The following is a 122,050-nucleotide window of genomic DNA, read 5'->3' on the forward strand; positions in this document are numbered from 1 at the left end:
TATATGCAAATGACCTTGATGTAGTAACCAGCAGTATGGATGCAATCTTTACTAGCACTCTAAATACTGTGGCACCCGTCAAACTAAAAAAGGCTAGAGAGAATAAAACTACACCATGGTATAATAGTCATACCCGCGCTCTCAAAACAGCAACCCGTGCCCTGGAACGTAAATGGAAAAAAACTAATTTAGAAGTCTTTAGGATTGCGTACAAAGACAGTATGTCCAGCTATAGGAGGGCTTTAAAATCTGCCAGGGCTGAGCACCTCCGCAAACTGATAGAAAATAATCATAACAATCCTAGATTCTTATTTAACACCATTGCTAAATTAACAAATAATCGGTCATCTTTGGAACAAAACGTTCCACCGCAAATTAGTAGTGATGACTTCATGAATTTTTTCAGTGATAAAATAGAAGGCTTTAGACAGAAAATAGGAGATCTTAAACTTTCTGCACCGCCTTATACTTCAGATCCAGTAAACACGCCACTGAATCTAAATAACCTACAGTGCTTTAAAATCATAGAACAGGAAGAGCTAGACAAAATTATAAATAGCTCTAAATCAGCTACGTGTATATTGGACCCAATTCCAACAAAGTTACTGAAAGAATTGCTACCTGTTATAGGAGAACCTCTTCTTAACATTATCAACTCTTCTTTATCTTTAGGCCATGTTCCAAATCCTTACAAGTTAGCTGTTATTAAACCTATTATTAAGAAACCACAACTGGACCCCAGCAACTTAGCTAATTATAGGCCTATTTCAAACCTTCCATTTATATCTATAATACTAGAAAAAGTTGTTTCTGCTCAATTATGCTCCTTTCTGCAGACGAACAATGTTTTTGAAGTGTTTCAGTCAGGTTTCAGAGCTCATCACAGTACAGAAACTGCATTAGTGAAAATAACCAACGATTTACTCTCAGCTGCTGACCAAGGGTGCATCTCACTATTAGTTCTACTCGATCTTAGTGCAGCATTTGACACCATTGACCATGGTATCCTCATTAATTGCTTAAAGTCTACAGGTGTCCAGGGACAAGCCCTACAATGGTTTAAGTCATACTTATCTGACCGTTACCAGTTTGTGAATATTAATGGACAGCCTTCACAAATCAGCCCAGTAAAATACGGGGTGCCTCAAGGATCAGTTTTAGGCCCTTTGCTGTTTACAATATACATGCTACCCCTGGGAGACATTATTAGAAGACATGGGATCAGCTTTCACTGCTATGCAGATGATACTCAATTATATATTTCAACTAAACCTGACGAGACGTCTAAACTGTCCAAGCTAACTGAGTGTATTAAAGATGTTAAAGACTGGATGACCAACAATTATATTCTCTTAAACTCAGACAAAACAGAATTATTACTTATTGGGCCTAAATCCTGTACACAGCAGATCTCACAACTCGACCTACAATTAGGAGGGATACAAAGTTAGCGTTAGCTCTCCTATAAAAGATCTGGGTGTCATATTAGACAGCAATTTAACTTTTAAAAATCATATATCCCATATCACAAAAACTGCTTTCTTTCATCTGAGAAATATCGCTAAGTTACGAAGTATGCTATCCATCTCAGATGCAGAAAAGCTAGTCCATGCTTTTATGACTTCTAGGCTGGACTACTGTAATGCTCTGTTTGCTGGCTGCCCAGCATCCTCTATTAACAAACTTCAATTAGTACAAAATGCAGCTGCCAGAGTTCTAAACAGGTCTAGAAAATTTGATCACATCACCCCAATTTTATCCTCCTTACACTGGCTGCCTGTTAAGTTTCGTATTGAATTTAAAATATTGCTTCTTACATATAAAGCTTTAAATAATCTAGCTCCTGTTTATCTAACCAACCTTCTGTCTCGCTACAATCCAACTCTCTCTTTAAGGTCTCAAAACTCAGGGCTTCTGTTAGTACCTAGAATAGCAAAGTCGAGTAAAGGAGGTCGAGCCTTCTCATTTATAGCTCCTAAACTCTGGAATAGCCTTCCTGATAACGTCCGAGGCTCAGACACACTCTCCGAATTCAAAACTAGATTAAAGATCTATCTGTTCAGTAAAGCATACACTTAGTGCACCACTTAGCGGGCTTCCACACAGGTTATGCATCTTGTTGATATACACTATGAACATCAGCTACGCTAATTATTTTCTTTATTCTCTATTTCCACCTGGGGATACTCATCCCGAGGCCCTCAGACTATGCAGAGTCACTGATTCGATCCAAGACCAACGACGAGATGATCCCAAGGTTTCCATATCCTGGACCAGGCCGAATCCTGAGCAGCTACTGTGGTGGTCATGGAGGAGTGGAGAACATGAGACTGATTCCTGTGACGCTCCAGAGACAGACGAGTCTTCGCTGAGGCCAGCTTCCAGCCTCCGCCACTAAGACTGCAGCTCTGTACAAGACGTTTGGCCAGCGGAGAAATAAAATGATCGTGCCTAACTGAGCCTGGTTTCTCTCAAGGTTTTTTTTCTTCACTTCCGCCATTAGTGAAGGTTTTTTTCCCTCTCCGCTGTCGCCACTGGCTTGCATGGTTCGGGATCTGTAGAGCTGCGCATCGTTGGATTTGCCCTTCAATATTTGGACACTCAATAGTGATTATTAATCCACACTGAACTGAGCTCAACTGAACTGAACTTAAACACTACAAACTGAACTACACTGTTCCTATTTACTGTGACCTTTTATGTGAAGCTGCTTTGACACAATCTACATTGTATGAGCGCTATACAAATAAAGGTGAATTGAATTGAATTGAAAAACAGAATAGCGTCATTTTGGTTGCACATGCACAGCACACAAGTTATTTGCACCCCACTATAACAAAGGAATCAGAAACCAAATACTAACCTAAAACATTCATTCTATTTTTGACCATGTGATCAGGGGAGAGCGCGAACGCAGTCCCCCACTACCAGAAATTATGCAGTCGAGATTCCCACATTTGGGGAATTCGCAGGGGTCAGCACAACCGGAGTGCAATGGCTGAGCCTCACCCTGGGTGAACCACCTTCCTGACCATGGTGTCTCCCCTGCCAGGTAAGTATGAATTGTACAGCCGCCATGATGAGGGGGCACTTACAGAAGATATACTCTCATTGACGATTTGACATCCAGCTCATTTCATACAATTTAATAGAGTTAAAAACAAGATCTTGTTGATCAGTTCATGTTAAGTTTCGTTTAAAAACCTATCTTCAAACAATGGAGTATCGTGATCTCACACAGCAAGTTCCTTCCCATGATGCAACAGGAGCAACGAGCAGCCAATGAAATAACAGATGTTTAAAACCAAATATTTTTTAAAACTCAACCACAGTATGAAAACTCAGTTGCAATAAAACCCTATACAACATCTCTTGGTGTTTGATGAATAATGAGGTCATTTAAAACAGGCAACAGATAATTAAAAATGAAAGAATGACATAAGTAACAAAGGAACTGCTCTCCCTCCTGAAGCCAATAAGGAAGTGACTGAAACTGCAATTCCTCGATTGGCCACTTGAGGATGGATTCAAAAGGGAATCAATCCCATGTACTCCCCTGTCTGTTAGAATGTGTATATACACATACATACATACATATATATACATACATATATACATACATATATATACATACATATATATACATACATATACATACATACATACATATATATATATATATATACATACATACATACATATATATATATATATATATATATATATATATATATATATATATATATATATATATATATATATATATATATATATATATATATATATATATATATATATATATCAAACAACAAAAGGACAAAATCACTCACTGAATGCTCTTGACTGAAGGACTTTTGTAGCTATAATTAAAGTTTTTGCTTTTTTTTTTTTTACAGTGAAGATGCTTAAAGCACAGTTGGTTTCATATGTTTTATTCTAATGTATTTGTTTCCCTTTCCTTATTTACAGGGAGGAAAATAACTATATATACAGTTGAAGTCAGAATTAATAGCACTCCTGAATTATTAGCGACCCTTTCCCCCAAATTCGATTTAAATGGAAAGAAGATTTTTTTTCAATCCATTTCTAAAAATAATAGTTTTAATAACTCATTTCTAATAACTGATTTCTTTTATATTTGCTATGATGACAGCACAATATTTTACTAGGTATTTTTCAAGATACTGGTATTCAGATTAAAGTACGATTCAAAGCCTTAATTGGGGTAATTTGGCAAGTCAGTAGTTTCTTCTGCAGAAATGCTTCTGCAAAAAAATATATTGCTTAAGGGGGATAATAATATTGACCTTAAAATAGGTTTCAACATATTTAAACCTGCTTTTATTCTAGCCTTAATAAAACAAATAACACTTTCTCCAGAAGAAAAAAATATTATTAGGAAATACTGTGAAAAATTACTTGCTCTGTTATCATTTGGAAATATTTAAAAAATAAAAAAATAAAAAGAATTCACAGGAGGGCGAATAATTTTGACTTCACGATTATTCAAAACGATTATCAGTTGATTACAATTATGACCAAAATAATCATTATTATGATTTTTTCCCCATAATTGAGCAGCCCAGTGCACATGGTCCTCAAGAATGGTTTAGCAGTCTTTGAAAGTTATGCGCCCATCTAGCACAAGAATTGGACCTAAGGAATGCCATGATATTGCAGCCCAAACCATCACTGATCCACCCCCATGCTTCACTCTGAAGATGCAACAGTCTGGGTGGTAAACTTCTCTGGGGTTTCTCCAAAATGTAACTCTCCCGGATCTGGGAAAGTCATTGAAGGTAGACTCAGAGAACTATACATATACCTTTACACTGGAGTAACATTTGGTCTCGCATCTTGCCATCAGTTGTCATGCTCATTTTCAACAGTCTCATTCAGTGATCAAAACAGTAGCTCGAGAAGATTTACAACCTCACCAGATGTATGCTTTGAGGGTCCACGGTGAAGCAGTCCTGTGTAATCCAGCAGTTCTGGTCGGATCTTAGGTAACTTTGTTTCAAAAACTGCAGTCTTTTGTAGAATTCTGTAGCAGTTTGTGCAGCAGGAAGATTCTAAATCAATCCCAACCAGAAGCATTTTCAGCTATCTGTGTTTTTCAGTCTCAGGAATGTAAGCTGCTGGTAGTGGGAGCTTGTTTAGTCGACGATTCCACTTTTGTTAGTAAAGTTGTATTCCAGAAAGTTTGTAGATTCAATGTTGATCTTCAATCTGTGTCTTTGAGCACTGTGCTGATAGGTTGAAGTTAAAATTGAAGTACTAAATATAAAAAGCAAGAGCGCAAAGCGCGGAGCAGTAGGCAAATATGCACGAACAGTAGTAAAGCAGGAAGTACTGAATACAATCTGGGTTAGCAACCGGACAATCTTTCAGAAAGTTTCCTCTGTGATGTGGTTCTTCGTTCTTGGTGGTATGCTGACATTACCCTGGATACCGTGATACATCACAAAGGCTTGCTGTCTTGGTCACAGATGTGCCAGCGAGACAATCATCAACAATTTGTCCTCTTTTGAACTCCGATAGGTCACCCAAAATGTTGTGTGCATTGCAATTATTTGAGCAAAACTGTGCTATTACTCTAATTAAACTTTCACACTCTGCTATTACTGGTGAAATGTGTAATCAATAAAGATTTGCCACCAGGCTAGTCAAATTTAACCATGAAATGGCCAACACGGCCAGTGTTTCAGTTTAATTGTCCAACCCCTGTATACGATGCATGTACGCATGCATGTACAGGGGTTGAACAATGAAACTGAAACACCTTGTTTTAGACCACATATATTTAATTAGTATGGTTTAGGGCCTCCTTTTGCAGCCAATACATCATCGATTTGTCTTGAGAATGACAGATATAAGTCCTGCATCATGGCCAGAGGGATTTTGAGCCATTATTCTTGCAAAATAGTGGCCAGGTCACTACATGATACTGGTAGAGGAAAACATTTCCTGACTCGATACGCCAAAACACCCCAAAGTGGCTCAAAAATATTAAGATCTGGGGACTGTGCAGGCAATGGTAGATGTTCAACTTCCCTTTCATGTTCAAAGAACTCTGTCACCAGTTGCTGTGTGTATTGGTGCATTATCATCCTGATACACGACTTCAGCTTCAGGATACACTGTTTTACCCATTGGGTGCACATGGTCCTCCTGAGTGGTTCAGTAGTCCTTGGCAGTGACGCACACATCTAGCACAAGTATTGGGCCTAGGGAATGCCATAATATTGCAGCCCAAACCATCACTAAAGGTGGACTCAGAGAACAATACATGATTAACATTGTCCACAGCTCAAGATTTTCACTGCTGGCATCATTGAAACCAACGTTTGGCATTGGCACAAATGACTAAAAGTTTAGCTATAGCAGCCCAGCCATGTACATTGACACTGTGGAGTTGCCGACGAAAAGTTGAGGGAAACAGTAGAGTTGAGGTGCACATTTCAATCTGCAGTGAGTCGGACAGCTGTGGTTTTAATGTTTTGTGCTACAATCTAGGTTAGCACTCAAAGATCCCTTTCAGACAAATTTGTCTTGCGTCCAGTTGCTCCTGTTGGATGTGGCTCCTCTTTCATGATCGCATGCCGACATTACCCTGGATACCGTGGCTCTTAATACATCACAAAGACTTTCTGTCTTGGTCACAGATGCGCCAGCAAGACGCATAGCAAAAATTTGAACCCTTTTAGAACTGTGATGTGTTGCCCATAATTTTGTGTGCATTACAATATTATAAGCAAAACTGTGCAATTACTCTGCTAATTAAACCCTCACACTCTGCTCTTACTGTTGGAATGTGCAATCAACAAAGACAGGTCACTAGGCTGGTCAAATTTAGCCATGAAACCTCCAACACCAAGTTGCCTAATGTTACAGTTTCATTGTCCAACCCCTGTATGCAAATATATATATATATATATATATATATATATATATATATATATATATATATATATATATATATATATATATATATATATAGATAAGGCATGTGCCGGTATCACATTTTCATGCTGCGATTAATTGAGCTTTTATCACGGTATACGGTATTATCACGATATTGTAATTTTACTAGAGAAACAGGTAAAAAAAACACAAAAAACTTCAGTTTCGTCAACTTAGTAACTTTAATAACTTTTTAGTTAACTAAAAGTACTTCAAACATTTAAATACAAATAAATATAAATAAAACAATACACAATATAAAAGTAAACTTGAGCAATTATATCAAAGTGAATGTGCAAAGGGAAACCGTCTTCGATCAGCAATCCCTCTGCATTTTTTTGGAACCCAAAATATTTCCAAGCCTCTAACTTTACCCTTTTTGAAGGGGAATAAATTGTCGGCAGCGTTTCTCCTTCCGCCATGCTTCTTCTTCGTGTGAGGATTATAGTGCGGTGGCAGCGGCAGCGCGCACACAGTGCTTCTACATGTGGGGATTGTTTACATCAGAGTGCACATCAATTCTGCGCAGCATATACGCAGTGTTTCTTGAAGCGGTTGATGGAAAATAAGCTAAGGCGCGTTCTAAGAATATAAATTCGGATCTATTATTTTTCACGGTATTTTGAAGTGCCCGCGATAACAATATCTTGCATATTCATTACCGTGATTTATCGCATTACCGAATACCGGCACAAGCCTAATATATATATATATATATATATATATATATATACACATACATATATACATATACACACACACACACACACACAAGTTACCTATAACAGTAGGAGGTATTACTACACTTTTTGTTTTATTAACAAAAAGTTTGTAAATTAAAAATAAAGTATGTTTTTTTTAGAGCATAATTTTACAGAGGCTGAAAACACAATAAATAATGTGTCATTGATGCAAAACTGATAGGCATCTTATGCAATATTTCACTATTTGTTTATGTTGGCAAACAGAAAAGCGTCATTTTGGTTGCACATGCACAGCACACAAGTTATTTGCACCCCACTATAACAAAGGAATCAGAAAAAAAATACTAACCAAACATTCATTCTATTTTTGACCATGTGATCAGGGGAGAGCGCGAACGCAGTCCCCCACTACCAGAAATTATGCAGTCGAGATTCCCACATTTGGGGAATTCGCAGGGGTCAGCACAACCGAAGTGCAATGGTTGAGCCTCACCCTGGGTGAACCACCTTCCTGATCATGGTGTCTCCCCTGCCAGGTAAGTATGAATTGTACAGCCGCCCTGATGAGGGGGCACTTACAGAAGATATACTCTCATTGACGATTTGACATCCAACTCATTTCATACAATTTAATAGAGTTAAAAACAAGATCTTGTTGATCAGTTCATGTTAAGTTTCGTTTAAAAATCTATCTTCAAACAATGGAGTATCATGATCTCACACAGCAAGTTCCTTCCCATGATGCAACAGAAGCAACGAGCAGCCAATGAAATAACAGATGTTTAAAACCAAATATTTTTAGAACTTGACCACAGTAAAAAACTCGCTGCAATAAAACAATATACAACATCTCTTGGTGTTTGATGAATAATGAGGTAATATAAAACAGGCAACAGATAATTAAAAATGAAAGAATGACATAAGCAACAAAGGAACTGCTCTCCCTTGTGAAGCCAATAAGGAAGTGACTGAAACTGCAATTCCTCGATTGACCACTTGCGGATGAATTCAAAAGGGAATCAATCCCATGTACTCCCCTGCGTGTAAGAATGTCCAGCTTTACAACAGAAAAAAAATGGTTTATACAGCCTGGTACAAAAATAGTTTTGGTTTGCTTAGCTAATATTAGCTAACCCTTCATGACAACTGTGAGAGGGTATATATATATATATATATATATATATATATATATATATATATATATATATATATATATATACACTGACACCTTCAATTGGTGTTAAAAGTGTCACATACTGTATTTATAAGGTATAATTCACCTAAAATGTAATTTCTGTCTTCATGTAATGATGTATTCACGGTCGCGAAATCGCACGTTAGCTGACGCACTGTTCGATTACAGCAGAGAACGCGCATGCATGCAAATGACGCCTACTTTAGTGAACACAACACAACCACAAAGTTGTAAATAACGTTTAGTTTGTTGCAAAGAGCGATCGTTTGAAGGCCGTGCGGGAGGTCTGATTTGAATGTATGTGTGTTTTTCTCACAGTGACCGCAACCATGAGCCGCACTAGGAAGTGAAAGTGAAACCTGTGCGCACATCATTTAAATCAGTGGTTCTCAAACTTTTAAACCAGCGACCCCCAATGTAAGATCATCAAGAACTTGCGACCCCCCCACTACCAAAGCATATACAAACAATAAAATTAACCTTTTTTAAGCTGTTCACAATATTTTAACTATATTTACTATACATTACAGGGCTCGAAATTAACATTTTTGCTTGGTAGTACTGGTGCTCCTAACTTTAAAAATGTAGGCGCACCAGCCAATATTTAGTGGCTCCCACCAATTATTGCACTGTTGCTACAAGTTTTATAAACAGATTTATTGCATTTGAAAATCAACACTAATCAAAACTAACAAGCAAAATATATATATATGCATGCGTGAGGAAAATATGTCAATGAAATCTCGTTCTCACAAGAAAATACTTTTTTATAAGATAATTGAGTGACCAAAAGATACACAGACCGCTCACCGGCCCTGCACGCATTGCTTGACATGAATGAATCTGTTAATGATAACTGTGCTGTGTTCTCACGGGTGGTGTCTGATATTGCACAGATGTTTTTGACATATACCTTATAATTTGCATACGTCATTTTAATAGCAATACCGGTCTTTTCATGAGCTGCAATATTAGTTTAATCTTAGTCAGTGCAAGCCCTTTTGCGATGATGTATGTGGTGTTAAATTTTACATATAGCTGACAGCGTCTTTTAACCTCTCATGCTTAAAGTGTAGATGTGGCAAACAGTTACCTGAAAATTCCGTCCCACAGACTTTACAGTGAATGCTTTAATTATTTTCATAACGGACTTGAAGCCAATAGAAGTATTTATCCACTCTTCGAAAAATGTAGATGGTGGATTAACATTCACCACATGATCAGTAATCAAATGAGCCATTAGTTGTAGCTTTAGGTGTTTCTAAGACAAAATCTGTCAGTGTTGTTTTCATTCTCATCTTCAGAGCTTTACATTTTCGCGGTTGTCGCTCCTGTCACCGGAAGAGAAGAGGTGTTGACTGAGTGATTGACAGCTGATTTTAGCCAATCCATTCGTGTTAAGTTCTTAGAGCAGTGGGCCAATAAGAGCGAAGGAGGGGCAAGCGTTGTGGGCCTTGTTTACTGCGGCAAGTTGACATGACAAGTTTTAAACTGTTCCTGAACGCTGCGTTTCAAGTACAAAGATGCATTCTGCCTGAATGTGTCCTAAATACTTTATGAATTCATCAGTAATATCTTTTAAAAAATCTGAAAATATTAGCTTGTAATACTGAAAAATATTTATTATAAATCACTGAAAATTACACAATTTTTAAATCACTCACGACCCCTTGAAATTATTGTGCGACCCCCGCAGGGGTCGCGACCCCCAGTTTGAGAACCACTGATTTAAATGATCATATCGCATTTTAGAGTAATGATTACAACAAGCATTTGATATGTTGTTTTTTTTCTTTTTTATAGCGAACACAAAGGGTTGTGGATGAAAATAAAATGTTTACTGTGTCAGTATAACAACCCTAGCCTATACATAATAGAAATATAATGATCTAATAATGTTGTCAATGACGGATGACAAGCACATGTCTTAAACATAATAAATCAACTTTATAATTATGAATAGTTATATTCTGATGTCATCATTTTACTGTGAATTAACAGGACATATTAAAAGTCTGTTCAAGTCCACCGTAATACAAAATTTTGCATTTTAAGCAACAGTAGACGTACACATAGGCCTAATATTATTATTGTTGTTTTACCATATGTTTGAGAATTAACAATAATAATAGGCTAATCATATTAACCTTTATTTTACATTTACAGAATTGTGAGAAATCATGATCTTGATTTTAATTTTAAAAAAATCGTGATTCACATTTTGCCAGAATCATGCAGCCCTACTGGATCAGTTTCTTCACTCTTCTTTATTCTTTTTTTATGCATTACAGAAATATAGGATCAGGTTTTGGTATCGGTAGATACTCAAAATCAAATGACTCTACATTAAATGAAAAAACCTGATTGGGACAACCCGAATTGATGCTGCTGTGTCAGGCAGTGATAGCAGGCAGTCATGTTCAGTTTGTTCGGTAGCTTCAGGACAAACTGAATCACACATGCGCAGTTTTATCAGCTAATCGTTTCACAAATTGGACGCATCTGAAAAATAAAGGCAATGCGCTTAGCGTTTGTGTGTGTTCATTTGTACCAGGCACTCTGCAAAGAGTCTATTAACTGCTCTGCCCAAGTTCATCATCATCATGCTTTCTTCCTACAGCAGTTCAGTTATTGTTGCAGTATGTGAATAAGCAACTTAAAGTAATGTGTGGATCAATGCTGACTGGCCTATATGGGAGATGTAAACCATCATTTTGGTGAACTGGTTCAACCAGATGGTTCACCATGAAAAACAATTTAAAATATAGCTGCAAGCAGCAATTATCGGGCCAAGCAGCCCAGCGGCCACAACATAAGGCAACAAGCTACAGAGCAACTGGAAAATTATATAACTTTTTTGCAGCATGGTCTGAGCCAAATTTAGTGGAAATTCGACTAACGATCTATGGAGAGTTCAAAACAACAGATTTTCAAAACTAATTCAAGTCGTGTCAATTAGGGAATAAATTATATCAAGGTTCTCTGTATGATTCAAGGACTCTAGCAAGACCAGTCTCATGACAATAGACAAAACTAGTTAAAAGTCATTTGATACAATTTGTATGATTTCTATTCATAGAATTGAGTTGTATGTTAATTTTACCCAGAAGGGGGCTCAAACTGACGTAGTTTGGTCAATGTCAGGTCTAGATCACACACATTAAGTTTGGTTTCAATACTTTAAACCATTGCAGTGATTTAGCCTGTAATGTCATCTGGCAGCATTACATCAAGTTTGCGCATATGCTAAATGACAACAGTTTTGTCTATCGACATGAATGCCATAACTTTTGGTCTGAAGAGTCTGAGAAGTCAAATTTGGTAAAGATCGGACCTACGGTCTAGGAGCAGTTAAAAAAGTCTGTTAATAAGGTAAGCGGGCTGTATGCGCGTGAGTGATACACTTATTTAAATACGTCTTATGATAATACTATGTAGGCACATTTACACATACCGTTTCAAAACTTTTACAGCAACCGTAAAGCAAAATAAAATGTATTTCCCACATAAAAACTCTCCAAAAGGCACGTAGGTCTATGCAGATGCGTTTTTGCATATTTATTTGTTTATAATATATAGTGTGGATTATAATATAATAAACAGAGATTAAATCGGTCACTGAGCATATTTCGAAGCTTGAAAAGTAGTCTGTAGCAGGGTGGTGCTGACGTCACAGGCGAGCGCCCCGAAGGCACTGTAGTCTGTTTATAGCCTAATGTTAGCTTTTCAGTTCTTGCGTTTGCATTTAAGATCCAAACGTAATAAAAGTTGTATTTTTGTGTGAGGATTATCCGGCTGGACAAAACGTTTAAGTGTAATGAACAGTGTTTGAACACAGAGCTTAATATTTGCATTCTTTGAAAAGCCTATGGGAAAATCCTTTAGGGATTTTATTGAGGGAACCAGTTTTATGCTAGCAGCCAATTCGCCTACAAGGTGACGTCATAGTTCCTCCACTCTATTAAGGTATAATTAGCCGCATTTCCACTGTCTGGCCAGTGTGAGCCAGGGCTTTTATTGGGCCGGGCTGGGCCTATTGCCCGGGAGGTTGAGGCCGAAATCATGTCACGTTTCCACTGTCGGGCTGGTAGCTCGCAGAACGTCACACAAACCCCGCCCCCAGAATCAAAGTCACACAACCCGCCCACTTCAGCGGGAATCAGGCAGATAAAGCCAAAGCACATCATCACAAAGCCATTAAAATGAAGTCAACCGAAACAAACAAATGACATGTTACTGTACAGCGTTACATTATATGTCTACACGCACAGGCCTGTGTATTTTCATTTATTATATTCATTTACTCGCTTACCCACTGTTGGCATCGAGCATCGAGTGGTCTCGCCACTAACAGAGGGACCCAGTGCAGTGAGTGCCCCAGCTGGCCCTCTTTGGCCCAACATATTCGGTGGGCCGAAAAAGGCCAGCCGCTGGCCCCGAGAAAGCCCCGCTTAGGCCCGATCAGGCCCCGGGAAATGACAGTTGAAACGCAACTGGCCTTGGCTCGTCCTCTTTAGGTGCGATAGTGGAAACGTGGCTAGTGGTATCAATATTTTCAGGACAACCCAAGGAATGTATCAAGACAAGTTCCATAACAATAGGTAAAATTAGTCAAAAGTAATTAGCATTTTTAGAAATATCGTTATAACGTTTGACCAAAAGGTGACGCTGCAACGAAACTTTTTGAGCACCTTCAGAGCACAGTCCCGAAAACACATACTGACTTTCATAATTCACCAATGCGTCCATAATATATAGCAATTTTTGACAATTCAAAATGGCCAATGGCCAAAATGACTGACCTGGGAAGATCATACATCATTCAACTTGGCATGCTCTGCTGGATGTAAAGAGACCAATTGTATGAATTTTGGAAAAAGGGTTTAGATGTTACAAGCAAAAAAAAAAAAGCCAATTTTTTTTTTTCAATCTCCAGACTATTAGGGGGCTGTGTGCCAAAACGCTGCAGCTAACTTCAGACCATGTTTGTGATAACACACCAAGTTTGGTGTGAATACGTCAATGCGTTACAGAGATAACACCTCATGTCGATTTTCACAAGCTCTACATTACATTTGTTTAACCTTATGGCCCATTTCCACTGAGTGGTACAGTACGGGTCACTTTTATCAGGCTTGCATTTCCACTGCCAAAAGGACACCAATGGATCACTCAAAATCATTCTAGCTCGAGAAAATGTCAAAGTAAAGCTGTACGGGTCGTTCACATATCATATGAGAAGCACTTCTCTCAAAACAGATGCTTTAGACACATGCATACTTGTGTAGAAATGTTCATCACTAACATTTCTATGAACATGATTTGATTATAACTGCAGCTCAGTGATGCGAGGTAGCCTACTGTAATGCCTGCAATTATATAAAAAAAAAATTAATAATGCAACTAAATAAATACAACATATATGAACACATACAGACCCTTACAGTGTCCAATATGTTACCAATTACAGAAAAACTATACACAGCATACTTTTACTTTTTTGGCTTCAAAAACAACATGAAATATAGCTGCTAGAAGCAATTACGGGACCAAGCACTGATTGCAGATACTCTTGCTTATTTTGGACATTTTAGGAAAAATTTGTTAAACACTGCATAATTCCTACAATTTAAATCTTGTTAAAAATAATTGTTATTATTTTGCATAAATATTATAAGTAATTATTAAAATGAGCTTTAAACAAAATCCAGAGCCTTTTTAGCTTCAAACGCAGTGCGGGGCCTGATGAGCTTCAAACGCAGAGCGGAGCCTGATGAGCTTCAAACGCAGAGCGGAGCCTGATGAGCTTCAAATGCAGAGCGGAGACTGATAAGCTTCAAATGCAGTGTGGAGCATGATGAGCTTCAAGCACAGTGCGGAACCTGATGAGCTTCAAACGCAGTGCAGAGCCTGGTGAGTTTTAAACCAACTGCGAACCCTAATGAGCTTTAAACGCACTGGAGAGCCCGATGAGCCTCAAATGCACTGGAGAGCCAGATGAGCCTCAAATGCACTGGAGAGCCCGATGAGCCTCAAATGCACTGGAGAGCCCGATGAGCCTCAAATGCACTGGAGAGCCCGATGAGCCTCAAATGCACTGGAGAGCCCGATGAGCCTCAAATGCACTGGAGAGCCCGATGAGCCTCAAATGCACTGGAGAGCCCGATGAGCCTCAAATGCACTGGAGAGCCCGATGAGCCTCAAATGCACTGGAGAGCCCGATGAGCCTCAAATGCACACGAGAGCCCGATGAGCCTCAAATGCACTGGAGAGCCCGATGAGCCTCAAATGCACTGGAGAAACTGATGAGCCTCAAATGCACTGGAGAGCTTGATGAGCTTTAAATGCACTGGAGAGTCTGATGGGACTCAATCACAGTGTAGAGCCTGATGAGCTTTAAATGCTTCATAATGCCTGCATCAACTTCTGTTTTATGTCATCTTTGGTCCTTAGCCCCTAAAAATAAAATGTTGCCCTATGCTGGTTTTGAACCCACAACTTCTGCGTTGGCAATGCACTAACTTAACACTTTGGGCTAAAAGGTCATGCTTGGTGTCTGGGCTAAAAAAGGTGTAAGTGTGAGAATCAGTTCAGCAAAACAGTTCTTTAGCAGTTTAAGTAGATTTTCATGCAAATAAAAACTAATGTTTTCTACTTCAGTTTATAAATGAATTGTCAACTTAAACAGCATAGTAACTGGTTAGCTTTAAACATTATTATGCTACATTATCTGACAAAATTCAACATACACAGGCATGGTCAACTTCTGAGAAAGATTTCTCAGGGACGGAAGCAAATATCAAAAATCTTGTGCAGTCATTTCTGTACGGCTTGGTCCGATCATCATTTGAGCCAATTTTGAACAAAATTAACTAAGATTTGTGGGAGGAGTAGGGAATAAACTGTTTTTCATTTACTATGGTATGGCTGAGAAGGCAAAATAGAAAAAAATGACAACTTATATATCGTTGGAATTGGTTTAAACCAAGGAACAAAATTAATCCAAGAAATCTAAGTTTGGACAAAATTTTCAAATTTTATGACAATTTTTTTTTTTCAAAAAACGCTATCTATAGGAATATATAGACTCCAAGAAAATGATTTTCTGATAAACTGTTCAAAAGTTAAAAGCATAAACATGCATTTTAGGTATCTCCTAACCTGTAGGTGGCATTGTGGCCAACTTAGACATGGACCTTAAGATCATAGAGTTCATTGAGAATTTTAAGTTTCATTTTAATGGAGTAATCATACCTTTTGAACAAAACTGAATATCAAAATTCTGTTCAGTCATTTCTGTGCAGCTCAGTCCATAGATTATCTGAGCAAAATTGATTTAGTTTTGAAGGACGAGTAGCATTTTAATGTATTACAGTAGTGACCATTTTGAAAAGTACAGTAATGGGCGGAGTTTTAATGAATGGCATTGGTTTGAATCAGCATGGTAAAATAAATCTTTAGTACCAAGTTCTATTTCTCAAGCTTAAATGGCTAAAAAGCTATAACAGTTTAAATGTTGAAACCATGGCTTGTTATTATATGTATACATTATAACGATGTAATGTCTCAGCTGTCTTTTTAAAATGGCGCTTCCTTTTTTTTCATTCAATTGCTTGTCCAGAGTACCACCTTTTGGTACTCTTTTGTCGTGTTAGGTACCCTTTGCAAAGGGTACCCAAAAATGGTACAGTACAGTTCGCTTTTTGGGACCCTTTGACAGTGGAAACAGCCATAAAAGTGTACCGAAATGTAACATACCACTCTGTGGAAACGGGCCATTACAGAAACACTGTATTAGAGCTGCACGATATTGGCAAAAAATCTGACACTGCGATATTTTATTTTTCTGAGATATATTGCGATATACTGCATCCACAATTTCACCAAAGGATTGAAGAGCACTATTTGAAAAGAATTTATAGTCACACTATAGTTTAACTATCACCTCTCAATATTAGCAAACCATTAACTATGACTTGCTTCAATAAACTAACTCCTAATTTGCTCCTCCTTAATAGACATTTAGGTTGTTTAGGTATTAGCTTGGGGATTTGAAAGAAGATCATGTAGAATATTTAGTTTAATAAGCAGCCAATATCTCCATAACTTGCATGCTAATGGTCTCTGAAGTGTTACCAAATGTATTCATGGCATGATTCTGTAATGCATAAAATGTAATAAACAAATTACAAGCATAGATAAATACAAAAAAACAAAGGTGAAAGTGAAATAAGCAGTCTATGCTTTGTGGGTTTGTATATATAAATGTAAAAATTACACTGCAAAGTTTTTATTGTAAACATAAAGCATTAAAATTATTCTTTATTAAACTTCCAACTGGCAAAGGGTCTTGTGCCTGACTACTTTAATCTCTCTCAGGCCTTAAAAACATGCAAACTATAAAATGTCACTGTGTTGTGCTTAAATCTCATGTTCTGAACTGTGACTTTTGCTCAAATATAATCCTAACTCAGCATTGTACATCTATGGCAGTGTTTCCCAACCCTGTTCCTGGAGGCACACCAACAGTACATATTTTGGATGTCTCCATTATCTGACCCATTCATTTCAGGTTTTGGAGTCTCTTCTGATGTTATGATGAGTTGATTCAGGTGTGTTTGATTAGGGAGAGATTGAAAATGTGGACTGTTGGTGTGCCTTCAGGAACAGGGTTGGGAAACACTGATCTATGGGATGTGACTATTGTGGATAGATATATTGTGATATTGATGCTGAAACTATATATTGTGCAGCCCTACACTGGATATATGAGGGGTGCCATGGATCACTGTTGATCCGTGATTCGTACAGATCACAACCCACGGTTCAGAACACACATGACCCGCAGATTAGGCTATTACATTTTTTTCCCCACTTGTAGATTAATCCTAAATTTGTAACGATCACAGAGAGAGAGAGAGAGAGAGAGAGATCACCTCTCGCGTCATTCAAATCACAGGTATGAAAGCATTTAGGCTTTCCTGTAAAATAAAATGATGACGGAAGCTTAAGTTTGCATTAATGCAGTGTAAATTATTGGGATCTCAACACCCACACAACATTATTTATAAATGATGGTGATTGGCAAATGTTTAATAATCACTGCATTCAAATCTATAAACGCAAAAATCAAGAAAGAGTTGAGTCTTTAGTCAGTTATGAAGTTACAGTCAAATAACACAGAAGTACTGGGATATAACAGTTTATAGTTGAGATAAAACCATTGATGTTAATGGTAAAGATTAAAATCAGTCAGATGCATTTAAGGACGCTCAAAAATGAAAGTTGTAGGCAGCAATTACATAATTTATCCAATAGGTGGCGACAATCAGCCATCAAAAAATGCCACTGAATTCTTGAAAAATGATCCATCTAGCAATGAAACATGAAGTTTTATGAGTGAATAACTGAATCATTTATTGAAAAAGAGGCTAAAAATAAATATGGGTTGCACAAACTATAATGTTAGATTTATACATTTAGCGTTATCAGCAAAAGTCGTAGTAACAGTGAATTTTTCACAGTACTGAATATTTCGGTTTATTTTTATTCAGCTGATTATTTTTCATTTTCTCTTTAATACAATTACAGCTTCTAAGTTCTGCTTGTTAAAACCAAAAGTGTTTCCAGTACTGTTTTTGTAATAAATGTAAAGCAAATGACATTTGTCTCCTCTTTTTGATTGAAAATAAACGGTCTGATGCATGACTAAATAAAAAAGATGTGATCCAAACCGTGTGATTTGTGACTACACCACTAGTATATGTGTATATTTTAATAAGTATGTGCATTTGATAATTATTTATTACTTATAATGCATATGGGGCATAACAGCAAGCAAGTCCACTTCTGAAGAACCCGTAATAAGTGCTAGAAAACACAAACAAAATTCAAACAAATGGCGTCAGATGATTAATTTAGCTATCCGCACACAGCAAGAGCAACACACGCCGAATATCACTTTGAGACAAAAACTCAGAGTAACAACCACATATCAATCTGCCATGTCTCTCAAGTACTACATCATAATATAAATTCTGCCATTAACTTGTATAGGGGGTGCACCGTTCCCGGAAGTACTGCAATACCGGGTCGATGCGTGGAGTGGACGGAGCAAGCCCCTATTCCATCTCCCTGTTCCAAAAATCAATTTAATATATGGTGCCCGGGTAGGGCACGTATCAGATATTAAACTGATAAGAACAGATACTACACTTGATCTTAGCCAAAAGGCCGAGAAGCGATACCCACAAACTGTCAGGAGGAGGGACCGCCTTCCGGGAAACGATAGATAGGATGATGGCTAGCTATTTTACACCTTTTAAAAACCACAGAACCATCTTTATATGCGCTTATAAAGACTGCACATGTACATGAACAGAGGCTCAGATTACTGGTTTTAAAATAAAAGCAGTTTTTAAAGCAAAAACTGACTGGAGGAGTGGCTTAATAATGTGGTTCTCCAATCAAAAACATGGACTCTACTTTGAAGTATTTGAAGAAGCAGCTTTTATCAATCACAAAACGTTTTAAACGGTGATGAAATGGAAACACATACGACACGACAGCAGAGGTAAAATTCATGAAATCAACGAAGACGCTGTAAAGTACGCTTTAAAACACGGTGATGGTCTGCCGCCCAGCGGACACACTGTAAAATACGCTTTTAAACACGGCTCGGGTCTGCCCCCCGGTGGACTAATGAAGAACTGCAAAAACTATTTCTCACCAGCACAACACTGCCACATGTAACATTGACCGTGATTCCCAAACACGCTCCTGGAGCACCCCTCCCCCTTCCTAATGTCTGACACAACCACCGTGTGTTTGGAGATCATGCAAAAGACAGTGTCGATGATCTCCTGAAACGTGTTTTGGAATAATTGCATAACAACGTATAATAAAAACGCTAATGATGATTAAATCCTTAATGTTGTACTTCAGTTTCATTTGTAGGCGAGTCTGTCTCTAATCGCAAACACACACCATGAACAACTCATAAAATCTACAAACAAAAAAGGCACAGGTACAATAAAACCCAAATAATAAGTATGCCATGTCTAAAAGGACAACTCTTGAACCCTTTTACGAATGTCAAGAGATAATGCGGTATGTTTTTGATGGAGAGTAGCTTAAGCTACAGCAGATCAACAAACTTCGCTATTAATCCACTTCATATACAATAACAACGTTAGCACACTCGGATCCGAAATCTCACCATTAACTTAGATGTGGATGTTGGCCTTGCTCGGCAAGCACACATTTTACAAGCCTAAAAATATTGATCGCTGTGACACAACTAAAAAGTAATTAAAAATACTCATCTCCGTGACATGAATAAAGTAATTAACTTGCAAGTAAGTTACACAAACGCTTCCAAAACGTCAACGTTACAAACCAAACAAAATGCAACATTCAATAAACCATACCTGCGTCATGCGTAAGTTAGACCCGTTACATTAACAACGCCACAAAACAACCGCAAACCGTCGACGACTTCGACGAAACATCTCGAAAACATTTGATTCTCGATTACTGTTACATGAAATGTATTAAACCACTCACCTGGGAGCACGAGCTGTAGTTTTTCACCGACCATCACAACACCCGCGTCCGCCAACTCAGGTACCGCCATTCGATGACAAATTCGCGCACGTGTATTCTAATGCAACAACCACAAGTAAGGTCAAATATTTTTTTTCCACGTCCTTTAGATTTTGGTCTCATGTGTAATTTAACGGTAGTTTGTAGGGTTGACATCTAGTGGTTGATATAGTCATTGCAGTTCTAATTCAAAACAATGGCGTTTTTTTTCACTTGGCCCCTCCTCTACGACGACACCACGCAGGTTGCCAGATTGACGATACTAACGTAAACGAACGTTTATTACGTTACATTTACCCTGACAAAAACTGTCAAATGTTTAAGAAAAGATTTTGATCAGACTATGATACGAATTGCTCCTTTTGTCAGAATAACACGGAAACTCTTCCTCACTTTTTTGGTCATGCAACAATGTATTTCAATTTTGGCAATTTTTGTTAATTTATCTCAAATATTACTTCACAGAATTTTTCTGTGACTCCAAGAGTAATTATTTTTTGGAGTTTTTTTGATACATTTTTAACATCTGCTGTAAAATAAACAATATTCCTTTTTATGCAGATTTTACATTCATAAATGTAAATTGTCAAATTGCAAGCCAGTATTTATAGCATTCATTCATTCATTCATTTTCTTTTCATCTTAGACCCTTTATTAATCTGGGGCTGCCACAGTGTAATGAACCACCAACTTCTCCAGCATATGTTTTACACAGCGGATGCCCTTCCAGCCGCAACCCATCACTGGAAAACATCCATACACACTCATTCACACACATACACTACGGATAACATGTTTTTGGACTTGTGGGGGAAACCGGAGCATTCTGAGGAAACCCACGTGAACACGAGGAGAACATGCAAACTCCACACAGAAATGCCAACTGACCGAGCCAAGGCTTGAACCAGCGACCTTCTTGATGTGAGGCGATTGTGCTACTCACTGTGGCACCGTGCTGCCTTATAGCATTTAAGAGATAAAAAATTACTTACAATTCCAGATTCACCTAACAAGAAAGCACTCAAAACATTTACAATTTGCAAGACCTCTAATATACATCACCTATTAACTCTTAAAAAATTGCTGTTATCATATTATTTTGCCCTCTTCACTCTCAATTTCATTTCTATTATATATCTATCCTCAAATCAGATGGCCTATCGATATCTCTTTAATTTTTGTCGGATTTCTTTAGTTTTTTCCTATTATTTATTTAGATTTTTCTTTCTTTATTGGCACCATAGTAAATAATCTAATGGTTATTATTGTAAATCATGTGTCCTAACTAATAATAAAATAATATTTTCTATGTTAAAAAGAGTTTTGTTCTAACCATACACACCAAAAATTTCTATATTAGAAACATTTTTTGTCTGTAACGTCGTGGCCGAACAACAGAATAAACTAATTAGGCTATTAACTTTATATGATCACCTCAGGAACTGATTATGTGTTGTGCGAGTTTGAATACAATTGTATTACCATACTAAAAGCTGCAGCAAACAGTTCAGATCAGATCAAAATAAAATAGCGAATAAAGTATGAAAATGGAAGTTAGAATTGTGACTCAGTGCAAACCAACAAATGGGTCATTCAGCAAAAAAACATGCACTTTCTGTCAGCAATATTAGACTTAATATATTTAGCTTTACAATGTCTTTATATTTTATAAAATGAAACAATATGTTATTTGAATAATTTTGAGTCATCAATGTGGCAATTATTGTGTTTTAATTACTTAAAATTTTGTGTTTTAATTATTTAAATTATTGTGTTTTGATTACGCATGACACGTCGACCCCTGATGAATAAAGGGACTAAGCCGAAGAAAATGAATGAATGAATGAATGTAAAATTCCAAATATCACAAAATTCTCCACAGCCATGTACAGAAGGAAGGGGCTTTGTTTTGAGTTCAAAAACATATTGTTCAAAGAATCAAAATACAATAATTCACAGGTGTCAAACTTGTTGAAGCAGAGCTGGAACTAAAGTCTGCATGGCTGGGGCCCTCTAGGAATTGAGTTTGACACTTAATATTTTCTAGCAATCAAATATATCATGTAAATGACATTAAAAAAGAAAGTCCCAAATAAATATTATAAAATATGTAATGAAAGTAGTTGTCCCCTGCTGTTGTGTCTCGGGTGTTAAAGTTTTTACGAAAATCTATTATTTTGGAAAAAAATCACTCTGGTGACAACTTTGTCTTCCTATTTTTTGTAGAACTACCAATCACTCAGCATGTACTTTCATTCATTCATTCACTCATTTTCTTTTCAGCTTAGTCCCTTTATTAATCTGGGGTCGCCACAGTGGAATGAACCACCAACTTATCCAGCAAGTTTTACGCAGCGGATGCCCTTCCAGCCACAACCCATCACGGGGAAACATCCATACACTCACTCACACTCATACACTATGGACAATTTAGCCTTCCCAATTCACCTTTACCACAATGTCTTTGCACACAACCGAAGCACCTGGAAGAAACCCACACGAATGCAGGGAGAACATGCAAACTCCACACAGAAACGCCAACTGACCCAGCCGAGGCTCCAACCAACGACCTTCTTGCTGTGAGGCGACAGCACTACCACTGCGTCGCCCACATGTACTTTTAATAATGTTAAAAAGATTTAATATGTATTGATTAGATTATAAAACATACCATTTCCCTGGAGTGCAGTGCACTATTCTGCTCTTCTGAATGGCTCTGTGTTGCATCTGGTGCGGACAGCCAAACTGCTTGTCACATAGTATGTTGTTGGGACACAGTTACAACTAAAGTTGCACAGCTCACATTTGCGTTTGTAATATTTATATTATTTGCTAACTAAAATCACTTTGTTTGGATTTTTATAACTCTGAATCCAGGATGCTTCTGTCTTCTGGATGTCGAATATTTTCAGCCGCATACATTGAGGTGGCCTTGACTACATCCAAAGCAATACAACTCAGAGTGCTAAAATATAATTGTGTAAACTGGCAGTGGGTGGGTTATAGATGCCAAAATAAAGACAGACATTCCAGCACAGATTTTCAAATGAGAATAACTGACTTTAGCATTGTGCTTTAGCTATGTTCACTTAGCATGTTTTGCAAACATATGGTATTTTTCGGCTTTAGAAGAGTCAGAAACTTACATACAACACCTTTAAACAATACGTTTACCAATCTATAATGTTTTTGAGAGTTGAATTGTCATTGAAATATTCGATTATGGCTATTCCTACTATGAACAAATAGGACTAATATTCCATAATAATCATCATAATTATTATTAATAAAATACAATTTTGACTCCTAATAACTTAATTTTGACCTTTAAAATATGATTATTTTATTTCTTTATTGTTAAGACGTCCCCTTTAGTCACCAGTACCAGTTCTAAAATGCAGTATAATAACCAATTAAGATGGCACAATGGCTCTGTGGTTAGCACTGTCACTTCACAGATAGAAGATCACTGGTTCTAGTCCCGACAGGGCCAGTTGACATTTCTGTGTGGAGTTTGCATGATCTCCCCATGTTCGTGTGGGTTTCCACTGGGTGCTCCGGTTTCCCCCACAGTCCAAAGACATGCGCTACAGGTGAACTGAATAAACTAAATTGTCTGTAGTGTTTGAGTGCGCGTGTGAATGTGAGAGTGTTTCCCAGTACTGGGTTCGCATCCGCAGTGCAAAACCTATGCTGGAATAGTTGGCGGTTAATTCCACTGTGGCAACCTCTGAAATAGAAACTAACCTGAAGAAAAATTGACTTGAACAACCTATTTTTAAAAGGGTATAAGAACCTCTCTAAAAAAAAATCAGCAATCACGCTTAGATGGTCGACGAAATGATGAAAGCAGAAGTATTGCTCTAGCCTATACAGTCACACAATAAATGGTGACGTAGATGCTATTTATAACAAAATATATCATAAAATTGGCTATAATAAAATAATATGGCCTCACTGTAACTTTTGCACACCCAAACCTTCCACTGATCAATCAGATCCAAGCAACTTATCACATTTGACAGTCATTATCCAGAACTGAAACTCCATCCACTGCCCACTGTGATGTTAACACACCATAAATGGCACTGATAAAAGCACTGTAAATATTGTCAGGTCTCAAAGGGCATTCAGTCGTATCAGTCAGTGCCTGTGCTCCGCTGAGAAAAACACAGCCTTTGACGATTTCTCTCGATTTATAGTGTTTTTACCGATACATCGCAATGTGTACCGGAAAGTGTGCGCGGTTAGTGGGGCTGATGCTTTTACCATCAGCCTTTTTGTCTATAATTGCCAATTTACTTTTATTCTTTCCTAATGGAGAACAGTTGGACACCAAAAATATTTCACTTCAGGTCTGGCTAATGGGCGGTATTCTTGGTGGAGGACTATTTGTGAGTATTCAGTCTGTTATCATTCATGTGTTTGTCCTAACTTGGCTTTTTCATGAGGTAACAAACGTGTGAGATGCTTTAAAGATTTTATGGTTTGCTAAAATGATTAGGCCTGACTTGTGTTTTAGATCGCACAAAGCTGATTAGATACATCCAACATGACAATGAACAACTAAACCAAAAGTGTATATTGTTAAAATAGTTTTAAAATGTTTTTAATTAAAAAAAAATTGTATTAGAATGGTTAAATTAGCAGTGTTGGTCAGTTTGTTTAAACAGTGTTTGAATAAAGGAACTGTAAAAGTAATGAGCAATAAAATTAGGTGAAGCAAGCTTTATGCTCACACCCTGTATTACATTGATATCATACTATGGAACATCCTTGATATTATCAAGATGAGTTCATCCTGAGCTAAAATTAAAATCAGAAACATTTAGTTTTAACACTTTTACAACAGAGTTAAGAATAAATTAATAATTTAAAGCACTTTTTATCTCTTTATTTGTGCAATAAATAAATTCTCTAGATATTTTAAAAAGCTTAATCAATCCAGATTCCAATAGAAAACCTTTATTATTGAAAAGCATGTGAGCAATTCTATGCAATTGTCAACCTTGCCATGAAAAAAATATTGTTTTATTAAAATAGCTAAATTATTTTTAGGTTGTTTGCTTAGGCTTCTATTTTAGAGTCCTGTAAACATACTCAGAAATGTCCCTGTCAAGATTTTCAAAGAATTATATTTGATTTACCGAAGTCACCAAGTGGCAATTTCACATCTGTCACATCATAACAAAGAGATGTTACATCCATAACGAAGATTTTTTCCTCATTAAATAAAATCAATCATGTTTGCTTTATAGTAAGCCAACTCTTATCATTTTGATTAGCATGATTTCTTTTGGGTTGTGCAGTTTAATTGACAGAATTTCTACAAAGTCTGTTGCATAGTGTAAACTTGCAGACTTTTTTGGTCACATCCATAGTTTATTTCCCTCATTTAAAATATAATACAGGTTTACAGATTGATATTTTTCTAATCCCTTTACTGCATGGTTAATTGTTTTGGAAATATGAACAGATGTATCAATATACTGTTGACATATATATTCTCTGTGAATTTGTGTGTCAATTTTTTTAGACCAAATCAGGGGCGTCACTAGACCCAATTTACTGGGGCACGCGAGTACCGGTAGTTAATATGCACTCCAAAAAAGTAGCCTACTTACTGCTCACGCGCAGCTCATGCAAAAAGTCAGCAAAACTAAAGTTTAAACAATATGATGGTGATCCTACTAAGCACGCCTGATAGATTTTTTTATATGAGGCAAAAAGGAGGGATGTCAGGGAGGTAAGACTTATTACACCTAATTCTCTGCCATGTGTCAAGTCTAAGACAACAGATAATTCTATAAAACATCTTTTTTTGTATTTTATTGAATTGTCTATAGAATTTCATTTGAATGAAATCCCTGAAAGACTGAAAAGCCCTGTAAACATACTAATACCTATAGTTGAAGTCAGAATAATTAGCCCCCCTGAATTATTAGCCCCCTGTTTATTTTTTCCCCAATTTCTGTTTAACAGAGAGATTTTTTCAACACATTTCTAAACATAATAGTATTAATAACTCATTTCTAATAACTGATTTATTTTATTTTTGCCATGATGACAGTAAATAATATTTGACTAGATATTTTTCAAGACACTTCTATACAGCTTAAAGTGACATTTAAAGGCTTAACTTGGTTAATTAGGTTAACTAGGCAGGTTAGAGTAATTAGGCAAGTTATTGTATAATGATAGTTTGTTCTGTAGACTATCGAAAAAGTAGGGACTAATAATTTTGACCTTTAAATGGTGTTTAAAAAATTAAAAATTGCTTTTATTCTTGCAGAAATAAAACAAATAAGACTTTCTCCAGAAGAAAAAATATTATTAGACATACTGTGAAAATGTCCTTGCTCTGTTAAACATCATTTGGGAAATATTTAAAAAAGAAAATAATTCAAAGGGGTGCTAATAATTCTGACTTCAACTGTATTTAATACTTATTTCAGCGTGATGAATTACATTACAACCATTCTGTACTTTTGGACAATGTTGATTTACATAAAAAGATAATGGTTTGCTTTGATGACCCCAGTATATATTTACATATAGCAGAAACTCACATATAATAAATGTTTAATCGGTTATTTCATATTCAAAATGGTTTACATCTTCCCTCAGTTGATGATAAGTCTGTTTTCACTGACTTTTTTTCATCAGATGATGTGCCCAAGTTGCTCAGCCATTAGAGCCGGGGGCAAAGGCTGCTGTGGGGCAGGCTGCTGCGGAAACCGTTGTCGGGTGAGTAAATCTGACACTGGAACACAACAAAAAAACAAGGAAAAAAAACTCTCATTTGTACATATAATATACATATTAGGGATGCTCCAATCAGGGTTTTTGGTGATACCAAGTACTGATTGCTTGTCATGGTGATCGGCCGATACTGAGAACCGATTTTAATGCTTTAAGCTTTATAATGCATTAAGCACATTTTCCCTCTAAGGATGATACTTAAGTGGAGATCTCTCCTTAACTCAGAGAATTAATTAAGGATGTTGCATATAATCCCTTAAACACATTTCTTTTCACCGTTTAGGTGTAACCATATCATGGCTAGAAGCAGCTTTACAGAAAATAACATAACACAGATATAAAAATTGGTAGTAAAAATTAAAAACAATCGCTCTGCTCGTGTCACAGCAGCTCAAAACATGGTAAATAAAATAATTGCACTTGCAACAAAGAGACCATCACTCAAGTGAGTCGTGCCAATAGACTGTATAAACAGAGGTCACACTGCATCTATTTTAGCTGTTGTGATTCGAGTGAATCGATCGCTCACACTACCACAAATCATTTACCTTCTTACGTGTAGTGGCTTTTGTAGGCTATGTATAATATACAGGAGCGCATGTGCATCTTCCTCTGCTTGTAAACTCGTAAACAAACACCTGTAATCGGTTCATGAGATCGGCCAGATTGGCGAATACAGGTCAAGTCATTAAATGTTGGTATCGGCCGATCGATCGGAGCATCCCTAATACATACACTTCTTTTTTTGTTTTTCCTACTTTAATTAGACTTTTAAATATGTAATATTTGTGTTGATGATTGAATGTTTGAGTTGATTTGTGTTGTCTGTTTTTGTTCAGTGCATGCAAATGTGGGCCTAGGGTCCAAGACAAATTCCCCTTTGGAGACAATTAAGTGTAAACAAACAAAATAAAAAAGTCTACATGCAGTCTATAGAAAGTATATCACATATTTTGATTGTTCAGCATTGATGCTCTTTCTTTGCAGATGCTGAATTCTGTTTTCTCATCTCTGTTTGGCGTTATTGGATCGGTCTACTGTGCCTGTGTAGCCATTGCAGCATTGGCTGTTGGGCCAAAATGCCAAGTTGAAGGTGAAGGTGAAGACTGGAAATATCCCTTTGAGGACAGGAAAGGGTAAGAACGCTTTAAACCTTAAATTTATTAAAAATAAAACAATTGGAAAAAAAAGCTAATATGGACAGTTGTAATACAGACAACTTAAAAGGATAATTCACCCAAAAATGGAAATCTGTCACCATTTGTTTCCCTCCACTTGTTACAAATCTATTAGTTTCTTTCTTCAGTTGAATACAAAAGAAGATGTTTTGAAAAACGTTGGAAAAAGCGACTACCGTAGTTTTATTACACTATGAATGTCAGTAGTTTCCATCGAAATATATGAAATAGACTTACGTGCAAAACTGGAATATTGCATTAAACATTTAATGAGTCATCAATGAGTCCGAATTGTCACTTTCTGATAAACTTGCACCAAATGTCAAAATGAAAAACTGAATTTGCTGCAGTTGAAGAAACCCATGGGCTTTTTTCTTATATAATAAATTATGTGCGCCTCAGAAGACAAAACGCAATGAATGTAGCATTGAATGTGCAAGTCTGGGAAGTAAAAATAGCCAATGTTTTTGTTGAATGATGAATAATCATCATTTCTTTCTCATATTATTACCGGTGATGTAAAGTAACAAATTACAAATACTCCAATTACTGTAATTGAGTAGTTTTTCTCAGGAATTGTAATTTACTAAGTAGTTTTAAAAATGTGTACTTTTACTTTCCCTTGGGTACATATTTAGTGCTGTATCTGTACTTTTACTCCACTGTTTTTCTTCAACCTGCAGTCACTACTTTATTTTTTCCTGTCCATGTGGATTAGAAAAATCAGTCCTGCGATTCCTGTCCTATCAAATTGCTCATAGAAAGTAAATCACATCATACTGAACTACCTCAAGACATGCAGCAAACTGTTTGGGAGCATTAAAAGTGTCCAAGAAGATACTTTACACACAATGATCCAGAGACTGTTTACACTGCATGTCACTGATGAGAAGATGACAGACGTTTACTGTATGATGACCGAAATGGCCTTAAACGATCACTAAATGCACTACAGAATGTTACGTTTATACACACGCACAAATTATATCTAAACGCATCAACTTTTCCCAGCTTAATACTCAAACTTTGAGCAATATTTACAATACTTTAATTCTGCTTGCACTACATTTAAGGAAAAGTAATGGTACTTGTGTATGATTTTTTAAGTACTCTTTCCACCACTGGTTATTACATTTAAAAATGTTTGGACCGCTTTGTCAACCCAAATATGCCTGTCACTTTCAGCCATTTTGGATATCACATGATATGCTAGACCAATTACGTTGTAATCCACCCATATAATTAAAAAGGAAAGACAACATATAACTGAGTAAAATGTAAGGTAATTGACTTTGAAATGTAGTGAAGTTAAAGTACAAAGTCCCCCCAAATGGAAATACTCCAGTAAAGTACAGATATGTGAAAAGGCTACTTAAGTACAGTAACGAATTACATTTACTTCGTTACTGACCACCACTGGATAAAAAATTTAACCTGTAGTTGTGTGCATACATTTTTAAGGCACATTTTTCATAATTCATGTGCACCTTGGCATTGAACTTTTTTTAAGCAAAAGTCTAAATTGTGCATAAATATCTTTAACCGAAGAAGTTCAAATAGATATGAAATCCTTCAAGTGTGTGTAAATACTTGGTAAATTAAATGTTATTGGGTGTACTGTACCTTCAATGGCAAGAATAAGAAATCCTTAAGTAATTCGTACACTATGAAACCCAAAAAGTTAAGGTAACTCAAACCATTTGAGGAAACCGATTGCAACAAACCATTTAAGTTCAAAAACTAATACTAATGAGTACTGTGAACTTAATCCATTTGAGTAAAAGCAGCAATTTGAGCACAGGAAAACCTAATAAATGAAGAGAACTCAAAACCAACAGAGTACTGTAAAACTCAATAAGTTAAGTCAACTCAAACTGTTTGAGGAAACCGATTGCAACAAACCATTTGAGCTAAAAAAAAAAAACGAATCTATATGAATACTGTGAACTTACTCCATTTAAGTTGAAGCAATGATGTATTTAATTAACTCATTACCTTCAACACTGAGTCCAAAACTTCTTTCAAATGAGTAGAATTAACTTTCAGTCAAGTTTGAGTTAACTACACAGATTTTTACAGTGTACTGATTTACAGTGTAATTGCAGTTCACTGTATGGCCACTAGATGAAGCCGTTAACGCAAACTTCCCTCTTCTTTCTGTCTTGCTGTAACAGGAACAGCAGTTACCTGGTGGACAAGTCAAGCTGGTCTGAATGCATCTTCCCTGAGAATATGGTCCTCTGGCACATTGTGCTGTTCTCCATACTTCTGTCTCTTTCTGCCCTCCAGGCAGTTCTCTGCGTCATTCAGGTGGTGAATGGATGTGTGGGATGCATCTGTGGAGACTGCCGGAAAAGAAAATCGGTAAATTGTGAAATACATTGTGCAATCTGACGCATTACTACACTGTAAATATGTCTGTACATTTTGGAATTCTTTTTTTGTATTTATTTATTTTCAATTCCATGTTTATTCATACTTTTGGGCAGCATTATGGGACTTTTATCTTTCTTCCAACAACTTTTAACCTTAAAAAGTTTTTAAAAAGTGGCTTTTATTAACATTTTTTAATAGTTTAAAGCGATATACTTTCTGGGTTGGTACATTTTCTGTTATTTTACAGACATATTTCTCTATATATAATTATATTACTTTAAACTACTAAAATATCAATAAGTCACTTTGTTAAATTGTAGAATTAAACATTGAACATCAAAATTTTGACAGAGCATAGATCAAAGTCCCATAATTTAATTTACAACTGTAAAATAAACAGAAAACACTGTATTTTGTGAATCACAAAATACGCAGTTAAATAACGTTTGTTTTACAGTGACTTTTTCATTTTAACTAGACTCTATGAATTAAAATCAGTTGCAATTTTTGTCAAACACTAACAAATATACAAACTATATAAGCATTCAGATATCTCAATGCTGAAATAAATGTCATGCCTTCTTCGTCTATTGCGAATGATTTCTCTCTTCTCTGAACTACAGGATGAAGGAGGTCTGTGAGTGTGAGGAGAAAAACACCACCAACGACAAACAACAACAGGACAAGAGCCTTCACACAGGCTGCTTATAAATGATGCAATCCAATCTATCAGTAAAGAAGGGATGTTTTGTGTAAATGTAACTTTGTTTGACCTGTAAAATATGTAAATTATAATCAAATGTCAAGCTCTGTAACTACCTTACTTTCAAGTTGGAATTCTTGTTTTGATTTTTGAGCTATCAAAAATAGTAGTTGCAATGATTTATTATGTATGTGTGTCTTTTTCTTGTTTAGATTCATAAACATGCATAGATTATAAAAAGAGTGTACTGAATTGTTATGCTTTTGATGTTTATGGGTCATAATTTTATAATGAAGCTGAACAAATTCAAGTTCATTCATCAAGTTAAACACATACATATATATATAGATAGATAGATAGATAGATAGATAGATAGATAGACAGACAGACAGACAGACAGACAGACAGACAGACAGACAGACAGACAGACAGAGTGCTCAGCATAATTGAGTACAGCCCATTTTGAAAATGAATATTTTTATTCATTTCTCAGTGAATAGGCAATGTATTTTGGTGCAATAAAACAAAACTGATTTATTAAACAGACATATTTACGAAAATAATATTTTTGGGTGTACTTACCATTATCGTAAGTTACTTTGTTAGATAAGCTTCAGATTTGGCTTAAACACTGACTAATCTAATGTATATGCGCAAACATTATATTGTCTAACTTATAACTTAAAAAAATATATAAGAGGGTTAAAATTGAATACTTTTTAGAGTAATAAATGGTCATATCCTAATGATCCCAATACATCTTTCTTTCACAATAAACTAATTTTGCTGAAATGCATTTTGTGTTTCTCATGAGTTATAAAAATACTTTGATGGGCTGAATTATTAACTTACAGTAAGCAATGTCTATTTTTAGAGCTGGCATCAGTTTGCCTAAGAAGGATATTTCCTCTACAGGTTACAAAAATATCCCTGAGTGTTTTCCTTTTCTTGGCAGGAGAAATCCTAGTTTCCATTACATTTGGGGAGAGACTCTGAATCCAGTGACTGACTGACTGTTTTCTATAGCTTTATAAATGATAAAGCCACTATGTTCTTTTTGACACCTGTGCCATTCACTATTTCCTCTGTAATCACTGCTTTCACTACTGTAACTCTGACACCGGAATAAACTAGATCTCGTAGCACTCAAAAACATAGGCAAAGCTCCTGGTGATGAAAGGCAAGCTTGCAGCTGTTGAAACATTCATGCAGTGAAATCAGGGGGTGACTGAAGGCATTTATACATGTAAAAAAAGTACATCAGATTCTTGCAGAGTTTTCAGATCCTTTTCCTGTCATGCATATTAATGTACATTATCAGGACGTTTCATATTTTTGAAAGTACACTGTAAAAAATGGCTGTGATTTTAACGGTAAAAAACTGTAAAAATGCTACAGTAAAAATCCGTAACCTGGTTAACGGTATGTTTCCTTAATATATATGGCGAATAACCGTAAACTGACTTTCCCAGAATTCCCTGTATGGCACATCACTTTTTATGCTTTTTGTTGACATTACTATGGATCTGTTTAGATGTTCCCCGATCAGTTATGTACATTAGAGATTTATGATACGTCTTATGTTGATAAACAATGTTTATTTCATGACTTTAATTTTATGTGTGTTACGATACTGGTGTTTAGTAGCTGTGTGAATGACACTGAGCATCTTCTATACACTGTTACACTTTTCTGCTTGTGGGAAAAGATATTTGTGTTGAGCATTGGTTTATTATGTAAATTACGAGTTATGTGTTAACGTGTCTAACTGTGTAACAAAAGATGTGTAGATGTTGGTAATTCAAACTACAGACACGTTACCTCCATAAATTGATGAAATACGGTAGTTTACCGTAAAGATGAGAAATTACTTTTACGGTTTGTCCTGCACTTTTAACGGTAAAGTACTGGCAACCACAGCTGACATTTATTTACCGTAAATTTTACGGATTTATTTTTTACAGTCCCTTTTGACCATTAAGACCATGCTTATTTGATTAAACAAAATAAAAACTATAATTTTGTGAAATATTATTTCAGTATAAAACAGAAAGCATGCGTGAATATATTTTAAAATATAATTTATTCCTTTGTTGGTAAATTTTCAACATCATAAATCATTTTATTATTCTGATTTGCTGCTCAAGAAAGTTTTCTGATCATTTTCAATGTGTTTTGCTCTTTAAAAAAAAGACTTTTATTTATCAATGACAGATTAATCTAACATTAATTGTTAAAGTCTTTCCTCTTTTTAAAGCAATTTTTGTTCAGTTTAATTTGAAACGTATAAAAAGTCAAGTGCTTTATGCATTCTAAACCCGAATGTTCATCGAGTGTATTTAATGGGATCATGGGATTGGAAACCTCATGTAGAGTAAATCTTTGGCCCTCAGTACTTCAGATTAATCTAAAGTAACTTCTGTTGCTAAATTTCTTTAAAAACAATCATAGTTTGCACAAACATATGAAGCATAAAAAATATAATTCATAAATAACATCTGATAATCATAAAGCTGATAATCATAAATAACATCATTAATGGCTGAGTGCCAATTATAATTGTAATAGTTAAGCAGCAAATCATCACATTAGAAAGATTTTTTAAGAATTGTTCTAATAAGATCTAACATTTGCTGAAATACAGGGGGGAAATGCATTTTTAAATATTTTCACAAATAAAACTGTTATTTACAGCAAAATATTTCACAGCATTACTATTTTATTTGTATTATCTGAATAAATAAAGACCGCATAAGAAGAAAAAAGAAAACTAATTATCAAAAAAACAATAAAACTCTTTATTATTATTATTATGTAATTGTATTATTAATTAATTGTTTTAATAATCAGTATAGCACACAATAAACCAATATTTAAGCCTATAATCTCTGTGACCAGAGCAACCCTTCACTCTATTGCTGCTTAATCCTGCACACAAACACCTATTTGAAGCCCAAGGCAGGCTAAACGTCTGGAGAACGTCTCAAACAAGCTTACAGATTCGATACTCAAGACCAAATCACCTGATCGCTGTAAACATACCATACATGCCTCAGCCACAAGGGGAGAAAGGCAACAGCATGTCCGAGTACACATGATGACGTCAGCCTAATGTATAGAAATCTGGTTCAAACCAGTGCTTCAGGAAAGGATGTTCTGTTCTTATTGGCACAGAACATGCAACATGTAAACAAGCACACAACACTCATTAGGCAAAAAAACAAAACAAGGCGGCTGTATGAAAGGGTTTGCATGGATCCGACCAGACTAATTCAATGTCCAGTCGCCAATTAGACAGAGAGAACAGACACAATACACTCATCAGCTTCCACAATGGCTCCAGACAAAAGCAGAGAGAAGCGGAGCAGAAACACACTGGATGGAGTATGTGAATGGATGTTATGAGGTTTCTTAAGCTCTGTTTAAATGTTCATTGAAATCTTGCTTTTTAATTGCTTAAGTCTGTTGATTCTGATGCAGGAGGATTTGTATTTGTGTGTGTCTAAAAACACAACATAAAGCTGGAAAATATTGAGAGAACACTTTGTTTTTATTTTTGTTTATACGCTTAAAACAATCCTGTAGAATCTACAGTAGCTTACTGGCAGCAGTTCACCAGTAACTTACTGTAAATCAATTACAACAAAAATACTATAGATACATTTATAGCACTATTTATCTTGCTGTATATGTATTTACAGAATAGTATATCTTTATTGTAAAATATAATTTTCACAATGCACAAAACACAGTAACATACTGCATAACTGTCCCACAGTAAAATACAGTTCTTTACAATTCAGTTCGCCAGTAACTTACTATGAATCTATTACAGCAAAAATACTGTTTACATTTACAGCACCATTTATTTTGCTGTAAATGCATTTACAGTATTGTATATCTTTACTGTAAAATATACAGTAATTTTCACAATGCAGCTTTAAAATACAGTGACATACTGCATAACTGTCCTACACTAAAATACAGTACATATTACAATTTAGTTCGTAAGTAACTTAATGTAAATAAATTACAGCAAAAATACTATATTTACATTTACAGCACCATTTATCTTGCTGTATATGTATTTACAGTATTGTATGTATATCTTTAATATACAGTGACATACTGCATAACTGTCCTACACTAACATACAGTTCATATTACAGTTCAGTTCACCAGTAACTTACTGTGAATCAATTACAACAAAGATACGGTGGTTACATTTACAGCACCATTTGTTTAGCTGTTTATGTATTTACAGTATTGTATGTCTGTACTGTAAAATATACAGTAATTTTCACAATGCAGCTTTAAAATACAGTGACGCACTGCATAACTGTCCTACACTAAAATACAGTACATATAACAATTTAGTTAGTAAGTAACTTAATGTAAATCAATTACAGCAAAAATACTATATTTACACTTATCTTGCTGTATATGTATCTTTACTGTAAAATATACAGTAATTTTCACAATGCAGCTTTAAAATACACTGACTGCATAATTGTCCTACAGTAAATTACAGTTAAATATTGTGTACTTTACAAAAATCATCAGCAGTGTAGTATTGTGGTAACTTAATTTGTTTGTTCTGTAAATTATTAATGAGATTTCTTCCAAATATGTCTAAACATGCCATAAAAGATGACGTTTAATATACAATTTGGTCAGAAATGTAATTAGATCTTTTTATCGAATCAAAGAAACAAACATATCTATGTATATTTTATGATCCTGTGAATCCCATCCCTGTGAATTTTTTCCCATAACTGTACAATGCACACATCAACAGATTCATGCCTCTGCTTGTCTTTTTTAACGTGACTCATTGCGTTTAAAATCACAGATGTTACTGAACATGCGTATGTAGGTATTTGACACTGACTTGTGAGTTCATACGCACCCCGGGGGAAATGTGTTGAGGGAAGGTGGATTGTTGATGGGGACAAAAATTGGGGGAGGTGGGGTGCAATTTTGGGGAAGGGGGTATTTTCTATGTGAACAGAGAAGGAAAACTGGCTAAAAGCGATTTGAGCTGGACTAGAGCAGATATTCAGTGCACTGGGGCCAAGCAACAGCATGCGAGTAAAGCTCTGCGGCGTGAGAGTGTAAACACTCATTAAATCACTCATCTTCCTCTGAGAGTGACTACATGTGCCAGAGTAAATACAACAGACAGGCAGATTTTTTTTGTTTTCGGCTTTCTACAGTGGTTTTTCTCATTCAAACTGGCAGAATAATGCAAATATGTGACCCTGTACCACAAAACCAGTCTTCAGTTGAAGGGGTTTATTTGTGACAATAGACAAATTGCAAAAATCATTAGAATATTCAATAAAGATCAAGTTTCATGTAAACATTTTGTAAATTTCCTTCCATAAATATATTAAAAGTTATTTTCTTGTTAGCAAACTGGACTGCTAAGAATTTAATTTGGACATTATCTCAAGATTTAGATTTTAGATTCCAGATTTTAAAGCTTCTTGGACAAATGTCCCATCTTAACAAACCATATATAATTGGAAAATCTACTTATTTAGCTTTCATATGATATATTTCTGGTTTTGTGGTGAATAATCTTGCTTTATTACTAAACAAAACACACCTTCCGCTTTCAACAAAGTATTTTCAACATTTTAAATGGTGGTATATCTTTCCTAGTGTACACTGAATAAAGACACATCTGAAGGTGTAAATAATTATTCTTCTCTCTGTGGCACACAGAGTAGGAGAGAGTTGATTGAATTTGGCTAAACAGCAAAAAGTAAAAAGGGAAACACCATAACATCCACAAAATTAGATTGTACAAATGTTGCAAAAAATATCTATACATCTCCAGATGACTGAATAAATAGGCCACTCTTTTTATGTTTAGTACTAACTAGGCAAGAGACAAAGAATGCAATGCTGGATTAACATTTATGTTGATCCTGAAACATCATTTTAGTCAGAAAATGTAATCCATACCCATTTCCTACCCCTAAACACAACCATTACTGTAAATTATTCCCAAATAGGTGAATAGCTGAATAACAATCCTGTAGAAGTGCATAAACCTAACCGTAAGCCTAAACTTAACATAAACGGTAAACATATCCCTTAATACTGATTGGCTGATTGAAATGTTGTTCCAGGATCTACATAGATGTTAATCCAGGAACATGTCCTACTTGGGGAAATCAGATTCATCAAATTGGTCAAATGTCAGCATCTACTCACCCTTGACTTGTTCCAAACCTGTTGAACTTTCTTTATTTTCTGTTAAACACAAAAGAAGATATTTTAGAGAAAGCCGTAAACGTAACCATTGCTCCATGGTATTTGTTTTTCTCAGTAGTATGTAAATGGCTACAGGTTTTTAGCTTTCTTTAAAATATCTTCATTTGTGTTAAACATTATAAAGAGATTCTTATTAAGGTTTATAACCACTTGAGGGTGAGTACATTTAATTTTTGGTCATGGCATAGGTAAGTATTATTTCCAGGTATAAACCACTTGTTTGATCTGAAAACACAATTTCAACAGTCAATTTACAGCCCTTTTTAGGAAAATCACACATTTAACCTAATTTTTATAAACTCACAATGTACACTGCATTTGTGCATCAAGATTAGGTCATGATTTTACAGTATTTTTATATCTTGTGAGTGTATAAGCACTGTTTGTTGTTTGCCTGAACAAGGGGATTGTTTTTGGCATATTCAGTAGTTTGTTTTTCTTGACACCTTAACTCTAAAAATGTGCTGGGTTATTTCAAGACACATTTGGGGATATTTGTATTAAAGTCTACTTTTAGGTTTGGTTACTTTTAAATGGGTTGCAAAATAAATAAAAAAATTCAACCTGGTTTTTAGGATTTCACCCAAATGTGGATAGAAATGATCTAGCACAGAATGTTGTGGACAAGTTAAATAGCACAAATTAATTGACAGTGCATTATTACACACAGTACTCTAGCTTAGCACAAAAAATTGAGGAATTACAATAAACTATTAGAATTTCCCATCCTTTCAGCTAATGATGAATCTGATCCTAAGAACGCAAATATGTCAAAAGCTGTATTTAATAATTCATTTGCATAAACAGGGGGTTTTCTTTGTGTGTCATCTCACTGCTATGATAGTTTGCACAGTTGCTATTCTTGGTTTGTGATCTCTGACCTCAACAATGGCATTTCAATGTGGACTGAGGGCCAAAGATTTACTCCACATGAGGTATCCAATCCCATGATCCCATTAAATACACTCGACAAACATTCATAGAGGGTTTAGAATGCATAAAGCACTTGACTTTTAATAAGTTTTAAACTAAACTGAACAAAAAGGTCAACTTATAAAGAGATTTTGCTTTAATAAGTGCAAAGACAACGTTTGCTGAAACCTTGCAGTCTGGTCTGAATGTATTTATCTGGATATTATACATACAAGGGCTGCATGATATTGGAAAAATCTGACATTGTGATATTTTAACTTTTTGCAATATGTATTGCGATATGAATACAGTTTCACCAGATGGTTTGAATTCTCTATTTGACTTATTCTACACTGCAAGACCCAACTGTCAACTTTATCAAATGAAATGAGTGTAGTTAACTCAAAATTTACTGAAAGTTAAATCTACTTGTTTGAAAAGAGTTTTGAACTCAGTGTTGAAGGTAATGAGTTAATTAAATACCTTGATACTTCACTTAAATGGAGTAAGTTCACAGTACTCATACAGATAATTTTTTTAAGTCAAATGGTTTGTAGCAATCAGTTTTCTCAAATGGTTTGAGTTGCCTTAACTTATTGGGTTATACAGTACTCAGTTGGTTTGAGTTCTCTCCATTTATTGAGTTTTACTGTGCTCAAATTGCTTCTTTTACTCAAATGGATTAAGTTCACAGTACCCTTTTGGATTAGTTTTTGAACTTAAATGGTTTGTTGCAATCGGTTTCCTCAAATGGTTTGAGTTACCTTAACTTTTTGGGTACAGTGTAGGGAGTCTAACAAGTATTTAGGTATAGAAATTGAGTAATCGCAATTCAAATTACTTAGCGTTGCCTTGTTTCTAGTCCAAATATAAAACAATAGAGATTTTTCTTTTTTCGCTTTCAGAAATAAGTCAAAATTAAGTGAGACTTTCCATAAAACAAGCCTAATAATTAGCCAGTGGGGTAAGCAATATAATCTTATTTTAGGTTTGAAATACAGATATTTAAACATAAAACAATACTAAAAAAAATCTAATGCATTTTTTTGTAAATGTAAATTAACACTATATCATCTTCAACAAAATAACAAATAATTAAACGTAATTAATCTTTGGCCCACCTCCAAAAGTCATAATTTCTTGTGCCCAAATGTTTTAAATTCTCTTGAAATGCTCCGTCACAGGCCTTAAAAACACATGCAAATGATAAACCTTCACTTTATTATGGTTAATATTTGCAGTGACTCTAAAAATCCTGTGTTTTGTGGCTACAACTATAATCTAGACATAACATTGTAAATCTTGCGGATGCGCACCTTACGATACCGATGCTGAAATGATATATTGTGCAGCCCTAATACATACTAAAGCTTCAAATAAAACGAAAGAGAGCGGTTCTGCTAATCAAAATCTTTCCGACATAATGCTACAATTTACTGTTTCCTTATGTGTCTCTCGCTGAATGTGCTCCCGTTACAAACAGCTAAATTCATCCACGTTCTTACAGTAGATGTCAAAATCTTTTAAAAAAACAGAGATACAAGCAAAACAGGAGAAACAAGTGAGTCGAGGAAAGAGAGATGAAAATGAAAGCTTTACAAGAGCTTCATTTTAAAAAATCCAAGTGACATTTTAATTGCTTGTTTCATAAACTGGACGTGAAGGGTTTGAGTTCTGAGTGCACATCAGACCTCAGTTAAATCCCAACACAACTAATAAAACTATTTCCTGCTGTCCCAAATGGTTGCTTTTACATAATGGGAATTCAAAGAACATCTCAGGGATTATTTATCCATTTACCACTGTTCCTAAATCAGCCTTCAGTTAGAGGCCCTGGGCTGGGACTAACATCCAACAGCTCCCTGATCAGTGGCAAACACTATTGGTAGTAAGTCACACAATACTAATTAGCAGCAATAGGGGGCCTTGGCCTTCAACCCAGATTGTGGAGTGGGTTTGCTGTTCTGAATTCTAATCTCTTTCCTCTTTGGTATTTGCCTCTGTAAATTTCCACTGGTGAAAGCAGCAAGTGGACCGTTAGCTGGAAATAAAAATGAACATGGGTGAAAAAAACACATGTTCTCGTAATATGATGGTGTTAGTGGTATGTTTCTCTGAACTGTAAAGTTTTTTGATAGTTTTTTTACTCTCAAGAAGTTTGCATATATTCAGATTCAGCCTCTAAACTGTTCTGTTGGTGCTGGAGGTCTGAATTTAAACCAGAGCACATGGCGACCTGTGGCAATTGGCACAATGCCTAAAAGTGTAGATATATTAAGCAAACTAAAATGGCCCACAGTATGACTTCAGAATACAGGAAAATTAAACATGAAAACTCGGATTATGTGAACTGATGTTAAGAATCCAAAACATTAAAGGGATTGTTTACTCTAAAAAGAACATTTGGCCATCAATTATTCACCATTTACATGTTTTTTTTTTCCCAAATTGAACACAAAAGAAGATATTTTGAAGAAAGCTGGAAACCATTGATATCCAAATAGTTTTTTCTTCTCATAAGGTATGGTTTTATCTTCTCATCTAACTCATAAGGTATGGAACAACTTGAGAGTAAATGGTGATTATATTTTCATTTTGAGTGAACTATCCCTTTAAAACCTCATAATGGTCTTGTGGAAACATAACCTAAAATTTTAACACAAACACGTATACACACAAACACAGATTCTTCTGGTGCAAATCCAGGCCTGTAGCCAGCCTATTGGAAGGGCTGTTTTTTTCTCTCAAAAAAGGGACCTTTTTGCAGTTATACGCCTCATTTTCTATTAAATATTGAGGTTTAAATACTGCATTTTAGTGACATTTTAAGCACTTTTTTTGCTGCATTAGATTGTCAGATGGTGATCATTACCACACTTTTTGATGGACAAATTTATTCATACATTTTTGTCACAGTGCTTACCATACTATTTTACCATGAAGTGTTCATTTACAAATGTGCACTTAAACTGTAAGTTATTACAGTCTTATACATAATGTAATGAGCTTAGAATTTACTAAAATATGTATTCAGTTACGTTTATAAAATCAACAAAGGCATAACTGTAAAAAAACAAAGCTTGTGCATCATAGAGAATAATATTTAGACAATTTTAGAGTTGATTTAAATATTTTATCTCAAATGGAGTCAGAGTTTAATTCATTTAAGTGTTTGCATTGTATCCGACATACTGAAAATATGTATTCATTTCTGTGTATAAAATCAACAAAGGCATAATTGTAAAAAAAAACAAAGCTTGTGCATCATAGAGAATAATAATCTGACAATTTTAGAGGTGATTTGAATCTTTTATCTCAAATGGAGTCGGAGTTTATTTGACTTTTACTATTTTACATTAAAAGATAGAATACATTAAAAAATATTATAAAATAAATAAAGTGCCAATTCCAAAAAAAAAAAGCAAGATGTTTTTCTGAACATTTTGGTACTGTTCTTATTGAATAATTTCGCATGGTTTAATTCATTATGGGTAATTTTTTTAAGCCTTGTTCAACAAAAAGGGCACACATTTATGCCTTTCCAACATAGTTTTGGCTCAAATTATTACAGTAGCAAAGAATTGAATTGGTTTGAAACCGAATGTCTAATGAATGTCAAATGTCAAACTAACTTTACAGCAGTTATATACCAGTCAAATTCTGGACCTGTCAGTGAGGGGTGGGTCTTTCGAAATACCCAACCCCCCTATTTCAATTCAATTCAATTAATGTTTATTTATAGTGCTTTTACAATGTAGGTTGTGTCAAATCCGCTTAACATACAAGTTCTAGTAAAATTAAACTGTGTCAGTCCAGATTTTAGAGTTAAAGTTCAGTTTAGTTTAGTTCAGTGTGGTTTAAATTTCACTGCTGAAAGTTTAAACACTGAAGAACAAATCCAATCCTACACAGGCCTGAAATGTATGAATGCTAAAGTGTAAAGTGTTTCCAATCTAACAGCACGAGACGTGTTTACACAAAGAGCTATAATACCATCTATAATTCGGGTGTTTCATTCATTTCTTTAAATGGTCACTGATCAAATTAATCATTCATCATGTGGTCGTCAATAAAAAAAACATTGGCAATTGACCAGCTTAGGATAACACTTTAGTTATTCAATCACATTGGGGAAAATCTATCGCCTTACTTTTTTATGAATACGAATAGTGAGAATGTCGTCCTCATACTTTATTGAACACACTGGCAAGCTTCAGTGTAAAAGCGGAGGAGGAGGAGGGTGAGAAAGAGGGAGTGCTGCTCAGATAAGCTATTTAAAGCCGAACGTCCGCGCGTTCAGACCTGAAGCTTTTCCATCTTGTCATTGCTGAACGGGTCTCTGCATCACTAGTGAGTTTCATCTCTCGCAGGAGACTTGGAGGAATTCGAAAAAGATCCTCTGCGCTTTACAGTGCCAAAGTACGCGCGACGCAAGAGAACAACCGGTGAGTACATCTAATTAGCAAATGCGTTAATCTTAATAATGTTTCATATTTGTAATACACACTGAATTAGCGTGTGCACATTTCAACGTAACTTCTAGAAGATTCACAGTCGTAAAATAATGTTTAAACGCACTGGAAGTGTGTCAAGGTAGGAGTGTCTATCAATAATGTTCAACTAGCGGTGGCTGCTGTTAAACAAATTGTTCTTGTTAGCCTAATTGGAAAACCATGTAAAAACACAGTCTATGACAAAAACGCTACAGTAAAACTTCATTTAATATTGTTACAGTGAACTTTTATATTAAATATATGTTCTAAACAAACAAACTTCACTGTAAAACTATTACTCCTTTGTTTATGTTTAGTCGTTTTACTTTAAAGGCAATGAAAATAACCTATTTTTAGCACTAAGTGGAATTATTGCTGAAACTACACACAACGCTCATTTTAGATGAAAATTTCAGACGGCACAGAGGTCTTTGCATTAAAACTCTTCATATATATATATATATATATATATATATATATATATATACATATATATATATATATATATATATATATATATATATATATATATATATATATATATATATATATAATATCATATATATATATATAATGAATATACTCTTCATATATATATATATATGCTAAACAGTAAACAACGTGGGTTGCTTATGAAGCATAAAACTGGTTGTGCGACATTGTAGGCTATGGAATGTATGCAGCCGTTTTTGTTTGTGTAGGAGCATTTTCTGTTTATTGTTGTTTATATCTTGCGACTTATTTCTAGGATATATACAAAATATAGCCTAGGCTAGCAGAATAACAATGATTGAAATGTTTTCAATCATTGTATCTGATATGCTGGTTACCCTAAGGGTGAAAACGCATTATTAAAGCAATAAATCAATCCACATACACTTTATCAACAACCATAATCTTCAGTAATATTTGCTCCTTAGTTCATCACTTGATAGACTGCTTAGCAGCAATAAAGGTGTTGTAAAGCTCAGCTGCTCAGGAAGGCTCTTTCTCTTTTGGTGTAAAGAGATTTACCTTTCTTCTGAACTCTGGCTGATCTCTACCACTAAGATTTTATGTAACGTACTTTTCTGCGAACGAGGCGTCTCTGGACCACAAATAACTCTGATACATGCATATAGAAAAACTCTAAAGTCTGTAAACATCCTTCCGTGATTAATCATTTAAATGCATTTGTTTGTACACAGTCCAGCCCCCTCTACCCAGCCCAAGTGGACCACCGTCACCGCGCGCCAGAACGTCACGTACTGCACATCCGCACAGAACAAGCCTCAATGGGAAAGCGCGTGAGCGCGTGCAGGCAGACGGGCACGTGGGGGGTTGGAGGCAAAAAAATACCCTTAGTAACATCCTTTCAAACAATCCAAACACACAAAAATTTAATCTTTAATCTAGGTAATGTTACATTCAATTAAGCCTCAAAAGCCTATATGTTGTTTTCATTAATTTTAGACTGAATCAAGCCAGCAGTCTCTTATGTAAAATCAGATTTAGGTTATTAACGAAGTCTTTATAGTCTACATTGTTATATAGATACTCATACAAATATCTACTAAAATAAATCATATTAACCCTTAACATTTGTTTTAGAAAACAAATGATTCCTAATAATTGCAGTATGATGTATCTCTGTGACATGAATGTAGTGTGTATTCACAGGCTATGCATCATTGCAATTCAAATGGAACAAAATACACCTCTAAAGGGCACACATGCTCAAAACTGTCCACTTCAGAGAGCCCTTCAGATTCTGAAGGGTACAAACAATGGGCATTTTTTCCCATGATTCTTTGCACATGTTTGATTTTTAAGGCTGAGTGCAGTTTTAGTTTTCACTCTGGAGAAGAAAACCCTTTGAAGGGATTAGGGCATAGAGATGGAACAAAGCTCTCATCTCCTTCAAGCATCCAGCATAAAACAGTAACTGGAATATTCATAGTTTTCCATCATGACATATAGCCAATTGAAATTGCTTCGTAAACAAGAAAATGCACAAGGCAGTGCTTGATTTTATCCTTCAGGAATTGGCTGGATTATATGGAGGACCAAACCATAAATAAATAAATAAATAAATAAATAAATAAATAAATAAATAAATAAATAAATACGCAAATAAATAAATACTTGAGTAAATAAATTCAAAAAATCCTGCATAAATAAAAAAAAATTAAAATAAATATGAAAATAAATAAATTAGTAAATAAATTCATAAATTCCTGCAAAAATAAAACAATGAATAAATAAATATGCCAAAAATTTATAAATGTATATAAAAATCCACAGGTTCTGGCATAAATAAAACAATAAATAATTAAATATGCAAATAAATGAGCAAATAAATTTATAATTCCTGCAAAAATAAAACAATAAATAAATAAATATGCAAAACATTTAAGAAATGTATATAAAACTCAACACGTTCCTGCATAAACAATAAATAAATAAATAAAATGTAAATAAATAAATAAATGTAGCCTATATAAAATCCACAAATTCTTGCATAAATAAATATATAAATAATTAATAGCGCGGGCAGGTAAATAATTGAATAGAAGAAGGCGGTCTTTATGCCATCATTGGTTGATCATTAGAAAAAAAATTTGCGTTTTTTTTTTTTTTACTAGCTTTTGGTGATTAATAGACAGCCTCTCATTAGCATGTTGAGGTGAAGACAAAACACGCAACTACGTTCGAGAATAAATAAACATTTAAAAGGGGGAAAATAAACTTTCAGTATTGCATTTTCGTATTGCCCCAACATTCATGTAATTTATTTACCAGAACGCACACTCAATTATGCATTTATTTATGCAGGATTTTGTGGATTTTTATATACATTCATTCATTTTTTTGCATATTTATTTATTTATTGTTTATGCAGAATTTTATGGATTTATTTATTCATTTATTTATGAATTTACAAATTTATTTATAGTTTTTGCAGGTTGCGTCCTCCATAGGACTGTTGTCATTTGCTACAGTGTAAACCCAATAAGTCAAGTAACTCAAACCATTGAGGAAACCAATTGCAACAAACCATTTAAGTTCAAAAACTAATCTATAAGAGTACTGTGAACTTACTCCATTTAAGCTGAAGTAATGAGGTATTTAATTAACTCATTACCTTCAACACTGAGTTCAAAACTCTTTTCAAATGAGTAGAATTAACTTTCAGTCAATTTTGAGTAAACTACACTCATTTCATTTGATAAAGTTTACTGTTGGTATTACAGTGTACAGGTGTACATGCCATTTTGTCCAAGTAAAAACGTCATGAGAGAAGAATTGTCATTACATGAGGCAGAAGTTTCATGATGACTTGAAAGCACGCACAAGCTTGCTGAAAGAAAGTCAGTGTGGTTGAAATGGGAGGAAAGGCATTCAAACCTCTGGAATTCCATGTAATTCCAAGAACACTTTGCATTTTAAAAAATGCATTGCATTTCAATCCACAAGAGATGAGACTGGCAGCCTTAGTTTATTTTAGAGGGTGTGGAAGTGAATATATGCATAGTCTGAGTCTTACTCCTTGAAAAGAGGCTAAGATGTAGAAGGTAAAGGGAAGTGTTGTAAATATAGGTTACTCAACTAAGCAGCAGTCCTGCAGAGTATACTTAACTTATAAGAGACAAAACACAGACATACAGATTCACAAACACAGAGCTCACAATGTTTAGTAAATGACAAGGAGCAAACCATCATGCTAGGTCACCAGTCTAGATCAAACACCCTATAAGGATTTGTTTGTATGTGTTTGTGGCTACAAGAGCTTGCTTTGTGGTGCACGAAGAAGTGTATGTCCACGTCACTATAGCAAACAACTTCAAATTGTACACTTCTTACGTAACTTCTCAAAATGAAGGCAAGGATGGTTTCAAAAATAAAAACCAAGAGGAAAGGCTGAAGTTTCTCCATTCTTATGCCTCCACACCCACTTATTTTCTGGTACTTGTTTCATATGCGTTTAGCCAAAAACTGAAACAGAATAGAATCAGAACAAAACCTAAAATTCCTCTTCCATGTTGCTTGAGTTATGAAAATGAGAAAACAGAGAGAAAAAAGCGAGAGATGATACAGATAAATGCACAGCATATGACTGGCACAAGAAATGATGGAAAGCTCACATGGGTGTGTGCATTTACTAGAACCAAGGGGAAGCTAATAAGAAAAACGTTTCAGTAAAAAATGTTTTGCACAGAATGTTCCCCACAAAAGCTTGAAGGGTCTTGTGGTCTGATGCAATAAATGATGGAAACCATCTGCAGTAGAAATGATTTTATCTACAGTATTAAAATCAGAATCAGAAAGAGCTTTATTGCCAGGTATGTTCACACATACGAGGAATTTGTTTTCATGACTGAGCTACTACAATGCAACAGAATTACTGAGACAGGGAAAAAAAACAGATAATACATATATTTTAAAAGTAGAAGCAAGTATTGACAGCAAATATACAAACTGACGAGTGTATATACTGGTATATTACTATATATAATGTTATACGCGTGAAACGTTGCCACACCCACTTTCCCGAAACCTATAACAAACTGAAAGTGTCTTGAATAATATCTAGTTAAATATTATTGACTGTCATCATGGCAAAGATCAAAGAAATCAGTTATTAGAAATGAGTTATTAAAACTATTATGTTTAGAAATGTGTTGAAAAAAATCTCTCCATTAAACAGAAATTGGGGAAACGACATGTTCCGACACATACGCAACTCTCAAAAGTCAATGCCATTTATTTACAGATCATATTTCTCAAACATTCTCAAACTAAAGCACTTGAAAGGGATTCATTTATTCATTTTCTTTTTGGCTTAGTTCCTTTATCAATCTGAAGTTGCCGCAGCGAAATGAACTGCCAATTTATCCAGCATACTGTATGTTTTATGCAGCGGATGTCCTTTCAGATGCAACCCATTACTGGGAAACACCCATACACACTTATACAGTATGGACAATTTAGCTTACCCAATTCACCTATAGCGCATGTCTTTGAACTTATGGGGGAAACCGGAGCATCTGCAGGAAACCCACGCAAACATGGGGAAAGCGTGCAGACTCCACGCAGAAATGCCAACTGACCCCGCTGAGGCTCGAACCAGTGACCTTCTTGCAGTGAGGCGATTGTGCTACCCACTGCGCCACAGTGACGCCTTCTTTTCAAACATCAGCAGTGTTTTTAATTTTTTTTAATTATTAATACGAATTTTGCATGATATGTCTTCACATGCACAGCCAAGTTAAGCAAGCTTAGAAAAAATATGACAGAATTCCTCTGATTTATGATTCACTACAGAAATGATCTGTAGAAATGGGTGTGGAACGAGTTTTATATATGAAAGTAAACCTCTATATATCTGTGGCGTGGTTCAAGTTCTGCTGGAAAACAATATGTGTGTGTTTCTATGCGAGACATGCAAGAGCCATTCACAAGGCATGTACCTTTTTTTGTTTTTAACATTACGCCTTGCATTGCAAGTCTGACAATGACCTCATGTACTATTACACAAGCGTGCTTTCCCACATCCCTTTCTCAATGTTTTTTTTATTAATGTGCAAACTGGCAACCAAGAATATACATGCAATAAATATCACTTTAGTTTCTGGGGCAGTCTGGATGAACAGTGTAAAAGCCAAGTCATTAAGAATTAATCATTAACCCTGCATACTACAAACCAAAGGCCAGCAAAACCTGGGAAAAACTGATAAGAGAAACATTGGCCACTCAGATACACACGCAAACACAATTCCTAAGAAACTACATTTTTTCTTCTCCTTTTTATTCTTTCTGTTAGATGTTTGAGGAGAATTTAATAATGAGTCCTTGACTACACTTAGTGAGCACATCATATTTAACAGCTGCAGGGCATGAATCACCTAGAACACAAGTTTATAAGTGAATTATGATTAATACGCTAAGCAGCCACTGTCAAAAGTGATTTAGCAGCCAGGTGCATTGGCAAATACAGCTAGCATGGCAAAACTGGCCTTCTACATCATGGAACTTGACCTGGTGTGTAAAAGCCAATCAAGGATTTATTAGATCGGATGACTCCGTTCAGTCTCTCCACTGACGTCGCTGTATGGGATTAGACAGCAGAGCAGAGGTCTGCATAAACACAAACACAGATAGATAGATAGATAGATAGATAGATAGATAGATAGATAGATAGATAGATAGATAGATAGATAGATAGATAGATAGATAGATAGATAGATAGATAGATAGATAGATAGATAGATAGATAGATAGATAGATAGATAGATAGATAGATAGATACATACATACATACATACATACATACATACATACATACACACACAGACTTGGGTTCTCATGTTTTATAATGATTTTCTGTATACTCCAACTCCACCCTTAATAATCTCACAGGAAAGATTCTGCACTTTAACATTTTTCAAAATACTTGGTTTTGTTTTATTTTTGAGATCTTTCCTTTCATGGGCACTCAAAAATGTGCCCAGAGGTGCATTTGGTTCTTACAACATGATGAATGCAAAGACTACACACGTACGCACCAGACATTATACAGTACACCGAGAAACCCAGTGTTGCTCTATGGACTATTAAATTTAATTAACAGCTCTGATCCTTTACCTTTATGACCAGCACCACAAGCGAAAAATCGATACTTCCGCCCAGACGACAGGTCCAGAGTCTGCTAATCTAACAGGTGTTTCTCTTGTCTTTTAGCGCCCTCTGCTGATATGGGTGTCAAAATGCTCCAGTGCTTTCCCTTCTACAGACGCTGCAAGGAGAGGTGCAAAAGACAGTGCCCTCCTGAGACTGGTGAGACATGTTTTATGTTACATGTTATTTAACTATATAATAGAAATGTTTTTGGAGAAATATAAAACCAGAACCTGGCCAATTAATATTTGACATGGAAATTCAAGCTGTTAAAACAGCGACCTATTTTGTGGTATTGTTAGCCTATCTGTTTTAATTTATCGGTTTCATTACCCACCCCTCAAAATACGATTCATTTTATGCATGATCATTTTAGCTAAACTGTATAATAGGGCCTATAAGATCCACAATAGACTTTCTGGATGGACACATTATTGTTTTGCTCTCTCACTCTCTAATGCTTTATCATTTCAAAATCACATTATGAACATAGAGATTAAACTCTACTATCAACTTTTAAACAGTCCTACCTCAGCAGCTCTTTGTGCTTTGGTACCAAAGCATAATACAAGGACTGATCATTTCATCAGATCTGTAACAAATGGTTGTTTGCCATTATGGACATCTTTAAAAACTGTTATAGACCGATATCCTTCTTTTTTGTATTTACAAAAGCCTGGAATGAGATCCCACAACATCTATAAACAATACCAATACTGACATTTAAAAAAAAAATCCCATGTTTATGGTCAACTATCGCTGTAGCCACTGAGATAGTAGCCTGTTTCTCTTTAATTTGTTTGTTTGGTAATTGTACTGTTCTTATGTGTTGATGGATTAGATGTTATTGTTGTGTGTATGTTATATGTTCTGCAGAGCAGGAACCTGCTGAAAAACAGCATTCAGGCTGAGTCAGGCCCAATTATCTTTTAATCTGTTCCTGTTTAAAAAATAAGACATAAATAAATAAACTATTTTATTAGAAGTCGAATAAAAGGGTGTAAATATTTCTATATACATTGTATATGTTATATTACATTTCTGTTTTATTATATATTTTGTTTTTGAACATTTTTGGTGTAGATAGAAGTCTATTTTGCTAAACAATGATGCTGTTATAAATTTAAAATGATTCATGCGACAATTAAGACAAATTGTTACAAAATGTCTGCTTGAATTTTATATAAGAGATTCCTTTAAAATGTCAAATTTACACAAAATTTGTTAGGTTTTTTTGCGCTTTTGTTTATATTTTTATGCACACACACACATGAGTAGCAGTGCGATATGTTTGTATATCAGCACTGGTGGGAGGCGTGTCTTAGTGTTCCACAAGTGACAATATACAGCCATATCGCATTGCTACTCATGTGACATTGCGTTTCTACAACAGTTCGACGACATAATCGTGTATATAAAAAAGAAAATCAAACATGAGTCTAAAAACCCTTTTGTTTGAGGAATTACTTTCCATTGTCATTTGAAAGATAGTACTTGAATGATTCTCTAGCGTGATGTCTAAAGTGATGACAAAACAGTTGATTTTTGCTGACATTTTAAGATTGTAAGGCTGAACGGCATGATATGCCATCAGTCTAGAGAGATTTTCCAGTATTTTTCTGTTGCTATCAGGACATCATAATAATTAACCACAAAAAAGCCAAAGCATTGCAAACACTACCAGATTACTGTTGGCTTTACGATAAGAAAAAACGCTACACGCATGCGGGCATTTCTTCTGTCTTTCTGTTTACTGAACTAGTCTCCATTATTGAAAACAGGAGATTCATTAGAAACAAACAGATGGCCAACCAAAAACTAACTCGGAGTTGTACAAAGAGTGGCCAACACAAAATACACACTCCTAATATGTGAGTCACATCTCACACTCAATACTCCACAATTACTATGGTATAAATACAGCAATACAACAAAAGTGAGAGATCGTCTTAGAATGTCACTTACCAGTTTAATATTGATTTGATCAGCTGTAGTGAGAAATTATGCTGGATTTTTCCTCCTCTTAGGGCTTATTATGTAGTCTCTGTCGCCATCTTGTGAATAGACAACGTCAACCGTCTTTGCTCTGCTCAGTTTTACAGGCTGATGGATGCCAACGCGCTGCATCGCCGAAATTATAAATATGTAAAATAGGCATTATCCTTATAAATAAACTGCATAGTTGCAATCTCAACCACATTCTCGCCTAAAAAAGCGTCAAAACTACATTATGTTGTCCAACAGCTGCAATATTTGTCAAACTGCAGTGAGTTTATTGATCTGCTGTCACCATGTAGGCGGAGTAATACAGAAGAGTGAGGAGGCTGTACGAGTGCTGTTATTGCAGCGCTGTATATATATATAATTAATATATATAATTTTATTAATTTTTTAAATAAACTAATTACATATTGCTCTTTCCTACCCATGTGTTCAGCTGTAGTGAGTGAAGAGCTGAAGCCCCGTCTGTGCTCCACCACGTCCTGGGGCAGTGAAGGGGACAGCAGCAGCGGCATCAGCTGCCCACAGGCCTACTTCTCCCACAAAGCCCGGCTCTCACTGCGGCATCAGATGGACAGCAACATCAATGCAGTGGACGCCACTTACTAACTTCACCCTGCAAGCGGTTTCTGGAGAATCCTTAAAAATAGACTCCGACGTACAGCCGCCATCCAGCTTCAATCCCTTTCTGGAGAGCATTTGAGGGGTAACTGGAGGATCATGAGCCAAGCACAATGGAAGCGTGTCTCTCCTTGCATGGACACTCATGAGGGTCAGCTGTACGCGCTGTCACAATGAGTGTTTGAATTTCTCTAACACAATGGTACAGCTGAGTGCTATTTGGTGGAAGAGGAATTTGCTAAACACTGTTGATGTTGAGAGAATTGAGAGATGTTTACATGATCACCATCAAGTGCTTTTTTTTTTTCTAGCCTGCAGCATCTGTTCTACTCAGTCTTTGCTATATGAGCATCTACAGTATGTGATGAGGACGCTTCTGGTTGCTTTTCTGAATACACACTGACAATTAAGCCAGATTTGAGCCACATATGCATTTGTTCAGTGGTTTACCCATTATTTCACTTGTGAAAATCAACGCTGATAAGTTTATGATTTGATATATTTCAGTCACAGAAAGGAGGTTTACTATAGCCTTTTGTTCGCTTTTTAAGTGAGTGCCATTTTCTTGACCCAACAAATTATAGAGACCCATTAACAGTGTGGACAGCTTAGATTATAGAATCTCAAATAAAAAAAATGTTCATAAATTATTAATTGAATGCATTAATTCAAAATGTTTTCAGAATATACACACTTTAAACCCAAAAGTCAACTTCATCAAATGAAATGAGTGTAGTTAACTCAAAATTGACTGAAAGCTAATTCTACTCATTTTAAAAGTCTTGAACTCAGTGTTGAAGGTAATGAGTTAATTAAATACCTCGTTTCTTCAATTTAAATGGAGTAAGTTCAAAGTACTCCTATAGATTAGTTTAACTCAAACAGTTTGAGTTGCCTTAACTTCTATAGCTTCTTTTACTCAAATGGATTAAGTTCATAGTACTCATTAGGATTAGTTTTTGGACTGAAATGGTTTGTTGCAATTGGTTTCCTCAAACAGTTTGAGTTAACTTTTTGGGGTTTACAGTGCATTACCGGTCAATAGTTTAAGGTCAGATTATTTTTTCAGGTATTTGTTTTAAGAAAATTATTCTGTTCATTAAGGCAGCATTTATTAAATGTAAAAAAATTGTTAAATATTTATATAAATGACTGTTTTTTTATTGTATGTAGTTTCAAATGAAATTTTTACTCCAGGCATTATTGCTTTTATTACTATTACCATTAATAAAAACAATAATATTAATAATAATTAATATTAGTGATTTCTGAAGGATCATGACTCCTTTAAAAAAAAGCTTTATAATCAGTGGAATAAATGATTAAATGAAATGATAAACTACTTTTGAACAGTTATTTTAATAGTGTTATAACATTTAACATTTTTTACTCTATTTTTGATTAAATAAATGCAGCCTTGGTAAGCAGGAGAAGCTTATTTTAAAACACAAAAAATTGTACTGAACCCAAACTTTTCACCGGTACTGTTTATGTTTTTAATATATATGTTTTTGGACTTAAATCTCACACATAAATACACTGATCTGAAGATAATTTAAATCTTTCTTTGTCTACTTCCTATTGCATGTATAAAGTGAGTCACATAAATGAAGATGTTTCTCATGATTCACTCATTGCTTCTGTTGTACATGCTAATGTCATGGATCTGACTGTCTTTATTTTTGTACATGTATTAAAGTGTTTGTTTAGATTTTAAACCTAGTCCTATAAAAAGAACTTACACTGTTACACCTTAAGTCATAATTACTATGAAAGAGAAGATATTTTTTGTATGTTTTGTAAAAAAGGTGGAATTTTCTAAAAAAAACAAACAAAAAACTTGTAATAATATAAAATGACAGTGAACTAAATACATAGAATAAAATTGCAGATGTACTTTTGCTTTCACTGAATATCATACAACAATAAATCTGAAACTGTGTTTTCATATTAGCTGTGTTTCATTTCAGAGGACTTCAAAAGTGAATCCTTGAAAGTCCACACAGGCTGAATTGAGCATTTTGAAATGAGACGATCTAGCCTACAGAGAACAGATCTCATCACCTAGCCACCTTAAAAGCTGCTGTTAAGAAGTGGTAATAACATTTGTAATGTCTTTTTTTAAGTGATTTTAAAACTTATTTTAAGTGATCTGATTGCAAAACAAGGTTTAAAAAAGATGATTTCATTTGATCCATACATGTACAAATAAAAATGTAAACGGCCTATAAAACAACTTTTTATCAAGACACATAATACTCTTTTTGTTTATTAAAGGTGTAGTAGGTGATTGTCTTCAGAAACATTTTGTTGTTGTGCTGGTTGAAAGTCTCTTCACATTCCAATAGTAATGATTAAAGTAAATGATCTAGATAAATTTATATCTATTTTTATTTTCTGGGTAAGGCATAAGACTAAGAAATGTTCATCCAATTAAAAATTGTCGACCGATAATTCCTATAATTCTGAATAAGTAGCCCAAACTGTCTGTCAACAATGCTCATTTACGCGGGCAGCAGTCACGTTGACATATGTGACAGCTGTAAAAACAAATGCTCAATCAAAACCTTTAAAAATCCTGTATCAATATTGGAGTTACTTTTGCATGCTGAAGGAAGGATGACACCATGGCTGAGGTACTTCTTTTAGACAGGTAATGTTCTGTTTTAAAACTATTTTAGTCACGCAAAGCTGATGTAGACTTTGTGGTTTTACGAATGGGTTATATGCACAGAAGTGTTGTTCAGCAACTGAAATCTTCCGGCGAACAACTGATGTGACTATTTTCAGTTTCATAACAAAAGTTTAACAACAAAACATCAGTAAATATCGCTATTCCGCCTAGCTTTACTGAGCTGAAGTTGCTTTTATATTCACATTGGTTAATTTTTGAACAATGACAACCTGTGGCGCAATTCTTATATTGTTTACCATGCTACTCTGAATATTCGCTCTGAAATAGCATGCAAGTATAGCTTAGTAATAAGTGTAACTCCTGTGCACCACCGATCAACCACTAAGCATACAGTAGTCGCTTTCCAGCAATCCTTACATGCACGAAATATTGCACATTATAACAAGTTTTGCTTGCTACACAACTGAAAACGATAAAAGATAAAAGTTTTCGAACTGGCGAATGACACGATCTAGTGAGCCTCTGTCACCTTTAATGTGCACGTTTGCATGATTTCAGGAGGCGTGGCTTTGGATGGCAAGGGAGGGATTGTATTTGAAAGATATTATGTTAATGGGTTAGCATTTAGGCAGATCACCTACTGCACCTTTAACATGTGTTTAGATATCCAAGTAAAATAAAACCGAATTAATACATTTAATACAGAGTTTTCTTTTAAAAAAATGCCTGCCATTATCAGCACGCAATGAATCTTGGGATGTTCGAGGGTGCGAAGGAGCCACCGGTTGCATCCTTCATTACCTGGGAAACAAAGGATGCATTTGGAGGCTGCATTTGAAGAAGCCTTCGAATGTTTTTGAAATGAGACGGTCTTCGATGACGGAGCACCCTTCGAATGCATCCTTTGGAGGATGCAGCCTCTGAAATGAGACAAAGCTACTGTTCTAACAGAAAGGCTGCCTTTCTAGAATTATTAATAAAGTTATGAATCAAACTGTATGCAGCAGAAACAACTAAAAATGTGTTTCATCAATTTTATTACAAAAAGAAATGTGGTATAAAAGTAATTAGAAAGCATCATTAAGTCTTGAGTTTAACCAACAGCTGTATGTTCTCCCACTAGCCCAGTTCTTACATGTTTTTAGGCTTAGAAATGACTCCATCGGGGTAGCGTTTCTTAAAACGAGCAACAACTTCAGGATCTAAAAGGTGAATGCCGTCCAGCTGATTACCAAGGGTTATCCTGAAACACACAAAACAAGAAATATAACATACGACTGAATGCCTTGTAAATAATTGGTAAATGAAGTGAATGTCTGACTAACCAGTTAGGCTGCACATTGTGTGGTCTGCCAAACAGTTCAATCTTCCGTGTGCCTGGTGACAGACGCTCAATCATTCCATAGATCTCATCTGGTTTATGGCTAGTGGAGCGGACCTTGTGTGTGAACCGATAACAGATGTTATGGATCATTTACTGCCCTGATCATCATGAATTTTAATGTCTTCACTATCACTTTTATGTAGTGATAATGGTTAAGACTGACCTCTGCCACTATAACATCACAGTCAAGGCCTCGATTAAATCCTTGTGGGTTTCCTTTCACTCCAACCTGATAGAACAAACAGAGATAAAGAGATAAAGTGATAAAGAGAGAGACAGAGAGGATAAAAAACCTTAAGTATGCTTAATTTTTCAAGTCAGGTGCAAGCTTTTTCAAAGTATACTCTATTTAAGTTTGCTGAAACACAGAAGCTTGAAGGATTCACAAAAATGTGTACTTGTCTGCACTTGATGGTAACACATTCTTAATAAAGCCTGTATTTATAATACATTAAAAGCATTAAAAGGGTTTTCTTAATGTATTGTAAAGCATGCATAATGCCTTTGAAAACAACAATGCGTATAAGCTCATGAATAAACCCAAAATCAGTAATAATATTGAACGATTTTATCCATTTAAGTTTATAAGTTTACACCTAAATGTTTAATGTCTTTAAATTGCATATCCTAGCTCACATCTAGCCAAAGTATACTTTGAGCCTAATGCTTAATGCATATTTCATTCTGTCATTATCCTCACACAAATCTAAAAATAAGTATTCCAGAAATTAATTGTCAGTCTGAATACACTGTTTAAAATATCCGAAAATTAATTTAAAAGTTATTTCATTATTATTTATTTATAGTTTTTAATTGCATGGTGGGATCTTGATCATTCCACCAACAACTTCTGATGTTGAAAAGTTTTAAAAAAGTGACTTTTATTGACATATTTAGTAGTTTGATGTGGTATATTGTCTGGTTTGGTGTTGTAAATTATGCTACAAAAACCTGGTAATAATATGCCAGTACTTTTTACAAAATTATTAGTAATCTCTCTGTAATATTTATTATACAATATATTGTTTCAAACCACTAAAACTTTAGTAATAGTCACTTTAATAAAATGCACAATTTAATTTTCATCATAAAAAGTTGACAGAGCAGAGATCAACATCCCATAATAAAATCACAACAGTAAATAAACAGGAAAAAAAAAATGTAAATCATGAAATACGGAATCTGATCATTAAAGCATAAAATGCATGTAACTCCAAAATTCTATAATGAACTATTCTTATAAACTATCTTTCAAATGATTGACTTGTTGAAGAATTTTTTTTAAAGAAATTAATTCAGGGTCCATTCAATTAACCAAAAACGCTAGTATAGAATTTAACATAGTCACGGAAAGCACTCCGTCGTAAAGAATGCTCTGCTTTTGAACATTAGATTCATCAAAAAATCCACAAATGTTTTCTTACAAATTCAAAGCGCAATCATTTTTAAACACGATAGTAAATGTTTCTAGTGCAAATCAATACATTAGAAGGATTTGTAAAGGGTCATGACACTGAAGACTAAAGAAATGATGCTCAAATTGCAACTTTGCCAGCACAGAAATAAATTACATATAAAACATTTAAAAAAAACATAAATTTCTAATATATTTCTATTTTTATATTAAATATTTCACAATATTATGGTCTTTACTGTTTTCAATTGAATGCAACCTTATTGAGCATAAGACGTCTTTCAAAATATTAAATCTGTTGGACCACAAATATGCAAATTCTCACACATACCAAGCAATGCTCTTTGCCATGATTCAGCCAATGTCCAGTCCTTCCAGTACGAATGATTCTCTGCAACTGGTTGGTTTTCACCCAGATTATTTCATCTACACGATCATAGCTGATTGAATGAAAAGTAAACACATGTGTACTTTACTGATCTTTAAAGAGATCACCATCACTTTATTTGTAAAAATAAATAAATTAAATCACCTACCCCCATAAGCTTAAACACTCTCTGCCCAGCTCCATAGCTCTGTGAAGACAAAAAAACGAACTATGGTTGAACGGCATTGCATCACCTCCTTTTTAATATTTTACAAATAATTTACATGAACAAAACTGTATAATGGAAAATATATTGTAACAAACTTGCGATCATTAAGGTTTGGTTATGCTGTTGGTTATTTACCCTTTGTGTATTGTTCAAACCGACTACCCTTTTGTTATGTTGGTGGCTGTTTTTGCCCCACTGACTGCAAAGCCTTGACACCATATAATAATACAATCTTGATTGTTGGTGTTTTTACTGTTAATCATCATTTGGAAGTATGAACTCTTTAGATGGGTCTGTGCAAAAAAAGTTTCTGGCTTTTATATGGAGTTCTATAGAGTATAATAGAGAATTATAGTGTGTGTGTGTGTGTGTGTGTGTGTGTGTGTATAAATACACTTACCATGCTTACCATGTTCTGAGAGCTGTGCTTATTTTGATTTTCTTAGACATATACAACTACACAACCTGACAAAAGTCTTGTCGCCTATCCAAGTTTTAGGAACAACAAATAATAACTTAACTTCTAGTTAACCATTTAGTATCAGAAGTGGCTTATATAAAAGGTAAAGGCCTCTAGATTACGCGTATTTTACCAAAATAAAGTAATAAAATAAAATTATTTGTAATTATTTAATGAGGACATTAAGGTCTGACTCCACTTAGACAAAAGTCTTGTCACTTAACAGAAATAATGTACAGTATAGAATATAAAGTCATGGTGCAGTGGAAAAGGAATTCATATTGTGTATGACTCCCATGAGCTTGGAGGACTGCATCTAAACATCTCATGACTCAATTAACTTATTAACAAAGTCATCTGGAATGGCAAAGAAAGCCTTCTTGCAGGACTCCCAGAGTTCAACAAGATTCTTAGGATTCATCTTCAATGCGTCCATCTTAACCCAGACATGCTTAATAATGTTCATATCTGGTGACTGGGCTGGCCAATCCTAGAGCACCTTGACCTTTCTTTGCTTTTAGGAAACTCTCTCACACATACACACAAACACTATTCTCCATATAAAAGCCAGAATTTTTTTTTAAACTGCAACTGATGATGAACAGTAAAAATTACAAATTGTACCTCTTCCTGACAGGGAAAACCACAAACAATCAAGAATGCATGATTTCTATGGTGTCATAGGTTTGCAAAATAATAAATGTAGTTATAATGGAAATCAATGGGGCAAAATAGCCACTAACATAACGTAGTAAATGTTAGTAAATTAGTAGTAAATTAGCCCAGAGTGTATTTTCTCAAAATATGCGTCAAAATAAGATTTGTTGCCAAAATCTTTCCACTTGTTGAGTCAAACTAAGACTCAAAGTCATCCCAGAGTGGATGAAAACATCCCTAAAAGCCCTATAGTGTTAAAAAAAAATCGGAGGTATTGAAACAACTTCTGAGCTAAAATCTAAATTGTCATTACGATTTGATTTAGTCACATTAATCCTTGGTGTAAAAGTGAAGCAAAACAATCTGCATATTGCACCGAGTTCTCAGGCACTTTGTGTGTTGAGAGCCCCAGAGAGCCCCTACCTTCCTGTCACCCAGAGGAAGAGGAAACCATCGTCTTGCAGAATAGGAATGTTGAGCTTCCTCATCTCGTCATCTGTGAGTGTTCCGTAGGGAAGCTCCATGTGAATATCCCACGGCGGGTCGGCCATCACCACTGCAAACTTCCCCAGGATGGACACATCCAGATAACGAATGTCACAGCAAATCCACTGAGATGAGGACAGAGGGAACATATCTGTCACACGTCTTCAAATCAAAATGTCAACTATGGATTTAAAAGGGTAGTTGACTTAAAAAAAAAAAAAAAAGTGCGGTTAATTTACTCAAGCTAAAATACTTTTTTTGTAGCTCTTTAAGGTAATGTTTATATGAAACCATAATCTTTGGTCATTCATAAAATGCATGTCTGACCAAAGCTAGACCATTTTGTATTACGAATTAAATGAATGGTCAGGGTTCCCATGCTTTAATGAACAGCAGATTCAAGGAATTTTTAAAAGCACCATTAATTTCAAATCAAGCACCTTTCTAAATCATACCCCAGAGCATACAGTGCATCTGGAAAGTATTCATAGCTTTTTCCACATTCTTTATGTTACAGCCTTATTGCCAAATGGATTAAATTAATTAATTTCCTCAAAATTCTACACACAATACCCCATAATGACAATGTGAAAAAAGATTTTTTGTGCAAATTGTTGCAAATTTATTAAAAATAAAAAACCTGAAAAATCTAATGTACATCAGTATTCACAGCCTTTGCTAAATACTTTGTTGATGCACCTTTGGCAGCAATTACAGCCTCAAGTCTTTTTGAATATGACACCACAAGCTTGGCACACCTGTCTTTGGGATTTCTGCCCATTCCTCTTTGCAGTACCTCTCAAGCTTAAGATCAGGTTGTATGGGAAGTGACTGTGTACAGAAAATTTCAGATCTCTCCACAGATGTTCAATAGGATTTAGGTCTGGGCTCAGGCTGGACATCAACGACATTCACTGTGTTGTTATGAAGCCACTCTATATGTAAAAAATATCAAGAGTACTTTTGACAAATTGACCGATTTAAACAGCCATGTTCAAATAACTTTAATAAAATTTATTGAATTCAATACTGCTAATATTCAATATTTCAGACAATTCTGAAATCTTGATCAAATGTGCATTACTTGTCAGTGGTTTTGTACAAGATTTAGATTTTACAAGAATTTCTGAGTTTTTTTCTTCTTCTGTTTTTGACAATTGAATACAATTCTTGAAATAAAACCAAAAACAAATTGTATTTCGCATTTAATTCAAGCACTTTTAAGGACCCATGTTTATTTTTAAGTACTTTCCAGGCCTTGAATCCTTATGTCTGAAATTCAATTACTTTCAAGAAGCATGAAAAGTTCTGGATAGTTCACCCAGAAATCAACATTCTGTCATCCTTTACTTGTTTCAAACCTCTGAGTTTCTTTCAGCTGTTGAACACAAAAGAAGATCTTGGAAACCTGTAACCATTGACTTCCTCAGTATTTGTTTTTGATACAATAGGAGCCAATGGCTACAGGTTTTTAGCTTTCTTCAAAATAACTTCTTTAGTGTTCAACAAAGAAACTCTTACGAATGAGTAAATAGTGAGTAATTTCAATTTTGGATGAACTATCACTTTAAAGGTAATGATGATGTTAATGATGTGAATAATAGTAATTAAGTAATTTGTTTAGTCTGTATAAGCATTTTATTTAACTTACAATGTGTCAGTAGCTGCTGATGTTTGTTTAGGATTTTATAAATTACCATTACTGCATCTTTGATGGACTGAGGGAGAGTAAATTAACAGCAAATTTAAAATTTGGGTGAACTATCAGTACCAAAAATTATCCTTTCAATATCTAGTTAAACAGAAAATGTGCAATAGAAAACACTCTCAAAGCAATTACAGATTTGAAACATATCAACAGTCTAAGCCTGTTTACATTTACATTTAGCAGATGCTTTTGTCCCTAGCGACTTTTAATTGAGAAGGCATTCAACGATTCAACAAGAGGCAATAGACACAAGAAGTGTTTACTATACAAAGGAATTGTTTGTGCTCAGAGCATTAGGTTGTAGAATGTAGAGAGAAGAGTGTTTCTAGTAATTTTATATTTCTATATCACACAAGATTCAAATCAATTTTTATAGGTTGATGGATTATATAGAACTTGTGAATGTGTGTGATACTGTACCTGGGACGGAAACAGCTTGCCCACATTGCTGTCTTCCACAGTGGAGTGCAGCCCAAGCTCAGCTGCCCCTGCCTGTGGCCCCAGTGCATCTCCCTCTGCTTCAGGAGGACTGTCAATCTCATAGTGCACATATTTACAAGTGTCCATGTGGAAGCAAGTGTTCAGAAAGGAGCAGTCGCCTAGGCTCTCGTCAGTGTGTTTGTTGATGATTCGCCTAGAAAAGTCACAATGTAATGCAATTCAACAAATCATTAGTTACACATTCATAAAAAAAACAAAAATAATTATAAAAATGTGTTCAGGAAATCTTATTGTATTAAACAGTACAAAAATAACTAAATTAAATACTTATTATTATTGCTGGTGACGCAGCATGTTGTAAAATATATTTACATTTTGTATATTTACATAAGTAAAATTACATTTACATATGTTTACAAGCGCAATAAAAAATATATAAATATATAGAGTATATATTACTTATATATATATATATATATATATATATATATATATTACTTTATACTGTATAGTTATATATTAATGATGTGTACTGAGTGTAAATAAGAATGAATACATTCTCTGATTGTATTGGATAAATATAATGAACATTCTGGAAAACTGCATGAAATGCAATGAGATTAAAGATACACTATATCATTGCATATGGGAGTGTGGAATTTTATTTTACATTTTTTAAAAGAAGTGACAGAGATAATAGAGAAGATACTTTGAATTAATATTGCATTGTCACCTCTGATATATTTTCAGATAATAAAGAATAAAAGGACTGAATGTATATTTATAAATGCACAGTGGTTCAAAAAGAATACTGCAACTTTGAAAATCTTTATTTAATCAAAGAAACATGATGGAACCTTGGGTAATTAATCAATGTGAAGAGAATTTTGAGCTTAGAGCTTACTTAAATCGGTGACAGAAAGAGCTTAGCTCTACTTTTCTTCTTTGCAGAGTTCTCGATTTTCAAAGTTGTGGTATTCTTTTAGAATCACCCTGTATATATATTCTTTAAGCTAAAAGGATCATTTCTTTAACCCTTTAACTACCTCACCAAGAAAAAAAGGCTTGCATTGCTAGATAGCACACCCAATGCATTTTTTTCAACACACCCCATAATTTCTAAAATATCAGCCTCTACCAAATGGTTGATATGTCAGTTTATGGTAAAAGTACCGAGTTTAATACATATACTATTAAAAATCTGAAAATATGAAGTGTAAGACCAATTTATTTAAAAGAATATTCAAAATAAAACATTTTTTAATACTAAATCATCTTTTTTTTTTTTTAAGTATGCCATAAAATATTTCAGATTCTCATTTAACATGGTTTCTTGTTTTTTTTTTTTTAACAATAAAACCAAAATCAAGTGTAGTAGTGCAACAGGATGTTTGTTTGATTTTTTGTAAACCAACAATACTGTGTGTGTAAGCCATTATTTAAAACAGTCATTCTTTAAATGACTTTAATAGTCATTTTTTAAAACAGTAAAAACATGGTCAACCACTTGGTACAGCGGCAGTGAAAGAGGTAAACTGGAAAAATCTATGCACACCAAATACAGGTTGTTGGCTAAAAGACATTGTTACAAATATGACAATGGAAAACAAGATAACCTATATATAAATAGATAAACAGAAGGTTTTGAAGGAGTTTGGAGACCTTTCAAGTCGTTTCTAAAATGTAGTGCAGTTGGAAATTATTGATTATTGAAAGTATTGATTGATGAATAAGACGAGAGGTCATAAATATCAGTGTAAAATACGGAGAAGTTTTTTTTTGTTTTGTTTTTCTTTTGTATTATCTGAGAGTAAAGTTAAATAAATGCAATAAAGATATAAAAAAAAGGATTTTTTTTTTGATGAATTCATCTTGATTTAATATAGTAAGTGTACTTCAGATATGGTAAAGCCAAAAGGTCGCACTTTGAACTTTTCATTATAATGTTTATTAACATTATTCATTAATAAATTAAAACATTTAATCATTTTAAATGAAATAAAACAATTTCAATGCAGTCAGGGACAAGTGCACAAATACATATCTAATATAATTCTTTCTTTTTAGCCAAGCAAACTCACGAATATTTAGATTTTAACAATCAGACAAACAAAAAATATTTAAATAAAACTATAAAAAAAACATTTTAATTACCATTTACCATATGTTTTGGAAAAAAAAAAATTCACTAAAAAAACTATTGTGAAAGCTGTAAAATATTGTGAAGTCAGTACTTTTGTTTAAAATTTGTGTACTGTCAAATATCTCACTATTTAAAAAAAATATATATATATATTTTTAGTCCTAAATGTATTGTTATTATTATTATTATTATATTCATTTTGAATGGTTGTTATTTATATTCATCATTATTCTTCTTCTTTAGTGTGAACTGACCTGAAGTGCAGCTTGGTGCAGGGCTGAGGAGTGTCCCCCGACTGCACACACTCTTCTTTAGTTCCATGATCACAGAACTCCTGAACTTGAGCTCTGCCTCGTGAGCGAAACTTTTCCACAATCGACTGTTCCTTTGCTGAACTGGTATTCAGCAGCTCTAGGATCTCTTGGCTCACCTGACACACAAGCACACATAAATGCACCACATACATTTAAATTACAGTGGCTTCACCATGCTTTTTTGCTTAATTATTATACCTTTTTGCTTTGCTGTTCCTTAGTGGATTGTTGGCTCAGTAGACTTTCAATCTCCATATCTAGGTGAGACGCTTGCACCTTATTGCTCCGCCCCTTTTTATCAGCCCCACCCCCTGCTCCCCCAGAGGATGCAGTGAGCTGTGAGATTGAGGCAGTAGCCAATGAGACTGAGGATTTCCTTGGAGGAGAAGGTGGTGCTTGAATCGAAGGGGAGGAGCCCGGGGCTCTTTTCTGATGAGTGATGTCATCTGCTTTCCTTTTAACGGCAGTTCTCTGTGACTGGCCTGCGCTGCCAATCATAGCCCATAGTTTGGTATGGTCGACTGACGTGACAAGGGTGGAGGACGAAGAGGACGAGGAGGCGGTGATGGACGGCTGCCGAACTTCAATAAGCTCTTGAGCAGAAAATTTGAGAAGGAGACTTTGGATGCAGGAATGGGAAACTGGAGACTCAGACTGTGGATGAAAAGTGAGGAGAAATCACAAACACTCACAAACTTTTGAGTCTCTCGATTTATTTAAAGGAACACTCCACTTTTTGGAAATAGATTCATTGAACAACTACCCTAGAGTTAAACAGTTGAGTTTTACTATTTAAGAATCCATTCAGTCAATCTCCAGGTCTGACTGCTTTTAGCTTAGCATACATCATTGAATTGGATTGGATTAGACCATTTGCGTCTTGTTTGAAAAACAAGTCCCTTTAATCTGCGGTTGACACAGCGGAATGAACCGCCAACTTATCCAGCACGTTTTACGCAGCGGATGCCCTTCCAGCTGCAACCCATCACTGGGAAACCCATATACACTCATTCACACACATACATACACTATGGACAATATAGCCTACCCAATTCACCTGTACCGCATTTCTTTGGACTGTGGGGGAAACCGGAGCACCCGGAATAAACCAACGCAAACGCAGGGAGAACATGCAAACTCCACACAGAAACACCAGCTGACCCAGCCGAGGCTCGAACCAGTGACCTTCTTGCTGTGAGGCGACAGCACTACCTACTGCGCTGCCTATATATATATATATATATATATATATATATATATATATATATATATATATATATATATATATATATATATATATAATTTTAATAACTTCAATAAAAATAAAGCTTGACTCCTTTAGTTACACTAAGACATGAATATGGCTCTGTTCTAAAAACAAGTGCACTTTCGCATTGAGGAATAAGGTCAATATATTAGATTATTAGGCCACAACACTATAGTTTATAGCCATATCGGCCTAGAAAATAGCAACTTTTCATTTTCTGTCACTCTTAATACACAATGTCAAGAATACATAAGAGTCAAGCTTTAAATAGGAAAATCCTCAAAAGTCTTTTTTAAGCAAGATGCTAATGGTCTAATCTGATTCAATGATCTATGCTAAGCTAAGCTAAAAGTGCTCCACACAGATGCCTGTAATTAAAAGAATTTACTGTTTCACTCTAGGGGAATGAGTCTATAAAAAAAAAAGCGTAGTATTCTATTAACACTTTTTGACAACCTAATCATTATTCTAAAAAGTGTGGAGTAATAATAATAATGATAATAATAATAGTAATAATAATAATAGTAGTAGTTATATGGGTTCAGATTCATAGCTGTTAGTGCACACAGCTCTTACTGTATTTAGCTGGTTGGTGATTGTTAGGGAATCAGTTGGCAGGGAAAGGCTCAGTTCAGACAGGTATCCCAGCAGCCTCTTCTCTAGCTCTGGGTCTGGAGGATGCTCAACTTCCACTTGTGGAGGACTCTGAATTGCTGGTCCCGGGCTGTCACTCCTTGCAGATCCACTCTCAACACTTCCAACCTCTGTTAAAACAAGAACTAACGGTTGGGAATCTCACATACAGCTGGTGGCATCACGGACTCACTAATTTGAAACTGCTGAACTAAAGGCAATACTATTAGCATATATACAAATGTTTTCAGCATTTTAATAGTACATGTCTGATAGTATTAGACATTTCCACGTTTAACATTTGAATTCAGGTAAAATAAAACTGATTGTATCAGAAACATGGTTTACAAAGGTAATAATAATTCCATATCGGTGTAGTTTATTGTTTAACAAATGTGATTTAATTATTATTTCTCTCTTTTATTTCCACATCCCATAGTCCATTAGCAAAAGAAAACACAATAACATACAAAATAGTAAATTATATACATAAAAAATAACAATTATGATAATACTTACTCAAAGAGGACTGATATCAAAGCTTCATAAGCCTAGGATTTAATATTATGTAAATTCTCCAGCCGACAAAAATAAATTATTTATCAAATTTGTCAATAAAGCAGGGAACTCTGTACTCTTGCCTTACCAAATAAAAAATAAATAAATAAAAGCACAACCCTCATAATCAATTTTACGCAACATCCAGCTTATGGAGACAAAGGAGATGTAGAAAACCACTATAATTTGCTCTAAATGGATTTATTTTAACCTGGTATGAATACATATAATTTTCTCACCCACATATTTGCTTTCACATATAATTTACGATGTTTTCTATACATATCATTATCATCACTCATTTTACTGTTAACGATAACGATATGCCCAGGGCACAGTGTTCAAGTTGTTGTTTTTGTTTTTTTTACTCAGATATTTAAAAATAACTTATTTTAGAGCAGTAATCCCAATATCGTGATATTTTTTATCCAAGGTTATCTTACTGCCAGAAACTTATACCGGTCCATGCCTAATCATGATTGCAGACATGCATTTTCAGCATTTATTTCTCTTTAGAGAACTTTAGTATTATTTCTCTTCAGAGAACAAAGAAACTCTCAGGAGGAGGATATTTAGGCTAGAGTGGAATTACAGAAGAAATTTCCAGATGTACCAATTAAAATTTAGCAGGGCAGTACTCAGGGGAAATTATATATATATATATATATATATATATATATATATATATATATATATATATATATATATATTTCAAGTATCAGATAATGTAAAATTACTCAACATACCAGTGCCCAGTTGAGTTGGGTCTTTTCTTCTCCTCTGCAGCCTCTCTCGTAGGGAATCCAGCTGCTTTTTGTGCGCCTGGATGTGACTCCATGTGTCCGACATGGCTTAAATTAAACTTGATAAACAGCAAATAAACAAACAGTACAGATTAAACAGGGATTTCATGAAGTTTAGATTACATCTAGCAAACCAACGCTGAGTGACTGTACCACCATACACACTGTCCCGCTAAACTGTTTTTTATTTTCAAAATAAAAGACACTAATTGTATTTAATGATTAGCAACGATCTCTTTCATACGGGTACTTTTATATAAACAACTATTTTAACTTATAATTATTTTAATTAGGATTCATTTATAACTATTTGATATACGAAATAAAAAAGATATTTTCCCACCAAGAAAAGAACAGCATGTATTATGTAATCACACAGAGTGTATTACTTCCAGTGTACGCAAGACGTCTTCCGGAATAAGAGAGAATATAGATCTGTAAATAAGCAGATTCATTTCTCTACCAGGAATTAAGCGCGGGTCTGAAAACAAGCTCTTCTAATTCAAGGTACTACTTTTACTCAAAATCCCAAATTATATATCTAACGTCATCTACTGAAATCTAAATCGACTAAGTAGCAATGAATTGGATATGTATGTGTAAATGGGAACCTGCTTCAAAATGTTTCTCGAATGTGATGTGGACGTAATATCATACGTTATATAATATACAGCGTTACCTCTTATAACCTGGCCTGAAGCATAATGCGCGACCACCAGCGTGTATAGCGATTCACGAATGAATGATTCAAATGAGTCGGTTCATTGTGGTGAATCGTTTAAATATAATTTACACTCTACTTATATGTATAATTTTTACGAGTCTTATCTTTAAACGCTGATTAATGTTCTGTTTGTGCAGCACCTTTCTAGTGATTCGACATGGCCGAGCCACGAAGCCCGGTGTCCGCTTCTGTGCCCCACAATCCAATAGTTCTGGCCGCTCCCGAGGGCTCGACCCTTGAGATGGACCCGATGGAGTTCACTCTCCGCAAGCGACTGCCTCGCAAACTGCCCAAACGGAGGAACGACGTCTATGTCAACATGAAGACCGACTTTAAGGCTCAGCTAGCGAGGTGTCAGAAACTTCTGGACGCTCACAGGGAAATCTGCATCCACGGCCTGGGACTGGCCATCAACCGGGCTATAAACATCGCCCTGCAGCTCCAGACGTCCAGCCAGGGCGCCCTGCAGCTCGCTGCAAACACCTCCACCGTAGAGCTCATCGATGATCTGGAGCCTGAAGATCCGGACGAGGCCGGGGAGCATCTGACCCGTACCCGGAATAACTCGGCCATCCACATCAAGGTGTTTTACCCCAATCCGTAGAGTCAGCATCAGTGTCAATATAATGAATGAGGGCTTCATGAACATTCGTGTCACGTTACTGGCGTGTATACGTTTTTTTTTAAATGATGCTTTATTTATGATTTTTTTCTGCTTCAAGACTTTTTTTTTTTAAATGAATTGCTATGTCATTGAATGTTTTATTTGAAAAATAAGAAGGAAATGTGCCATATGTATTGTTTTCCTACAATGTATTTGTGTTCTTGTGTATAGTAAATTCAAACATGAATCATCAGGAGTTGTAGCTCACTTAAATGGAAAGTAAACAGCCCCACCAAAACATTGTTGGGTGTATCTTCCTGCATTTGTATACATATTAATACCTATTAAGACAACAATATATTTTAGATATTATTATTAATTTTAATAAAGGGATAGTTCTCTCAAAACTGAGAATTGTCATCATTTTCATCATCCCTTTACTTGTGACAAACTTGTTTGAGTTTTTGTTTGTTTCTGTCAAGCAGTAAAGAAGATATTTAAAGAAGATAATTTGAAAAACTGACTATTGACTTCCATAGTGTTTGTTTTCTACTTTGGAAGTTGATAGATACAACTTTCTTACATTTTTTAAAATATCTTCTTTAATGTTCAACAGAAGGAGGAATCTCATATGAAACCAAGTGATTGAGTAAATTTTCACTTATGGGTGAACTGTCCCTTTATTAACATTATATAAACAAAATGATAAATAAATAAATATATATATATATATATATATATATATATATATATATATATATATATATATATATATATATATATATATATTTGAAGAGTTTAGATGCAAAAACCTCTAAATGCCATCTAAACTGTTTCTCTAAAATGAGCATTTTTATCAGTCTCCTTTGTGTATGTTCAGTAATATCACTTTTATGGTCTTTTTCTGGTCTTTAAAAAATATCTCAACATAAACAAAGGAGGCTGAGAAAAACGTTCATTTTCTATGGAAATTTCAGATGGCACTTACAGGTTTTTGCATCCGAACTCTTAATTCTAACATTTTCATCTAATATATCTTAGTTTTAATAGGAAAATAAACACATTTTAATAATGCAATTAAAAATGGCAGCCATTTTATTAGGCATGTCTTGCCAGTGCCATGTTAGGCTTCTTTTTGCCTTAAAACGACATTGATTTCTCTTTAACCACAGCATAATTCTGTTCGTGATGGCTACATTTAGCATAATAACACAGTATTATCCTTCTGGAAGTAGCCATTACACGGGTTGACTGTGGTTACAAATGGATGAGCAGCAACTATATTCAGATAGGCTGTGGGGTTTTAAATGATGCTCAATTGTTACTAAAGCACCCAAGAAAATATGAACACACAATTTTACAGTGCAACACCCTGAATTACTGGATCAAGGCAGAATAGATCCACTTTTCTGTAGATATTGATTTTAACAAGTGGTTATTTGAGTTGCTGTTTTCTATAAGCTTAAACCAGTCTCAACATTTCTCTCTGACTTTTGACTTCAACAAAGCATTTTTCCCAAATACAACTGGCATTTGCTGGGTATTTTCTCTTTTTCGAAGCATTCTATGTACACCTATTGATGGTTGTGTGTAGATCAGCAGCTTCTGAAATACTCAGACCAGACTGTCATGAATCGGCACTGAGCTAATGTGATACAACTGGCTGGTTTGATATTTGCTTTAAGAAGCAAGATGTACCTAATAAAGTGGCCACTAAGGGTATAAATGATAGGAAGTAAATAAAACATTGTTAAAAATAAATATTTAATAGTAATTCATACATTTTTTTTTTCAGCTTAGTCTTATTTATCAGGGGTCACCACATCGGAATTGAACTGCTAGCTTTTCCAGGATTTTTGACAGCGGATGCCCTTCCAGCTGTAATCCAGTACTTGGAAGCACCCATACACACTCACATTCACACACACTCATACACTACGCCCAATTTAGTTCATCCAATGCACTTATACTGCATGTCTTTGGACTGTGGAGCACTCGGAGGAAACCCACATGTACACGAGGAGAACTTACAAACTCCACACAGAAATACTAACTGGGCCAGCTGGGACTCGAACCAGTGACTTTCTTGCTGTGAGGCGACAGCGATTATAACTGAGCCATCGACAATAATAATAAATCTTAGGAATAAACTGTTTTGTGTATACTGTATTGAGTGTTGGCTGTGCTGAGATGAACAATGGTTCTCTTTTAGCTCATAGGTGGTCCTCTAACCTGAAATATTTGGCAAAGATTATTTACAATGGATGCTTTGTTGATGTTCAGAAGTAGACTAGTAAACTGTGTCAAAGTCTTTGTTTAGCCATTTTTGATGGCCAGAACTACAAGCTAAGGTGAATAAAAAGACTCAAAGACGTGTTCAAAAATATTTAGTGGTGAGACTAAACTCCATCAGAGGAAGCAACATGACAAAAATCCATTACTTATTTTATAATCCAGTTATGGCTTAGGCATAATGTATGCCTATATTCCTCTCCATAATAGTTAAAAAAGTACTTGCTTTCATATCAAATTCACTTTGGAATCAGACGTATTTACAGTGTTTTGGTTCATTCTCACCAGAGATGCATCATAAGACAAAAACTTCCACTCCTCTTGTTTTCACTATGTTTTTAGCTAAGAATAACACTGTGTATTTGAATACCAAACAACGTTGTGATGAAAGAACCACAAAACGGCAAAATAACAGGAAAAAAACATCTACAGACATACTTTGTTGCATCCAGACTGACTGATTGACAGATGTAAAAAAAAACTGGCTGTTTACGAAAGACTACAAACAAGTCCAGAAAAACAGAAACAAAATGTCGACCTTACGACCGTTTCCCAAAGGCAAGTATGCAGCGTCGTGCGTGAAGTGGAAGTAAGCCAGGATGTTCGTCATACACTAATCAATATTTTTCCTGGCAGTGGTGTTATCTGTACAAGGCCACACTCATCGGCGTGTTTCGGACATGAGCCTCATCAGCTCGCACGAAAGTTTCCAATTCGCTCGACACTAGCAGCAATCTAGTCCTTTATCCTGTTCACCCCAACTGACCCGTAAGAATTCAGAATTACAACCATCCTCTCCTGACGTCTGACATGTCCATTCTCAGCATTCTCAAAAATCACACACACACACATATACACGAAAATTATTAGAAAACCTACAGTGCATAATTAATATCGATAAATAGTTGTCTCTATCAACAGTTCAACATTTGGAGGTGCTTGAGGCCATGGTAGATGGAGAAAGAGCGGTCTTTACTTGAACAGCTTCCGAGAAGAACCTGCAGTGATTCCAGCTCTAAGAAATATATATATAAATAATGACAATTTCATAAGCAGTAGAAAAAGAGTCCCAGAGAAACCTTCCCAGGTGCTGGACAAGGTCCATCAGTCATATGGGGAAAAAAGGAGTGATTCTTGTAAATTTTGGCAGGTGGGTTTGCCGCTTGGCATTCAGTGGGATGTCTTCTCTTCCCTTTGTGAGTAAATCTTTCAAAGTGCTACAACTCCCAGTCATTTATTTCCTTTGTAATAGTCCATATCCTGCCTACTGATATGAGGAGCTTTGATTAGTTTGGCCTTTGCCCTGAATTGTTTATCAGCTGACACCCTGGTGGCAGACAGGTGCATTGGCGAGCAGCAGACGCGCTTTCCCCCGAAGGAAGTTGACATGGACCTGAAACAGCTCTGAGATCGAGGATATTTTCTGTGTCTCCTTGTCTTCTCCACTACTGGTTGGAGTTACATATTCCTGATGGACAAAGAGAAAAGAGTTAAAAAGTTAGGTACTGTGGCGCTGTCAGTTGATTAGTCTTTTTAAGTCATTTCAAATCGTGAAATAAATCGCACACCATTTATCTTGATTTACACTCTTGCCTTCATTTGCTACATTCACCAAAGCAAATAAAGATGTCAGAATAAAGAAGGATTTTCACAAAACTGTCCTTGCTATGCTTTTTCCAAGACTCCATTATATATATATATATATATATATATATATATATATATATATATATATATATATATATATATATATATATATATATATATACATACACACACACGCCTACATACATACATACACTAACTAGCCACTTTATTAGGTACACCTGTCCAGCTGCTTGTTAAACCAAATTTCTTTTCAGCCAAGGCACATGGCAGCAACTCAATGCATTTAGGCATGTAGACATGGTCGAGGCAATCTGCTGCAGTTCAAACCATGGCAACAGTAACTCAAATTACCCCTCGTTACAACTGAGGTATGCAGAAAAGCATCTCTGAATGCACAACATGTCGAACCTTGAGGCAGATGGGCTACAACAGCAGAAGACCACACTGGGTGCCTCTCCTGTCAACTAAGAACAGGAACAGAACTGAGGCTACAATTGCCACAGGCTCACCAAAATTGGACAGTAGAAGATTGAAAAAATATTGCCTGGTCTGATGAGTCTCGATTTCTGCTGTTACATTCGGATGGTAGTGTCAGAATTCAACAACATGAAAGCATGGATCCATCCTGCCTTGTATCAATGGTTCAGGCTGAGGGTGGTGGTGTAATGGTGTGGGGGATATTTTCTTGGAACACTTTGGGCCCATTAATACCAATTGAGCATCGTGTCAATGTCACAGTCTACCTGAGTATTGTTGCTGACCATGTCCATCCTTTTATGACCACAAAGTACCCATCTTCTGATGGCTGCTTCCAGCAGGATAATACACCATGTCATAAAGCACAAATCATCTCAGACTGGTTTCTTGAACATGACAATGAGTTCACTGTACTCAAATGGCCTCCACATTCACCAGCTCTCAATCCAATAGAGCACTTTTGGGATGTGGTGGAACGGGAGATGATGGATGTGCAGCTGACAAATCTGCAGCAACTGTATGATGCTATCATGTCAATATGGACTAAATTGCCAGAGGAATATTTCTAGTACCTTGCTGAATCTGTTTCATGAAAGATTAACACAGTTGTGAAGGCAAAAGTGGGTCCAATCTGGTACCAGTTAGGTGTACCTAATAAAATGGCCGGTGTGTGTATGTGGGGGTGTGTGTGTGTGTGTGTATGTATGTATGTATGTATGTATGTATATACATAGCATTAACAGTCCTGTATATTGATGAGTAGAGCTTTCTGAGAGGTTATAGTGCGCACTTTCACAGGGAGAAAATCAACCTTGTTTTTCAATACATTGGGAAAACAAGCTTGTGAGCATAACATTTTTTGCAGTATATATGGGAGTTGCAAATTGATGTTTCCGTATTTTCAGTTTAATTTCAATTCACAGAATTTGAATATTAATGGCAATGCAGCCATATCTCGTGCATCATCTGGCCATATGTTTTGATGTTAGGTTGATGATCAGTCTCTTTAGTATGAAGTTTGAGAGCTTATACTTTTCAGAAATAATCCCAGAATATGACGCAACTTGAGTTTATAGATAAACAGACAACACACTTAATAATTCACTAAAACCTGAATAAACCTCTCTGAAATCAGACAGGCTTATTTGTTTAGATTAGTGCCATTAGTACCAATCATACTTGGTATTAACAGACCTTAACGCAAATATTCTGTCACAAATTTGTTTTATATGGACATATTCATGCATTGTGAGAAGTCTTTCAGCATAGCCCCACTGATTGTTATGTAACACTATGACACAATCACCATAGAGTGACGAACATGCTCAGTTCCTGTAGCTGACATAAGTTTGTCGAACATGCTTGATTAGCATAACATCCATTTTCCTCTTCCTGTAGCTTGAGTGTTGAAGCATGACATAAGCAAAAACCAAGGTCATGGGGTTTGATTCCCAGGGACCAGACAAGCTGACGTACTATAGATGTAATGCATGTACAGTACTGTGAAAAAAGAAACTTTGGCTAATATTAGATTTGTGGGTATATAAATAATTCTATACTACAGTATTATGTAACGACCCTGGTCAAGGGTCAACGACGTAACGAAAAACACTGGACAATCACCTTTAAGAATCCTTGGAGTCCAGTCCATTTATTTATCTTTTTTTGGTCTTTTTATTTTTTTTAAACACACAAAATGTGAAGCCAAATACCTCAGAGAGGACCCACAGAAAATCACAGGACAGTGAAATCGTTTTTGTAAAGAAAATCAGCTCATAAAAGACTGACAGGCATGAAGTGGCCTCCACAAAGCCCAGACCAGAACATTATAGAGGTTGCATTGGATTATCTGAATGTTAAATTAAATAAATAAAAGCAATGTAAATCTAAAGACAAAATTGACATAGTACTTATAGAAGCCCAGTCTCCACAAAACAGAATGTGCTTTGTGCCAAGAGAGGTTTATCGTGGATAGCTGCTGTGATGCTAGCTCAGTGATAGGTCCGCTCTTATGTCCTGAAACACTTAACCGTTTTCCTTACATAAAATAACTGGTAACATAAGGAAATATATGCAACACCCTTAAACTATTATCTTAGGTAAAAGAGAATTTACCTATTAAGTGCCATATAACCTAGAGCAGAGGTTCCCAAACTTTTAAGCCTACGGCCCTCAAAATAACAATGCCAGTGACCCCCAATATCTTCTGAGGTGGTTATAAATATACAACCCTTGCACACAATGATACACACATACCTATAGGCCCAAATCTATTTATTGTTTAATTTTGGAGAACGCCACTCAGAGAGCATGCCTTATGTTCAGTTGTGGCCTGTATTTATTTTTAATGTACGTGAGTGTCATAAAGGTGTCAGAAAGTTTAACCTGGTGCCAGAAAATCTACATGCTGCTACTGACGCTATTGCTGTGTCTTTAATATAACATATTCACCCCAGGGGGTGACGCAGTGGCGAAGTAGGTAGTGCTGTCACCTCACAGCAAGAAGGTCGCTGGTTCGAGCCTCGGCTGGGTCAGCTGGCGTTTCTGTGTGGAGTTTGCATGTTCTCCCTGTGTTCGCGTGGGTTTCCTCCAGGTGCTCCGGTTTCCCCCACAGTCCAAAGACTAAATTGTCCGTAGTGTATGAGTGTGAATGAGTGTGTGTGGACGTTTCCCAGAAATGGTTTGCAGTTGGAAGGGCATCCGCTGCGTAAAACAAATGCTGGATAAGTTGGCGGTTCATTCCGCTGTGGAGACCCCAGATTAATAAAGGGACTAAGCCGACAAGAAAATGAATGAATGAATTCACCCCAGGGGTCGCAAAAGAATCGAAAGGCTGATGACTTTTTATTTGCATGTTGTTTTTTAATGTTTATTAATAACATGTTAATGTTACTATTAACTACTCTTTTGTTCTTCAGTAGGTTATGTATAAAATATGGCAATTTTAATAGTTTAATAAAAGGAATTTGACTTTTAGAAATCGCCAACCGACCCCCCTTTAATTGTACCGCAACCCCTTGGGGGGTCCTGACCCCCACTTTTGGAACCACAAAGATGTTTTAGGTCTCTCTTGAGCATTAGGATTGAATGTTTGGGGGTGTCTTCCAAAAAGAGGATGTTATAAAATATGTTTTTACTGAGTAATTACCAGAAAAAAATCCTGTGTTTTTTATTATGGGTGATGGCTGGGTCATTGCCCCCTATGTTAATATTGAGACCACTCAGGCACAATACCAACAGTCGGTCGATGAGTAAACAAATATAATGAATTAAAATACACATGTGTATGAGCATATAATATAATGCTGTACAGTAATGTGTAATTTGTTTGCTTCGGTTGACACCATTTTGATTGCTTCATGATGATGTCATGGTGGTGGATGGGAGGGGGGTAATATTCTTGCGTACTAAATCATAATATTAGATTTTGAGCGATTGTGTGTTCAGAAAATGCTCAAAAATCAACTGTCAACAAAGTCAATTACATTAAAAAAATGTATTAAAATGGACAATGGTCAATTTTTTTGTCAATTGGTGAAATTTGTTCCTCGCCACTGTCGCCACTGGCTTGCTTGGTTTAGACCTTGTGGAGCTGCACATCGATAGATTTGCTCTTCAGTGTTTGGACTTGGACTTAACTGAACTTCAACTCTGAAAATTGGACTGACAGTTTCAATTTACTAGAACTTCTATGTTAAGCTGCTTTGACAATCTACATAGCTAAGGCGCTATAGAAATAAACGAATTGAATTGAACAAAAATGTTTAATAATATCACAATTTTATTTTTTACTGCAATTTTGAGCAAACAAATATAGCCTTCATAAGCATTAGAGACTTACAGACCACCGAACTTGGGAGTGGTAGAGTGAAGCCCTGTTTATTGGTATTAAGATGTGTCTTTTCACAAGAAGATAAGACTAAATACGGGTGAAAATGTAGTTTGGCCATGAAACCAACTTTATCCACTGATCATTAAGCAGCGTGGCTAATGTGGCTGCCTTTTACAAAAACATTTTTAAAATTGATAGAGCAGCTCAGTACTCGCGCACCACCTCCCCAACATCAGAGGTAGTCAAAAACACAATCTATCAAATTGCTTTTGCAGAGTAAGCACACTTATTGTCAAATTCATTGGAACAGCCACAAAAATCCACAATTATTTATATAAATAGCAGAATTCTGTTCTGAGCAGTCAGAATTTTTTCACACACACATTTGGATGCATTATAATACTAGATGGAAACAAGGCCTATTTGTTAAAACATTTCCTGAACTCACCGGTATGCTGAGACTTCGCAGCACTTGTCTGATGCTGGCGATGTTTCTAATACTGGCATCTATGTGGGACTGCAGCACTTCAGTCTGATTAGATATCTGTAATGAGCCGATGGCCTCGTTCAGCAAGTGTAAGCCTGACTGGACCTCCTGAGCTTGCTCCTCTATCTGAAGTGACAAACAGAGAAGAGTTTAAACCACGTCATTTATTCAGTACCGCGTTCCGTTCACAGCAAGATCATCATCACTTACATTCATCGCTTCCCAGACTTCAAAATCGACTCTGGTCAGAGGAACAGTGACGTTCGTTGCAATGCTGCAATCGTCCTTACAAGCTCTCTGTGATAACAACAACATTTACAATGAGAGATCTTTTTTTAGTGGGTAACATGACATTGGTTGTGTGTGAAAACTCTAAAATGCTGCCTTCGGAGGAAGCGTTCCAAGATAGGAAGAGATTATCAAGGCATTTCCAAATCGAAATTCATCTTCTCTTAGTTCTATTCATATTCTATTCATGTTTTATTATTTGCTGCCTTTGATATCCCACAATTCTGTGCATTCAGTTTCTGACAGTAAAAATAAACATAGCGTCTCATAGAACCACTTGGATGTCAATTTGAGAGTAAATCTATGTTTCTGTCCAACGTTTTTCACTTTTGATGACATTTCTAGCGAGAAATCAGTAGTTAGTAAGCAAATATTCCCTTAAGGCCCAGTCAGATCACACAATTTTTACTGTCGTTACAAAAGTCAGATTATGCAAATTTGTCTCGAAAAAATCTTGACTTGTCGTGGGGTAACAAATGTGCCAGACTACACGCTCCTTCACGATCAGTCATTCTTTGACATATACAACGAGCATTATTTCCCAAAGCAATTCCCACAAGTGTTGCTATAACAATATTTATTATCTTAATTTCAATGTTTTTTTAATCTTATGTCAGTCTCAATAAACACTGATGCTTGCTGACAGCTAATAAATACATTATTTGAGGGCATTCATTACAACATGGATGCTTATGATTCCTTTTGAATATTAGGATATTTTCTTTTAAATCTAAATGTATATTTTCCAGCCATGGGTTTCTTATTAAACACTCCCTCGCCTGAACTTGCCGTGAGTGAGACAGAAAATGAAATGCTCAGACAAAAGAATGACATATTAAAAAATGTGCAAATATATAACCGAGGTTTGTGATACAACAATTACCGTGAAGCATTAATTCAATCCTTATTTTCCACGGAGAGAAACAAATCATACACCCGCACATTTGAGTAGTGGACTCCATACAAAAAAATAATTCATATATTCTTTTTGGAAAAATTATCTTTTTGAAATTAATTTCGTTTAGTATAATTAGTATTTTAATTTTTATGTATTTTTTGTTGGACAGTAATCTACAAGATAAACAAGATTAATATATAACATGAGGTGTTATTTAAATAACATGAGGTGAAGTGCTTCAAAACCAGTCTGCTTTATGCTTCAGCGCCAAAGCACAAACTGGTTTGATAATAAAATAAAAGTGAAATATTCACAGCTCCAGATAAAATTATTTTAAATGTTTTAATTTTTAATGACTAAATCATCCATTGCGCCAGTCGGTTTCAATTTAATTAGTTTAATCAAGTAATTTGAATAAGCAAGACAGGCTTTTACAATGTAGCAGCACTGAATGTGTTCCCAGATTCCCTTGGAAGGCTGAGAGAAATCAGAAACTTGTGAGAATGGAGATGTCTGTATATTTGTGCCAGTCTGTCTAATAAAATTGCTTAAACACTTTAATATTTTAGAGTTAAAGTTTGCATAACCAATGATTTTATCCACCTGAGACCCACCCATAAGTAAATATGCAGCCTATTTTTTTAATGACAACATCTTTGAATATAACTGAGAAATGATGTGCTTCTATTGTCCAGTGTCACCCACATTACCGAACTCGTCATGAAGATCGGGGAAAAAATGAAACATAGACTTGATGGTGTCGTGAGTTTGTCATGAACTATGCCACATTACACAAGAAGAAACAATTGAATCTTGTGTCACAACGCCCATTTGTCGTTTACAACTCCCCACGACACCCTACAGTACATCAAGGATATCATGCCAAAATCATGCCAAAATCCTGTGATCTGACCAGGGCTTTAGTTATAACCAAAGCTCTCTCTATTTTTTTGTACATGATTAAATTCTTATGCTGTCTCAGTAGTCTGTCTGAAATCTGTTTTATGAGGTGCTTTTGTGCAGTAACACTGCCTCCAGAGTCACTGCCTGATTGACAAGTCACAGCCTAGCTATCTAGCTTTAAGACACAGCTATTGTTTTTGCAAAGATGCTTGCTTGATGCACGTGTGACATTAAAACTGCAGATGGAAAGCAAGAAATTAGGGATTTCTGTTAAATGTCTCTATGAACTTTCAGCTTTATCCATCATGTTCATGTCTCTCACCATAGCAGCCTCTGCATCCCATGCCTCCTTAATGAAATGGTCGAGGACGCGCAGGTCACAGATGGGGCGTAATGGGGAGGACAGGCCTGGACAGGTCCACTCCAGCACCATCAGCAGTAAGGCAAAGAGTCCTAATGCACAAACAACATTTTTGGATGAAACTGAAGAAAATTAAAGGTCTAGCAAGCCAGCACTCAAATCAGTCCAGATTCCAGAAATGTTTTTTTGTGAGATTAAACATTTGCCACTCTCCAAACCGGCTTCCTAACATAGCAATTGTATACAGATGCCAGCAGTGGCTTCAAGATTTTAAGAATAATATGATAACGGCAGTGTAATAGAACAAAAATAATGTACTATAATCAGGCTGTGAAATTGTATGAATTCAATGGCTTAAATTAAACTGTATTAATAAAGATGAAAACTTTAAATTGTAGCAACTGAAACTACAGTAAGAGCATATCATTTCAATTTAATGCTTAATTAAGGTTTATCTGTACATGCTTGTTAAATAACTGGCAGCTTATTACACTTTTTCATTTTTGGTTCATAATTTACATGAGCAACCTAGGTAAATAATAATAATAATAATAATAATAAAAAAAATAATAATAATAACAATGCATTTTATTTAAAGGCGCCTTACACGACACTCAAGGTCACCGCACAGGACGAAAATGACCACAAATGTCAACAAAATAAATTTTTGCAGTCAAACGTTCAGCATCAAAAGAGGTTCGAGAAGGGATCAAGACCCTATAATGCAATTCAAAAGCATACAAACAGAAAACAACCATGAATCACAATCTACAGACAATTTCTGTTAAAATATACAGCCATACAACAGAAACGTAATGAATCTTCCAGATATTTTGTGTCTATAAGTGTCTATTATGTGCTAAAGAGAACAAAATTTATGACCATTTAATAATCTGTTTTGAAAATGTGTTTAACTAGTTTCTGGACCCCATCAATTTACAGGGAATGTCTTTAATGTATAAGTAAAATCTGTTCAAGTTGTTCCAAACCCGAAAGAGTTTCTTTCCTGCTGAAGATAAAAAAAATAGTTGAATTTGTCTTTTAAAAGCTTTTTTTTTTCTTTTTAAAAGAAATACATCTCTTTAAATGACTGCGCTATTATTTCCAGTGGGGGTTACATTAATTTGAGAGTCATAAAATTTGTGACTTTATTCAAATTAATGCATAATAACTGCTTTACCACAAGGTGGAGCACTGCTACATTATATAAGTCAAATACGTGAAGTGATTTTGTACTTTTCTAATCAATGAATGAACCAACCCATCTGTAGTTTTCAGCATGCATTATTAATTATTACTAGAATTTCTATTTCTACAAGTGCTTATATGAGTACACCCCTCACAAAGCTTTACAACAGTGGTCTCAAACTCAATTCCTGGAGGGCCACAGCTCTGCATAGTTTAGCTCCAACCACCTCCAATTCATACCTGCTTAATAGTCTCTAGTAGTCTTGAGCACCTTTATTAGTTGGATCAGCGGTGTTTGATTAGGGTTGGAGCAAAACTGTGCATAGCTGTGGCCCTCCCGGAATTGAATTTGAGACCTACAGTGCTCAGCATAATTGAGTGCACCCCATTTTGAAAATTAATATTTTTATCCATTTCTCAGTGAATATAGGCAATGTATTTTAGTGCATTTAAACAAAACAGATTTAATAAAAAAGAAATATTTATCAAAAAAAAAAACCCAACAAAATGTCAACTAAATTTGGGTGTACTAGTTTTCGGACCGTTATCTTAAGTTATTTTGCTAGATAAGCTCCAGATTTAACTTCAGTACTGACTAATCTAAGGTATATGCACAAATATAATATTGTATAGCTTCCTATTAAAAATATGAATTTAAAAGAGAGATTTGTGAGGGGTTTACTTATATATGCTGAGCACTGTATGCTTTACAATATTATATTTTTGCATATATATTAGATTACTCAGTACCGAAATCTGGACCTGATGTAACAAATTAACTTGTGATAACGATACAAAAATAGTACAAATTTATGGGGGAAAATATTAAATAAAAAATAGCAAAATTCAAGAGATTCAGGAGAAATTTTGTTGAAATTTTGTAGTTTGTAATTTTTCCCCCAACATATCACATACATTTTAATGTATTATTTATATTATTTGATAAGATGTTAGGTGAAAAAAAATGTTATTTTAATAAATATAGAAATTTAATACATTTGTTTTGTTCCAATACACCAACATATATTACCTATATTCACTAAGAAATGGAAAAAAATATTCATTTTCACAAGGTGTACTCATTTTTGCTGAGCACTGTAATACATAATGCCAGTCTTATCCATTTTCCTCTTTAATTGGGCAACCAAAATAAAGATAATAATAATCATGTAATAAATAATAATTACAAAAATCAATGACTACAAACAAACTTTGACTCTGAATAAGATAACCAAGAAACCAACAATCAGTAAATCTGGGTTTGTAAAACAAATGTAGTCATACAGAAAACCCACGTGCAACATGGAGACACACCCACACGAGGCTCTGTCTATCTGGAATAAACAGACAGATTACACAGAAAGAGTGTTTGTGTATGTCTGGTCTGCAGCCTCTAATCCTCCATCACATGCGTTTCAGATTTTGTGAAACTTCACGTCCAAGTCAAAGCAACAACAACAAAAAAAGAAAGAAATGATAAAAATACATATTTGCTGTGGCAACAAATGCTAATTCTAATCTTTTCCTATTGCTTTTTTCGCTGACCACTCTATACGGCTTCACATCAGCATTGCTTAGTGTGCACATTTTGGGCAGATCAGTGTTAGTAAGTGAATAAGTATTTCCAGTGCAGCTAAAGCATGTGATATTATAGCGCTCATTTCTTTTTGGCCCTTTTTGAATGCCGGCTTTCAGCTTTTGCAGGCTCTGACGCATTAAGGCTCTGATCAAAGCAGATGTCCCCTCTGGAGATGCTCTGAGCTCGAGCACACGCTATGAAGCCCTCCAGGTTGGGTCAAAATTTCGAGTAAAAAGATAATGAGCAGAATTGAAGAATGGAAGTGGGTCTGAGTTGCTCTTTTGGCCTTAGCTTGATGAATCCCTTTACTGCTGATCTTGGCAGAGAATGGTGTCTTGTCACAAAGAACAGCAGAGGTTCTGTTGACACTATGACCTATCAAAAGACCAGGAACTGCTACAGAAACACACAGAGCCTGTCTGAATGCAGCAGAATGCACGTCCACCATTTAATCAGCCAATGCCTGACAGCTTTTCCAGGAACTTGAGCTATATTTTGTTTGAGGGTTTTGTGGTCACGTAATTGAATTAAATGTAGGCCTCCCGCATCTCAACATACGGATGTTATCTCTGCAAACAGTGCTTTCTTTTAGGCAACCCCATCTCCGACTCTAATTCAGTTAAAGTGACTCAGCTACTGATAGGTCACATTTAGAGGCCACCATGCATGGATTCTCTCACGTGCCACCATACGCATGTTTTCTTTACACTAGCGCTCAAAGAGTGAAAGGCTGGTAGAATAATTGATTGTTTAATGTAAAGTCTTTTATGCACATCCCACACTAAAACAGCAGGTATTTCATAATACAGAAAAAATGTAATGTATTCCAACTCCCTTGTGGGGTTTATAGGGTTTATTGTTGGAAATGTTTGTAGAAAAAGCTAAACAGAAATAAAAATACTTAATAAATATTCTAATAAATAAAAATGTGTAACAAACAAATCAATGCATTAAATTATTTTAAAGTTATTTAATATGAAAAAACACAATTTTATAATTTAAAACATCTGCTTTCAAATTTTACACAATTAAAAATGCAACTGATTCCTCCTGTAATTTTTTGCATCATATTTAAGGACTTCAAAGTTACATGATCCCACTGAAAGGATACTAATATGCTGAATTAGTACTCAATAACAAGCAATAACATTTATTATACAAAATTATTATTTTATTATTACTATTTATAAATTACTGATAAAGCTACTTTTTTTAAAATGAGCTGAATCAACACAATCCTTGAGTTTTATTTAGGACAACTTAACTGTTTTATGTTTAATCCACTTAAATATGTGGAAACAAATAAGTTAACTTAATTTATGTTGGGTCATCATTGTGTGGAACCCAGCATTTTCACTGTCTATTATTAGTAGTACTACTAGTTAATAAACAGATTCTTAATATTTTTTGCAATATTTTAAGTAACTTTGTAAAAAGGCACCTAATAAAAAAGGTCTGATTTCTTTAATGCATATAATATCTGATTGATCTATAACCTTTGAACGATGGAGTTCATAATATTAGTGGGTTATTTAATATGCCACAAATCTCTGGACACAAAGAAACTGGGAATATTACTATGTTTATGAGGAGCTTCATGAAATAAATAAAATATGCCTTACAATAAGCAGTTTGATTCATTAAGGTTACTCTTTGATGAAGACCATGCTAACTCTCTATATCCCTACACACACATGCACTTGACCTTCCCTCACTAAATGACTAAATGACAACAGGCAACAGAAAAAGGGGTAGTGACTACCCATACCTTACAATCCAGCAGAGGGTACAGCCAACACACACTGTGTCTGAGTTTGAGGGCTTAGGATCTTAGCCAATGCTAAAGGTAACAGGGAAAGGGCCAGTGCTAAATGCCATCAACTAGAGTCTATTTTTTGCCTTGCAAAATGAGCACGGTCATGGTGGCAAGTCTTACCCTTGGTAAGGACCTAGGCATAAAAATATAAATCTGATACATTTCAGCACATGTGTGTAAACACAAATCCACCACATCTTCGATAGCCTTCGATAGTTTTCATTGAAGCTTTAACACAACAAAGAAAAGCTCAAACTAATTATGTACAGTGAAAACATCGGTAACACTTTATTTTGATGGTCCATTTGAGTATTAGTAGACTGTCTGCTTAATATCTGTTGATACTGTTACTTCAACAGACATTTAACTGACTATAAGACACTTTGCAAGTACATGTCAACTTACACTAACCACAGTCTACTTATAATCTAATGAGAATTAGTTGGCATGTAGATGCAATATAATTTAAATTCAACAAACGGACCATCAAAATAAAGTGTGACCAAATCATCTTGTACAAAGTGATAAGATCCTTCTTATAGTCAAAACCACTGGAAAAGCCCTTTTTGGTCATCCCATGACCTGCCTAAGCAGATCTTTCATTCTGCAAAGTCACTCTCACTTTTAAAAGAGAATGTGCTTGTCAATTGTCAGCTTCTGATGATGCAGCAATTGTACTCTGAGTCAGCTCTCACTGTAATGTAAAGCTCATGCTTATAAAGATGCCAGGTCATGCATAGGAAATTCCAACACAGATGGACCGCAAGTAATGCTGAGAGATCAAAATATGCTTCCTAACTTCCTTTATGATCAACAGGTTTACCGTTCTCCAATTAAAACAACCATGAACTGTCATAATTCCAGTCATGAGTTGCTTCAACACACTGAAAGAACTGTCTCGTCCATAGCATTCACTTTCAGATCAAAACAATGTCATGGCATGTCAAAATAATCTTACCTGTAAAAATTTAAAAAGTTTAAAAGGTTTTTGTCGTATGAATGCTTAAATGTATAAATATTAAACGTTCAACGTATTGCTTGCTATAAATCCCATTTAGACCAACATTTTCCCCACGTGTTTGCCAAATGCACAATATTATTATTAGAAAGTAGCAATAAAGGTTATGAAAGCGTCTTACCTGAACCGTGAAACATTCGCAAAAATACTTGGCATTTTTCAAACACATGATTAAAAATGACAAATCGCGCGCAAAAACAGCCCAACTAGAGGCACAAAAGACATGGATGGACTGGAGCACAGACGCATCAAGCCCTACGCGCTGCTTCCAAGAACTCAGTGAGAGGCACACGCGATCAAATACTACGACACCGTCCCTTCCCACGAGGCACGTATTAGATCCGTTGAGCTTTGCTTCACCCCATTGGCAAGCTTTCTATGAATGTCAATTCCCCCTCACTCCACGACTACGCGTTTAAGCAGAAAAGGCTCTCATTAAAGTCCAGTTAGAGCTGGAGAACGGATCTGTCACCCCTGCTGCAGCTGTGAATTCTTGAGCCTCAGGTAGAAAAAAAGAAGAAGATTTAACTCACTGATTATCTGCATCTCAGAATCCAGTCCTTACAGGATCCTCTCCCTTTTGTCCATAGCTCCGTCTATTGCCCGTTAATTGCAACCGAAGCTTTTTAAGGTATTGTCAGCACTCATCGGTTCCGTAAAGCTTATTTATTTATTTTCAATCCATGACTTTGAAAATAAAAATCAAATATAACAGTCTCGTGATACTTATCAGATCAGCTTCCTGTTTTGGAAAGGATTAGTCTTTCATTGTTACTCACATAATAATCTGTTTTCTCAAAGTAGTCTACACAAGTAAATAATGTACCAAAAGGGGTTAGCAGGGCTTCCTCTCAATGTAATTTATACAATGATCTTTTAACTGCATTTTCCACTGTATACTTCCAGATAAGGGGTGGCAATACAAAGACATGAAACAAAGCTGGTAACCTAGCAACTTAAAACATTTCAAGCCAGACAAATTTATGACTGAAACTTGTGCGGGATGCTCCTGGGATACTATCCTAGAAAATAAAATAAAAAAGTCCAGAATGTCTACATGGATTCAAATAAAACATTCAGGGAAGGTTAAAATGATGGTTCAGCCTAAAATTAAAACATTCCCTGCTTCAAGTGGTCCCAAACCTTTATGAGTTTCTTAATTTTGTTGAACACAAAGATAGTTTGAAGAAATTTGAAACTGGTAACCACTGACTTCCATAGTAGAAAACAAACTCCAAATACTATAGAAGTCAGTTGTTTATCATCTTATGCATTCAAAAAGAAAAGAAAAGTGATGGATCAGTAAATGTTGACAGAATTTGCAGTTTGTTTACTCACATTTCACTTGTCACAAAAAAGATATTTCAAAAAATGTTGTAAACTTATACCTAGGGCCAGACAGAATCTGCTGACATTATTTGCTATTTCTGTGGAGAATTTGTAAAAAAAATTGTGGATTTATGAGGATTTTAGGGGTATCATATACAAACCTATTATATAAAATGAAAAATAATACATTTTTTACTTTTATTTGATGTTTACAATGCAAATCCAATTAGATCCACTTATTTGGTAAACAAAGCAAGTCTCTCATATAATATCTCTACTAAAAGACTGAAAATATTACTTTATAATCTGTATTGTAAATAAATTATATTAACATTTTAATATTACTATTATTATAATCACAATAATATTAGTGAAATTAATTTTAAAAAATGAATAAATATAAATTTACAAACATTTACACAAGTAAATACACACTGTAAAACCCAAAAAGTAAAGGTAACTCAAACCGTTTCAGGAAACCGATTGCAACAAACCATTTAAGTTCAAAAATGAATCCTAATGAGTATTGTGAACTTAATCCATTTGAGTAAAAGCAGCAATTTGAGCCCAGTAAAACCCGACAAATGAAGAGAACTCAAACCAACAGAGTACTGTAAAACCCAATAAGTTAAGGCAACTCAAACCATTTGAGCAAACTGATTGCAACAAACCATTTGAGTTAAACTAATCTATCGGAGTACTGTGAACTTACTCCATTTAAGTTGAAGCAATGAGGCATTTAATTAACTCATTACCTTCAACACGGAGTTCAAAACACTTTTCAAATGACTAGAACTTTCAGTAAATTTTGAGCTAACTACACTGATTTCATTTGATGAAGTTGACTGTTGGGTTTTACAGTGCATAGACTCAATGATGGGCTGAAAATCAGCATTTTTCTGCACACGGAGATTCCGTGTGGGCCTTCTTATACCTATAGACTTGCATAGTATTTATTTTTCCTGCGATAGAATCAATGGTTACCAGTTTCCAACATTCTTCAAAATATCTTCTTTTGTGTTCAACAGAAAAAACCCATAAAGGTTTTTAATCACTTCCGAGCAAATAGTGAATCAATTTCTAGATTTTTGAGTGAATTGTTTTTTCGAGGTATCTGAACTACTTATATTATCATCTACATTAACCTTGTTTAAATAGTTAGCAAACAAAAAAAGGGCTATCCAGGAAAGTAACGTGAGCCAACTCAGAAAAGCATTCTCGGTCACCAAGAAGACAAAGAGTGTACAAAGTTCAAAGCCTCCGAATTTACCCTTAGGGATCAATAAAATTTATCTATAGATCTCTACAGGGCATTCAGATTCTCTATGGATTTTGTCTACAGTTCAAAGGTTACTCATGTGGCTGTTTTATGCCAAATTAATTACAACCTAATTGATGTCGGTTTCAGTTGAGTAAACTTGAAGTTCCCTTTTAAATATCTTATAAGAAGTTGACGTTTGTACTTGTAGTTCACTTGCATCTCGCATGCTTAGATCTGTTTGCCAGGATGCCAGGAAAGAGGATAGAGGTTGTTTAGTCAACAGTTGTACATATATATTCCAAGTAATCATGACCCAACTTCTCTCAATTCTAAGCATAATCAATATAAATTGGCTCTATTTGTATAAATGCTTGTGCAAATATTAGAATACTTTTGTTTGTTTATTAAATACAACTCCTCCAAAGCTCTTTGCTGACATTAACTTCTGACCTGTTTGCATTTCATACAACTATAATAGCAGTATGGCTTCCGCTGTGTATTATTCTATCCATTCGATAAACATCATATTCTGTGTCTCCAAGTTGGCTTTGTGTCACAGCTCTGGAGTTCACAAAGCTCTAAAAACAATTTGGATATCGCGGTGTATTATTTCCTATGTTTTAGTAAACATGACAATAATAAGGTGTTTGCGCACACATACAGACAGTGCGAGTTGTGTACTGCAGACAGACAGTGTGTTTGTTGTCATAGCTTAAAATCATTTGTCGTCTTGTTTGATCAAACTACTGTGTTTGCTCTGCCTGAGCCAAACTGAGAGGCTGGAGAGACAAGGTACGTGCTGTGGAACATGTGTCATGGCTGGGGAGGGGGCGAGGGCCGGAGAGTCTCGGCATAGTGACTCCGAGGCTTGGACCCTGTCATTGAAACTGGAATAGTTAAAAAAAAGAGAGAGGGGGTTATGTGTGGGAAGACCCAAGGACACCCCTCCTCTCCTAGTAAACAAAGACGGGCAGAAGTTGGCGATGCAGAGTCAAGAGAGTGAGAATAAGAGGGAGATCTGCATAGTAAATAGAGAATGACAATACATCCAGTGTCTGAATAGGAAGCGAGCCAGATCAGGCTCCTTGTTTGAGGTCTAGTGGCGCGCCACAAGACAGGAAACTCACTAGAAAGAATGGGGGACGGGGAGGTCGGAGCCACAAAGGTGGCCAGTCGGAAGGTATTGTTTCCGAATAAGAAGCATCCAGAAGGATCGCAAGTTCATTGGGTAGCACTTGCTTTGTTATAAGAGAAATTGTTTGTCCTGTTAGTGATCCTTTTTCCACAGCTTTTACATGTTACATTAATCAAAGAAAATCAAGCATCAAAGAAATTAAGTCTAATACAGCTTCTGTTTTTCACTAGCACATTGGTATATGCCCCGTTTATAAAAAAAAAAAAAAAAAAGAACGATTACAGTACATTTTTAACACAACTAACTCATTAAAATTTTATTTAGTGTATTAATAGTTCACAAAGCTTTGTCAGGCATTCTTATATACAGCTGTCAACATTTGGATCAATTTGAAGTGAATCAAAACCTTTCATTAAAGTTGTCTTAAATCTGTTGTACAACAGCCATTTTTAACAAATATTTTTGATTCAGTTCAAATGTTGACTACTGAATATACACTACCGGTCAAAAGTTTGGGGTCAGTTTTTTTTTCATGTTTTTTTTTTAAGAAAATTATTTTGTTCATCGAGGCGGCATTTATTAAATAAAAAAAAAAGTTAAATAGCTAAATACTTATTTATTAAATATTTATTTATTACTTATTGTATGTAGTTTCAATATAAATTATTACTCTTACCATTAATAATAATAATAACAATAATAATAAATATTAGAGTGACTTCTGAAGGATCATGTGACTGAAGACTGAAGTAATAAAGCTGAAATTACATCTTTAAAATAACTGTAATAAATGATTAAATTAAATGATAAACTACTGTATTTTATAATATACTGTATTTTTAATTAAATAAATGCAGCCTTGGCGAGCAGGAGACGCTTATTTTAATACATTTTTAAAAAATCGTACTGACCCCAAACTTTTAACCGGTAGTGTATAAACATGCAAAAATAAATAAATAAATAAATAAAATAATTATATATATATATAAATTTATTCTAATTAAAAATCATTATTCTTCTATGCTGTCCATCAAACCACTGGGCTTGCCCATCTGCCAGCAAATAATTTTTTAAATAAATGTTTGAAATTTTAATTTATTAAATGGGATAGCCCCTTGAGATGAACCATCGCATTTTCTCGGGGGTGCCTAAGAAGTACATAAATCAAACAGGCTAAAGGCCCCACCAGTGCCACTAAAGAAACTTTCTTTTTGAAAATGTCATTCTTCAATGCTCATTTTCTACTTGGTTAAAGATGGATTCACACAGCACCAACAGACAGCCATATTCCATCATGTGCAATCCCTGTCTGTGTCAGTGGGCCTCTGTCTGAGCTTGGTTTTATGGAATGAACAAACTGAACTGCACTTGTCAAGTCGTAGAATGTCTGAGAAGTGACATGTTGTAATCTGGTCCACATTTGTCACCGTCTGTCGGTGCGGTGTGAATTGTTCCTCAAGGGTGATTCAGGGTCTGAATTTACAAATGCAAAATAAATCAATAACACAAATGAGCAATACCATGCAAATGTCAACCTTACCATGAAAAAAATTATGTTTTCGCCAAAAGAGTGAAACCATTTCTCTGTTTTTTGTTCAAGCAAGTATTTTCCAGTGCTTTAAAATACTCAAAAATGTCTCTGTTAATGCTTTCAAACAATTATATTTGATATACCAAAGTTACACAAGTGCCAATGTCACATCTGTCACATCCATAACGGACAGGTGTCACATCCATAACCAAGCTTTTCCCTCATGAATGCTAAAATGTCAAATAAAATAAAATCAATAGTTTTTGTTCTATAGTGAGCCAACTCTTCTCCTTTTGATTAGCATTATTTATTTTGGGCTGTGCCATTTAATTAACAGAATTTCTACAAAGTATGTTGTATACTACTGTAAGCTCATACCTTTTTTATCACATCCATAACACATGTTTATTTCGCTCATTTAAAGTATAAAAATTGTTTACAGATTGATATTTTTTTCTGGTCCCTTAACTCTGTGGTCAGTTGTTTTGGAATATATAAACAGATGATTCAATGTAATATTAACATATACTTTCTCAATGAATTCATGTTTTGAGATTTTACTGGAAATGTCACATTCATAACGCTGGAATTGCTCAAATAAAAATTACATTCAATTATTAACATTGATTAGACTTAACTGATTTTTGACATTGCACACTGCGTAATGGTGTAACTGTGGTGTAAAGGTGAATTTGCATTATAGCCTATCGAGAACTGAAGCATATGTCTTAAGTTATATATACATTCTGCAGCACAGACTAAAAATGAAAAAATAAAAATAAATACTGAATACTGAAAAAGAACACTGTTCAAATTAGTTGTTGGTTTTAATCTAGCAACTGGTGGTACTTTCCTTAATCAGCTGAGTAAATATCTAGTGTGGAATGTCACAAGTCTATCGATTGGAAATTTTCATGCAGGACGAAGCCTTGTCCTACAGAAAAATGAGCAGTTCTATAAACTTTAAGAAAAAAAAGATTAAATGGATCCCTGGAAGATCCTTTAGTGAAAAACTTATTAGTGACAAAATACTGTTCTAATAGCGTATAGGCCAGTGGTTCCCAAAGTGGGGCTCGCGAGACAATAGGGGGGGGGGGGGGGGGGGTGGGGGGTGTAAGGTATAATGATTTCCCAAAATATATGTTAATAAACTATTAGAATTACCATGTTTTATCCATAATCTACAGAAGATAAAAATAGTATTTAAAAGTTTCATAAGAAAACAACATGCAATTTTTTTTTAAATTTATATATTTATTTTAACCAAATGCGTTTGTTTAAGTGTTTTAGCAGACTTGCTAATTCTCAACACTTGTCCATGGGTGGCTTTGCATAAAAGGAAAATAAAATAGATACATAGACACTATTATAACATCAAAACACATTATAAAAACTTAAACATTATTAATTATTTACATAAAATTGCTATAGACCATTTTGAGAGATGTAAACAAAAACAATGGTCCCAACGTATTTCCTGTTTTACTTTTTTAATGTCCATAGCTTCAGAGAATCCAAAAAGAGCCACATATTGATAAATAATGTATCACAGCTGTTTTAACATTAAGATATGATTGAATCGCCTCTTTTAGCTCTAAACAGCTTGTTGCTGTTTTTGTGGACTGTGCCTTTAATGCTAGTCCTCCCTGCCATCAATGCGCCCCAATCTCCGCCCTTGGCTGCGTCAGACAACCGACAGACATGAAGGAAGCAGATCTCATGTAATGTTTGTGAGAAATACTACAGTAAGAACTTTACCAATGATCATTGGATGCATTTGTTGTGGAGTTGCAACGATGAGTCACACACAATGTCATTACAAAGTTCACGCATACACAGTGGATACACACACAGACAGCGTGCGGGTTTAGCTTAGCACTGTTTTTGCACGCAAATGTGACAGGATACTCGTTAATATCCACTGCTGTATGGATATCCGTTATGTTAATATACAAAATAAACCTGATTTGATGCCCACACACCGGGATTTAAGTGTCTTCTTTTATAACTGTACTGACATGTGGCTGTGGTGATAAAGTAAAGCTGAAGTAAATCGCTGTAATTCATTACACACATGCTCTGTTTTAAAAACATTTTAAACTTGTAAAACTCATTCTTGAACACATTTGATGATGATTGATAATCCTAGCAAATTGAACAGATCTTTTATTCCCGGTTGCTTTGCACACGTCCTGTCTTGTTGGTGTGATTATACACGTTACTACGGAAACATGTTAATACGCAGCTGTCAGTCAATTCGGTGGGTGGGGAAACCACACTTCTACATTAAGTTGCGGTCGTCCTCAAAATGGGAGGGATTTGGATGCTATTTTAACATCAGGAAATTAAAAAAAAAAAAAGACTGTGGGCAGACTATACCTACACACAGTTCTGTCCAAACAGCTTAAAAATATGATTTTCATTATTGGTGCCCTTTAAAAATAAAGGCCACGACTGAACAGAGGACGATCTCCAAGTAACGGGCTCGAAAATTAAACCAAGAATAGTCTTGTGCTGTAAATATTGTGCCCACCATTCTCATAAAGTGAGGTCAATATTAAATGAAACCAATGAATAATGACTAGAAAAAAGTATATGGTTGTTAGAGTGTTGCACTTTTAAACAATAAGCTTGTTTATATAGTTCCTATTGGTGTGTCTGCACTGTTGTGTACAATGTTTGTATGTTTATAACTGCCTCTGACGATAGTGGGGGTTGTGAGTCACTGGAATTGTAATTTTGAGGATCAAGAGCTGAACATTTTGGGAACCCCTGGTATAGGCACAGCAAAACACTATATATTTTAACAAGATTACATTACTTCTGAAAAAATCTACTATATACTAATATCCACTATATATAACTTTGCAAAAATTATATTTTCGTCCTTGTGTTACTTGAGAGTAGATATCAAACAGAAATACATAGGCTGGTGAACTTTCACAGGACCTTTTGTGACTTTATTTGAAAATCTAATGGTAAAATTGAACACTGAATTGCAAACAATTTCAGCCTGGCCCATCATTTCACCCATATCTTCCTTCTTTCATCTTATTTTTTAAATGAAAGCTTATATTTTTTAGTTATGTAAAATCTTTAAAATTATTAAAATGACGTGAACCCAAAAATGGAACATTTCATCTTTCACTGACCAATTATTACGTGATACTGACCTATATATTATATATTATTATTGTTTAATGAATACTTTTTGCAGGTATGAATACATTTTGCAAGTAAGCATGCACTCGTTTGACAGAAAAGACATTATCCTAATAATTTTACAGAATATTTCTATTAAACAAATAGTGTGAGCCTTCTGTTCATTAAAAAGTATCAGTTGCAATAAAATACTGAAAATAATAAGTTCTGTTTGTGCACTCAGCATAATAGAATGATTTCTGAAAGATCATGTGACATGAATAATGATGCTGAACATTCAGTTTTGCATCACATGAATGAAATACAACTCAGATACAATCCACCACTTTTTTAACTAAATAAATTTAAAGATAAACAGCAAATTACATTTTATAAAATGTGCCAACTTTTCTGGAATTCAGATTGTAGACAAAATATTAAAAGAATCTGTTTTTTACTGAATGTTTTCATCACATTAACAAAACCTCAGTGAGGATAATACCCAAACAATCTCTAAATTTAAACATCCCATATTCCCAACTAAAGGTTAAAGTTCAGTTCATCACTCTAAAAGCATTGTCATGCAGTCATAGAAATGAATTAAAAGGGCAAGATCCTTCTATGTTTAAAGATAAGGGTCTGCAGGCCAAAAGAGGGGGCCTGCAGATTTGGCAGCGTTCTCCATGTTCATGCAGCCTGCTGTTGGCTCGACTGACTAAACAACCTGACTGATTGTTTCAGGAAGACCCCTTCCTCTCGCCCGTGACCCTGCTCACCACCCCTTCGTCTTTAGCTATAAATATCACGCTGCTCTTTAGGAGGTGTCAGGATTTTAATAGACTGGAAATAGCTTCATCGACTGATAAAATCTGCACTTTACAGTGACAGACGGTCAGCATTATCTGGCTGGAAAGCATATAGGGATATTTCTAGCTTTGGCCTTTGCTATTTAAAGCAAAGACAAATCATTTCTGGCACTTCAACAAAAAGTGAACCATTTTTGTAGAATTAATTTATCTATTTTGTATGTTTCTTCAGCAGATCATTTCACATCAGCTGAATTGTTTTCTTTCCCGATGCATGATATGCCTTTTGCACAACTCTACTGGTTATAAATACAATGCTATAAAAATGCAAAAGAGTAGGAGTTAAAAACACCCTTTGCATTAAGTTACATAGCGAACAGTTCACCGATAAACTCAGGTTAAGAACATTTTAAAATTAGCTGATAGGCTTGTGTGTAATCCGCTGCCACTGACAGTTATTGTTGCTAGAAAAGTACTCCTTGTTCTTGCTTAAACAGCAGAGGCAAGCTAATCATGTCACTATGCCAAATTCACAGTTTAACAATTCAGAGAATGACTGACAACCTGCCAATTGACAAAAAGAAATCCCGAGGTCATTTTATGAATGAAGACAGCACTGCTTCAGCAACTGCTCAAGCTAACAAAAGCCAATAACGCGGTTATAAGTGTCTTGCATAACATTGCATAAATGTTCATAATAAAAAAAGCTAAACCTGTGAGCTTAGTAAGGTTTTGGCAACAAACATTTAAAAAAAAAAGTTTTGGCAACACTTATGTTAGTAATTCCTCTCTACTTTATGTTACAATATTTGCATGCTATTTTCAAGCATTAATAATGCATATTATCAATGAAAAGAATCCACCAAGAAAAGGCTGAGTCCATTTCAATCTGACGCTGCCAGTCTGCACTCACCTTCAGTTATCCGTACAGTCTTGACTCCCGCTTGAATCATAATTACACAACCACTAACAGTTTGACCTCTTTAGATACAAGGTTTTATTTTTCCCCCCATTCTAACAACAGGATTCTCCATCAGGGACTTGACATGCAAGTTAGTTTTGGAATGTCTTCCATCTCTGGATTTGAGTCTGATCTTAAGTGTTCATCTTTAGTCTATCTCAAGTCAAAACATTACATTTCAGGCCAGCATTCACACATCTCTTATCGTGCATTGTTTATTGTAGTCTATTCGTTGACCTTGTGATCTGCTTTTATGCATGCTGATGTTTTTTTCTGTGTTTTATTATCTACCTGCTCTGTCTTGACCTTCTTTAAGTAGCATTTTAAACCCCTTTTACCTGGCTCTGAAATACATTTCCAATAAACGATGTATTATTAAATGAAAAGGACAAGATTGATGTTAGTATTATCTATGTATCAAATATTTTTGTGTCTGCATTTATTTTGTTTAAAAGTTAATTCAAAATATTTGGCTGCTATTTTGTACATGTTCCTAAATAAAACATTACTATTTCATGGACATTTATACATAAACAAGTCATTTAATTTAATTACTAAAATAAATAATGCTCACTTAATGCATACAAAGCCTCACAAAGCAATAGGCAAAAACTGTTTACCAAACCAGTTCACATCTATTCACATTGTTTTCTTTTCCTTGACAGCATCCAGCCTAATCAGAGCTAGTGGTTTGTTCTACTTAGGACCCATTATTGGCAGAGTGATGAATAATATAACATTTGCCATTTCTCTGGTTGCATTGTTTCACATGGTAATATGATTATATGTGACTCTTGTGTTTCTTTCCATTAGAAAGCAACTTAGAAACCTAAAGACTGTCACCTCAAATCAAATTGTTCAAAATATGACAAATTACAACACGCCAAATTCCTTATTTCCTCTGAACAATCGGTTATATGTTCCAACATTATGTGTATTTACTAGAACAGCAATAGGCTGCCATTTATTGCTCAAACGACGGTTTCAATTACACCATACACACATGTAACAGAATGTAGCTTACCTTACTGAAAGCCTGGCCAACACTAGTGTACTCCACAGCGGATCTGAATGGGTCTATACACTTCCAAAAGCACTGGCTCCCCCTGTTGATGGACTGACGGTAGCGTTACAAACACGTTTGGCTGTCTAGTGTATTTAAGGAATGTACAATGCATGCAAGAAAAGGACTTCGATGTTAGCGAGTTGGAAAATGAACAAAAAACACAGTTTATTGGCGACCTTTCGGCCAACTCACATCAGAAGAAATGTTATTTTGTTTCAATATGACGATTAAAAGACAATGTAATGACTTTGTGCGACATTGTAGCTGTAAATCAGAAGCACACCGCGCTACAAGAGAAATTCATGACCGTTTCTTTTGCATATTAGTCAAACATATTTGCATCATTACTTAATGAGGACTGAATGAAAGTACAATTAAATTTTTTCACACTTTAAGTCTCGAAATGACAAGTTATTTCTCATGAGATTTAAATAATTGATCGTTACATTAAAGAAATGAATACATACACAACGCAGCCCTTAGTTTGGTTCGGTAAAGTGATGCAGTGGGAACCTTTCGGCCAAGTTCAGAAAAGCGACAAGACAGATTTATTTAAATGTTAACTTAAGTTTAACGTTACACTGTATGTTTGTGAATGTCTACAAAAGACAAAGTGTGATAAAACAGCGACAATTTGTCTTGTTTTGGTATCACTGCTGCTGTATAGTCAGCTCTATCCCATAGCCGTTTAACGTACATTTTTGTTTTGCAAACAGTAACAGATAATACCCAGATATTGATATCGACTTGATATTTAAATACCGAGTTCGTTGTTTATGCTATTTAATTGTATTTTTCACCGTTTGATTGTAAACAAAACTAGATAAAAAACACTTTCTAAAATGTCACATTTGTAGCGGAACTGTTTAGCACGAGCTCGTGCGGAAGAGTTTCAGAGATGGACATATGCTCAAGATCACGTGTGAAGTATTTATGTTTTCATTATGTAAACTGTGCCTGTCGTCTCTGTTAGGCACAAACTAACATGGAAGAGACCGAGAAAACAGAAACACCTCAAAAAGAGTGTATAGACTGGGGTAGATATGTTTATGGACAAACGCCAATGGCTGCCAATAAGGAAACGTGGAGGGATGTGTTAGTAAATAATGCCCATGTCGGCCTGCCTCCGCCGTCTGCAGACTGTGACAGATGCTCAGTCATATCAGGAGAGTGTCTCTATTATCATTATGGCTGCGATGGCAAGGACGACAGAGGTTGGGGTTGTGGATACAGAACTATTCAGACCATTTCTTCATGGTTATGTCTTAATCAACCTGTCAGCGTAAGACACCCACCAAGTGTGAACGAAATACAGCAGACTTTGGTGGAGATAGGAGACAAACCTGATTCCTTCCTGGGTTCCAGGGAGTGGATCGGGACGTTTGAGGCTAGTCTTGTTCTTGACCAGCTCTATGATGTTCCCTGTCGCATAGTGCATGTGCGGTATGGCGGAGAGCTTGATCAGGCCGTAGAGGATCTTCATCACCACTTTCTTACTCGCGGATCACCTGTTATGATGGGAGGGGAAAGGGACAACTCCTCTAAGGGGATTTTAGGTGTGAGCACCAATAAACACGGGAGTTATCTGCTTGTTATGGACCCTCACTATTACGGCTGTCCCTTAGATAACAACACTTTACAAACACAAGGCTGGGTTTCATGGAAACCAGTTAGTTCTCTGGATCAGTGTTCTTTCTACAATATTTGTCTGCCTCTTACTGCTAAGAAATGACAGGGTTTTATTTTTTAATGAATTCCTGTTGACTATAATTGTATGCATTGACTTCATTACAGTATACAATGTCCTAACTCAAAGGTACAGATGGAAACAAGGACTATGATTGCGTACAGTTTTATACGATGTGATCATTTTCATGTTTCACCTCATCACATTACTAAAATTTCTAAATAAAAATGTCATTGTCCTCCATGCTCTTGCCTTTCTTGAATAGACCTTTCTAGCTTGAACCAGTCACATCAAGAGCACAGTAATATTTGAATATCAAACCATGATAAGAAAGTGATAAATGAACCCACATGACTGAACAGTAGACACTTAAGTTTTATTTAGACTTTCTTCTCTCTTATGTGTTAACAGCATCCTAATGTTTGTCAGACTGTCCCATTTACATTTCTTGTTATTGAATCCAATTAAATTATTTAAAGTGTGCTTTAGCTTTACAGGTAGGTCATTAAGCCTGTGTTGCAATGTTAAAACATTGTCTCATATCTCAATTGAGACTTGCTTAAGTTTTCATCATATAAATATTGTTAATGTCCAAAATCTTACCATTTTAACCACGGAATAGATAATGAATAAATCAACATAATATATTTAATTTAAAATTTGTAAAAATAATAATGGTTTAAAGGGATAGTCATCATTTACTGCACCCTTCAACACAAATGAAGATACTTTGAAGACAGTTTGAAACTGTTAACTATTAACCGTTACCTGCTATAATTTATTTATTTTTCCTACTATAGATGTCAATTGCTTTTGGTTTTCAGCTTGCTTCAGAATATCTTTTTTTTGTGTTCAAAAGAATAATGAAACTCATAAAGGTTTGCAACCCCTCAAGGGTGAGTAAATAGTAAGTACATTTTCAATTTGGGGTAAACAATCCCTTTAATTTGGAGGGTTTAAAGGCCTTCATTCAATGAATCAAAACATCACATGTTGCATTCTCAGGAGAAAAAGGGATAAAAGCTGTCTCTTATTGCAAAACGCAAATATAGACATTAATAGGCACACATAAAAGGTACACAGTTTTGGCTATTAAATGGACAATGGACCAGTGAAAACTTTTGTACCTTTTTCTGACGTAAAATCATTTGTTATCATTGTATCATTCAGTGTCCCTGAACCCCAAAACCAGTCATAAGCGCAATTTAAATAAAAATAACAAATTAATAAATAAGCTTTTCATTGATTGTTACTTGACAATTTTTGGTTGAGATAAAACTATTTGATAATATGGAATCAGAGGGAATATCAAGTTCCTATGCATATTACTAATTAAAAACTAATTAAAAACGTTTTGATATGTTTTACTGTAAATTTTACAGTAAGACATTTACAAAAATCTTCATGGAACATGGTCTTTAATTAATATTGTAATGATATTTGACATTAAAGAAAAAACATATAATTTTATCCCCAACAATAGATTTCTGGCTATTGCCCAAAATATAACCATGCAACGTAAGACTAGTTTTGTGGTTCAGGGTCATATACAGTTGAAGTCAAAATTCTTAGCCTTCCTTTGATTTATTTATTTTTTTCATTTTGAAATATTCCCCAAATTATGTTTAACAGAGCAAGAAATCTTTCACAGTATTTTACTATAATATTTTTTCTCCTCTGGAGAAAGTCTTATTTCTTTTGTTTTGGCAAGAAAAAAAGCAGTTTTGAAAATTTTAAGCCATTTTTATGTCAATATTATTAACCCTCTTAGCAATATATATTTTTTCGATTGTCTACAAAACAAGCCATCATTATACAATGACTTTCCCAATTATCCTAATTCGCCTAGTCACACTTTTAAATTGCACTTTAAGCTGAATACTAGCATTTTGAAAAATGTGTGGTAAAATATTATGCACTGTCATCATGACTGAGATAAAAAAAACAATCAGTTCTTAGAATTGAGTTAATAAAACTGTTATGTTTAAAAATGTGTTCAAAAAAATCTTTCTGTTAAACAGAAATTGGGGGAAGAATATACATGAGGGCTAATAATTCTGGCTTCAACTGTATCTGCAATTTACGGATGATGAATATGATGGATTGTTTTAATATTCACTACAATCCTTACAAATCTGACACACAGTCATTGTAAAAGATCTGGAAGTTCTTGTCCACCTCCATTTTACCCTTGAGAAACTTCTCCAGATACTTGATGGGAACCTCTACTATGTGATTGTTCACTCGATCATTGAGGCCATAGGCACCAAACGCTGGAAACTTATACCGCTCAGAATAGGGGGCATTGTGGTCATAATCGGTGCAGCAATAGGCCGTCCACATGAACTCTGGGATGGCGACACGATCTAGGTTTTCACGTCGAATCATATTACCAGCTGTGGTCACCCCCGTGATTACGTGAGCCTTTCCGTGGCAGTAGTTGTTGAGGCGTTTGCGGATAACCTCAACCTGAGTGCTCCAGGGGCCAAAACTGAACTCTCTTATTAGGGGAACCACATTGGTCAAGGTGTAGGTGGCAGCCTTGTCCAGCGGGTCTGCCTGATGCTCATCTGGGTTAAGCTGGCCACGTTCATACTGGACCACATCAGCGTAGTCTTCTAGCACAGCCTGAGTGTCTTCAAAGTTCTTGTGCATGAAGGTGGACTGGGGGAACGGCTCCATGTTACTGCTTCCTTTCTCAGTAGCCAGCTGTACAAAATAAGGAGTACAGGCGATGAAGAAATAGATTATTTATGAGTCCCAGAAGCATTAATGATTACAAAAAACTCACTCATTCATAGAAGCATTAATGATTACAATAAACTCATTCACTTACTCACGCCATAGTCCCTGCATTATTAGAGGTCATAAACTCATATCTCATTCAAAGATTTCAGGAACAAAACCTTCAAGCATATGCAGTCCCAATTTTGAATTAAAAAAAGAATTTAAAAAGAGAAGCAAACTACTGTTCAAAAGCTTAGAGTTGGTGAGATTTTTTAAATGTTTAACTATTTATATTTTAACTCTAACTATTAAACAACTACTCTGCATTTTATTTATTCATGTGATGACAAGACTTCTTCTTGATTTTCAGTATAACATGATCATTAAGAAATCCATCTAAAATGCTAAAACTTTGTTCATTTTTTCATTTTTCTTCTGCTTAGTCTCTTTATTCATCAGGGGTCGCCACAGTGGAATGAACCGCCAACTTATCCAGCATATGTTTTAGGCAGCGAATGCTCTTCCATCTGGAACCCAGTACTGGGAAACATCCATACACTCTCATTCACACACATACACTACGGCCAATTTAGTTTATTCAATTGGCCTATGCCGCATGTCTTGGGCTGTGGGGGAAACAGGAGCACCTGGAGAAAACCCACACCAACACAGGGAGAATAGCGCCAACTGACCCAGCCGAGGCTCGAACCAGCCACCTTCTTGTTGGTGACAGTGCTAACCACTGAACCATCATGTCGCCCCTAAAACTTTGTACTTAATGATTTGTTAAATCTTTGTTGACAACAGTTGTGCCTTTCAAAGAGATAGAGTTCACCCAAAAATGAAAATTCTGCCATCATATACCTACTTTACTTGTTCCAAATGAATTGGAGTTTTTTTTTCCTGTTGTGAATAATATATTGGAAATATGCAACCATCGGCATCCATAATACACTCAAAAAATGACATTTGCTGATTGTTCAAACTACTTAAAATGAGCTGAAGCAACACAATTCTTAAGTGTTTTTGTTCATTCATATTCATTCATTTATTTCCTTTTTGCTTAGACCCTGGGGTCGACACAGCGAAATGAACAACCAACCTATCCAGCATATGTTTTACGCAGCGGATGCTCTTCCAGCCGCAACCCAACACTGGAAAACACTCATACACACACATACACTATGGCCAGTTTAGCTTACCATATTCACTTATAGCGCATGTCTTTGGACTGTGTGGAAAACCAGAGCACCTGGAGGAAACCCACACGAACACGGGGAGAACATGCAAACTCCACACAGAAACTCCAACTGACCCAGTCGGGCCTCGAACCAGCGACCTTCTTGCTGTGAGGCGATCGTGCTACCCACATCGCCGCTGTGATGCCCGCATCCATTTTGAACATTTTAAATTTGTAGCATTCTATATTTGGAACATTGTAAAATTCAAACATTCTATCTAGAACATTCTTTATTTGAAGCATTCTTTTTGGAACATTGTATATTTGTAACATTCTGTTATGAACATTCTATATTTGGAGCTGTTGGAATCTAATGAAAGCTCATTAACATCTAAATTAATCTTAAACAGTCAGGTGGTACTGCAGAGGTGTTACACAGTACAAGTTGTAGATCTCACAATATTCCTAATTTACTAGCTGTAATTAAGAGTTCTAACAGTACTTATAATTATGTGTGAACACCTTCTTGTTTTATGTTCAGTCTACTTAAAATAAGTTAAATTAATTCCTTCATGTTGTCATAACACAAGTCAACTGTGTGGCACCCAGTATTTTTTACAGTGTAGTAAAATCAAATACTGTGGAAATCAGTGGTTACAGCTTTTCAACATTCTTCATAATATCTTCTTTTTTCTTCAACAAAACACAAAAGAATTGGCAGAATTTTCATTTTTTGGTGAACTATCCCTTTCATATTTTTTGGAAAACATCATACACTGTAAAAAAATCTGTTATTTTACGTTTTTTTTGCTGAAAAAAAAAACAACAACATAAAATAGCAGCCGTTAAATTACAGACATTTAATGTAAAATAATTAAAATTACAGAAATTTCCTTAAATTTAAATATTCTGTAAATTTATTTACTTTACCTTCTGTTATTTTACGGTAAATGTCTATAACCCTAGCTGCCGGAAAAAAAAACTTAAAATAACAGATTTTTTTACAGTGTCCGTAAAACTTTCAATGAAGAGCGTTCATTTCATTTAATTTTCCTTCGGCTTAGTCCCTTTATTCATCAGGGGTTGCCACAGTGGAATGAACCACCAACTTATCCAGCATATGTTTTACACAGCAGATGCCCTTCTAGCTGCAACCCAGTACTGGGAAACTTCCATACACACTCGTTCACATACATACACTACGGACAATTTAGTTTATTCAATTCACCTATAGCACATGACTTTGGACTGTGGAGGAAATCAGAGCACCCAGAGGAAACCCACGCAAACATGGGGAGAACATGCAAACTCTATACAGAAATGTCAACTGACCCAGCCAGGACTCGAACCAGAGATCTTCTTGCTAACCACTGACAGTGCTAACCACTGAGCCTTTGTGTCGCGGGGAACAGCGTTTAATTGAAACACACACACAAACACACGCACATACATACATATATATACATATGTAAAAATTGTACTGACCTCAAGCATTTAAACTATGGCGTTCATACAGATGTATTCTTAGCACATGCTCACCTGTGGTTCAAACATCCAGGGAACGTCTACTCGTTTCTCTCCATCAGATTTCTTGAAGATGTAAGCGGAATACATGGGTATATGCTTTTTGGGGTCGTAGAAAGTGATGAAGCGAGGCTGGTCCACGTATCTCTGGCAGATCTTTTTCAGAGAAGTACTGAGGTAACCTCGTGGTGGAGTGCCCAGGTAAAGAAAATCCTTACAGCGCTCTACTTGAGAGAAGTCGTCCACCACACCAGCTTGAGATCTTAGAATCAAACACATCAGCAAGGTCCCAAACCAGGACCAGCAATGGACTGTGAGCTCCATGTTGTTGTAAAGCTTTTTGTGTGGTGTTTTTTAAACTGAACTAAGTAGACCAGAATCACCACAAATAATTTCAGAATAAAAATGCTCGTTCTTTTCCTGTGACTAGTCTCTAGTCAAATGTCTTAATCTCATTTAAAATTGAGCGACTCTTCACTGGTAGGTGGAGAGTAAAATGAGACGCATTGAGAATGTGAGTATAATGTACATGCAAAACCATAGTCTGATCTACAGTAAAACTTAGTATAAGTTGATAAGGCAAACTTCAGCATGCCGTTATCCTGCTCTACATGCAAATCAACGAGGTAATTTGCTAACTGCTGTCCTAATAGTTATTGGCTTTTTAAATGTGATTTTTTTTACAGTCAGCCAGCACAGCCTGAGCCAGATGCCGCACAGAAAATTTTAATGTAATATATTAATACAAATGCTTAAATAATATAACATTTTAAGTCATTTATTTAAAAAAATTATCAATCTACATAAGTGAGAGCTGTAACTGCTCTTCTTATGAAATCATCTTTTCAATGACTGTAGGCCAACTCAACTTAATTTATGCATTTGGGGATGAATAATTTTATTAATGTTTAAACAGAACTTTTGCAACTGACTAGTCAACTAGTCTACCATTTACTCTGCAAATGTCATGGCAAAACTACGGTTAGCAAAGCAAAACCATTGTTTATTTGTGGTTCATATGGTTAAGTACAGTGACCATTTGTTTTTGTTTTTTTTATTTGTAATTTTGAATGATTAATCCGAGGATGAGTAAATAAACATCAGCTTTTAATTTTGAGAAAACTGTCCCTTTAAGTACTTGGTGTGTGCGCTTAACTGTTACATTGTAGTTTGACAAAGCCAATATAAAGCCTTTGTTTTATACAAAAATACTCCAAAATACTACAAAATTGGGTTCAAGGTCAGATGTGAATTGATATGAATTCCTTTTATGCAACAAATTATTATATTTCAAGATAATACAATAACATTGCCATAATTTGAATGCAATCATTGAAAAAAATAAAAATAAAAATAAATAACTAGCTTTTCATGTGTCTACTAGCAGCAGTATTGTTTATACGCAAACAATAATAACAAAACCAAATGTAACAATATGGTTTAGTTACAAAACAATTAAACTTCAACAGTTACACACATTTAAATTCACATTTACCCTATCAACAGAGATATTTAAATGCATAGATAGAAGTGGTCATGAACACACACGCTGCTCTGCTGCATGGCATGATAAGAATGGAAATCCTTCACATAGAGCAGGATGTGGGTGACTTTATTTCCTTCTCATCCTTGTACCGACTAACTAATGCAATTATATTCCAATACATTTAAAGTAAAAATATGACATTCAGATAATTCTTTCTAATAGATTTTTTTCACCCTTCTACCAGATGTATGTTGCACTTCTTTAAATGTATGTCTTTATTTTATGATTTAAACTATTTGAATATAAAACTCCATGTATCATCCACATGGCACAAATGCACACAAGTCATATTCACAAATTTTTAATAAGTTGTTTACATTCACTTCCCACTGGCATGTGTATTTTCTGAGAGACAGCCTTTGAAAAAGATGCTCACGGTTTTGTCCATGTCAGTCTTAGTTTTCAGAAAGGTCTCTAAAGCCTTCAGAGGCACTTCTGTAACACTGTGCCCCACTTTCTCATTCAAAGCATATGCTGCATATGTGGGAAACATAAACCGAACTTCATAAGGTGAGTTTCTATCAAACCGCGGACAGCAGTATGCTGACCACAAGTACTTCGGGACAGCCATGCGATCTTCCTTTCCTCTTCGGATGGTCATCCCCGATACAGTAACCCCAGTCACCACGTAGACAGTGCCACGGCAAAAGTTATTCAAGCGTTGACGCACCATATCAATATATGTGGCCCACGGGCCCTCCAAAAATTCTGTGATCTGAGGAACCACATTTGTGAGTGTATAGGTAGCTGCTTTGTCTTGGTTGTCTGCCTGGTGCTGGTCAGGGTTAAGTGGACCCCGCGCAAACTCCACTGCATCAACATAGTCTGCTAGCACAGCCTGGCTTTCCTCAAGCAGCTGGTCTATTTCACCACTAGAGGGCAACACTTTCATGTTCCCGCTTTCATCAGGGGATACCAGCTATAGAAGACAAAAGAATAACACATACAGTGTCATCAAAACATATAATTATGTAAAAAGTAATATCAATAATAAAACAATATAATCTGGTGCTTTTGGATCATTGCTTTATTTCCAAATAAAGACCCTTTATAAAATATTTTGTTACATTTTCACCCACTTAATATAAATACGCTTGCCATTTAAAAAAAAACAGTTTTTTTTTTTTTCAATTTTACAATTATTTATTCTAAAATGATAAACTGAGAAAATTACTCTACCTGTGGTTCATACATCCAGGGTGTGTCCATCCTCTTCTGTCCATCTGACTTTTTGAATGTGTATGCTGAATAAAGTGCCAACCGACAGCTGCTGTCATACAGTGTGGCATACCGTAGTTTATCTCCATAGCGCTGGCATATCCTCTTCAGATTACCCCCTCGGATACCAGTGGGTGCTGTATGCATATAGAAGAACTGACTGCATTCTTTAAAGCTGTCGGAGATTGAGCCATCTGCCAGATGCATACCTGTCAATACAAGAATTCTGAAGATCAAAATCTTTAGCGCCATCAGCGTGTGAGAAAACGTACCATCAGTATCTGTAACAAAAATTCCAATTTTTAACAGAAATTACAAGCAGAGCTCTCTGTTCTTCCATGATGTGGCTTTACCAATGCGGACTGATAACCCGAAAGTGGGACAGCCACCATCCATCATATGCAAAGCACCATCTCTCTTTTCCATTAACACGTGTCTGATCGTTACAACACTGGGAGATTTTGAAAGCAGAAAAAGGCTCACAGTTTCATTTAGCTTAATGACAGGAAATGTATATAACTTAAAAAAATAAAATGTTAGCACCAAGGGCGTAGGTTTCTTCTTGACATTGGTGTGGACAGATGAATCTAACCTCATCACCAATCATGGACTCATTAGGTTGCAAATTTGACTTTAAGATACTTACACTTTTCTTTAAAAAGTAGCTCCTCATGTCTATATTTTCTTTTTTTGCTGCAATCCTCACTTTAGACCCATGTCACCCGAGTCTTGCACAGTAAATTATGTGTGGAAATTTCCTTGAAGTTTTGCAGTTGCTGCTAACATCCAAACTTAGATACAGCCTCTTATGTTACAGCAGCGGAAGGTACAGCCACACAGTATGGAACAAAATCAATGCCAAAAGTATTGAATTAAAAAGCTTGTTGAATAGCACAAACTGTATAAAATAATACACCGAATTAACAAGTTCTTGCATTTTAATGACTTGAATTCCAGGGTTTGTATTTTAGGTCCTGAAATTTAACATATCTGTTTTTTAAGCTGTGATTATTTCAACGAAAAATATTTCAAACACGTTTTCATACTTATAAATTCAATAATTCAGAATCAGAATCAGTTTTATTGCCAAGTGTGCTTCACACACACAAGGAATTTGTTTTGGCTACAGAAGCTTCCAGTGTACATAAAGTGACAAGTGACAACACAAAATAAATATGAAAAAATTAAAATAAAATAAAATAAAAATGATGAACATTAAACAGATGCGGTTAGTGAAGAAACCTGGATGTTGAGTTGTATGTACAGATTGTTATAAATATACAGGTTATAAGGTGCTGTGTACAAGTGCGAATGTAGAGAGTATTGCATTGTATATTGATATAAGGTGTTGTGTACAAGTGCGTATGAGGAAAGTATTGCACATATTTATTGCACAGTAGGGGAATATTTAACTGTTCATAAGGTAGATCGCCTGAGGAAAGAAACTTTTCCTGTGTCTGGCTGTTTTTGTGCTTGGTGCTCTGAAGCGCCGACCAGACGGTAACAGTTCGAACAGGTAGTGTGCTGGGTGTGAGGCGTCCAGAGTGATTTTGCGAGCCCTTTTACTCACTCTGGAAGAGTACAGTTCTTGACGTGTAGGAAGGGTTGTGCCAGTGATTCGTTCCGCAGTCCGGACTATTCGCTGTAGTCTACGGAGGTCGGTTTTGGCAGCTGAGCCGAACCAGACGGTGATTGAAGTGCAGAGGATGGATTGGATGACAGCTGAGTAGAACTGTACGAGTAGCTCCTGTGGCAGGTTGAACTTCCTCAGCTGACGAAGGAAGTACAGTCTCTGCTGGGCTTTCTTCACAATAGAGTCTATATGAATGTCCCACTTCAGATCCTGAGAGATGGTGGTGCCCAGGAACCTGAATGACTCTACTGCAGCCACAGTGCTGTTCATGATGGTGAGTGGGGGGAGTGCAGGGGGGTTTCTCCTGAAGTCCACTATCATCTCCACTGTTTTGAGCGTGTTCAGCTCCAGGTTGTTGTATCTGCACCATAACGCCAGCCGCTCCACCTCTTGTCTGTATGCAGACTCGTCACCGTTCTGGATGAGGCCGATAACAGTAGTGTCGTCTGCAAACTTAATGAGTTTGATGGAGGGGTCTTTTGCAGTGCAGTCGTTGGTGTACAGGGAGAAGAGCAGTGCGGCGAGAACACATCCCTGGGGAGTACCAGTGCTGATGGTGCGGCTGTCGGATGTGATTTTGCCCATTCTGACTAGCTGCTGTCTATCTGTCAGAAAGCTGGTGATCCATTGACAGACAGAGCTAGGAACAGAGAGCTGGGCCAGTTTGTACTCAAGCAGTGATAGGACGATGGTGTTAAAGGCAGAACTGAAGTCCACAAACAGAATCCTTGCGTAGTTCCCTGGTTTGTCCAGATGTTGTAGGGTATAGTGCAGTCCCATGTTGACTGCATCATCCACAGACCGGTTTGCTCTATAGGCGAACTGCAGGGGGTCCAGCAGGGGTCCAGTGATGTCCTTCAGATATGCTAGCACCAGTCTTTCGAATGACTTCATGGCCACAGATGTTATGGCCACAGGTCTGTAGTCATTGAGTCAGGTGATCTCTGGCTTCTTCGGGATTGGGATGATAGTAGAGCGCTTAAAGCAGGATGGAACTTTGCACTGTTCCAGTGATCTGTTGAAGATCTGTGAGAAAATGGGAGCCAGCTGGTCAGCGCAGGTTCTCAGACAGGCTGGTGAGACACCATCTGGCCCTGGTGCTTTCCTTCTCTTCTGTTTACTGAAGATCTGACGCACATGATCCTCACTGATCTGAAGTTCAGGGGGGGAGAGGAAGATGGCTGGAGGTGTTGATGGCTGTGTAGGGAGATGGTCCGGGCTGTGTTGATGTGGTATTGATGGCCGTGAAGGGAGATGGCCCGGGCTGTGTTGATGTGGTATTGATGGCCGTGAAGGGAGATGGTCTGGGCTGTGTTGATGTGGTGTTGATGGCTGTGTAGGGAGATGGTCCGGGCGGGTGTGAGGTGTCTGGTCAGAGGTGTCAAATCTACAGTAGAACATATTCAGCTCGTTTGCAATATGTTTATTGCTGTCGATACTGGGGGACGGTGTCTTGTAATTAGTGAAACCTTTTAAGCCTCTCCACACTCATGCAGGCTCGTTAGCTGAAAACTGGTTTTGTAGCTTTTTGGCATAGCTTTTCTTAGCCACACCAATCTCCTTTTTCAATGTGTTCCTGACCTGATTGTACAAGATCCTGTCACCACTCCTGTAAGCATCCTCTTTGGCCTGACGAAGCTGTCTGAGTTTTGGTGTGAACCATGGTTTATCATTGTTAAATGACAAGTAGGTCCTGGTAGGGATGCATAACTCTTCACAGAAACTGATGTATGATGTTACAGTCTCTGTGAGCTCATCCAGATCCGTGGCTGCAGCTTCAAAAACATTCCAGTCAGTGCATTCAAAACAGGCTTTTAAGAGCTGCTCTGTGTCGTTGGTCCATCTCTTGACAGTCCTTAATACTGGCTTAGTAGTTTTAAGTTTTTGCCTGTAAGTTGGTATAAGATGAACCAGGCAGTGATCGGAGAGTCCTAGAGCTGCTCTGGCGATGGAGCGATATGCATCCTTTATTGTGGTGTAGCAATGGTCCAAAATGTTATTGCCTCTGGTGGGGCATGTAATGTGCTGTTTGAATTTAGGCAGCTCATGTGTGAGTTTTGCCTGATTAAAGTCTCCAAGTATGATAAAAACAGAGTCCGGGTGTTGTTGTTCTGTCTCTGTGATCAGATCAGCCAGCGGTTGCAGCGCAGTACTCACGTGTGCTTGCGGTGGAATGTAAACACAGACGAGAATGAACGAGGAAAACTCTCTTGGTGAATAAAACGGCTTACAGTTAATGAAAACTCCGTTGACTCCGTATCGCGATCTGCTCTGTACAGCTGAAAGTCTTGTAGGTTTAATGCGCTGTCCGGAATGGCTTCGTTTAGCCAGGTTTCCGTGAAACACAGGACAGCAGAGTTGTTAAAGTTCTTGTTTTTGCATGTGAGCAGAAGTAGTTCGTCCATTTTGTTAGGAAGAGAGCGGAGATTCGCTAGGTGGATGCTAGGCAGCGCCGTTCTGAAGCCGCGCTGTCCTAGCCTGACGAGCTCGCCGGTTCGCTTCCCACGCTTGCGCGTCTTGTATCGTTTCCACAATGCGGCTGCTCCGCCGATGACAATGTTCAGCAAAACGCCACAAAAATCAAAATCCAGTTCTTTATTAGTTGGTGTGCACTGCCGAATGTTCAGCAGCTCGTCCCTGGTGTAACTGATCATGTTTGATAAACATAAAACAGGACAGACTAACAAAAATAGTGCAAACACTGGAGAGCCCCACACCGAGGCGGCCATCCGTGGCGCCATCTTGATGAGGTGTAATAGGATGAATATGTCTCATTATTCATCAACTCATTCATTTTCCTTCCGCTTAGTCTCTATTTTAAAGGGAAAACAATAATCTACAAACTAAAGACATTTTGTAAATGTTTAACCGTGGCAGAACCCCAAAAATTTGAAAAAAGAAGAGAAAGGCAGGCAGAGTGATAGCTAAAAGGGATAAATAGAAATATTAATTTAGAATCACGGATGACTTATTTAAGCGCAATAGCCTAAAAAAAGTCATAAAATAATAATATTAATAATAATAATAATTTAAATAATGGAAATATATAGCCTATCCCAATCCGGACATATGCGTTTAAACAGCGCAAACACTTCGTAGTCTAATAACCTCTTATGGTTATATATATTAGACGGTTCTGTATGAATAATTGAAGACGCTCCATTAATGCATTAGCTCGTTATGTTAAATTATTTTAAATTACACGTCCCATCCATACCCAACCTTAAATTATACCTGAAAATCTGTCTAACAGTTCTAAGTAAACTGTTTTGTGTGACATTCTCATAAAATCTCTCTGGTTTTGCATATCTTTGTTCTTAATTGTTCTTAGCCCTGGTAATTATGTTTATCTATTTTGTATTATAATATTTCCTATATTCTTTAGCTGTCAATATAATACTTTACATCTGTGGAACAAATAGTTAATAAAGATAGAGAATGTGTAACATCATATTCATCAAAAGACCCTTTATGTGAATGTAACGCCACCGGTCCGAGGAGGGCGCGAGCCGGCTATACCGGCATGGGAGACAAATGCTCTGAGGAGGCTAAAGATTACAGAACAGTGTCTGTCGTTGGATCCGAGGAGTGAAGTTTATGCGATCACCAGCTGGCTTCCGTTACATAAGGGCAAATATAGATGACCAAAACATCATTTACTCATTTTACTCATACTCCTTTTATTACTTATAATATCCAAGGCATTGATATTAATATTAAATGCTACTTCTGTGCCTTTCTTAGCTTTTTCTCGCCTATTTACTGGGTTAAAAATCTTAAATTATTCCATCTCCACCTGCTGGTGAAAGAGCGGCTGGCGATCTTCAATCTGCAATCTATTGCTTTTCCTGCAGTTTCCTGCAGTAAAATGTTGAATTTTAACAGTCGAATTTGAACCCCTGAATTTATGGAAGCGAATATTTGAACTGAAATAAAATGAACTGAAAATTGCCTTTTGAATATTATACATTGTATTTTTAAAGGGTATTGCATATTTTGTAAGTGAAATCTGGAAATTTAATATGAATTATTGAATTTATAAGTATGAAAACGTGTTTGAAATATTTTTCGTTGAAATAATCACAGCTTAAATAAACAGATATGTTAAATTTCAGGACCTAAAATACAAACCCTGGAATTCAAGTCATTAAAATGCAAAAACTTGTTAATTCGGTGTATTATTTTATACAGTTTGTGCTATTCAACAAGCTTTTTAATTCAATACTTTTGGCATTGATTTTGTTCCACAGTCCATATGTGTTTGGTGGAAAGAGGAATTGAATAGAGAATGTGATTTAACCCTTTCTTCATGTCTAGGTCAATGAGACTTGACAGCAGTTTTTATGTAGGCAATTAAACTATTGGAGGGGACAATTCAGTAATTGGTGGATATTGCTTGGAAACAACACCTCCCTCCATAATTCTCCACTGTTGTTCAGCACAGATCATTGCCTCCACATTCATTTACGAATGGCTCATCATACAACTAGTTTTAAAAGGATATTGTTTTAAATTGTTTATTTGATCACCTTTAATAATAATAATATTATTATTATTATTAATAATAATAATAATAACAATAATAATAATAATAATAATAATAATAATAATAATAATAATAATAATAATAATAATAATATATTATTGGAACTGACAGTTTTAACCTAAAAATGACAGTCTGTCAGATGAAGAAGAGCCAGAGACAGAGCTTCAATTAAAAAGAAAGTTTACTGAAGATAGTTTGCATGTGACAAACTAATTTTATTGTTTTATAAGAAATTATTAGTAGACAATTTCCATGTGCATGGGTGTGCGAGAGAGAGAGAGAGCACACTGCTCAAAACATGGCTCTATTTCTATTTCCCAGAAAAGGCATCAACTCATTTAAGTTTCGTTTCTTTCATCATCAATCATACTTTCATTTTTGCAACAGGACCAAACCACTACTAAAAGTGTTATTGCTGCGTTTGGCCAAATTTAAGTCATAACCTTAATACAATACCAGTTAATTAGAAAACGCTGGAAAATGATGGAAATGTTTTCGTAAATAGCTTAAACGAACAAGATACAGTGCATTTACAATCTGTTTTAATGGTTTAGTCTAGGGTATTTTGACGACGGCATAGTTTCGTTTATGAAGTGACGAACACAATACAGACGTGTTCCTTCGCTTAAACGTGGAGACGTAAGTGCTTTTAGTATTACATAATACGATTCGCTGAATTATCGTCTTAGTTTGCCTATCGTGTTATTTTTGTTGTGATTTTAGCCTCGCCTGCTAATTTAAATAACTAAATTTGCATCGGTTTTCTCCTCGAAGTCACCGTCATTTTTTAGGCAGACGACATGGACAGCCACAGTGAGGACGAAGTAAGCATAGTTTTCTTTTTTTCACAGTTTCTTTATGTTATGTTCTGTTGACAGAGTGTTACAGAAACCCGTTAGTATTTAAGTTGGTGAAACGTGTTCTTGACATGCTTGAGTTGCCAATGACTGAAAAACTTTCCATTTAAGGAATTTGAAGATGCTTGCGATTACATTGAAGAAAATCAACAAACATATACTTCAGGAGCACAAGCTGTTGAGACATATCAAAAGGAAAATATTCCCAATTTACAAGGTAACAAAATCACCCACGTATCAGCGGTACACATAGGCTATATCTGTGGACCTTAAGTTGGGATGTTGGCCACCATCATAACTGGGTAAACACTTGAGTTATGCAATAAAGGGCCTTTTATTTTTTCTCTAGTTCATTTTGAACATGCATTTTCCATGTTACTTTTTGTCAGTCAAAAAGATGATACAGTGTTTATGGTTAAAATCAAAATTCTTGTCTATTTTTCTTCTTACACACTTTTTGTGTTGTTATTACAAATCATTGCGTGTTTTATTTCATGTTATAAAGAAAAAAGCAAATTCCTTTGTCATCTGACAGGAGTCGACTGCACATCTCTTAGGCTACGTTCACACTGCAGGCAAATGTGGCCCTTATCTGATTTTTCCCCCTCATGTGACTCAGGTGATGACAGTGTGAACAGCCCAGATCGGTGCCACTTTCATATGTAGTCTTAAATCAGACACAGATCTGATGTTTTGCAATGTGACCGCAGTGTGAACAGTTATGTCAGATTTCATGTGACTTTTACATAATCTTTGAGCGACATGCGTCATCATTCTGTGCTGCAAACATTATCTACTCCTCAGCACCACAGTAGAATGGCACACAGGGCGATTACTGTCCCACAGAAAGTTGGTTGTTCGTTTTGAAAAAGATTTTGAAGGCAAAACTGGTGCTTGTTAACGATTGGGGCACGAGTTGATCGCGAAGCTGAAGAGCGTCGTGCGTGTTGCGGATAGGGGATCCGTGAGCAAAGGAGGGAGAACTTTCTCTCCGAGAGAAAAAAGGGCAGGTGCTCGAGCACCCACACCCCCCTTCTGTACGTGTCTGCTGTTTATAACGAAGTAAAATTAAATGCAGACAAAGATAAAACAACCCCGCCTTTACAGTTCAGTCTGCGGCTGCTCATTAACCCTTTATGAGTTCACTACACCGGTGGTCAAACAAACGCGCACCACGGTTGTAAATCTCAAATGATCTGTGTTTTCAATTACAAGTGACCTATTTTAGATTTCAAATGCCGAAATACACATTAGTGGTAGCAGAACAATCATTTACAGTTCTTAAAATACATCACGGTTGTCTGTGAAATTGGCAAAAATCATATAAGCATGATCTGACAACGTGCTTACTTCATACAGTATCACGTGTGCATAATTAGACATTATGCGCTGTCCATAACTATACTTTTGCGCATGCGGGTCAGTTTAGGACCACGATCTGTTCACACTGGCCACATTTATATTGATATTTATATTCATGTTGACATTGGCCACATTTATAAGGGCAGTTTGAACAGCCATGCAAAAAATCAGATCTGAGAAAAAAAATCAGATTTGAGCACTAAGCCTGGCAGTGTGAACATAGCCTTAGGCTCATGAACTGCAGTTAAAAATGTTATCTGAGACCTACTTGTGATTTTAGCAAGAATTTTACACACAAGGGAAATATTAAAGGGATTTAATATTTAATACTTTTTGAGTCTCTCTTTTAAAGGGAACCCTGGGTTTTAATCAAAAGTTTATTTGTAATTTTTGTTTGTAAGTTTATTTTGCAATAATTATTGGTCCAAAGCAGCTTTACAAAAGGTGTGTGTTATTACATTACAATCAAAATCAGAAAAAGTTAAGTTGTAAATAAGGTAGACAATTAAGCTAACAAGTGTTCATCTACAGGTACAGTGGGTTTAAAAAGTCTACAACCACCCTGTTAAAATGTCAGGTGTCTGTGATGAGATCAAGAATAATCATTTCAGATGTTTTATCACCTTTAATGTAAACTATAGTCAACTAAATTAAAAACAAACTGAAATCCCTTAGGTGGGAGGCAGTAAAATAAATACATAAATAAATAAATAATAGGGTTGCCTGAGTGTGCACACTCTTAAAGGGGTGTTCCACAATTGTTTTTTTAAGGTTTGAGTGTGATTATGGGGTGCAAACCAATGTGTGTTCATTATTTATTTGTAAAAAAATCACGTTATTTGTTCACATATCTTACCTTAATTTTACACAGCTACTGAGCTAACATGGAAATGAGCATCATATTTCCTGGTTCCTCCTATAAGGCCCATCCTCAAAGGGCTCTGATTAGTCAGCAAACCAGATGTGTTGTGATTGGTGGATCGGCTTCATGTCACCAAGAAATGTCATGCCTCTCTTGCACGCTGTCTGTCAGACTGTTATGGCAAGCTGTTTTAGCGTTAAATATAGGATATTGTATATAGGAAATGGTACATTATAAGATGGCTGTAAAGCTTCCATTTCTAATAGAGAGCGCGTTTTTCGTTCACTTTCTGAGGTTTAACCACATCATAAAAATGCAATTGTAATGACATTGTTCTGTAGTAAGGCTAGGACAAATGAAAACGCACTTCGGGTATTAATAAAGAGTATGTTTATACTGAATTAATGAAAATATAATGAAAGCACGGACAAACCTAACAACGCATTTTGTAAATAAATAAATAATGAAACATACGTTGCGTAAATAGGAATAAATGATATGCTGTGGTATTTTCTTTATTCTGAGTAAAACGGTTGATGAAATTACCGTAATAGTAATACACGTGCTCAAAAACGCACTGCCGTCTTGACTGTTTTTCTGATGCTGGCTTGAGTATCTTGAGTGGAGAGACACTCATGATTGTAAAGGGTATATGGCCATACACAATAAATGCGCTATATACAGTAAATGCACATTACTTACACATTTATTAATTGTTGAGTCTTTTTTTTTTCAGGATTCTTTGATGACAGATCAACATTTATTTAAAAGAAAACGTTTTTGTAGCATTATTTTCTATTGTATTCAAAAGTATCAAAAGAAATAAATAGTTGGAATTAACACATTTTGCAAGGATGTTTTAATTGATATTCTTATGATGATAAAGCAATTTATGTCATGAAAATATGTCTATTTCAAATAAAAGTTATTATTTTAAACTTTCCATTCATCAAAGAAAGCTGGATCAATTCTATTCAGCAGTTTTAAAACAATAAAAATATATTTTTAAGCAGCAAATTAAAAAATTAGACTGAATATGGGACTGGATTAATGATAAATTCCAGCTTTGAAATCACAGTAATAAATTACATTTTAAAATATAATCAAAGAGAGAGAGAGAGAGAGAGAGAGAGAGAGAGAGAGAGAGAGAGAGAGAGAGAGAGAGAGAGAGAGAGAGAGAGAGAAATTAGATTTTTACAAAAACTTTATTACATTAAAACCGACAAAATATTACTATAAATAATTTGATTCAAGTTACATCAAAGAAAACCATACATTTCAAATATATGTAAAAACAACACTGTTCTCCTCTATACAACATAAAGCATTGCTTTAGCACCAAATATTTCAAAAGTGTCTAAATCATCCATTTGTACATAGTAATTAAAATCAGTTAAGACTCTTGCTTGTACTATACTTGAAAATACAATTACTACATTATGTTCTATGTTATTTCAATTTTCCTCCTTCTGCTCATATACACAGCCATTTTTGCTTGACCTAGTATAAAGTTTAATAATTGACAAGAAAACCTCTTACTCCTTACATATTTAAAACCAAGGATGAACATTTCAATAGAGAAAGTCTCACTACACCTAGCAAAAATTTTTTGCAATAACCTAAACAATGGACCCAACCTGACACATTTCACAAAGACATGAAAAATGGTTTCTCTTTCATTGCAAAAAGGGCATAACGGACTAATTTCGGGATTCAAAATTGAAATGAAAGAGTTTACAGCAATAGCCCCATGAAGGACTCTCCATTGCAAATCACCAACTTTTTTCATTAATGGTGGTTTGTACAGTGCTCTCCACTGAGGTTTTACTTCACCATCAAGTTTTAAAAAAATCACGCCATGGAGTGTCACACCTTTTGTCCAACATCTTCTTATTTAAGTTGATCACACAAAGCTTATACAAAACTTTTCCAGAACAAGATAAAAAATTAACACACACTGAATTTACAGTTTCCAAAAAAATACCAGAAAAATTCTCTATTTTCACCTAAATATATAACAGTGGGAAAGAGTCTATTGGATTTGGAATGCTTGTTCCATCCCAAAAACTTGACAGCAGCAACCATTCTGCCGGTTTAATGACAGTTCTCCACTTCAGAATTGCCTGTTCAATTAGGCGAACGGATTTGAAGCCCAAACGTTTAACAACTTATTCAGAGTTCTTAAAATCACGGTCAGTCAATTCAAGTAAATGTCGCAGCGTGATGACATTATTATTTATAAGTGCCTTGTTAAGACCAGGGTATAGCCCTTCTGAAGATATGTCAAAGCGTGCTCCATAGATTAAAGGTTCTTCCAGAAGCCAATGAAGTGTCCATTGTTCGTTTAAAGACAAAAAAACTCCACACCTTAAAAATGTTCTTGTAAAAGATCGGTAAAACAGAAGTGTCCAATTTTGTAGGGTCTAAAAGAAAAAGAGTTTTGTCTAAACAGGTCTCCAACACTTGATATCCGCCAGGTCACTTTTTTTGGCAAAAGGGTTAAAACCGCTCGACGACAGCTCAGAGGTAGTCGGCCTTCAGCCAGACTCTCATTCAGCACCTCCATTAGATCTTCCCTTAGATCAGGCCAAAAGGTTTTATACCAGTCAACTGGTAAACCATCAATCCCTGGAGCCTTTCCTGACTCCATCCCTTGTAGGGCTTTCCACAGCTCTGCTTCACTCAGTACACCTGAGATTTCCTTATAAGCCTCCTCTAAGACCTGCGGTAAACCGCTGAAAAAAGCATTTTCCACACCATAGTTTACTCTGAGCTCATTTTTTATACAATTCTTGGTAAAAACTAGTTGCTCTCTTGCATATTTCAGTTGGCTCAGTCAACAATCTCCCTGATTCAGAGTATAAAGCATGGATGGTCCTACTCTGTCTGTTCTTCTTTTCTAAGTTAAAAAAAACCTGGAAGGAGCATACATTTGATTTATACTCTGAAATCTAGATCTGACCAGAGCTCCCTGTGTTTTAAAATCCAACAAATCAGCTAACTGAGTTTTTTTTGTTGACTAACAGATCAAAAACACCTTGATCACCAGATTGTTCAGCTATTTCCTGAATTTGTAAAATTTCAGCCTCCAAGGCATTCATCACTAAACCAGTCTCTTTAGTAACGTTTTGAGTATATTGTATACAGAACTGTTTAATTTGTGCTTTACCAAAGCCACCATTGTTTTACAGAACTAAAAGAAGCTTTTATTGTCTTAAACTCACTCCAAAACATTTTAAAAGCATCTCTAAAAAACTTGTCAAGTTTGTCAACAAGTTTACGTTTAATTGCCAATATGCACTCTTGGTTTTAATTGAGTTTAAAAAGACATTACATTGTACCATACTGTGATCAGTAAAACTCAACGGGATGATCGAACACTTTCTTATAACATTGCATTGATGTTTAAAAACATAAAATCTGTCCAGTCTAGCTAAGGAGATAACACTATCCCTAACATGAGTCCAGGTGTACTGTTTTTGTGTCCCATTCAGTTGCCTCCAGACATCACACAGCTCATGTGCCTCAACAAGTTGAATTAAACGCTTTTGAGAAGGCAAATGGGGTTCTGCATGATTCCTGTCTAAATTAGACATTGTGCAATTAAAATCTCCACCCAGAAAAAGGTATTCTTCCACACAACAATTTTGTATTACAGAACAAAGTGTATTTAAAAACACCATCCTTTCCAAAGCTGAAGTAGGGACATACACACAAATGAAATTAAAAATAAATTTATCAAAGGTGGCTCTAACTTTTAAGAGTCTCCCATTAACAAATTCTTCCACTTGATACGTATGAGGAGTACAATTTTTACTAAAAAGAATTGCAACTCCACCACTAAGGGATGTGTTGTGGCTTAAGACTGAGACCCCCTCCCACTCTACTGCCCACTCAGCAGCATTTCTAAAGTCACTGTGTGTTTCCTGTAACATGGCAACATCAACTTTTTTTTGTTTAATTACTTCAAAAACTTTAGCCCTCTTATTAGCTTCTTTTAAACCATTAACATTAATTGTCGCAATATTTAGCTCACCAATGATTAAAGGAAAAGAGAAAAACAAACACAACAAAAAAGTGCACACACACCTTTTCAAACTCATGGTCTTAAGCAATATCATTTCCTTCATTTACGTCCTCAGCCAGCAATTTTGTCACAAACTTCTTTAAGCGAAATCTCTCTTTGTCTGTGAACAAACCTTCTGACGTATATAGTTTAGTTTTTTCAACAAATTGTTTCGTGTCAGGAAAATAATCAGAAACTTCCACCCCTCTTTTGTTTTTCGTAATCTTAAGAAAGAGTTTTATTTCATCAACCTCATAACTACGAGTGGAGCAGTCATTCTGAGACAAGCAAATGCTTGAGCTAGAAGACTCACTGCCACTTTCCATTCCATCATCACTACAACCATCATCCACTTCAGTTTTTTTGCCTTTACTAGATTAAAAAATGTCAGCCTTTTTCCTTTTCGAAGGAACTTTAAAATGATTTTGCTCTGTTTCCATTTCAAAATCACTCAAGCGCACATCAGTCAGTGAAACATCAGATTTGACGTTGTCTTTTTGTTTTTCACGGCACTGTGTATCAGAATTTGAGAAAGTATCAGAAGAGCTTTTCCCCACCACAGTTTTTAAACTGTCCACTTGAGCAAACTCATTCGCATTCTCAGAATGCTGCACTTCATCTTTCTCTTTAACTGTCGTAACTTCAGTTACCGACGTCGCCTCGCTTGATGTGCCAGCCTCAGCTGACGCACCAACATTACCGTTACCATTCTCAGATCTTTTATCATTTACTTTTGGGCATACGCGTATCAAATGCCCCGTTTCCCCGCAGTTGAAACACTTAATCTTTTCCGTTGTGACATAAATTACATTATCACAATCCTCAACTTTAAGGTGTAAAGACACATCCAGTTCTTCATCTTCCTTTAAAATCATTTAAAATCATGCAACCAATCGGTATCATCTTTATAGGTGACACCACTTTACCGTACACTGGAAAAAATTATTCAAAGAGGATTCCTTGGATTTACTCAATTTTTTTTACATTAAGTGGTTGTAAACAATTTATTTGGGCTGAATTTAAACAAACAAATTAAGTTGAACATTGCTCAATTTAATTTGTTTGTTTAAATTCAACACAAATAAATTGTTTGCAACAGTTTTGCATGCAACACTTTTTTCAGTGTAGCGAGACATTATTCACACTAAAGTATCATCAGTAACAAACGGCGGGTCATTTGATAACAAAACTTTCCTAGATGGTAAGGATAGCAGAAGTACAGGTGTAAAAAGATTTTCTACCACAATGCCAGATTCCACCAATTCATTAGCTTTCTCAACCGTACTAAGGAAAACAACTATGACACTGTTCATTCGCGAGGCAGATATAATATTTTCATGCCCCACGACTTCACCTATCGCCAAGCAACAATCCTCAACCGTCACCGCGGACGCCACCTTCATCCCATGACGCCGCGTTAGATTGTTCAGCCCCTGTGACCGTGGAGCCGTCAGACTGCCCTCGCAATGAGTAGCAGCACACGGCTCAACACGTCAAAAAAAAAAAAAAAAAAAAAACAGGGTGCCAAACAAATCAAGCAGTCAGAAAAAAGAAAAGAGAGAAGCAGATCGCTTTCACTCACCA

At 35.6% G+C, this 122,050-nt stretch overlaps 7 protein-coding genes, 2 long non-coding RNA genes and 3 other non-coding genes across 12 annotated transcripts; 5 read left to right on the plus strand and 7 right to left on the minus strand.

Annotated features, from left to right (window-relative positions):
* Positions 1–2,896: 2,896 nt before the first annotated feature.
* LOC130233024 (U1 spliceosomal RNA) lies at positions 2,897–3,060 on the minus strand. The gene has a single exon (XR_008838166.1). It is a non-coding gene; the product is annotated as a U1 spliceosomal RNA (small nuclear RNA).
* A 4,987-nt stretch (positions 3,061–8,047) lies between these two features.
* Positions 8,048–8,211, minus strand: LOC130233022 (U1 spliceosomal RNA). The gene has a single exon (XR_008838164.1). It is a non-coding gene; the product is annotated as a U1 spliceosomal RNA (small nuclear RNA).
* A 10,705-nt stretch (positions 8,212–18,916) lies between these two features.
* Positions 18,917–19,107, minus strand: LOC130233027 (U2 spliceosomal RNA). The gene has a single exon (XR_008838169.1). It is a non-coding gene; the product is annotated as a U2 spliceosomal RNA (small nuclear RNA).
* A 5,477-nt stretch (positions 19,108–24,584) lies between these two features.
* On the plus strand, positions 24,585–32,905 carry tm4sf5 (transmembrane 4 L six family member 5). Its single transcript, XM_056462782.1, has 5 exons — positions 24,585–24,860; positions 27,133–27,213; positions 28,216–28,364; positions 30,581–30,770; positions 31,406–32,905. The coding sequence occupies exons 1-5, from the start codon at positions 24,690–24,692 to the stop codon at positions 31,421–31,423; spliced, it is 609 nt and encodes a 202-aa protein (XP_056318757.1). The 5' UTR covers positions 24,585–24,689; the 3' UTR covers positions 31,424–32,905.
* A 10,071-nt stretch (positions 32,906–42,976) lies between these two features.
* LOC130231810 (uncharacterized) lies at positions 42,977–54,404 on the plus strand. The gene is made up of 3 exons (XR_008838072.1): positions 42,977–43,127; positions 49,896–49,991; positions 52,270–54,404. It is a non-coding gene; the product is annotated as an uncharacterized LOC130231810 (long non-coding RNA).
* A 1,705-nt stretch (positions 54,405–56,109) lies between these two features.
* On the minus strand, positions 56,110–68,119 carry mettl3 (methyltransferase like 3). The gene is made up of 11 exons (XM_056462783.1): positions 67,897–68,119; positions 66,536–66,723; positions 64,891–65,346; positions 64,633–64,808; positions 62,215–62,428; positions 60,024–60,211; positions 58,424–58,462; positions 58,219–58,327; positions 56,637–56,702; positions 56,415–56,527; positions 56,110–56,332 (listed from the first exon to the last, which is right to left on the minus strand). Exons 1-11 carry the CDS (start codon positions 67,997–67,999, stop codon positions 56,221–56,223), a joined length of 1,764 nt encoding a protein of 587 aa, XP_056318758.1. The 5' UTR covers positions 68,000–68,119; the 3' UTR covers positions 56,110–56,220.
* Positions 68,120–68,343: 224 nt separating this feature from the next.
* Positions 68,344–69,534, plus strand: pop7 (POP7 homolog, ribonuclease P/MRP subunit). Its single transcript, XM_056462784.1, has 2 exons — positions 68,344–68,460; positions 68,815–69,534. Exon 2 carries the CDS (start codon positions 68,835–68,837, stop codon positions 69,279–69,281), a length of 447 nt encoding a protein of 148 aa, XP_056318759.1. The 5' UTR covers positions 68,344–68,460; positions 68,815–68,834; the 3' UTR covers positions 69,282–69,534.
* A 1,535-nt stretch (positions 69,535–71,069) lies between these two features.
* Positions 71,070–86,337, minus strand: epoa (erythropoietin a). Its single transcript, XM_056461237.1, has 5 exons — positions 86,150–86,337; positions 80,389–80,519; positions 78,188–78,274; positions 77,939–78,103; positions 71,070–73,041 (listed from the first exon to the last, which is right to left on the minus strand). Exons 1-5 carry the CDS (start codon positions 86,163–86,165, stop codon positions 72,889–72,891), a joined length of 552 nt encoding a protein of 183 aa, XP_056317212.1. The 5' UTR covers positions 86,166–86,337; the 3' UTR covers positions 71,070–72,888.
* An 11,831-nt stretch (positions 86,338–98,168) lies between these two features.
* Positions 98,169–99,188, plus strand: ufsp1 (UFM1-specific peptidase 1 (non-functional)). Its single transcript, XM_056462785.1, has one exon. It carries the CDS (start codon positions 98,244–98,246, stop codon positions 98,988–98,990), a length of 747 nt encoding a protein of 248 aa, XP_056318760.1. The 5' UTR covers positions 98,169–98,243; the 3' UTR covers positions 98,991–99,188.
* Positions 99,189–100,687: 1,499 nt separating this feature from the next.
* Positions 100,688–104,842, minus strand: si:dkey-85k7.10 (endonuclease domain-containing 1 protein). Its single transcript, XM_056462786.1, has 2 exons — positions 104,392–104,842; positions 100,688–101,654 (listed from the first exon to the last, which is right to left on the minus strand). The coding sequence occupies exons 1-2, from the start codon at positions 104,698–104,700 to the stop codon at positions 101,073–101,075; spliced, it is 891 nt and encodes a 296-aa protein (XP_056318761.1). The 5' UTR covers positions 104,701–104,842; the 3' UTR covers positions 100,688–101,072.
* A 1,399-nt stretch (positions 104,843–106,241) lies between these two features.
* Positions 106,242–107,566, minus strand: si:dkey-85k7.11 (endonuclease domain-containing 1 protein). Its single transcript, XM_056462683.1, has 3 exons — positions 107,494–107,566; positions 107,102–107,421; positions 106,242–106,841 (listed from the first exon to the last, which is right to left on the minus strand). The coding sequence occupies exons 1-3, from the start codon at positions 107,564–107,566 to the stop codon at positions 106,242–106,244; spliced, it is 993 nt and encodes a 330-aa protein (XP_056318658.1).
* A 6,332-nt stretch (positions 107,567–113,898) lies between these two features.
* LOC130232564 (uncharacterized) lies at positions 113,899–114,387 on the plus strand. The gene is made up of 3 exons (XR_008838125.1): positions 113,899–113,958; positions 114,094–114,143; positions 114,288–114,387. It is a non-coding gene; the product is annotated as an uncharacterized LOC130232564 (long non-coding RNA).
* The last annotated feature ends 7,663 nt before the right edge of the window (positions 114,388–122,050 follow it).

This window comes from Danio aesculapii, chromosome 7 (genome assembly GCF_903798145.1).
Source record: "Danio aesculapii chromosome 7, fDanAes4.1, whole genome shotgun sequence".
Classification (NCBI taxonomy): domain Eukaryota; kingdom Metazoa; phylum Chordata; class Actinopteri; order Cypriniformes; family Danionidae; genus Danio; species Danio aesculapii.

Excerpts from the sequence above, each read along its gene's own strand:
- tm4sf5 (XM_056462782.1), top strand. The coding sequence starts at position 24,690 with ATGTGTACCGGAAAGTGTGCGCGGTTAGTGGGGCTGATGCTTTTACCA. Across the intron at positions 24,861-27,132 it reads TTCTTGGTGGAGGACTATTT|ATGATGTGCCCAAGTTGCTC; the intron begins GTGAGTATTCAG and ends TTTTTTCATCAG. Across the intron at positions 28,365-30,580 it reads CCCTTTGAGGACAGGAAAGG|GAACAGCAGTTACCTGGTGG; the intron begins GTAAGAACGCTT and ends TTGCTGTAACAG.
- mettl3 (XM_056462783.1), bottom strand. The coding sequence starts at position 67,999 with ATGTCGGACACATGGAGTCACATCCAGGCGCACAAAAAGCAGCTGGAT. Across the intron at positions 66,724-67,896 it reads CCCAACTCAACTGGGCACTG|AGGTTGGAAGTGTTGAGAGT; the intron begins GTATGTTGAGTA and ends TTGTTTTAACAG. Across the intron at positions 65,347-66,535 it reads TCACCAACCAGCTAAATACA|TCTGAGTCTCCAGTTTCCCA; the intron begins GTAAGAGCTGTG and ends TTTCATCCACAG.
- pop7 (XM_056462784.1), top strand. The coding sequence starts at position 68,835 with ATGGCCGAGCCACGAAGCCCGGTGTCCGCTTCTGTGCCCCACAATCCA.
- epoa (XM_056461237.1), bottom strand. Across the intron at positions 78,275-80,388 it reads GGGATGCAGAGGCTGCTATG|AGAGCTTGTAAGGACGATTG; the intron begins GTGAGAGACATG and ends TTGTTATCACAG. Across the intron at positions 78,104-78,187 it reads AAGTCTGGGAAGCGATGAAT|ATAGAGGAGCAAGCTCAGGA; the intron begins GTAAGTGATGAT and ends TTGTCACTTCAG.
- ufsp1 (XM_056462785.1), top strand. The coding sequence starts at position 98,244 with ATGGAAGAGACCGAGAAAACAGAAACACCTCAAAAAGAGTGTATAGAC.
- si:dkey-85k7.10 (XM_056462786.1), bottom strand. The coding sequence starts at position 104,700 with ATGGAGCTCACAGTCCATTGCTGGTCCTGGTTTGGGACCTTGCTGATG. Across the intron at positions 101,655-104,391 it reads CCTGGATGTTTGAACCACAG|CTGGCTACTGAGAAAGGAAG; the intron begins GTGAGCATGTGC and ends TATTTTGTACAG.
- si:dkey-85k7.11 (XM_056462683.1), bottom strand. The coding sequence starts at position 107,566 with ATGGAAAAGAGAGATGGTGCTTTGCATATGATGGATGGTGGCTGTCCC. Across the intron at positions 107,422-107,493 it reads CGGGTTATCAGTCCGCATTG|ATACTGATGGTACGTTTTCT; the intron begins GTAAAGCCACAT and ends TTTTTGTTACAG. Across the intron at positions 106,842-107,101 it reads CCTGGATGTATGAACCACAG|CTGGTATCCCCTGATGAAAG; the intron begins GTAGAGTAATTT and ends TGTCTTCTATAG.